Source organism: Musca autumnalis, unplaced genomic scaffold, assembly GCF_047663935.1.
Source record: "Musca autumnalis isolate F117 unplaced genomic scaffold, ASM4766393v1 scaffold_100, whole genome shotgun sequence".
Taxonomy (NCBI): Eukaryota; Metazoa; Arthropoda; class Insecta; order Diptera; family Muscidae; genus Musca; species Musca autumnalis.
The window spans coordinates 1-144,179 of NW_027411646.1; the positions used below are offsets into that span (position 1 = coordinate 1).

General features: G+C 37.4%; 1 protein-coding gene and 1 long non-coding RNA gene across 2 annotated transcripts; both read right to left on the bottom strand.

The window, feature by feature from the left end:
* Positions 1 to 5,329: 5,329 nt before the first annotated feature.
* LOC141391783 (uncharacterized) lies at positions 5,330 to 21,221 on the bottom strand. The gene is made up of 2 exons (XM_073964480.1): positions 20,859 to 21,221; positions 5,330 to 6,789 (listed from the first exon to the last, which is right to left on the bottom strand). Exon 2 carries the CDS (start codon positions 6,787 to 6,789, stop codon positions 6,088 to 6,090), a length of 702 nt encoding a protein of 233 aa, XP_073820581.1. The 5' UTR covers positions 20,859 to 21,221; the 3' UTR covers positions 5,330 to 6,087.
* A 22,851-nt stretch (positions 21,222 to 44,072) lies between these two features.
* Positions 44,073 to 118,469, bottom strand: LOC141391784 (uncharacterized). Its single transcript, XR_012409713.1, has 3 exons — positions 118,384 to 118,469; positions 103,304 to 104,032; positions 44,073 to 44,230 (listed from the first exon to the last, which is right to left on the bottom strand). It is a non-coding gene; the product is annotated as an uncharacterized lncRNA (long non-coding RNA).
* Between the last annotated feature and the right edge of the window lie 25,710 nt (positions 118,470 to 144,179).

The following is a 144,179-nucleotide window of genomic DNA, read 5'->3' on the forward strand; positions in this document are numbered from 1 at the left end:
ATTGGAAGTGAGTTTCACACTCCCTCGCCTAAGAGGTCACTCCGGAGACACCCCAAGGAAGATCGTTGGTGAATTACACAAACAATTTCTATAGCCTTTTTGTGGTTACGTTTTATCGCGTATGCCGACACTTCGGAGTGACTTCCAAGGCGATTGTTTACATTTACTTAATGATTCAACACATTTGAACAAATATAGAACATTTTCTATCTGATGATTATATGAGGCGGTGGTGCAGTGGTAAGCATACACGCTTTGCACTCTGAAGGTCCGGGTTCGCTTCCCAAGTCAGGCAACAAAACATCACATTTTTAAAATGACAAAATAAATGTAGGCGGAAATGGCAAAGAATAATTTCTCTAAAAGAGAAGAAAAATAATAAATATAAAAAAAAATTTAAATAAAAATAAATAGAAAAAATACTTTTTTTAATTTCGAGAACTATCGCGGAAATGATCTTCTAGAAGTGTCGCAGGAGTGACTTCCAAGACGACACGCCGGCGTGGTTCATTTCTTCACAACGGAGGTCACTTCAGGGTGACTTCTGCGACTATCGCCGCGACTGTTTTCATCGCCCTGGGCGACACGCCTAAGTCACTTCCGCGACAGTTTTTGCTTGCAGGGATGTGGATACTATTTCACATGACACCCATGTATACATCAATATTTACATAGATAACCTCTTGTATGAAGATATATACGCTATGAATAGGGGCTCGTTAGATTTGCATGCTTGGCTGTGTGTGTTGTTTTTTTAATGAAAAAATGATCGACCGACCCAATACTCGATTTTTGCTAAATAAGCATCACATGTGGAATAGTTTCCTTTAATGCCAGAATAATTATAAACAAAAACAAGTGAGCAAAGGCTATAGTCGGGACGGGGCCGACTATGTGATAACCTACACCACTACCCCTGTGCACAAGCTTTTTCACTCGTAAACATTTCTTTTAGGGAGATACTAAAGTTTTCACCTATCTGGCTTTTATTCCAAATGACTTAAGGCGAATTGAGTCAAAACAATATTTAATTTTATATTTGACTACTGTCGTCATCTACTTGCTACTGATTGAAAGCTTTGCTGGTCTTCTTGATTAGCATTTTACCTGTCTTTAATATACCAAATAGAAGCAGAGGTATTTGTCCTTAAAGTAAAAACTTCAAAATATTTAAATTGTTATAGCTTAGGGCCTTTTGCAATAACTTTGATATTTTACCATAAATGCCACGTTTTGTATTAATTAAAAGCTCAGATGGCTTAGTTTCATTATCAAGCTTTCTCCTTGGAATAAGTCCAGAAATATCTGACATGGAAATAAAATTCCATAAATTAAAAATTGGGATATTCAGCGTCTTTTTTAACATCAATTGGGAACATATTAAAGCTCAGAATGTCTTCATTGTTGGAACGCATCCAATCAAAGCGGAGATACTCGTCAGTACGAGTCAGCGTTAAGTTCGGCAGGGCCGAACTTGTTATACCCTCCACCACGAGTTGTATTGAAGTAAAATGGAACAATTAGTTCCTTTCGTTTATGAAGAAGACTAAATACCAAATTTCAGCAATTTCAAAATACCGCAATTCGGCAGGTACCGTTCTATGGGGTTTATATCAAAACTTTGATCAATACCGACAAATTTCTGGCGGAAAGTTTTTGGACACAAAAAGTCTAAATACCAAACTTTCAATATTTCTGTAAGATAATGTGGGTAAAACCTTCAAAATGCCGAAAATCTTTAGGGTATATTGGAAGATTAATAATTTTCTTCTGGAATATCACAACCCTCAGAGTTTGAAAATCGGAAGGTACCATTCTATGGAGACTATATCGAAACGTGGACCTACACCCAGCAAAAAAAGTCCTCCCAAAATCATGGGTTTTGTAAGGATTTTTTGGCAGCCGTAACTACTCGCAAACCCCCTTTCTTCCCCATTATTTTTACAAGGGCATGTCGCACTCAGTTATTTTATGACCACTAGAATAACTAGTTATTCTGTGGCCACTAGAAGTTGAAAATTAAGTTGAAAAAATTTACGAAATTCGGGAGGTACCGTTTTATGGGGTTTATATCAAAACATTGATCAATACCGACAAATTTCTGGCGGAAAGTTTTTGGACACAAAAAGTCTAAATACCAAACTTTCGATATTTCTGTAAGATAATGTGGGTAAAACGTTCAAAATGCCGAAAATCTTTGGGGTGTATTTGAAGATTAATTATTCTCTTCTGGAATATCACAACCCTCAGAGTTTGAAAATCGGATGTTACCATTCTATGGAGACTATATCGAAACGTGTACCTATACCCAGCAAAAAATGTCCTCCCAAAATCATGGGTTTTGTAAGGGATTTTTGGCAGCCGTAACTACTCACAAACCCCCTTTCTTCCCCATTATTTTTACAAGGGCATGTCGCACTCAGTTATTTTATGACCACTAGAATAACTAGTTATTCTGTGGCCACTAGAAGTTGAAAATTAAGTTGAAAAAAATTCTATTTTTAGAACAGTTTATGTAGAGATTTTTTTTAATTTCATCACACTTCTTACTTTTATTTTACTTTATTTTGAACTTAAATGTGCAGTGCACATGTGCACCACGAACTGTTATTTTTTAATTAAAAAAACTCGCGTGCCGACAGTAAGCGTTGAACACACAACCCTAGGATTTATAGTCGGACACACACTCACTGTGCCACCGTCCTCATTACTTAGTGAGGAGCAAAGTAAGTAGGTTTGCCTTGTAATTTTTTTAAGAAGTATCCCATTACTTTTCAGATTACTTGTAATGGGAAAAGAAACATGTTTACATTACTTTGTAATGGGTTACGTAATGACTAATGGATCCCAATTTTTGCTGGGATACCAACGAATTTCAATCGGAAAGGTTTTTACCTCCAACGAAGACTAAATACCAAATTTCAGCCATTTTGGTGGCTGATTTTCGGTATTGTGGTCGCAAACCTTTAAAATACCGAAAATCAGGATGTACCGTTCTTTAAGGGCAATAGGAAAGGGTGGACCTATACCTAAAAATTTCAGGTGGAATGTTTTGTACCCCCAACGAAGGCTAAATACCAAATTTCAGCCATTTGGGATGTACCGTTCTATGGGGCAATAGGAAGGCGTGGACTCATACCGACAAATTTACAGGGGAAAGTTGAATATTTTTGTGGTCACAACCTTCAAAATACCGAAAATCGGTAGGTACCCTTCTATGGGTGCTATACTAATTCGTGAATTGGTACCGAAAATTTTCTGGGGGAAAGTTTTATACCCCCAATGAAGACTAAATACCAAATTTTTAGCCATTTCGGAGGAATATTGAGGCCACAACCCGCACAATACCGATAATCGGGAGGTATTGTTCTATGGGGCTATATGAAGGCGTGGACATATACCGAGAACTTTCATATGGAACATTTCTACACTGAATGAATACTATATACCAAATTTTAACAATTTCGGTGGAATATTGATGCCACAAACTTCAAAATACCGAAAATTGGGAGGTACCGTTCTATGGGGGCTATATGAAGGCATGAACCTATACAGACAAATTTCATATAGAATGTTTTATACTCCCAAGGAAAACTAAATATCAAATTTAAGCCATATCGGTGGATTATTGTGGCCACAACCTTCAAAATACCGAAAATCGGGAGGTACCGTTCTATGGCGGCTATATAAAGGCGTTTACCTAAACCGACAAAATTCTGGGGGAAAGTTGTATACCCCCAACGAAGACTTAGTACAAAATTTCAGCCATTTCGGAGGAATATTCAGGCCACAACCTATGGGGGCTATATGAAGACGTGGACCTACATATACCGACAAATTACCTGTTGCAAACGGAATGACAAATTTTATTATACCCTCCATATTATGGTGCGATATGTAGCGTGACTGAAAAATTGTAAATATGGGATGCATTACAGACTTTTGCGATATCACCGTTGTTTGACCACCTACGCCAACCTACTTTGCAACAATGTAAAGAAAATCTTATCTCCTTTCATTGACGAACTTTCATTTTGGAATACGCCTACTAGTAGCGGAGATATTTGCATATAAATAAAACGCTGAATGTTCTCCACATAAAATTTTTGTCCATTCTGACACCTGAATATTGTCTGACCATTACCAAAATCAATAGGCTTCTTTCTCTATGGGACCCCCTTAACCTTCAACATTTTGTGACGATCCAATCAAAATTGCGACCTTAAGTGAGATTTAACAAGTAAAAAAGCGTTAAGTTCGGCCGGGCCGAACTTTTCATACCCTCCACCATAAAATATTCTAAACTAAAATGGAATAATTAGTTTTCATCTCTGTCCCCAACTTTAAGTGGGTACGTTAAAATGTCAGATAATGTACATAAAATGCTTCATTCGGGAGGGCCTTTTTTATGGTGCCTATATCTAACTATGTATGTTGACAATTTTTGGTGGGCGAGAAATTGGGAGGTACCGTTATATAGGGGTTATAATAAAACATGGACCTATGTTGACAGTTTTTGATGGGAGCCTTTAATGTCAAATAACTCCTAATTCGGTTAAAAATTGCAGCTAGAATCCTCAAAATACCGAAAATCGGTACCTAACGTGGGAACTTCAAATGTCATTAACAGCTAGTTCGTAGGTATGGGGGCTATACGAAAATATGAACTTTTTTGTTGCAGAATTTTTGTTGGCTTTTAAAATTCAAATTACACGAAAGTTCGTCCAAAAAATAAAGCTAAGGTATGGAAAATCGGGAGGTTTGTTTTGGGGCTATACCAAAACATGGACCTACGTTCGGTTAAACATTTTAAGTAAAATCCTCAAAGTACCGAAAATCGGGAAGTATCGTTATATTGGGGCTATGTTGAAAATTGTTGATGCAGATGAGTTGTGACCACTACAACCTTCAAATGTAAAATTACAGTTAGTTCGGTTAAAAATTGTAGCTAAAATTGCAAAACTACTGAAAATTGGGAGGTACCGTTATATGGAAGCTATATCCGAACATGGACCTATGTGGACAATTTTTGATGGAGAGGTGTTGTGACCACTAAGAACTTCAAATGTCAAATTACTGCTAGTTCGGTTTAATATTGTAGCTAAAATCATCAAACTACTAAAAATCGGGAGGTACCGTTATATGGGGGTTTTATCAATACATCGACCTTTCTTGACAATTTTTGGTGGAGAGGTGTGGCCACCACTAGGAATTTCAAATGTCAAATGTTAATGTTGTTCTGCCTAAACAACTCACTAAGGGATGGTCACGACGGACGACGATCCCTGACCAACCCAACCTTTACCTGGTTGCTGCCTCTAGGATGGAACCAATTCGAGCCTGCGGCTGCTTGTGACGCACGTCTGTTTCAGGGCACCAACGATTCACACGCCTTTCTTCCCTTGGGGAAAATCTCAATTCTCACACAGCACTAAAAAGTCTTGGGTTTTGTTTGGGTTTTCTATTACAAGAGTTTTATTATGATTTCACTTCTAAAACAATTTAATGACAATTCTGCTTATTACGAGGTTTTAGACCGATTTTTAATAACTTAAAAATTTAATGACAATTCAGACAACTAATTTCGTTTTAGTTAAATTCACAGTTCTATCTTTTTTTTCCTTTCGCACTGTCTCGTGGAGTTTTACTTTTCTAGTTGATAGTCAAAACACAAAAGCGAACGAAAGTTCGAGCATCAAAAAAAGGAAAACAAAAAGAGAACAACAACGTATGATACGGCGAATTCGTTGTTCATAGCTCTCGGGAGAGAGTGACGTTTATGTGAGTGGAACCCATTGATATATTTAGGTGCTGCTAATGCAGCGTTTCCCGCTCACATAAACATACTCCCCCCCATTGGGACTAGGTCCCAATTAAACCAAAAATAATACATTTTACTTCTTAGGGTAGTAATAGTAAATAAAGATAATAAAATAAATAAATTAATTCATGTTTATAATACTTATGTTGCCCCAGAGCCAGCCAGTAGCGAATGTTGACATCCCTGAGACATTGCGAGGAATCGTGTATATCGCCCCAGAGCCAGTCAAGAGCAAGGAATGGCACCATTGAGACGTAGCGAGGAAGTTAGGCTCTTAGAGGGACCGCTCCAAAAAATGCCCATCCAAAGATGGTGTTTTGGGCATAAAGCCGGCCCGACAGGGCAATGGGGAGGCCTAGAAATACGCCTTTCGCGGCATCCGCACCTAAAACCACGTTGACTACTCCAGGGTGTTGGAATTCCGGGTCAGCAACCTCGGCCTTTCGGTAAGTCTGGCGTATCTGCCGGGGATCAATGGGCTCTCTCGGCTCGACTAAACGACGGGTGCTCTTCCGTAGGTACGTAGTATACGTGCGAACCCCGTTGTTGTTGGCCGTCAGCACCGCCTTGTTCAAGGGCTTGAGCTTGGTCTCGTCCTCACCCACGGAGCTACCGAGCATTATGGTGCTGTCTGGATGGCGGGGGTCAAGCAGCACCTTAACTTCCACCCAGGGCTCGAGTACACCAGGGATACGAAGCTTGACCTGGGCTGACATCTTTAGCCAATAGTTGTAGTTGGTGTCGAGGGGGTGCATTAACGTGTGGTGGGGCAAGGTACAGGTACGGCACCCCTTCTTCGCGGGGCAATGAAGTACAACGTGTCCCATTCCCAAACAGTTAACGCAGTAGAGGGACACTCGGACGAAAGTCGACTTCGACTGCGGGGACATCTGTAAGAAAGCCCGGCAGTGCTGCAAGGCATGGCGGGTGTCGCACATGGGGCACTTGTACTGCTCGTTGTAGCTCATCTGGAAAGGAACAAAAATTAGTTAGGGGGTAAGAATTCCATACAAAAAATAGTGGGAAAGACAACGTTTGGCTGGCCTGTGGAGCAAGAAGGTTTAATTTCTGGGAAGAAGGACTAGCTTATGGACCGGTCGAGAGATGACACCATTTTGCGTCCTCAGATCCACCACTCTTACGCGCCCATCGGGCCCTTTATACATTTTGACGACCCGGCCGAGTCGCCATTCGTTCGGAGCCATTGCCTCCTTGTGTAATACCACCATATCGTAGAGTTGCAAGTCCTCCTGGGGTTGCTTCCACTTAGTTCGCTTGTGGAGCTCTCGGAGGTACTCCATCTTCCAGCGCCTGCAGAATTCTTGCGAGGCCAATTTCACACGCCGCCAACGATTCTGCATGGACGTCCTACTTTCGACCTCCTCAGGTTCCGCGGGAGCAAGTAAAGACCCCCCGATGAGAAAGTGCCCAGGAGTAAGTACGTTGAGATCATCGATGTTGTCGGACAAGGGGGTTAGAGGCCTTGAGTTCAGGCACGATTCTATATTAGCCAGAATAGTCGCCAGCTCCTCGAACGTGTGTCTGATCTGGCCGGACATCTTCCTCAAGTGGCTTTTGCAGCTCTTGACGCCGGCCTCCCAAAGCCCTCCCATGTGAGGCGCCGAGGCAGGTATAAAATGCCACTCCAGCTTCTGGAACCCGTAACGAGCCACTGAGTCGTCTTTCAATTCGGAGACAACCTTCCCAAAGTTTGACCGAAGCTCCCGATCAGCGCCCACAAAGTTTTTTCCGTTGTCGGAATAGATGTGGAGGGGGCAGCCACGCCTGGCGACAAATCGAGCCAAAGCGCCCATGAAAGCTGGGGTAGACAGGTCACTTACCGGCTCCAGATGTATGGCTTTCGTGACAAAACAAACGAAAAGACATATATAACCCTTTGAGATACGACAACCCCGCCCGTTAAAGGTTTTTATGTCCACGGGGCCAGCAAAATCGACACCAGAGGTGGAGAAAGGCCTTCCAAACGTAGTCCTCTCCGGAGGAAGCGCAGCCATTAGTTGACCTTGTCGCCTTTTTTGAGCCAAAACGCATCTTGTGCACTTCCGGTATCGCGCCCTCACCAAGTTCCTACCCCTGAGGATCCAACATTCGAGCCGCGTAGTGGCGAGAGTCAACTGGACACCACCATGGTTCGTCTGCCGGTGCACCTGGTCGACGTAGAGGGAAGCGAATCTACTTTGGTAGGCCAAAATGATCGGGTATCTTTCCTGATACGGCAGAGAAAGGGTGGAACTCAAACGTCCGTTAGCCCGAATGAGCAAGTTATCATCGAGGAATGGGTTCAAAGACAGAAGAGGGCTACCCGACTCTAGCTTCCGCCCCTTGAGGAGGCAATCGAATTCCGAGGGAAAGTGAATCCTTTGAGACAGTGACATCAACCGGTGCCGAGTAAATCTGATTTCCTCCGGGGACAATTTTATACTACCGAAAGAGACAGTCTTCTTAGTCTTGGGGTGGCTCCGTCGGAAGAATCGGAAGATATACGGGATGACATTTGTAGCTGTAGAGAGACGGGAAAATCTTTCTAAGACATCTTCTTCCACGGCCGATCGAGCAAGATTGACCTTAACCGGTTTGCACTCAAGGGTGGTTTCCGGTATCAACACACTGGAGGGCCATTTCTGCTTCTCCAGCTTGAGCCAGTCTGGTCCGTGCCACCACAGACTACACTCCTTTACTTCCAAAGGAGTCCGCCCCCGGGTTGCTAGATCCGCCGGGTTATCAAACGTTGGCACATGGCGCCAATTACCTCCAATTTTCTCCTGAATGATTGCTACCCTATTTGAGACAAAGGTCGTCCATGTGTAAGCGGGCTTCTTCAGCCAAGAAAGGACTATTGTTGAGTCCGACCACGCTACCAACGGAGCTTTTGGAAGATTTAACTGTGGCACTACGGAGTCCACCAACTCCGCCAGGAGAAGAGCCCCACATAGCTCCAAACGAGGCAACGATACCTTTTTCAAAGGAGCAACCTTGGATTTTGCTACCAGCAAATTCGAGTAAACTGAATCACCCACCTCTACTCTCAAATACAAAACTGCAGCATATGCCGACTCCGACGAGTCACAAAACCCATGCAGCTCAATCACACAATCTGGTGAGAAATTTACCCATCGGGGAATGCTTATCTTTTCGATCTCCCTGGAGCTGGAGACAAAATTTTTCCAATTCAAAAGAGTAAAAGGCTTTAGGGGATCGTCCCATCCTATATCATCGAGCCAAAGTTGCTGCATTAAAATCTTTGCCTTGACTATAATCGGAGAAAGCCATCCCAAAGGGTCAAAAATCCGGGCAATTATTGATAACACCTGTCTCTTGGTGTACGAACTTTTCTCTTCTAACTTTTCCATCATAAAGAAGAAACTATCTGACACCGCATTCCAACGAATGCCAAGTGTCTTTGCCGAACTTTTGTCCCCAAACTCCAAAAATTCTTCATGCAATAAATGCCCACGAGCAAGTCCTTCTAAAAGTTCTTTCGCATTAGACGTCCACTTTCGCAATTCGAAGCCAGCAGATCCTAAGATTGCCACCAATTCTGCTCTGGCTTTCAACCCCTCAGATACACTATGACTTCCCACCAGGGCATCGTCCACATACATGCTATTCCTCAAAATCTTTGAGCCAATTGGATAGCGATATTCCTCATCATCCGCTAGTTTTAAGAGAGTCCTAAGGGCCAAATAAGGAGCACAGTTAACTCCAAAGGTAACCGTCTTCAATTGGTAATCTGATACTTCATCCTCCGAGCAAGTACGAAACAATATGCGTTGAAACTTAGCATGCTTCGGATTGATCCAAATTTGGCGGTACATTTTAGAAATATCCGCATTGAAGACATATCTGAACATGCGCCAATTCAGAACCAAAGACACAATGTCTTTTTGAAGCGTAGGGCCAACATACAAAGCGTCATTCAAACTTTTCCCGCCTACTGAGGGGCATGAGGCATTAAAAACCACCCGCAACTTCGTGGTGGCACTATCAGGTTTGAAAACCCCGTGATGTGGCAAATAAAAACCATCTTGATAGTTAATGAAACCCTCAATCTTTTCCATGTGCCCCAGGGACAAGTACTCAAGCAACACAGCATCATAATCAGTTTTCCGGTCAGGCTTCCTCAATAACGATGTTTCGTTGCGTAAAAACTGAGTAAGAGCGATAAATCTGCTGGATTTTGACGACAACTCAAAAGTCAAATCAGTTCTAAAGGGTAAGTCTACCATATACCTTCCGTCCGAGCATCTAATTGTCGTAGACTGGAAGATCTCCTCACATCTTCGATCATCCACTGAGACAGTGGGTACCCTACGCACCTCCTCAATTTCCCAAAACTTCGCCAGTTGATCCCTTACAGACACTTTGGTATAGTGGGACACGCTCACTCTATGTTGCTCGGCTGAATTGGTAGCAGGACCCGTCAAAATCCAGCCAAAAACTGTCTCTTGCGCTAACAAAGAGCCTAGAATATTCTTTCTCACCCCATTGAGCAATATTATGGGATAAACGTTGCCCCCGAGCAATATGTCCACAGGACCACTTTGATAAAACTTCGGATCTGCAAAGTCTAGATCCGGAAGCTCTTCAGCACAAATTGTCTGTAAAGGCTGCGTAGGAATATCCCCCGTAATTTCCGGGACCACAAAAGCCTCCAAGTCCATTGAGAAAGAGGTATTTTTGATCGAACCAACTGTTATTGTAGCCACTTTAGAACATTTCGTTAAATGTTCTCCACCCAAACCAGAAATATCCGCCGAGACAGAACTTGTTGGTAACCTTAATTGTTTTTGGACCCTCGAGGCAATGAACGTATCGTCCGAGCAAGGGTCTATCAAGGCACGGACCCTATAAGAAACTCCATCTTTTACAATATTCACCCAAGCGGTGGCAAGCATTGTCCTATTTGTCACCGTAGTATGAAATGCCCGAGCATTAGCAGAAGTCGACGGACCATCCGACGCAACATTTATATTCGTAGATGAGGGTGGATTACACGAGGAAGCATTTTTCGAACCCCTAGAATCATTTTGAGGAACTTTATTTTTATGGAGAAGCACATGATGTTTCAATGAGCATTTAGGACAACCCTGCGACCTACAATCAGTCGCTCTATGACCAAGAGCCAAACAATTTATGCACCGATTCTCTCTTCTAATCACATTGAGCCTGCTCCTAAACTCCATGCTGAGAAACTTCGGACAAGATTTTATCACATGAGCCCCTTTGCACAATTTGCATTTATCTTCATTGACCTTGGTATGATGGACCTTAAACTGCTTTGATTTGTCAAACTGAGTAAACTTGGCGCGAGAGTTTTGATTCGACTGCGCAGTACTGGGTCCAGTAATGTCCGACACACTTTCTAGGGCCTGATATCTTTCCGTTAAAAACTTATTTAAATCATCCCAATGAGGCATTTCAGTCTTGTTACTCAAGGACTGTTCCCAAAGAGACAAAGTTAGTTTCGGCATCTTTGTGGAACATTGGTAAACAAAAACCGGATCCCACGATTTAACGTCTATCTTTAATGACTCTAGGACAGAAATGCAGTTCGTGATATCACGCTGCAACTTTTTGAGACCGCTGGGTGACTCTTGCCCACAATGGGCCAAATTAAACAAAATTCTCAATTGAGAGTTAATCAGAATCCTCTTATTTTCGTATTGGTTTTTCAGGTTGTCCCATGCAACCGGTAAACCTTCTGCCGTTAAGGGAATATGGCGATTTATTTCTCTCGCCTCACCACCTGTTTTCTGAAAAAGGTGGTATAGCTTCTCTACAGGACTGAGCTTCTTATTTGTCATGTAAATAGCCGTGAATAAATCACGAAAGCTAGGCCACGAGACATAATCCCCATAAAACATTTCGGTATCGCAGGGGGGTACCGCGACCGAGGAAGAGGGTTTCTGAATAGAGGACGACGGAACACTCTTAACTTTCTCTTTCCATTCCCCGAGCAAGCTCACAATTTTAATATAGGCCCCATGGGCCACATTCTTTTTCGTTTTCATAACCTCTTTATTTTTCTTACTACACTCTGGATCCGCTAAACATTTCTTGTAGCTCTCTTTCCAGTCCGCCCATGAACTCAGAATCTCTGCCTTTTCAGCCTCAATCGCTGATTCGTTGTATGCGGAAGCATCCGTCCCCTCTACACGCTCCAAGAATGAAACAATTTCATCACATTGGACAAGAAAATCTTCGAAAGTCGACATGTTTTTTAGGGAAATGCTCGAAGCGAAATATATCGACACTTTACGGACCAACCCGCACTCGATTATAAAATCTCAAGACAAAACGTAAATCTTTACGAGCAAGTTCCTCTATGTAAAGGAGACAGACAAAATTTACCACCAAATACTAAGAGGAAGTTATTTATATCAGCACTTAGTGGGAGCTTACGCCCATCCGCAAGAAAAACTTCAAGAGAAAGTTAATGGATTTAAAAATGTAAAGGAGCAAGAGGAAACCCTCACGAGAAAGTTAACAATATACACAATGTAATGAGTAAGAAAAAATTCGCAAAATTCACGAGGAAGCTAATAATCACCAGGCATTTAATGAGTAAGAAAAATCCGCAAAATTCACGAGAAAGCTAATATTCATCAGTCCTTTAATGAGTAAGAAAAATTCGCAAAATTCCTGGAAAAGTTAATAGTCATCAACAATTCTGATATTTGCTGTTTCCACACCACTGTGCACAGCCAAATGCTCCAAATAATTTTACTTTCCCCACGAGAAAGCTTTTAGCCCCTGGGCTCAATCGGTATTTCGTATCCACAATACGCAATCACATCAAAATATTTTAATTTTATTTTCTAGCCCTTTCTGTATTCCGCACCCACTGTACGAAACCGACTATACAGCTATCCACCACCAATTCAAACTTTCAGTCAATATGTGCAAGTACCATAAACCCTCACTTCAAAATTAAAGGGGGTATTGGATTAATTTTAGACCACACAAAGAAGTCTCCACGAGACAATGGTAGACCTCAGCTTCGTCACGAGAAAGATATTAACCAATTTCGATGATAATAAAAGTTCTTCACAAAAGAAAAAGCTCCACACTTCTCCTCGAGAAAGTTGGAACTCAATCGACCACACTTCAGAAATTTATCCTCGAGAAAGTAATCACCCAAACGTTGACAATCAAAACATTGGCCAAGAAAACTCCCCGAGAAAGTTGCACAGCAAGCACCAATAATTTATCATTTGCCAATAAATATTTCCAAAAATAACTTCTCCACGAGAAGGCTGTGTTTTCATTCAATGACTATTATTCAAACGTTTCTCCACGAGAAACTGTTCTCATCCACAAATGGTTTGAGAAATTTTCAAAACAGGTTCTCCTACAAAAAATTGTTGTAAACAAAACAAATATTTGCTAACATATTCTCCATGAGAAAGCGCCCAACAATTTTATCTTATTTTTTAACAAGGTCTCCACGAGAATAACTGTCTTTACATCAACCCACCAGATATCTGTTAAAACAACATTTCCCACGGGAAAGCTGTTGTCCAAACTCCGACACTTCAGGCCTTTGAACAACTCATCAACAAATTCTCAGTTGCCACAATCTACCAATTCCCCAATGTGTTTTATTGTAATCTTCATATCAATGTGCATCACTCAAATCGGCACACTGTGCTAAAACCAAATGTCTAATTTGAAATATCAACAAATCCTCATTAGCTTGCCAATGCACACACAACTGCTTTGAGCAAGTTAACACGTTTACCATAAGAGGCCACACAATCTGTCCTCCAACGCACTGTTCAATTTATGCCCTTTTCAGCAACGAGTAAATTTGTTTGTGTTCATATATGTTGTATTTGATCTGATTGACCGCTCCCATATAAACACAAATTATATTTTGTTCTTTAACAAGTTCTTTATGAGTGCAAATTTCTGTGCCACTGTCGCCAAAAAAACACAAGAAAACTCTCATATCATTAGTATCCAAATATTGTAATCATAACCTGCCCCAAGAGCCAATCGGTTTTGTTTTATTTATTCTTTTTTATTTTCTATCCCAAAACAAATATTTTAAGCAGCGAGCTATATTCCCGTCTATCAACGAGCCAAACGTCTATTTAAAATATTAGGTGCTTTCTTTTCTGTTGTTTTTTTTTTTTTTTTTTTGAATTGGTATTGCCTCAAACATATGATCAATATCTTAAATTTTCTGCATTTGTTTTTGTTTTCTCCTCTCTTATTTATTAATATTAAGCACCACAAATCCAACAACAAAACAAATACCACATTCAGGCATATGACTCAATAAGGGTTGGTATACACCAGAGTTCGAAAATAAACAGTACACTAACATAGTGTACCGCTCCGAGAACAGTATCACTAAAATATTTTTAGCGTTAGTGTTCCGGAACACAAACACTAAAAAATATTTTAGTGATACTGTTCCGGAGCACAACGAAAAACGTAGTGTACCACATTTTGGTACACTAAAAACGTTGGGTACCGCAGTCGGAACACTAAAAATCGTAGTGCTCCGCAGTCGGAGCACTAAAAATCGTAGTGCTCCGCAGTCGGAACACTAAAAATCGTAGTGCTCCGCAGTCGGAACACTAAAAATCGTAGTGTTCCGCAGTCGGAGCACTAAAAAATCGTAGTGTACCACATGTCGGAACACTAAAAAATAACGTAATGATAATGTAACACACACGAGTTTATTATGATTTGGGAGGAAAATTAAATATTTATAATTTTTGAGATAAGTACAAATTAAGACATAAAAACACAGATACACCTGTTATATCCATGTATGTATACATATTAATTAATAACGTTGGGAACTTAAGTAGAAAATATGACAAACTTTAATTCGGTTCCTGTACAATGGCGCACTAAAAATTGTAGTGTTCTGACTGTGGATACATAGAAAATACCACAAAGGAGTTTATTATGATTGGTGAGGAAAATTAAATATTTTATAATTTTTTTTAATAAATACAAATTAAGAAATAAACTATAATAGAACACGTGAAAAACGTCTGATTTGATTTTTGGAGAATGGATTCAATAAAAATCGTAGTGTTCGGCTGCGGAGCACTAAAAATCGTAGTGTTCCGACTGCCAGATCACTAAAAATCGTAGTGTTCCGACTGCCGGATCTCTAAAAATCGAAACAATGGATCAATAAAAATCGTAGTGTTCGACTGCGGAGCACTAAAAATAGTAGTGTTCCGACTGCCGGATCTCTAAAAATAGAAGCAATGGATCAATAAAAATCGTAGTGTTCGGCTGCGGAGCACTAAAAATGTTAGTGTTCCGACTGCCGGATCTCTAAAAATCGAAACAAAGGATCAATAAAAATCGTAGTGTTCGGCTGCGGAGCAATAAAAATCGTAGTGTTCCACGAGCCGCAACACTTAACAAATATCGTAAAGCTAATGAACCACACATATGGTTCTTATGATCTGTGTGGAAATGTTAGATTTTTGATAGGCATTTTACATGTAAATGTGTCCAAAATTTAGTGGCATAATAATGTTCATTTTTGTTTTCATAATAACACTATCTTGTTATGAATACAAAAATGAACATAATTATGTCGGGTTTTTATATAAAACATAGTAAAGTTGCCTGCTACTTTGTGGTACCAATAAAAATATCTAAAATATATAAATATTTCATCTAAAAATTTAAATAAAAATCCTCTGGGGCACATAATATCTTCAAGTTAAATATTTTTGGTTTTGGTTTAGAAAAATTGGAAGTGCGTTTTGATTTTTGGTATATTATACTCATGTTCCTATAATTGTGTCCCAAATGTATAACAGATTTTAATAAATTTTATTTATTTATATTTAATTCAAATTAATAAATACATAAATACATATAAACATTAAAAGTTTAACATAAAAATTATATTATAAATAAACATAATACTACCTCAACAGATAACTTAGTCGTTACTGAACTGGTAATTAAAAATACCGTTAACTTTTACCATTAGTATATGCTCAAGATTTAACGCTGATAATCGATTACGCTGATCGGACAGAATGTATTTCATAACTGAAAACAACCGTTCCACACTTACTTGGGTTGATGGTATTGCCAGTACAATTTTAGCAATACCACTAATATTGTTTTTCTGAGAATCCCAATATTCTATAACATTTCCGTTCAGTGGTAATCTAGACTGTTGCTCGTAAATGGAGAATTCGGGTTCAAGATTTGCGAGATTTGAAGAATGCGGCGTATATGTAGTAGGATCTAAAATCTGCAGATATTCGGAAAAAGATTTCGCTGTACTGGCCCTGCTTGTTGACGGCATATCATTTAGTATTGTGTAGACTGTGTTATCTGCGGGGGATTCTGAAATATAAAATGTGATTACAGTAAAATGTTATTGTTTGGCATTCATTTAGCAAACGTACCTTCTATTGAGTTCATGCGTTTATATAACGACACTATGAACTTTTTCGCTCTTTGCTTCTGTTCACTTGTTATGCAGACTTTAACACGTGGATCCAAAAACACGGCTGCATTGAAGAGCTCGTTATCAAATAGCTTAGCGGTTCGTGTTTTCAAGGACCCTTTTAGTAGAGTTTTCATTTCCGAGTTTGGCAAAGCGTCAATTTGGAATGTTATATCCATTATAATAATACATAACTCGCTATAACACAGTTGTTCAGTTTGCAGCTTCATTGTAGCTGTATAAATAGGTTTAAATATTCCAACAAATTCATTGGCGAAGGACCAGTCATCAGAACAGAGGAATAATTCCATATTATTCGCGCTTAATGTAGTTACAATCTCTCTCATTTCCAATAAGCGTTCAATCATATTGTATGTCGAATTCCATCTTGTTGCACAGTCGATTATAGGTTTTTTGTGAAGTTCATTTTTAAGAATATTTAGAAACTTTTTAGTTCGAAGTTTTTTGACGACGTCTCTTAGGTTTTCTATTTTTTCTTTTATTGCCTGTTGCTTTAACACATCATTGACGCATAGTTGTAGCGTATGGGCACCACAACGAATGTTAATTATTTGGTAAGAAGATGTATTAAAGTCAATGGACTCAATATTATTAATAGCTGCTTGGCAATCCACATCATCATCATCTTCGTCATCCAGAACTTCCTCATTCATCATCAGTTGTAAATCGGAGTTCAAGTTATTAACAGTTTTTATCATGTTTGATCCGTTGTCGGTTGTTATACTCAAAATGTTGCGGGTATCAACTCCATATTCTTTTAGAACTTCCAATATAATCGATTTAAGGTATTCAGCTGTATGCCTGGACTTAAGCTCTTTTACTGCCAACGTTTTAATAACGATTTCCCCATCTTTGATGTATTGTACATTGATACCGAGCACGCTGAAATCCAATCTGGTTGCCACATCAATCTTTAGAGAGAGTAATATCCCCTTCAAATCATCACATATTTCCGTTTTAATATTTTTGGAAAAGGCTATTATTCTTTCCATTATGTTGTGTTCGTTGACGGTTACCCCAAGCAAACTTAGAACTGGTTCCATAAGAATTTTAAAGGCTCTATCTTCTGCCATGTGCAAAGGACGTCCATGTTTGGTGAATAGTTCCACTATTGCCAGTTCGATGTTTTTTGGATTCGCACTTGTACGTAGTAACATTGTTTGGGCACTATTTTGCGTAGTTTTTGCACGCTTTTGTTCGATATAGTTTGCATATAGATCAGGGTGCGATCTTTTTAGATGTCTTTCCAAATTTCCGGTATGTACACTTAAAATTTTATTGCTACAACTTTGAATATTACACACTATTTCGTTTGATTCGTTTGTATTAAACATGTCAAAAAGAATACTGTTTTTTGGCCTTGGCATTTTGGTATTTATTCACTCGATGTTTGATAGGAACTGAAGAAGATCCACGATTCACTGTTAAAAACAAACTGTTTAACAGATACCTAAACGTTTACGGGTTTATCCAAATTCCAATAAGACTACCTGTACTCAGTGTTATATGTACCTGTACGTTGATTGGCAATGCGGAAAATCCGCGTAAAACTGCATTCATTGAGGAATACTTTTTGATGTACAAAAACCAACAAGTACAATTTCCCTAATGGCGGAAAATCCGCGTAGTTAATTGATGAATATTGTTTCTTGTACAAATGGCAACAGGTGCAATTTCCCCAAAATAATAAGTGTGTGGTTATATTTATCCCGAAATCATAAAGTTGACTTTAAATGTACAATCCTACTTGCGGAAAATCAGCACATTCTCATTGAGTGATTTTGTTTGTTGTACAAATATCAACAGGCACAATTTCCCTAAAATAATAAGTGACTTCAAACGTACAAGTCTACTTGGGAAAATCCACATACTTTCTTCAACTGCATTCATTGAGGAATTTTGTTTTTGATACAAAAAGTTACAGGTACAATTTCCGCAAACATTGTGTTGTTATCAATATTTTCTGTTTGCTATTTCTTTTGTTCACATTAAAAAGATTAAGTAATTCATGAAGATCAAGAAGACAATTTTTATACGAATATGTACATCTTTCTTCAGCCATGTAAAACTTTTCTACAAAGTGGTGTCTTAAGACACGCCGTTCGGACTCGGCGATAAACAGTAGGTCCCATATCATTGAGCTAATATGAATCGGGGTGCACTCGTTAATATGAGAGAAGTCTCCCGTATGGGATGTTTGTGGTTTATAAAAATTTGTACCGCATACATCTTGTCATATTTTCTACTAACATTCTCAAACTAATTTTAAGTACATGGATATAACATGCTCATCTTAATTTGTATTTATTAATTTTTACTTGACCCAAAAGCCATCAAATATTTAATTTTCCTCATAAATCATAATAAACAGATGATTACATAAACGTCGAACAGTAGCATTTTTACTGCTCCATTGTCCAAAAACCAGTCAGACGTTTTTCACATTTCCTACTTATTTTTATTTCTTAATTTGTATTTATTAAAAAAAAACATAAAATATTAAATTTTCCTCACGAATCATAAAAAACTCATGTGTGGTACATTACCTTATTGTATTGCACGTGGTACACTACGATTTTTAGTTATCCGGCAGTCGGAACGCTACGATTTTTAGTGATCCGGCAGTAGGAACACTACGATTTTTAGTGATCCTGCAGTAGGAACACTACGATTTTTAGTGCTCCACAACCGAACACTACAATTTTTATTGATCCATTGTTTCGATTTTTAGAGATCCGGCGGTCGGAACACTACAATTTTTAGTGATCCGGCAGTCGGAACCCTACGATTTTTAGTGATCCGGCAGTCGGAACACTACGATTTTTAGTGCTCCATTGTCCAAAATTCAAATCAGATATTTTACACATTTACTTCTAATTTTTATTTATTAATATGTATTTATTTATCCTAAAAACATAAAATATTTAATTTCCCTCATAAATTATAATAAACAGACGATTACCTTAACGTTATTTTTAGCGTTTTGGCTCGTGGTACGCTACGATTTTTAGTGCTCCACAACCGAACACTACAATTTTTATTGATCCATTGTTTCGATTTTTAGGGATCCGGCGGTCGGAACACTACAATTTTTAGTGATCCGACAGTCGGAACACTACGATTTTTAGTGATCCGGCAGTCGGAACACTGCGATTTTTAGTGCTCCATTGTCCAAAAACCAAATCAGATGTTTTTCACATTTTCTTTTAATTTTTATTTATTAAAAATATATATATATATAATATTTAATTTCCTCAGAAATCATAATAAATTAATGTATGGTTCATTACTTTATAGTTTCAAAACGTGGTACAAAACGATTTTAGTGCTCCGGCACAACGATCTTTCTGCTTCATTCCACAAAAACTAAATATTGTTTTTTCATAATTTTGACCATATTTCGCAATGTGTTTAACTAATTTAAACATACATGGATGTAACAGTTTATCTTAAATTTTATTTGATCAAATTTAACCAAATATTTAATTTTCCTAAGAAAACATAATACCTTTATTATTTTTTAGTGTTCCAACACGTGGTGCACTATGATTTTTAGTGATCCGGCAGTCGGAACACTAAAATTTTTAGTCCTCCGCAGTCGGAGCACTACGATTTTTAGTGCTCCGGCAGTCGGAACACTAAAATTTTTAGTGCTCCGCAGTCGGAACACTACGATTTTTAGTGCTCCGCAGTCGGAGCACTACGATTTTTAGTGCTCCGGCATGTGGTACACTACGATTATCGTTGTGTTCCGGTACAGTATCACTAAAATATTTTTTAGTGTTTGTGCTCCGGAGCGGTACACTATCTTAGTGTACCTATCCACCTTGGTACGGTACAGAACGGTACGGTACGATATTATAGTGTTTATTTTCGAACACTGGTATACACACTCCACACACATAAACGAGAGCCAGATCAATCTCTTAGTGCAAGAGTACCCAAACGCAAAAAATGGTTGCTAGCATCGAAAGAGACAACCGGGAGACAGCGCAACTGCAGACCAACTGCATCGAAGCAGCGCGGATGGCGCACAAGCAGCGACCTAACAACCACTTGTGTGTTTGGGTAAGGGGTAGTTTACACTATATGTAAATGTCATATGACATGAAATTTTGCATCGTTATATATTCGCTACTATGTGTAATATTGGAGATTTTCCTTACGCCATTTACTCTGTGCGTCCAAACCAGCAAAAATGTAAAAAAACTACGTCTCCACATTGCCTCCGTGAGTAAATATGGAATGTTTTTATTTCGTGTCATATGACATTGATAGATAGTGTAAACTACCTCTAAATAAGACAATTTGCCAAGTGTAAGGGGAAAGGCAGGCAAACAAAATACATATGTTGGTATGTACTAGACGATAACCCAAAGGGCAAGGCAAGAGCAATGGACAAGAATAATTTTTAACGGTACATAAGAGTCAAAAACCTTGCAAATATTTTGCAAAGAATACGTAACGGCAACTTCCAAAAAATATTTGCGACCGAGGGCCAATACGTTGTCGAGCAAATATAATGATGATGGAATTTCGTGTACTTACTTTGTGCACTACTCCTCTATTTCTCTGGCTGTTACTGTTTTGCCGGTTCAAGAAGGACCAGATGTTGTTCTGCCTAAACAACTCACTAAGGGATGGTCACGACGGACGACGATCCCTGACCAACCCAACCTTTACCTGGTTGCTGCCTCTAGGATGGAACCAATTCGAGCCTGCGGCTGCTTGTGACGCACGTCTGTTTCAGGGCACCAACGATTCACACGCCTTTCTTCCCTTGGGGAAAATCTCAATTCTCACACAGCACTAAAAAGTCTTGGGTTTTGTTTGGGTTTTCTATTACAAGAGTTTTATTATGATTTCACTTCTAAAACAATTTAATGACAATTCTGCTTATTACGAGGTTTTAGACCGATTTTTAATAACTTAAAAATTTAATGACAATTCAGACAACTAATTTCGTTTTAGTTAAATTCACAGTTCTATCTTTTTTTTCCTTTCGCACTGTCTCGTGGAGTTTTACTTTTCTAGTTGATAGTCAAAACACAAAAGCGAACGAAAGTTCGAGCATCAAAAAAAGGAAAACAAAAAGAGAACAACAACGTATGATACGGCGAATTCGTTGTTCATAGCTCTCGGGAGAGAGTGACGTTTATGTGAGTGGAACCCATTGATATATTTAGGTGCTGCTAATGCAGCGTTTCCCGCTCACATAAACAGTTAAAATTACAGATAATTCGGTTAAAACTTGTAGGTAAAATCTCAAAATACCGAAAATCGGGTATAAGTTTTTCCGAATATAAGTTTTTTGGTCACTAAGAACACTAAATATCAAATTATAGCTAATTCGGTCTAGAAATGTGACTTAAAACGTCAAAATACCTGAAATCGGGCGGTAACGTTATATGAGGGCTATTCCAAAACATGGACCTCTGTCCACTAGTTATATAAATTTATTGACATTTAAGCACCCTAAATGTCAATTTATAGCTAAATCGGTCTGAAAATGTAGCTAAACACGTCAAAATGCCGTAAATCGGGGGTACCGTTATATGGGGCTATATCAAAACGTGGACCTATGTCCACAAGTTTTGTTATATAAGTTTATGGACATTTAAGAACCCTAAATGTCATTTTATAGCTAAATCGGTCTGAAAATGTAGCTAAAAACGTCAAAATACCGTAAATCGAGGGGCACCGTTATATGGGCCTATACCAAAACGTGGACCTATGTCCACAAGTTTTGTAATATAAGTTTATGGACATTTAAGAACCCTAAATGTCAAATTATAGCCACATCGGTCTGAAAATGTATCTAAAAACTTCAAAATACCGTAAATCGGGGGGTACCGTTATATGGGGGCTATACCAAAACGCGGACTATTTCCACAACTTTTCTTATATAAGTTTATTGACACTTAAGAATCCTAAATGTCAAATTATAGCTACATCGGTCAGAAAATGTAGCTAAAAACGTCAAAATACCGTAAATCGGGGGTACCGTTATATGGGGGCTATACCAAAACGTGGACCTATGTCCACAAGTTTTCTTATATAAGTTGATCGGCACTTAAGAACCCTAAATGTCAAATTATAGCTAAATCGGTCTGAAAATGTAGCTAAAAACGTCAAAATACCGTTAATTGGGGGTACCGTTATATGGGAGCTATACCAAAACGTGGACCTATTTCCACAACTTTTCTTATATAAGTTTATTGACACTTAAGAATCCTAAATGTTAAATTATAGCTAACTCGGTCTGAAAATGTAGCTAAAAACGTCAAAATACCGTAAATCGGGGATACCGTTATATGGGGGCTATACCAAAACGTGGACCTATGTCCACAATTTTTCTTATATAAGTTGATCGGCACTTAAGAACCCTAAATGTCAAATTATAGCTAAATCGGTTTGAAAATGTTGCTAAAAACGTCAAAATACCGTAAATCGGGGGTACCGTTATATGGGGGCTATACCAAAACGTGGACCTATGTCCACAATTTTTCTTATATAAGTTGATCGGCACTTAAGAACCCTAAATGTCAAATTATAGCTAAATCGGTTTGAAAATGTTGCTAAAAACGTCAAAATACCGTAAATCGGGGGTACCGTTATATGGGGGCTATACCAAAACGTGGACCTATGTCCACAGGTTTTGTTATATAAGTTTATTGACACTGAAGAACCCTAAATGTCAAATTATAGCTAAATCGGTCTGAAAATGTAGCTAAAAACGTCAAAATACCTTAAATCGGGGGTACCGTTATATGGGGGCTATACCAAAACGTGGAACTATGTCCACAACTTTTGTTATATAAGTTTATTGACACTTAAGAACCCTAAATGTCAAATTATAGCTAAATCGGTCTGAAAATGTAGCTAAAAACGTGCCTGGAACTACGTCCACAACTTTTGTTATATAAGTTTATTGACACTTAAGAACCCTAAATGTCAAATTATAGCTACATCGGTCTGAAAATGTAGCTAAAAATTTCAAAATACCGTAAATCGGGGGTACCGTTATATGGGAGCTATACCAAAACGTGGACATATGTCCACAACTTTTGTTATATAAGCTTATTGACACTTAAGAACCCTAAATGTCAAATTATAGCTACATCGGTCTTAAAATGTAGCTAAAAACGTGCGATATAGCCCATAATCGAACTTGACCTGCCTGCAAACAAAAGACGCATCTTCCCAAAATTTCAGCGTCCTATCTCCATTTTTGTGGATGCTAGAGTGATTACCACAGACGGACGGACGGACGGACATGCACAGATCGACTCAGAATTTTACCCTGATCAAGAATATATATACTTTATAGGTTCGCAAATGAGTATTTCAATGCGTTACAAACGGAAAAACAAACTTAATATACCCTCCATACTATGGTGGAGGGTATAAAAAATATATATGGAAAAATTGGATGTAGTACCAACTATTGCGATATCTCCTTTATTTGCCCACCCCAACCAAAGCTGTGATATTCGTCATTATAATTAAAATCGGAACAATGAAAAGTTGGTTTTATTTGTGACCATTGTCATATCTTCATTGTTTGATCACCTACGACAACCTACTTTACATCGCACAGTGGTTCGTAATCTTTTTTTCCTGGTCAAAACTCTGTAACTTCTGAACGGATAGAGATATTTTCAAAAGATAACATTTTCAACTTCCCCACACATTAACCGCCTGCTTATGTATTTCGCACGAAAGGAAAGCAGTCACCCACTTCCGTCTAAAAACTATCGTGCGACTGCTGTTACGTAGCCTATGCACATTTGCACAACTATGTTCCATAAATGAGAGCCAAATGAGAAATAAAAACAAAATCCATATAGATATACATACAAACATTGGAATATGTGTGATTTACAGCGTGTTTTTGTAAAAAGTTTTTGCCCATTCGTTCGTCGATTTCATGAACGAAGACACAATTTGGTTTTCATAGCGGTTGACGTTTGTATTCGTGTGACAAACAAATTAAAGCTTTTTATTTTCGTATTTTTTTGGTTTTCGTAACAAAATCAGACGAACGAATATGTCAAAAATAAACGAATGGAAAAGAGTAATAAATGACACAAAACACACGAAAACTGGAAGGCAATGTAATTTTATTTATTTCCATAGAAGCAGACGCGTATATGTACATCCGTTTCTTTATATTATCACAATTATTTTTGGACAAATTTGTTTACATTTTTTCTTATTTTTTGTTTGTCATCAGTTTATCGGGGTTGCCATCAAGTAACACATTTTACGTGCAGATGCCTATGAAAAATTCACAAAATAAGTATCATGGAAACCCTGAAATATAAAAGCTTTTATGAAATAGACGAAAGCTTTTAGATAAAAACGAATGGTTCGTAAAATTTTAGAAGAACCAAATATTGAACATATACGTTTTAGTACGAACGGTTCGTGTGACAGGCAAGCATTTTTACAAAAACACGCTGTTAATTTGTTTGGGAAAATGAAATGTGTCGGTATTTTGAATTATTTTATGTGATCGATTTCTATAAAATAATGAATAAAACCGCCTTTAAAACGTGCCTATTTTTTATTTTTATTTTGTTTCAAGAATGTGTTGCATACATTTCTTTTAACATTTTTGGTGTTATTCGCGAGTTTACGCTCTACTCGACAGCTACAAAGCAAGTGAGTGATTTCGACATTTTCTTTCTATAAAAGACAGTCCTTTCGAAATACATAAATCCAAATTTACATAGAAAAGTGTACGTTTACGTGTTATTTCGTATGGCTTGTCGGTCGCATAGGTTTTCTTTTCGAAGGTGTTTACATGAACAGAAAATGAATTTTTTCCACTTCGGAAGCGCAAGAAACCTTTCGGTCGGCATACATAAACAGAGGGTAAAAGCCGCTAAATTCGGCCGCTAGTGATTGCAGAAGAATTCAAGGTCAATGTTTAAAATTTGATTTTTTTCATATTTTGCATCAAAATATAAGTGTTTTTGAGTTTTCAAATGTTCTTTCTATTTAAAAAAGTTCAAACCCTAATAAACAAACCATAAAAATACAAAAAATTAAAAAAAAATTCTTGGAAAAATTTTTTTTACAATTTTTTCTCAAAATTTTTTTTACAAACAATTTAATTTTTTCTTCTTTGTTTTTGAACAATGTGTTTGTTATTTTTAAATTGTTGGTTACTGGGCTTTTTGGTCAGTTGTAGTTTTAAATGATAATAAAAAGAATTTTATTTCATTTTTGCTCGACGTTTCGTTGGCTTTTTTCCAACTTTATCAAGAGCGTCTTTTATTTGAAATTTTTTCTTATTTCTTCATCGTTATTTATTCCTTATAGTATTAAAAACTGGACTCCACAACATACACTTAATACAATAATTAATAAATAATTAACACAGAACCGTTCCTACATTATCGCACTCGATAATGTAGGAACGGTTCTGTGATAAAAGTGGCTTAAGTTTAACTGTGATTTTATTTATTTATTTAATTATTGTATTAAGTGTATGTTGTGGAGTCCAGTTTTTAATACTATAAGGAATAAACAACAATTTAAAAATTTAATTTTTTTCCAATATTAAAAAAATACTCCATGAGTTTTCATAAAGCTCTTATAACTTTTATAAAACTTCATATATTAAAAAAATGTACATTTGTGTGAAAAAACTTTAACTTATATTGGAAACTGCATGGAAAAACACACATTTTTACCCATGTAATTTCCATCATTCTGTGAAAACGGAATATTGTTCCAAGCTGTTCCCTAACAGTTCTAGTCCACTAAACTTGGAATTTCACTTAAATTTAGTATCTGATGAAAAATAAAATAGCTCACTTCGTGTAAATGCTACGGTAATTTATTGAAACGACTCTTAAAGGCTGCAATCCTACTTATCTAACGGAAGGTACCGTTATGTGGGAGTATAAGAAGACGTGGACCTATACCGACAAATTTCAGGTGGAAAGTTTTTTTGCCCCTACGAAGATAAAATATCAAATTTCAGCCATTTCGGTGTTATAATGAGGCTAAATCGTTCAAAATACCGAAAATCGGGAGGTACCATTCTATGGGGATTATATGAGAATGTGGACCTATACTGACAAATTTCAGGTGGACAGTTTTATACCCACAGCGGAGACTAAGTACCCAATTTCAGCTATTTTTGATGGGATATGGAGGCCGCAACCTTCAAAATTCCAAAAATTGGAAGGTACGGTTCTACGGGAGCTATATGAAGACGTGGACTTATACCGACAAATGTTGGGTGGAATGTTTTGTACCCCTAACGAAGTCTAAATACCACATTTTAGAAATTTCGGTGGGATATTGATGCTATAAACTTTAAAATACAGAAAATCGGGATGTACCGTTCTATGGAGGCTATATGAAGACGTGGACCTATACTGGCAAATTTAAGGTGGATTGTTATATACACTCAACGAAGAATAAATGCCAAATTGCAGCCAATTCGGTGAGATAATGAGGCTAAAAACTTAAAAATACCGAAAATCGGTGTAAACGTTACGGCAATTTATTGAAACGTTTCTTTAAGAAAGCAATCCCACCTACCCACAGAGGGGAAACGTAGGCCTAAAGTTGCTCAAAACTCAAAATATGAAAATCGTTTTTTATGAAAAAATTTTGATAAACGGCAAACAGACTCTTTTCTACATTTGCTATAACCATCCACGACTTTGTAAGATTAACCAATCCAATGCAGCAGTCGATTGAACTCAGCCATACTGAAAACAAAAAGTAAATTTTCGAAAACTAAGCAATTATGTGAACATTAAAATGACATTATTTTCGCGAAAATTTAAATTTGACAAGATTTATTGTTTTTGTACAGTCTCCGAACAAGATTAGCATTTATAATTTTCAGATTGATTTTACATCTTTGCTCTTTAATAATGGTGATACATATCCTCTTTATGAACATTTTTTATGATAATTTTTAAGATTACTACAATTTCAATAGTGAAAAAGTCTATTTCCCCGTCGTTTCCCGACCATAGTTTCTTCTAATGTTTTATGCGCTTGATTTTCAAATATCAGATTCAATCATAAAAAATTGCGCATATTTGCGCCATTCCGAAAAAATCTAATTTTTCTTATCTAAAATAGGAAATATTTTTTTATGGAATTGCAAGGTTTACTCACACTAAATGTTGTTCCGCCTTATAACCGGGGCTCTTATTTATCTGACTAAAGCAACACCTATCAAATATGTTTGCATTATTCAGAAACATTCGCGGCTTTTCTCATGTGAATTGAGAAAAATTTAATTTAAGTAAGTTTCAAAAAATAAAATTTGGAATGAAATATATGTATATGGGACTATATATACATCTGTACCGATTTGTTTGAAAATTGGCTCAATGTTTTTTTAGGCTAGTTCAGGTTGCATGTGTCAAATTTCAGTGATTTTGGTGAATTTTTATCTCATATCAGATGCGAATATATATGGAAGCTGCATCCAAATCTGGACTGATTTTCATTATTTTCTATAGGATTAATCCTTGTACAGAAGATATGCTTTGTGCAAAATTTTACATCAATCCGACTGTAAATGAGCTTTCTAGGGCTTTTGATCAACTTTTAACACACATTTCCCCTCTGTGCTACCTAACAAAAAACAATGAGCAGAATATCTGTTAAACGTTTCGAGAAATATATATTTCTTTCTCCAGAAATGGGCAAAAATTAAGTTTTTTCCAGAATTAAAAAAATTGTCGTCTTTAGGAGCACGCCACGCCCTCACCTTCCAATATTTTGATCTAATTGTTTACTTTCGTTAGTTTCCATATGCTTATTATCGAATCCCAAATAGAAATTAACAATCGGTGACAACAAAAATGGGGGTTTGGCCAGGAAAATCGATTTCTGAACCACTGTGTGTCGTGGGATTTATTTGGAGCTTATGAAGTACTATGCCTGTAATATATATAAACGTGTTCATTAGTCATTATTACCTCCACCATAAGATGGAGGGAATATCAAATTTGTCATTCCGTATAATGATACCTTCCGATTTTCGGTATTTTGAGTTTTAGCTAGCTGTAATTTAAAATTTGAGGTTTCCAGTGGTTGCAAAAGTTCTCCATTAAAATTGTCAACCATGTTTCTGTATAGCTCCCGGTATTGGTATTTTTTGAGGTTCCTTGCAGTGATGAAACTTTTCCAAAAAAAATGGTCAATATAGCTCCATGTTTTGGTATAGCCCCATTTAAAAGTACCTTCCAATTTGTTTGAGAATTTTACCTACAATTTTTGCCCGAACTGTTTGACAATTGAGATTCCCAGGGGTCGCAAAACTTCTTTGCCTTAAATTGTGGACTGGATTGGAAATTAATTATTTCATATTAGATCTGAATACTTTATGGTGGATTGTATAAAAATGTCGGTCCCCCAGAACTTAACGATTTTTTATTTGTCTTCGTGTTTTTGTTGAGAACTTCAGGGATTTAAGTGCTTTTGTGGTATTCCAAACGTTACGATATCTTAACGAAAGTTGTATGAAGTTGTTGACATAATTTCGGAACGAAATGTCGGAGCTAAAACGGATCGATATCGGCCCGATTTAGGAACGAAATCTGAAGAAAATCCTTGGGAAATTCGCAAGGGAAATCTAATTCCGACATTCGATCTGATATCGGAACGAAATCGGTACAAAATCTGAACTATTTCCCCTCCGAAAAATCGGAACGAAATCTGATCGATTTTGCATCCGAAATTGTTCAGACGTTTCGGACATCCGACATTTGGTTAGCTGGGATGTGACATAGTGGTGGTTGTGTGGGTTCGAATCTTCGGGTTTCCTTTTCCACTTGCAAAAATCATCGGTCATTAAGGTCTACTCCAACGAGAAATTAATTAAAATTAATATCAATAAAAAATAATTTAAAAAAATTAAGTTACAGTGTTTTATTTATAAATGCACTGAAAACTAGAAAATAATTTTTCATAATGGACTCTCTCAAACGCTTGCCGTTTAATATTGTCAACATTTTTAATTTAAATGCAAGCGTTTTATTTGAGAGATTCCATCATGAAAAAATATTTCCTATTTTTCAGTTCATTTATAAATAAAACATTGTAACTTAATATTTTTTTAATTATTTTTTATGTTTAACTTTTTTTGTAATTAAATTTGTTGACAACTGAGAACCTCATAACCAAATTACAGCCAATTTAGGCCGAAAATGTAGATAACAACTTTAAAGTGACTGAAATCGTGTGGTACCGCTATATGGAGGCTATACCAAAACCTCTACATATGTCTAAAATGTTTGGTGGGGAAGTGTCTATATCATTGGGATCCCCAAATGCCAAGTTACAGCCAATTCGGGCTAAGAATGATGATAAATCCTCAAAATACCTAAATTCGGGTGGTACCGTTATATGGGGGCCATAGGAAAAAATGGACTCATATTGTTTTTGGTTGCATATTCATGTATTGTCATGCAAATCTGAAACGTATGCCAAGTTTTATAAACAATAAAACACTGTGAAAATGATTTTCGCTCTAATAGGCAAAATTTTCCAACTTAAATTATAGTTGTAAATTATAATACATTACAATTCCATGCCACTTTTTTCAAGAAACTAGAAATAACTATAGAGACAAAAAAAAAACACACACAAAAAACATTGTTCCACAACATCCTATACGGGACAAGGGAGACTTCTCTCATATCAAATAACTATAGAAAACGAATATTAAAACACAGGATAACATAACATCTGAAAGTACACTTCATTTAATCCAATGAAAAAATACAACAACTATACATCTTTCCAAGGTAGATTATTCACACGAGCGCTACTGTGTAATGTAATCTAATTGCGTTAAATGATGGAGAAAATGTACCATAAAAGAGAACAAATGAAAAACTCTGTAATAAAAAAATGCGGAATAATAATATAAACTATGTAACAATGCACTGGTGTCATTGTAACCAAGCCCTATTATCATTGTTGCACTCTCCATTATCATTACCTTTAACATGCCGTTTCGCCATTCATTGTCAGCTTGTTTTACATTATTATTGTCACCGTGAATGTGAACACTGTAATTACAAGGTCGACTGATGCCCCGTGCAAAATGGGATTCATAACCATATTTGTAAATGAAGCCATTTATTTGTGCAAGAAAAGGAAGAGTAAGGACAGTAAAAAGGACCATGTACTGATAAAAACAAAACATCAGCTTCATTTACGTTAATGCTCCCACTGAAGACAAGGACGAGCATACCAAACGTATATTATACGAGCGCTAAGAAGAAAAATATGACCGTTACCCTGCCCATGACATTAAAATTATTCTAGGCGACTTTTTATGCCAAAACTGCAAAGGAGAATATCTTTGGCCCAACCGTCAGCAAATTCAGTCTCCACAGTGAACCATCTGAATATGGTATAAGGCTGATTGTCTTTGCAGCGGCAAAAAACATGGTAGTTAGCAGTACCAAATTTAAGCATCTCTATATTCAAAAGGGCACCTGGCAGTCTCCAGATCAAAGAACAAGAAATCAAATTGATCACTTTTTGATAGATGGAAGACATTTATCGACCGTGTTGGGTGTACGTTCGCTCCGAAGAGCAAACATAGACTGATACCACCATCTTATTGCAGAAAAGGTATGTTAGAAATAAGGTACGAACAAGACATATTACGGAAGGTGGACATGAGTAAGCTGCAAACACCACATATAACCACTGCATACGAGTATGTGGAATAACTCGGCCAATTGCATAATAAAAAGTAAAAAAGTATCAGTCGGCTTTGCCGACAAAGCTATACCCTCAGCCTATGTGCATTTAAACTTTCGTCTACGGACAGATCGAATGTATTTAGGGACTTTTCACAATTTTGTGGCTATTTTTGGAGATTTGAGCTTGCCAACAAAAATGTGAATTAAGAATAATGTTCAAAAGTGTTGCGGGGGAGGTACTTAAAGGAATGGACCGACTTGGTCCATTATGGAAGTGGATTTTATTTTGGGAGTCATTTCTTCTCGATAGATATCACTCCCACTAGTCATTTCAGTGGGTTATCGTATAACTTTTTGGACAAGTATGCCAGGAAACTAAGTTTGGACAAAATATAACGAAGACGAAATTTTGGACCAAATCGGTTGATCAGTTCGAAAGTTACGTATGGTACCAAAGGAATTTTTTTTTGCACATTTCGGGCGGTTTTCTCAAGAAGTATGGACTTGCCTCTCAAAAAAACGCTTACCTTCATAATTGATGCAAAGAATGCAAGTTGCATCAACAAAAAAAAGTGATTTGAGGGCAGGTCTTCAAGTGCACTTATCCGAAATTTTGTGTGGGAGGTACCCGAAGAAGTGGACAAGTATTGTCCATATTCGAACCTAATCTATATCTGGTAGATATATTAGGATGTGTAAAGTGTGGACCAAATCGGTCAATCTCATCAAGAGTTATCGTGTGCACAATTTTTCCGAACATTTAAACTTTTGTGGGGGAGGTACATGAAAGGAGAGGATCGATATGGCTCAGCTTCGAATTAAGACTAAATTTGGACAAAATATTACGAAGGCCACATTTTGGACCGAATCGGCAGATTCGTTCGAGAGTTATCCTCCGCTCCAACCACTACCCACGGTTCCATAAGGGTTTTTTATCTTTCAGGCAATTTTCTCAGGAAGTGTGGACTTGCCCCTGATGAAACTTGTACTTGTAGCGAACACAACTTGGTACAACAAAAATCAAACCGATTCGAGACCAGGTCCTAAACGGAACATTTTCGCAATTCTGTTTGGGAGGTACACGAAGGAGTGGACCGATTGAGTCCATATTGGAACCTCGTTTAGGTCTGGTAGAAATTTTACGATGGACAAAGTATGGACTAAATCGGTTACTCCCATCAGGAGTTATCGTGCGCACAACTTTTCCGAACTTTTGTGGGGGAGGTACCGGAAGGAGTGGACCGATATAACCCATCTTCGAACTTAAACTAAGTTTAGACAAAATATTACGAAAGCCAAATTTTGGATCGAATCGGTTGATCCGTTCGAGAGATATCGTGCGAGAGTTATGCAGACAGACGGACGGACATGGCTAAATCAACTCCAAATTGTCTGAAACGGAATACTTCCAAACATACTTGGGGTCTATAACCATTATTTCGATGAGGCACATTTTGCCCGTATTAAAGTGTATATACCTCGTTAGCATAAATGCTTAGGTTATAAAAACACTCCTCGTCCCGATAACATATCAGCACAGTGGCAATGCTCACTCCAAGCAAACAGCCGCAAAACCTATACTTGGATACTAGAGACAACAACCAACGAACCCATGTTATGACCAGGAGTGTCGTGCGGCTACCGAAGAATAAAATGCGATCAGTAGCAACGCATATCGCACTAGAGAGGTATCGGGAGAAAATGAGACAGGAGAAATGTCTTTTCCGCAGTGCGTTAAATTCGAGATGTACAGGAGCCAGAATGAAGTCCGAAAATTCGACCAAAGAGTGAAACATCAAAAGAGGGGTATAAGTTTTCTCCCTACTGCTTATAAAATAGTGTCAGGGTGTCAATCCGAATGACTAAAGCCTATGGGTAACGAATTAATTGGACCATACCAATGTGGCCTTATACCGGGAAAATCCACCATTCATCACATATTTACCCTGCAGCAAATCCTGGAGTAGACCCAAGAGATGCACATGGACAGCTAGCATCTTTTTGAGGATCATAAAGCCGCCTTCAACAGACCCCTCTCCCATACGTTCAAAGGTATTTCAAGCCATTTCTGAATTTGGTATCCCCGCAAAGCTCATTCGGCTTTGTAGGATGACTTTAAGGGATACTAGGTCTTCTGTGAAAATAGGAAGGAAAAAATCCCTCCGAACAGTTAAATACCAGAAGAGGTGTTATACACGGAACATGTTTTTCGTGTGGTCTCTTCAAAATTCTGAATTCCCATACGGGGAAAGGGAACTTTCCTCATATCAATTCGTGCACCACGATTCATATTAGCTCAATGCTATGGGACCTATTGTTTTTTGCCGAGACCGAACGGCGTGTCTTAAGACACCACTTGTAGAGAAGTTTTACATGGCTGAAATACTCAGGAAATGTCGCCAACATTACTTAGGGGTATTTTGCCATCGTTGGTTTTATTGACATTGACTGTCCTGGGAATCGCACCCACGACCTTCAGCGTGCAAGGCGGGTGTGCATAACATTGCACCACGGTGGCACTCGTAGGTACGGTTCTATTGGGTCTATATCCATACAAGTTTCATACCATCAACGAAGACTAAACACAAAATTTCAGCCACTTGTTTGGGATAATGAGGCCACCTTCAGTCGGCAGCAACATGAAAACTAGTTCCCCAGTCAGCATTTTTTGAAAATTTTAATCAAATTCGAGTCTTTTTTGATCCGACTGCACGATTAAAAAGCTAGAATATGAGCTCATTTTCTGATCATAAATGACTCCTTTGTCGGTAGGAAAACATAACCTCAGGCGACTCTTCTAAACAAATCACAAATGAGTCTTTTTCGAGTCGTATTTCAATCATTTATTGGTGTTTTGTTGATTAATTTCGGACCCTTTTTCGAGTCTTTTTAGAGTCATGTTTATAATCATTTATGAGTCTTTAGGGAGTCATTTATGAGTCTTTTTGTTAGACGAAATAAATTAAAAAAATTTTATTTTTTATTCTTCTTTGTTTCTTTCCTTTGTTTTATAGTCTTTTCTGCTTTGTTATGTCTTTTAATTATCCTTTATGTTGCTTGGTGGTTAGTATACTGCTTCTTCATTTCACTTGGCAAAACCTGTTGTGTTGTGTTTGTCTGTACCTTTAATATTATACGTTACATTTATATCAAAATTTTGTAGAAAGTGTATATGAGAATTTTATTTTTTTATTTACAACCAAATAAAAATAAAACAAAGCAATCAGTTTTTAATCACCTAACTGTTCAAAATATGATCAGAGTATACATAATTATAATCACTTTTCAAACACCTATATGACCCTTTTTTGATTAAGCATTTTTCAATCTTCCAGATGATCAAAATGTGACAATAAATAACAAAAAATTGTCACATTTTAAACACCTCAATGATTTATTTGTGATTGCTACACATTTGTTGTTGTATTTTAAATTGAACTCTTTTTAATCATTACAGGGAGTCACTTTCGAGTCCCTTTCTGATCACACAAGCGACTTAATCAATTTTTGATCACCAAAAGGACTCTAAAAAGACTCCTCAATGTGATTTTTGAAAAAACAGTCTTCTAAATGCTATCTGGGTCGCTACTACACACACCCACACATACGAATACACAAACGGCTGAATAAGTATATAAATAACAAGTGAGGAAAGGCTATAGTCGGTACGGGGCCGACTATGTGATACCCTACACCACTACCTCTGTGAATAATCTTTTCACTCGAAAACATTTCTTTAATGGAGATACGAAAGTTTTCACCCATCTGGCTTTTATACCTAATGACTTAAGGCGAACTGAACCAAAATAATTAGTATTTAATTTTATGTTTGACTACTGTCGACATCACCAACATCAATAGGCTTCTATCTCAGTGAGAAAATTTCGTGATGATCCGATCAAAATTCCGACCTGTAGTGTGATTGCAGAAAAAGTGGAAAAAAGGGATGCATTAACGACTATTGCGATATCTCTATTATTTGACTACCTACGCCAACCTACTTTGCATAATTTCAAAGATGGGATTTTCTACTTTCTTATTCAGGCTTGGCTTTTAGGAGGTCCCCAACCAAAGGTGTAATATCCGTCATTATTATTAAAATCGCAAAAATGAGAAGTTGGGTTTTATTAGCGACTATTGAGTTATCTTCGTTGTTAGACCACCTACGACAACCTACGTTACATTGTTGTAAAGGTGATATTTTATACTTTCATTGCCAGGTTTTGCTTTTTGTGGACCTCTTATAGACGCTGAGATATTTGCTTTGGAATAAAATGTTGATTTTTACTCCAAATAAAGTTTTTGCTCATTCCGACCCATAAATATTATCCGACCATCATTAAAATCAATAGGCTTCTTCCTCTGTGAGACCCTCATTAACCCTCGAAATTTCGTGACGATCCGATCAAAATTGGGCCCAGTAGCGTGATTTCCAAAAAAATGGAAAAATGGAACGCCGACCCAGTTTGCATCGTTGTAAAGATGGGATCTTTTACTTTCATAGTAAGCATTTGCTTTTGGAAAGTATCCAACCAAAGCTGTGATATTCGTCATTATAACTAAAATCGCAAAAATGAAAATTTGGGTTTAATTTGAGACTATTGTGATATCTTCGTTGTGTGATCACCCACGAGAACCTATTTTACATCGTTAGAAAGGTGATATTTTCTACATTCATTGTCAGGTTTTGCTTTTGGTATACCCCTTATAGAAGCTGAGATATTAGCTTTGGAAAAAAACGTTGTCTTTTTATCCAAATAAGTTTTTTGCCCATTCCGACCCCTAAATATTATTCGACCCTCACCAAAATTAATAGGCTTCTTCCTCTTTGAGATCCCCATTAACTCCCAAAATTTCGTGACGATCCGATCAAAATTGCGGCCTGTAGCGTGATTTCCAAAAAAATGGAAAATTGGGATGAATTACCGACTATTGTGATATCTCCGCTATTTGGTCACCTACGCCGACCTATTTTGCATCGTTGTAAAGGTGGAATCTTCTACTTTCATAGTCAGGCTTTGCTTTTGGAAAGTCCCCAGCCAAAGCTGTGATATTCGTCATTAGAACTAAAATCGCAAACATGAAAATTTGGGGTTTATTTGCGACTATTGTGATATCTTCGTTGTTTGATCACCTACGAGCACCTACTTTACATCATTAGAAAGGTGATATTTTCTATATTCATTGTCAGGTTTTGCTTTTGGTATACCCCTTATAGATGCTGAGATATTCGCTTTGGAAAAAAACGTTGTCTTTTTATCCACATAAGTTTTTTGCCCATTCCGACCCCTAAATATTATCCTACCATCACCAAAATCAATAGGCTTCTTCCCCTCCGGGACCCCCATCAACACCCAAAATTTCGTGACGATCCGATCGAAATTGCGACCTGTAGCGTGATTACAAGGTTTAGACGGACGGACGTACGGACGGACTGACGGACGGACACACATAGCCAGAGCGACTCAGCTCGTCGAGACATTCATTTTGATATATATAAGTATGGGTCTATTATTTCGATGCGTTACAAACTTTTTGGCCAAAACCAAACTTTAAAAACGCCCTTGAACTTGCCGAGAAACATATGGATTTGAGTTAAAACTCAAAAGTGTTGCGGAGAAGGTACCATTTTGGAAGTGGATCTTACTTTTGGGAGTCACTTTTTTCGATTGATATCGCGCCATCAGTCATTTCAGTTGATCATCGTATTATTTAAAACATAATATTACTGTAAACTGCCTAAGGAGTTAAACTATATACACCATATGTTGGTGTGATACCACTGACCGTCGATAGCTCAGGGATGAAAAGAGAAGAAAATAAAAGACAAACACGAGTGTATAAGTTTCAAATATATTTTCGGTTTATTGTTGGTATAGGGTTTCTGCGAACGAGAAACATTACCTTTTGTTTGACTCGACAACGAAATGATTGCAATAGGAGTGTGACTCCTTCGAAAGTGAAATAGCAAGTGAAGTTGCAGGTGGGCAGAATAACGTTCACAAGGCCGTGACATCAACTACGACTGCAGCATTGGAAAGCGCCCCTCTGCATCCGAACTATGCGAATAAGGCTTCCAGGAGAGGTAGTAGAAAAGAGCGAACTCTCTCCTACAATCCGAACTAGGCGAATAAGGCTCCTGGAAGAAGTGCAGAGAAGATATCCCCATAGGGCTCGTAAGAGCGGCCAATTAGCGTGGGTAATTGGAATACTGCAGAAGGGGAAACAAAGTATCGAACGTATACATTGGCGTAACCAATGTATCGAACTTATACATTAGCCGCCCACCTTGACGCGCTATCTGCAAGGCAACAGGGTTAGACTAAATTCGCGAGCAAACTTAAACTAGAGTTAGTAGGTTGTAAGGTGTGATTCGATTTAGAGGTACGTAAATACAGTTTCAATTGAGCATTTGAAATTTTACAAGTGAGTGCGAGTTTTCGATTTACTAAACAACGATTTTGTTAAAATGGTTCGCTTTGATCGACTATGTAATTTGACTACGAGGTATTGGGCCTGTAAGGATATAACCGAATATAGTTTTCTGAGCCACCAGAGAATTTGAAACGATGTGGGGCGACTCAGGCGACAAAATGTTGGAGTAGATATCAGCGCCCAATAACAAATCTATTGGCTTGCCTTCGGATGTATCTGCTAGTTCTAGGTGAGACAAATTAGAACGCAGATTCGGTATGGAAGACAACGACAACAAGTTTTTCGAAATGTTAGGTAAGACTAACACATTAGCATTTAGGATGCTTTCCGAATTTTTAGGTGATGAAAGATTCAACGAACAAATTTCTTTCGATGCACTATTAGTATTTACACCAGGCAGAGTGGTGTGAATTGATCGAGAAGGCAATCCGATTGTTTTTTGTAGTCTCTTTGTGACAAAAGAGACTTTGGACGAGGGATCAATTATTGCTCGAACGGCATAATTTTTGTGATTGTGAACGACGTTTACAATCGCAGTTCCCAAGAGCACATCTCTATTTTGTGTTGTGTGCAGAACTTTGCGATTATCGAAGCTAGGATTCAAACTCTGTTTGGAACTTATGCGAATAGAAGCGGAGTTCGAGTTAATAGACGAACGAGAAAATGTTGGCAAGGAACGTGACGAAGTACTACGATGGAGTAGCGTGTGATGTCTGCCTTTGCATACAGAACAATTTTGTTTGCTATTGCATCTTTTAACTTGGTGTCCATTCGAGAGACAGTTAATACAAAGGGCATGTTTTTTAACAAACGAAAACTTGTTCTCAAATGAAAGTTTTTGAAAGCGAGAACAGTGTCGAAGCAGATGATCTTGATTTGTGCACATCACACAAGAATGATTCAACGAAGATTTCACTTTAGATGAGCTAGTTGTAGAATTTGAACGACTAATTGCTGTTTTTGAGGAGATCGATGAGCGAGATTTTGAAAGACTAATTGACGAATTTGATGAGATGCATGTACTAGTTTTATAATTTGGACGACTAATTGGTGAATATGATTTTGGCGGAGATCGACATTTTTGCGAATATGATGTTTTGGAAGTTTCCATAGCAGTAAAGTTTTCGATGCACAACAAAGTTTGTATTCTATCTGTTAGGAACGAATCTAACTGTTTCCATGTCGAAAGAGACGACTTCTCTTTGACACTTTGTTCCCACAGAGCGATTGTATGTTGAGGAAGACGTTGCAAGCAAAGATGAACAAGAATTGGATCCCAATGATCCGTTACAACGTCGTAAACAGACATAGCGGAAATACAACTATTTATTCCGCGCTGAAGAACTTTTAGGCCAGAGATCGATTCTTTTTCTATTGTTGGAAGGCCGAGAAGAAGATTGAGGTGATTATGTACGAGGATACGTTTATTATCATACACATCCTCCAACGCCTTCCAAGCTAATTCAAAACTACGATGGGTGAGTGGAAATTTCGAAACAATTTCTCGAGCCTCACCGCTGGTTTTTTGAACTAAGTGACATAATTTCTCAATGTCACTCAAGCGAGAATTTTTGATAAAAATTGTACTAAAAAGATCTCGAAAGGTTGGCCATGAAATGAAATCTCCACTAAAGACTTCGATGTCGATAGGAGGCATAACTAAATTGTGAGAAGGTGGATCGACAAGAGAGAAACGACTAATGGAGTGTGGTTGGGTTGAAATCGACGATGCGAGTGATTCGCTTGGATGTAAAGGAGAAGTTTGGCTTTCTTTACAATTATTTGACACAAAGGATTTTGTGTTCAAACAAGTCGATGGGGGAACAGACGTACTCACTGGGAGTTCCTCCGAAGGTGAAAGTGGTTGAGGAACCATTGGTGGACTGTTTTGTGGGGTTGGTCCATTCAAAGATGGAGAGGACTTGGACGATTTTAGCTCGTCTAGCTTCTGGTTTATTGCCGGAAGGCAATGTTGATAAGCCCGAAAGGAGCTGTCGTATTTACCCTCGACGACATTTTTGTCAGAGGGTTGAGGACTCTGGGATGTCGCCAGATGGTCAAGGCACTTCTCGTAAGTGCATTTGAATGTTGTCCATAACTGAGAAAGCTCGGAATCATGTATTTCGAGACTAAATACGGTGTGCTTCTCAGAATTTATACGTTCGAAAAACGAGTCATATTTAACAAGAGCGTCGGCAGCTCGAATGAAACGCACGAGGGGATTTATGGACATGATTTCAACGAATAAGAGAATGGGGACGAAAGAGGGAAACGAATCAGTTCCAAAAAGGTATGTGGGCTCAGAAGTTTAGGACAAGACTAACGAGTCCAAGCGTCGCAAATTTAGAAAAACGATAACTATGGAAATACTTGAAGCGAAATTCAAACTATAGAAAATTCGAATCCTACTAATTGGGGAAAGAAAAAAACCAAAGAAGTACAAACGAGTGTGAATACTCAACCAATGAAAGGGTCGAAAACTATTCTAATTTGCGACAATGAAATATAAAATGCAAAATTCCACCAGTATAGTACGTGAGTTGACAGCAAAGTTGCAGGAAGGATAAGAAATTGAACACAAGTACCGCACTGGGACAATTTGCCGACTAGAGAATATAGAAATTATCAATATTGTTTCTAAAAGAATTGAAGAATAACGACAGATATGTAATTCGAAAGGAGAATTTAGAGCAACAAACAAAAAACAAGAAGAAAATTTCCAAAAAATTTAAATTTTTTTCAAACCTAGCTTGAAGGGTGTAGGGTACAATGAACAAGACGTCAAAAAAGCCAAACAAATTTCAAGAACGAGATTTCTAAACGAAAGCAGCAGGTAAAAATAGAAAAGTGATTAAATTGGTGGATTTTTTAAAGTTATTTGCTTTGACCAAAGATAAAATATACCAGTACCGACTGTAGGGTACACGATTTTTGGATGCAAGATTTTTTTCAAAAACGACTAATTTGTATAAACAATATCGATAAATAATATCGATATTATTTGCAATTCAATTCAACGAAATTTAATATAATTATTTTTATAAACTGCAAATATGTCGAAAGTAGGGTGCCTTAACCGAAGACAAACAACAACAAATGGTATTGTAGCACCACACGAAGTAAAAAGCAAAAAAAATCTAATCGAAAATATTCAACAAAAAATATAAGAAAAAATAAATATTTTGAGACGATATGTCTCACTGTGCGAGTGTCGACTACGAATACCTCACAAAAGGTAGTAAAACACAAGCAGAGAAATTGGTATGCGTGGGCAGCGAAGCTCCCACTCAAGTACCGACGCTACAAACGACCAAACAGTGATCGACAGAATTTTGTTGGTATGTTTACAATGTAATCTAACCGACGCTTTATAATTGTGCGTGGAAAGATGTAAGTTGTTAGTGCAATTAGAATGCAAATTCTCAAATAGGAAGATCAATACTTCCAGGAGAATAAAAACGAATGCGTTTGGTTGGTGAAGAACGATCTATACAACAAATAAACCAAAGGTGCGAGAATGAGTGTTGTTATTGCAAATTTGGAAATGCAAATTTTCAAAGTGTTTTTAGTAAAACGAGGAGAATAACAACACGTCAAATATTTTTTGGTTGGAGAGGATTATAACAACAAAATAAACCAAACGAAAATGTATGTGGGTTGTTATGTCAATTTGCCAATGCAAATTCTCAACTAAAGGGCTTCGTTAGAAAAGACCTTGGGGAATAACCACAACAATAACAACTAATAGAAGAGATCGATAGTGTAAATTGGGTTAGAAACGAGATTTCAAAAATAGCAAAGTACTTGGAATGCGATGTTATTTCTCACTGCTGGCTGGGGATATCAACAAGAAAGCGGGGGTGTCTATGAAGTCTTTGAGTGAGAAATAAAACGAACGAAACGTATAGCGGATAATTGTAGTGAAATTGTTGTAATTATTTCTCTGAAAGGGTTCTGCCTTAGAAAACAGAACCAAACGAGAAAAGTAGAAAACAACAAATTCAAAGGAACAGCACTGCTAGAACTGATCTCTGAAAAGATCAACGACAGATGGAAATTTGTTGTTGTGTTTACTATTAAAGTGTTTTATTTTCGAAAATAGAACCGAAATAATAAAGGGACAACAACAAATTGAAATAAGCAGCACTGTTGGCGAGGATCACTACAATTACTGCTACGACTAAGTGAGTGGACTGTATATGATTTGAAGCAATGGACAATTTTACAAGGCGACCAATGCGCGATGAAGCGAACAATTTTAAACCGAAAAAGTATTTTTCGAGAATTTTCGAATTTTTAAAACCAACAACACTCGCGGGTTTGCTCAATTTTTGCACAGAAACTGATTTACGTACCTGTGTTTTGTTGATGTAATTGATGATAATGAAGGAATGATGTTTCGAAATAATAAGTTATTTCCTTCACAACGATAGCAAGTTGCTCTGATGGCAACAACAAAGAATCCAATGTCCGAGTTTCTTCTCTTCTTGAACAAATGTAATTTGTTTTGCGGGCAACAACAAATGGCTTCGACTGGAACAGATCCGGCTCGATTGGATCAAAATGTTGGCGTGATACCACTGACCGTCGATAGCTCAGGGATGAAAAGAGAAGAAAATAAAAGACAAACACGAGTGTATAAGTTTCAAATATATTTTCGGTTTATTGTTGGTATAGGGTTTCTGCGAACGAGAAACATTACCTTTTGTTTGACTCGACAACGAAATGATTGCAATAGGAGTGTGACTCCTTCGAAAGTGAAATAGCAAGTGAAGTTGCAGGTGGGCAGAATAACGTTCACAAGGCCGTGACATCAACTACGACTGCAGCATTGGAAAGCGCCCCTCTGCATCCGAACTATGCGAATAAGGCTTCCAGGAGAGGTAGTAGAAAAGAGCGAACTCTCTCCTACAATCCGAACTAGGCGAATAAGGCTCCTGGAAGAAGTGCAGAGAAGATATCCCCATAGGGCTCGTAAGAGCGGCCAATTAGCGTGGGTAATTGGAATACTGCAGAAGGGGAAACAAAGTATCGAACGTATACATTGGCGTAACCAATGTATCGAACTTATACAATCAATTTCTCTAGAGATATTACAATGTGCAAGGTATGGAGCAAATTAGATGCTGCCTTCAAGAGTTATCGTGCACCCCATTTTAGCGAAGAGTTTTTAATTTTTGTGGTGGAGGAAGACTGATATGCACCATTTTCGAAGTTAAACTACATATATTTGGACAAAATATGACGAAGGCCAAATTTTGGACCTAATCGGCTGATCCGTTTGAGGGTTATAGTGCGCCCCAACCACTACACATGGTACCGTACGGGGTTTCTTACAGCTTTTGGGCCATTTTCTCAGGAAGTATGGACTTGTCCCTGAAAAAACTTGTACCGTCGTAATGGAGGCAGCGAATACAAGTTGTTACAACAAAAATCAAAGGCATTCGAGAGGAGATCTTAAACGAACTTTTCCGAAATTTTGTGTCGGAGGTACCCGAAGGAATAGACCGAGTCCGTCCATATTGGAACCTTTTCTATATATGTCTGATACAAATTTTACGATGTTCACAGTTTGGACCAAATCGATTTCTTCCTTCGAGAGTTATAGTTCACATCATTTTACAGAAAAATTCTGAACTTGGGGAAGGTCCCTGAAGCAGTGGGCCGATACGGCCCATTTTCGAACTTAAACTAAGTTTGGGCAAAATATTACGATGTGTAAAACTTGATTCGAATCGATTGAGCCGTTTCAGAGTTCTCGTACGCACCAGCCAGTTAGACGGACAGTCGGACATGGCTAAATCCTACTAATTGTCTGAAACTAGTTTCGTCCAAACATACTTTGGGTCTAAAACCATTATTTCGAAGACATATTTTTGGTCGTATCAAAGCGTATATACCTTTTTTGTCTAAAGGCTGAAGGCATAAAAAAACAAGTAAGAAAGTATCAGTCAGCTGTGCTGAAGAAGATAATTATGCCGTATATAAAAGATATTAATTTTTTATCACGAGTTTGCTTCAAATACTTGGAACCTGTAGGTATGGCAATGTGTAACTATACCAAATCATTGACATATACCAACATCTGATGAGGAGAGAACTTGAAATAGTTAAGTATATTAAACTATTTTATTATTATTATCCATTATCTCAGAAAGTATGAACTTATTTCAGAAAAAAAGGTATCGTTGTAATAGGAACCATGAAAAAAGACCCTTCTGCAAAAAAATTCCAAAAGGTTCGAGGCGAGTCCTCAAACTGCAATTTTCCAAATTTTGTGTGGGATGTACCAACGGGACCGATGTAATCCATATTCACACCTGATATATGAATGGATGAATTAATATGATGTAGGCAGATTGGAATAATCAGAAAACGACTTCTTCTTCTTCATGAGATCCCATCAAAAATGCTTGCCGTTTATTGTCATTTAAGTTTGTCACAATTTTGAATTTAAATAAATGCAAGCGTTTTTATTTGAGATATCCCATCATGAAGATGAATATTCTTATTAAAGCTAAGAGGAAAATTATTTTCTAGTTTTTAGTGCATTCAAATAAAACACTGTAACTTATTTTTTTAATAATATAGTAATTTATTGGAATTTTTATTTGCGGAATACTCTTGACCAGTTGTCGGTTCCGTACCGACTATAGTCTTTGCTGACTCGATTTTATTGAAGATTGAAGTTAGTTAGCTAATTAGCAGTCGTTTTGTAAATTTTCAAATATGTTATAAATACAAATCTTACCAAATCAAGTCAGAACCCAAGCATACCTGAAAAATTAAAGAATACAACAATTAAAACTCGAATTACAGTAGATTAAGGTTAGGTGCATTTTTAAACTGATATTCTGTTATAGCCATCATGATTGTAAACCACTTTATTCGTTTGTTGTTTGAATTTTGTACACCACCATATACCTCTCATTTTATTACAAATCAATTAACTCATGACACCAATCTATTTCAACTAAAGAACAGTTAACAATAAATCCAGCAAATTTACAACCAGTAAATAAACATTAAATATGTCATAAAGTGTTAATGACAATTTTATGTACTGGCACACACACTAAATCAAATTATATGTGTGATGTAAATAATATTTAGACGGTTATTTTATAGACATTGGAAAATTTAATGATCTCATAAAGAAGATATTCAATCGTGTGGTACGGAAAACATAGCCACACGAACACAATCATTAAATTTTCACACAACAGTTAGTACCACCAAAAAGGAGAACAATAAGTTAACTTTATTTGGGACGGATAGGTGATTGATGATTGTTTATTTCTATCACTTTATCGTTCAATTGATTGTGCTGGATAAACATACGTACATGTCGAAGATATATTTGAGTGATATAACAAATCCTTTAACAATATATCATATTAGTAATGTCTGTATTATGCTCTGAAGACATTGATATAATTATGTTATAGCGTGTAACACATTTTGGTTGTCTGTATTAATCAAGTATAACAAATGTACTATTTGGAAGTCTTTTTATCCTCTTCTTCTAACAGAATGCAAACGTTAAATAAACACTCGTAGCAAAAATGCCTCTCAGAAAACATAGATGTGTGCTACAGATTGCGTATAATGAAACACGCAGAAGAAATATTGGGTAGCTGAAAATAAAATAAACATTAGAGGAAAATTCAGGATATCTGTTTGGAGAGTCACTATCTGTACATTCCGCTAATAGTGAGAACCTTTGCAAACGCAATCCCACGGCAGTAGGTTCTTTCGTACCGGATTGACCCGAAACCAAAAGTGTTTCGGCCAACGACTGCCAACCCTGAAGTGCCCAAAGCTGTAGCCCGCAACACCATAATTTTACAGGAGAATATAAATCTTATCAGAGCGCGCATTTTGGGTATTATCGATAATGTACACATGGGAGTAAATAATGAAACCAAAACCGCGGAAACGCATAGTTATGGGATGCATCATTAGAACAACATCTGCAAAGTTACCCCATTTTCCGAAATGACATGTATTTTAACTTTGCGCGTCAAGAACGAATTTTAATGTTCATGTAGGTTATGGCTGCGGGTATTTCTGGTGACGATATGCTGCTACAACAACAACCTTTGCAAACGTTTTACGGACCACGACCTGTGAATGTAGCACTTGGAAATTTCGGACAATTTTCTGAGAAGATTCAGTTAACGGACTGGCGGATGTACTTAAGAAGATTATAGCTGCTATTATTGGATTAGTGGGAGCATGAGCTCAAAAAAAAAAACTGATGGTAGAAAATTTAGCTTTTAGCTGAAGACCAGTTTGCCTATTCTGTAACTTTTATCGATTGAAAGTTGGGGGCCAGCCCCCCTATTCTGTAACTTTTTAACAACTTTACTCATTGTTTATTTTACAACAATTTCATTTGTTTGTTTTGTAGTTGTTACAAAAACAAAAGAAATTTTAACAACTTTTCAATCGATAAAAGTTACAGAATAGGCCTACAGGGTACCTATTCTGTAATTTTTTAACAACTTTACTCATTGTTTATTTTACTACAATTTCATTTGTTTTTTTTGTAGTTGTTACAAAAACAAAAGAAATTTTAACAACTTTTCAATCGATAAAAGTTACAGAATAGACCTACAGATGTTTTAACCTCCGACCAACTACAAATACTCAACCAAACTCATGCTTTATTTCTTGGCAGTCATAATACAGTGTGTCACCTTTACGTGTTGTTGTGACGCATTTCCCAATCCATCGTTTTACCGGTATGGCAGTAATGTCGGCCTTGTACTTCCCAAGTACTTATTATAATGCTAAACTGTACCTTTTGCAAACATTCCATAAGCGTATTAGCAGATCATGGTCCTTAAAACATATGCGTGGGTCGTCAACTTTAGAGGAGTTTGTTTTTCTTTTTCTTTGTTTGTTTAAAGCAGATCCCTGGGTGACACCACAGGTCGTTCGGTGTCCACTTGAAATGAAAGAGGTGCTCAGATAAGTCATGGTCTTTGCTATATTAAGGGCCATTGCTTAGTACGAGGGGGGCTAGAAAAGTTTCAGTATGTCGAATGAAAATGAAAACGAAAGAAAAACAACTGAACTCGTGTATGATTAATATTGCCATGAAAACCAAAGTTTAGTTGTTTTTCGTTCGCAATTATTTTCTTTCGACATAGTGAAACAGGCCTTTATTAACTTTTTCATGCTCTCAAACCAATTGTTGAAGCATTTTTTTCACTCCGATTGCGACACCTCCAAAACATGGTTTTTGAACGCTTTAACAGCATCTTCTGGTTACGAAAATCGTTGACCACCCCTTTTTTCTTAGTGTGCGGGAATCAAATGAAGTCTGGGTTATAAGTCAGGGCTGTAAGGCGGATGACCCATCAATTCCACGTTTTGTCCGGTAAAAGAGCACTGGTTTAAATCGATGTTTGGGAGCTTACATTGTCATTGTACACAATGCTTCGTCTTCCCTTGTTCGTTTTCGAATTTCTTAGGTGACTTCATGCAAACAAATTTTAGTGTCCACATGTTCAGTTTAGCCGAAGAAATTGGCGACTATTTGCTTCGAAGTCCATGAACAATTTTTGTGGAATTTGGCTCGCCTTCGAAGTCCTAGACATAGCCACAAGATTTGTCTGTGACGATCTTATAAACGTCGTTTGAAGCACAGGGATCGTATTTGTTCACAATTTTCTTTGCATAAATCGCCCTTTGTGCTGGATCTGACGAGAAAAATCCATTTTTTCGGTGGAAAAAATGTCCAAGGATGCCTCTATCTCACTATATAACACTGCAATCTTGCAGTATCCGTTCACGTTTTATTATCGGTTTTTTCTGGCACAACTGCCTTTTTGAAATTCCCTCACGACCTTCCTTTTATAGCGAGTGTCGGCCACGACTCAATTCATTAAACCAGTTTTTCATAGTGCTATAGGATGGTTCTTTATCGACATACAAAGATTTTATTTGCCGTGATTACCGACGTCAAAAGTTGTGAAAAATGTTCGGACGCAAATATTACATTTTTTTGCAAAGTGATGTTTTCAAGTCACTCTAAACAACATAACAAACACATGGTCCTATGTCAAACTGTCCCGAATACGTTTATGCTAACAAATGACAAACTTTCCAATGGAAATGTCAAATGGCGCCTGGCAACACGCAGTGTTGTATGTACATATATCCACAATTTGTAGAAAGGACTCCAAGAAAAAAGTTATACTTCTTCGAGGTGTTCAATTTGGAACACATCGGTTGGTCCGTTCGAGAGTTAGCGTATACACCAGCCAGCTAGGCAGATGTATAAAATATATAAGATTACATACGTAAATATGTTCCCATAACATCCCCGAAGGGACAATGAGTGCACGACTTGCTACTTCCAAGATAAATCCTGAAAACCTAAAAATGTGAATTTTGACCGCGATTTATTTAAAAATCCCTCCAGCGATTGTTTCTTGTTTTTGGATTTTTCTCATCCATTAACATTGCTGTCTCAGAATCCGCAAAAACTTCCCAGGTGTAAGCACCTTTCATTTAAAATTAGTTAAGGTGCACCCTTCATGACATTGTTTTATAAGGAGACGATACAGTCAGTGCATTGTCCCAATTTGAACTTCTATATCTCAAAAATGGTAAAACCTACGAAAATAACATTAAGGTCAATCTTGTAGAGAATGAGTTGCTATAATCCCATTTCGATAGGGCTTGCGGTATCCGAGCAAAATCGTGAAAACATAATAATGCCCTAAAAATTTGAACTTTGACCGCGATTTATTTGGAAATCCCTCCGGTGATTTATTTCGTTTTTTGATTTTTCTCATCTATGAACATTGAAGTTTTAGAATCCGAAAAAACTTCCCTTTCATTTAAAATTAGTTAAGGCGCACCGTAGTATTGCATTGACAACATCGGTAAAATATTTTACTTCTCCAGAAAATGATCCACTGATGTCATGAGTAGGCACCCTGTTGCAGTTTTCCAGCGGCATTCTGGCAGATTTGAATTTTCTTCCACTGCGTAGCGGTAACAACAAGGTTTCATTGTCTTCACCCCAAGTGCTGCCTGCCTGCAACGTGGGGACTTTGTTCCTCTTGCGCGGACGGATAAAAGATGCTGTCGAACTTTACACCCAATATTTTGGGTGATGATGGTGATACTGGTAAATTCTCAGAATCCTAGCCAATCAGCTTTTCCATGGTTCATAAAAGTACGGCGGTCAGAGGTTATAAAGTCGAGTGGTCTGTTAATGGATTGGAAGATGATTGGAATTTGGTCTCAGCCAAGGCTGCCACAATGGTGTTGTTTGGTAGCAGTGACAATCTCCTCATATCCTTGTAGGAGCGTCTTCGTTCAAAATGTGGATCTATAAATTTGCTCGGCTAGCGCTGTACCCCTCTAGTCATTGCCTGACCTCCCCGTGGTGTCACCTGGGGAACTGCCTTTAACACCCGTTAAAGGTAGTGAGCTAACATGTGCCGCGCGTTCACCCATAAGAACGTTAAAAAATTGGGTTTGGGCGTCGGGTTAGTAACCCTCCCCTAGAAAAAACAGCCTACTATGAAAAACGAAAGAAAAGAAAAACAAACTGCGAATCTGCACCTGGAATGTTCGCACTCTTTATAGAGAAGGTGCAGTCTTCGCATTGGCAGACGTACTTGAAAAGTACAAGACCGTTATTACTGCCATACAGGAATTACGATGGATTGGGAAAGGCGTCACAACAACACCTAAAGGTGACGCACTGTATTATAGCTGCCATGACGTAAAGCATGAGTTTGGTTGTGGATTCGTAGTTAGTCGGAGACTACAACATCTGGTATCCAGCTTCACCCCAGTGAATGAAAGACTTGCTGCAATTCGAATAAAAGCTAAATTCTTCAACATCAGCTTTATTTGCGCTCATACTCCCACTGAAGAAAAGGACGAACAGACCAAAGATATATTTTACGAGCGCTTAGAAGAAACATATGACAGTTGCCCTGCCCATGACATTAAAATCATTATAGGAGATTTTAGTGCCAAAATTGGAAAGGAGAATATCTTTGGCCCAACAGTCGGGAAATTCAGTCTCCACAGTGAAACATCTGACAATGGTATGAGGCTGATAGACTTTGCAGCTGCAAAAAACATGGTAGTTAGCAGTACCAGATTTAATCATCTCGATGTTCATAAGGGCACCTGGCTGTCTCCAGATCAGAAAACAAGAAACCAAATTGATCATGTTGTGATAGATGGAAAACATTCATCGAGCGTGTTGGATGTACGATCGTTCCGAGGCGCAAACATTGATTCGGACCACTACCTTGTTGCAGCAAAGGTACGCACCCGCTTAAACGTAGCAAACAAAGTACGAACAGACACAACACGAAATGTAGACATCGGTAAGCTGCAATCACAACAGATAGCCACAGCATATTCCACTCAACTAGCCCAATTGCCTAATCAAAGCACATCCCGATAACATATCAGCGCAATGGCAAAGCATTGCCCACTCCATGCAAACAGCCGCAAAATCCATACTTGGATACCAGAGACCTCCACCAAGGAATCCACGGTATGATCAGGAGTGTCGTGCTGTCACCGAAGAGAAAAATGCGGCATATAGGGCTACTTTACAATCCGTAGCAACGCGTAGCGCACGAGAGAGATACAGGGAGAAAGAGAGAGAGGAGAAACGTCTTTTCCGCAGGAAAAAGAGAGAGATGGAAAAGCGGGAGTGTGAAAAAATCGAGATGTACAGGAGCCAGAATGAAGTCCGAAAATTCTACCAAAGAGTCAAGCATCAAACTGATGGCTTTGGTACAGGTACATCCTCCTGTAGAGACCAGCAAGGTAATTTGGTAACTGATACAGATAGTGTACTCAGGATATGGAAAGAACATTTTTCAAATCTGTTGGTATCCAATAGCAGCGAAGACGACGAAGATACCACAGTTCCAATCCCAGAAGATGGTATTGAATGTATACCGCCCAGCCAAGATGAGGTAAAGACAGCAATAAATCGGCTGAAGAATAATAAGGCAGCAGGGGCCGATGGCTTACCAGCCGAGCTGTTCAAAACCGGAGGCGACACGCTGATAAGGTGAATTCATAAGCTAGTTATCACCATCTGGCAGGAAGAACGAGTAACCGACGATTGGAACCTGAGTATCCTGTGCCTATAGGGGCATATGTCTACTCCCTATTGCCTACAAGATCGTGTCAGGGATATTGTGCGAACGACTAAAGCCTATGGTCAACGAGATAATTGGACCATACCAATGCGGCTTTAGACCTGGCAAGTCCACCATTGACCAGATATTTACCCTGCGGCAAATCCTGGAGAAGACCCAAGAGATGCAGATCGACACCTACCACCTTTTTGTCGATTATAAAGCAGCCTTCGACAGCCCGCTGCGTTCAAAGGTATTCCAAGCCATGTCAGAATTTGGTATCCCCGCAAAGCTCATCCGGCTTTGTAAAATGACTTTAACTGACACGAGGTCCTCAGTTAAAATAGGAAAGAACCTCTCCGAAGAGTTTGGTACCAAAAGAGGTTTCAGACAAGGAGACAGCCTTTCGTGTGACCTCTTCAACATCCTGCTAGAAAAGGTTATATGAGAGGCAAACGTCAAAAGAAGTGGCACAATCTACACCAATAGTCACATGTTACTTGCTTATGCTGATGATATAGACATCATGGGCCGATCAGTAAAAGAAGTAACTGATACCTTTATGAAGGTCGAAGGAGAATCTGCTAAAGTTGGTCTGGCGGTAAACGGTGAGAACACCAAGTTGATAATGTTGTTGTTGTTGTTGTAACAGTGTTTTTGTTATGTTTATTTGTTCGTTCCTCTGTTCAATCTGGCTCTGGGTCTATCTCCAGTTCAAGAAAAGTGGCTGCTTCGATGGGATGTAGCCATAGATCCACTGGAGTTAGATGGGTAGGTTTGGCGGGGCAGTTAAAAAGGTGTTGTGTGTCGTGCGGGCCCATGCCGCATACTGGGCAGATGTCTTGCACGGTGCGATCGATTTCCGCCCAATAAGAATTTAGGCGACTGCAATATCCCGAGCGTAGTTGGGCCAAAACTACTCTAGTTTGTCGTGGCAGCTGACGCTCCTCAGCTGCGATAGATGGAGGATGTACTCCAAGTACTTTATTCACACTATAATTGCTTAAGGCCTTGGCAACTGCGTCCGTGTGAATGCTATTCAATCCTGCTTGATATGCTTGTTGATCTAGGGGTTCTCTCCTGTATCGTTGGACCTCTCCCTCTAGAGCATGGATATCCTTCCTGATCTCCCTGAATGGGCCGGGCCTACCCACAAGATGGTGATTGGGATGGCTCACACGATAACATCCAAGCAGGTACTGCAACGAAAGCATCTCATTGTGTTGCTTTACAGGAAGAATTTTTGCCTCCTCATGTAGATGGTCCACTGAAGATTTGAGAAGGCACCCTGTCGCTGTTCTCAGGGCTGCATTTTGGCAAGTTTGAATCTTTTTCCAGTTCGAATCACACAATCTCGGGGACCAGACTGGAGCCGCATAGCTTACCACAGACCGACCTATCGCGTTATATGTGGTCAACAAGGTTTCTTTATCTGCACCCCAAGTGCTGCCGGCCAGGGACTTGAGGACCTTGTTCCTACTTTTCAACTTGTCGCAGATAGCTGTGGCGTGTGCGCACGACGTGAATGTAGTGTCGAATGTGACCCCTAAAATTTTAGGGCAGTTTGTGGTCGGAATTCTGCTACCGTCGACCACGACATTCAACTCACGTCCAAACTGCGCTGTCCATGTGGTGAACAGAGTGGCTGTAGATTTTGTGGGGGAAATCTGCATATTCCTCGAATGGAAAAAGGTGGTAAGATCAGTTAAATAGTTGTTCAGTCTCTCACAGATGTCATCAGGATAGGTACCCGACGCCAGGATCGTGCAATCATCCGCATACGTCACGATCTCAATGCCGTCTGGAGAAGGTGGAATACAGGAGAGGTAGAGGTTAAACAGTTCCGGAGATATCACCCCACCTTGGGGAACTCCCTGTTTCACTCTACGGGGTTTGGACTTCTTATTCCTGAATTCCACGTACGACTGGCGTCCACACATATAGTTGACTATCCAACGTTTCAAGCTTGGCCGGAGGGTTGTCTGCTCAATGTCCTCAAACAGCGTGGAGTGCCTGACTGTATCAAAGGCTTTTGATAAGTCAAGAGCCACCATCACTGTTCTATCGCACGGCCGTCTCTGGTTGAGTCCTTTACAGATATATGTGGTAATGGCGTGCAGCGCTGTTGTCGTGCTGTGCTGCTTACGGAATCCATGTTGATGATCGGCAACTTGATAGCTATTTCTGATACTGGGGAGGATCAAGGCCTCAAGTGTCTTTGCTACGGGCGACAAAAGCGAAATCGGTCTGTACGATTCACTTTTGCTGGCATCCTTGCCTGGCTTCCGTAGTGGGACCACCCTGCCCATTTTCCAGACTTCGGGAACAACGAGGGTGGCTAGCGACAAGTTGAAGACTTTGGTGAGATACTCGACTCCCGGCTCATCCAGCTGCTTCAACATTACCATGGAGATTCCATCAGGGCCCAACGCTTTGGATGATTTAGCGTTCCTGATGGCATTGGCAACATCATCCATTGTAAATTGTGGTGGTTCATCCTCGGCAGGAAGAGATCTGATGCGACGTAATACTCTTCTCTTCGCCCTGTCACTCTCGGGATGCTCGACAAACTGTCGACTGAAATTACTTGCGCACCTCTTCGGGTCAGTCAACGTAACGTCGCCAAACGTGACTGAGGTCCTATCTTCCCTTCTTCCAGGGTTCGAGAGTGACTTAACCGTTGCCCACAATTCACCTATACCGGCTCCAATGTTGCAGCTCTTCAGATGATTTAACCATTTGTTCCGCTTATGCTCGCCGACCAGCCTGTTAACTTCCAGTGTCAGCTCCCTGACTCTGGGGTCATTGGGGTTGATACGACGAAGCTCATCACGCTCGTTTGCTAATCCCGTCGCCTCTGCTGGGAAATTTGGTCTTACTTCGGGTATTCGACCAGCAGGGATATGGCGAGCGGCTGCAGCAGTGATGATGTCCCGGAACGTCCTTTCCGCTACCCGAACATCAGAAGGATTGGGCAATTCTCTGAAGCGGTGATTGGTGAACTCTCTGAAACTCGGCCAATCAGCTTTTTTATGATTGACGAACGTGCGGCGTTCAGAGGTGATGAAGTCGGGTGGTCTGCTAATGGAGACAATTATGGGGAGATGGTCTGATCCAAGGGAAATGACGGGTTGCCAGGTAACGTCATTTGTCAGACCAGGTGACACGATGGTTATGTCAGGCGAACTGTGACACTCTCCTCTAATTCTGGTAGGGGCGTCCTCATTGACCGTGCAAAACGTAGAGCTATCAATCTGCTCAGCCAGCGCTGTACCTCTCTGGTCGTTTCCGAGGGCCTAATGCCACATCTCATGATGCGCATTAAAATCCCCCAGGACCAGACGACTATGACCTTGCAAGAGCGGGCTAATGTCAGGCCTATAATCATGGATACTGCTATTTCTCGGCGGGATGTATACATTCAGCAACTCTATCTCGGCAGCTCCACACCTGACTGCTACCCCCATACATTCCATGTATGGGTCATTAGAGACAGGCTCAAGCGAGATAGGTCTGTATTGGACAGACTGGTGCAATAGGAAAGCTAATCCCCCACCTCCACTTCTGGTGCGATCTTTCCTCAGAACATTGTAACCATCGCAATACTCTAAGCTGTGGTTGTTGTTCAGCTTGGTTTCCTGCACCGCCGCGACCTTGATATTCTTCCGACTCATAAAATCTACTATCTCCTCGATCTTACCTCGGAGTCCATTGCAATTCAATTGCAAAAAGGCTGCATTTTCGGGGATTGGGACAACAACGGCTGGTGTTAAAGGCTGCGTGTGTGGTTGTTGTCGAGGGGACTGCGGGGGAGTTTCGTAATCAGACGACGAGGGAGTCTCGTAATCCGACGACGACTCACTGGGAACTGTGTTCACACAGCATGCAGCAACATAGTCCCTGTCGTGGTCCCTCACGTGGACGAGTCCAGAGCAACCCCTTAGATGCACCCACTCCTGACATCTATTGCATCTCACCGAAGGTTGGATGTGGTGAAGATGCGAATGTGACAAACTGAGCACAGATATATTGATCCTGGGTTTTCTTCCGTCCCGGCTCGGACCAATAGAATTCGGAGCAGGCATTCCGGGATATGCTGCTCCCAACACAGAAAAACGAAACAAATACGAACATGTACACACTGAGGTGGCAGCCGCTGGCCGGACCATTGGTTTTGTGTTGTTCCGGGTCAATCCGGTACGAAAGAACCCGCTGCCGTGGGATTGGATTGATAGTGTCGACGCGCAATGCGTCCATTGAGCTCGGACCGACTGTGGAAGTTGGTTCCTATAATATTGAGGTAGTAAAAGACTTCGTCTACCTCGGCACCTCCGTAAACACAACAAACGACATCAGTTGTGAAATAAAAAGAAGAATTGTATTGGCCAACAGATGCTACTTTGGTTTAAGTAAGCAGTTTAAAAACAAAGCCACATCTCGTCAAACAAAAATAACGCTCTACAAAACACTGATACTACCCGTGCTGATGTATGGCTCCGAAGCCTGGGTACTTGCGCAAGCAGACATGGCAGTGCTTGGTGTGTTCGAGAGAAAAATTCTTCGAAAGATCTACGGACCAATCTGCGTTGACGATGAATATCGACGTCGCATGAACCACGAGCTGTATCTGCTATACAACGACATCAATATTGTTAAACGTATCGAGATGCAGCGATTGCGTTGGCTAGGCCATATCATAAGAATGAGCGATGATGAACCCGCTAAAAAGGCGTATAAATACGGACCGCTTGGCGGTGCACGCAGAATTGGCAGGACAAGGAATAGATGGCGCAAACAAGTGGATGATGAGATGAAATGGCGCGGTATTCCAGAGTTCGAAGCAACAAATAGAGAGGAATGGAGATCTCTTCTTAGTTCGGCCAATAGAACAAATGTTCTGTAATGGGCCAGCTAAGTAAGTAATTAAGTCCACCTCCACCGCTTCCTGTACGACCCTTCCTCAAAACGTTGTAACCATCGCAACGTTGCAAGCTACATGCGGAACTTTTTATACCCTCCACCACATTCTGTATTGAAGTAAATAGAAACAATGAGTTTCCTGTCGTTTATGAAGGTACTAAGCACTTCCTTTATTCATTGCAGGAGCAGAATATCTTAACTGATAATACTCCCTTAACAAAGAGCTCATATTGGGCGCCATCGTTGTTCTTTCCCAAACATGGACAAATATTTACAATTTTCCGAATTTAGATTTTGCATCCTCTGGCAACTTCCAATACTAAATTACAGCAATCTAGGTTCGAAAATTAAAAAAGCTCACGAAGTAAATTATGTTGGGCAAAATCGGCTAGACTTAAACCTGGATAGTTTATATGGATATTTAGTTAAAATTCCACTTAACAAAAATGTGACTCAGATCTATACTATCACATTTTTTGCAAGGTATCTTCTTATGGGTACCGTTCTATTGATTCTATATGAGGACGAAGACCTATAACGAGAAATATCAGGTGGAAAATTGTATATGCCCAACGAAGACTAAATATTAAATCTCGGCCATTTTGGTGGGATATTGAGGGCACAACCGTCAAAACCCCAAAATCGGTAGGTACGCTTTTAGGGGGGATATATGAAGACCTGGACACATACTTGAAATTTTCTTCTGGAATATTTCATACCCCCATGGGAGTTTGAGGCCAGAACCTTCAAAATACCGAAAATTGGGATTTACCGTTCTATGGGGGCTATATGTAGACATGGTCCAATACCAACAAATCTCAGGAGGAAAGTTTTGTAACCCCCAACGAAGACTTAATATCAGATTTCAGTCATTTCGTTGGGATATTGCAGCCACAGCCTTCAAAATACTGAACAACGGTACCGTTCTATGTGGGTTAAATGAAGGTGTGGACATATACCGACGAATTCAGGCGAAGACTAAATACCGAATTTCAGGCTTTCGTTGAGATATTTAGGCGACCACCTTCAAAACACTGAAAATCGGAAGTGTCTGCTGTATGGGGGCTATATGAAGACGTGGACCTATACCGACGAATTTCAGGCTAAAAGTTTTATATCCATAACGTAAACTAAATATCAAATTTCAGCCATTTCGGTGAGATATGGAGGCCGCAACCTTCAAAATACTGAACATCGGGAGGTACCGTTCTATGGGGGCTATATTAAGACGTTGATCTATACCAAACAAATTTCAGGTGGAAAGTTTTATACTTTCAAAGAAGACGAAACACTAAATTCCAGCCATTTCAGTGGTATATTAAGGTTAAAACCCTGAAATACCGCAAATCATGAGATAACGTTCTATGGGGGCTATATGACGACGTTGACCAAAGCCGACCAATTTCTGGTGGAAAGTTGTATACCGCCAGCGGAGACTATGTACCAAAGTTTAGTCATTTTAGTAGTATATTGAGTCCACAACCTTCAAAATACCGAATACCGTTATATGGGGGCTATATGAAGTCGTGGACCTATATCAACAAATTTCAAGAGGAAAAGTTTTATACCCACAACGAAGATTCAATACCAAATTTCAGCCATTTCATGGATATATTGAGGTTACAACCTTCCAAATACCGAAATCGGGATGTATTGTTCTATGGAGGCTGTATAAAATGGTAGATCTATATAGCCCACTTTCAATACCAAACATACTAGGAGTAATATAAACTTCTTTTATATCTTAAAACTGCGAGCTGTATACTGATTTTAACAGACGGACGGATGGACCTTCCGATGGACATGGTTACATCGACTTAAAATGTTATGCGGATCAAAAATAAGATACAGCACACTTCGTTTAATAATGTGATGTTTTCTTCCAAGGAGACTTGAACTGAAGACTTTATATGTACAGGGCGCAGTTGCTACACATTAGAAACAAAGTATTTATGTTATATCTACCCATGTTCTGCGACAGATACAACAAATATCTTTTAAATCATTTTAAACCATCGAAACATTTACACACCTTACTACATTTAATACAATTTTCAAGGCAGTTAAAATCTTAATATTTAATCGGCAATTTTCCCTTAATCCTAAATTTCATCTAAAAATAGAAAAATACACAGTTTTTTCGACCATTTATATAAAATCTCATTTATCTCTGACATGTGTCATCATCTCTTTTCTGTCAACATTCTAGTTTGACTTTAGTCTGGGGTTTCTTTTGATTTAACATTTCTTGTCTTTATTTCACCTACAATGGTATTTTCTCTTCGTTATATCCTGACAGAGATAACTATCTTCTGGCCACCTTTTTAACTATCTACCTTGTGTTTCGGTGGTATTTATTTGTGGCACATTTGGTTGAAATTTAGCTCAAGTTGGAGGGTTGAACTGCTGCTGATGTTAGTTGTCACAGTGCCTCATTCATCTTGGTCATTTGCCCAAGATTTAGCTTGTATTTTGTATATGAATGTGGGTGTATGTGTGTGTGGGCCTACACCCACCTGACACAATTTATCTTATCCTTTTGCTTTCTGCGCCTATGAGGTTACCTTTTTGGACGTGTGACACACCAGTCGAGCCGTAAAAGTGTCGCTTGTAAATGCCCATATAAATTTGTTCATAAATATGTTGTAGGTCATAGATTACGTAAATTGTTATGGTGTTGTTCTGCTTTCTTTGAAGTGTGGGGGAGGTGGTCTTGTGGAAAACAAAGCCGTTTTCTTAATTGGTTTGCAGGTGTGCTTGTGTTTGATTTTGAAATGTCTGAATACAGGCAAGAAGTAGAATGAAATTTCTCATAACAATGAATGGCTCGATTTAAGAAAATGGATTGGTTTTTGTTGCTATAATTTGCCGTGGTTATAAAGGTAGGAATGTGCGTTTATTCTAAATATTCATCTTTGTAAAATAAACAAATATAGAAAGGTAACCATAAATTGGTTTAAATTTAACATCCACCACCGTACACAGAAACTCATTTCGTGGGGGAGGGGTCCACTAGACCAAGTATGACTTTTCGGTGGAACAAGTAGGAATGGAGTTAAGTTCGGCCGGGCCGAACATTTTATACCTTCCAGCACGAGTTGTATTAAAGTACAATGGAACAACTAGTTTCCTTTTGATTATTAAAGTACTAAGATTTTCGTCCAAGCTAACTGAAGATTATCGCTTTCTTTTAAACAATGAGACATCGATGTTTTCTACCCATTCAAAATTCGAAGTACAATTGTACAGATATTCCATTTGGACGATGTGCGTACAATTTTCAAAATATGTACGTAAAATCTGGAGGTACCTTCATATTGAGAATATTCCAAAATATCAACAAATATTTATCATTTTCTTCGTGGAGCTTTTCTACCCATTGCGAATCCGAATCAGCAAGTTAAATCCACTACAGTAGACAGATCCTTTAAAAGAGAACTCGCAATACCTTTTCTAAAAGGTGCATCTATACCACCTACATTTATCTGTTGGCATGTTTTATACCTATATCCAATACTAAATACCAAATTTTAGTCATATTGGCAGGATAATGTCGCTAAAACTCAAAATACCGACAATTAATTGCAGGAATGTTATTTATCCCCAACGAAGGCTACATATCGAATTTATCGATCTATGAGCACTACTGCAAAACGTGAATCATATACCTACAATTTTCAGTGTGAACATTTCGATAAGATGATGTGGCTAAAACATTCAAAATTCAGAAAATCGGGAGGTACCATTCTATGGAGTTATATCAAAATGCTACCCTATACTAATAAGTTTCGGGGGGAAGTTTTTCTAGCCCCAAAGAAGACCAAATACCAAATTTTAGAACAGTTCTGTAAGATTATGTGGCTAAAGCCTTAAAACTACCGAAAATCGGGGTGTACCGTTTGTGGGGCTATATTAAAACGCAGACCTATACTGACAAATGTCTGGAGTAAAGTTTTGTAGCCCAAAGAAGACCAAATAGCATATTTTAACAATTTCGGTTAAACAATGTTGCTAAATACGTCAAAAACCGAAAATAGGGAGACGTAGTTCTGTGGGTGCCATATCAAAGCCATGGACTTATACTAACAAATTTCTTGGGGCCTGTAGTCCAGTTGCAAAAGGTGTTTCTTGACTGGAGTTAGTTCATGTGGATTTGATGGGATTAGGGTCCTTTCATAATACTCTACGAAATCTTTCTACGTCTTTTACACCCTCTATGGACTCGCTAAAACAGCTCCAAGATTTGCGTTTAGCCTTCTTTATTTCACTGTTGTGCTTATAGAAAAACACTTCGTAGTTCTCCCAATCTGTGGATAACTTCGTTTTTTTGACTTTTTTTTGGCTTTCAACCTCATTAGCTGTTGGAGGGTAATGTGATACTCCCAGCTTGCAGTTTACTGGTTCGGCGAATTTGTTTCAACGAGTATTCCGTGGATTTCTATGTGGTGGTTGTCGAATGTCGTTAATAGAGAGTATCTTCCGGTGATCAGAAAAGGAGCACTCTTGAGATACTATCCAGTCAATAATGGAGGATTCGTCTTTGTATATATCAATAACCTTGGTTCCCCCCTGGTCTTTATTTTTACCCTCCACCATAATCTAGAGGGTATAATTAAATTTGTCATTCCGTTTGTAACACACTGAAATATTCATCGGATATCCTATAAAGTATATGGGGATTTCTGAGTGAAATCGGACACTTTTTCAAAATGAGGTTTTTGATTTCCTTTATTTTTTGCTATGGAGATGCTGCTCATCAGTAAAACATTTCAGCATATGTTCAGATTTTTTTGACCAACGGCTCCAGAGATATCACTCCTTGAAAAAGTCTAACTATATGCAAAGAAATACTCATAACTTATTTAATATTGGTCCAATTTGAAAAATATTTTGTATAATCTTTTTTGTATTATAAATCAGGGGGAACAGTTCTATGGGCATATATGAAAACGTGGATCTATACCGACAAATTTCAGGTCGAAAGTTTTATACCTTCAAGGAAGACTAAATACCAAATTTCGTTTATTTCGATGGGATGTAAGGCCACAAACCTCGAAATACCGAAAATCAGGAGGTACCGTACTATGGGTGTTATATGAAGAAGTGGACCTGTACCCACAAATGTCAGGTGGAAAGTTTTATACCCCCAACCAAGACTTAATACCAAATTTTAGACATTTCGGTGGGATACTTAGGCCACATGTCCTTGAATGTGGTCTTGCATATGCTCATTTTATGCAAATATGTCAAAATATGCAAGATATGCAAACATTTCTGGGCCTAGTTCGTATAACAATGATGGTATGAATACCTAAAACCGAATGCTTTTATATAACATAAGTATAATAAACTGAACTTACATACTTATATTCACATTTAAGAAATTTTATCTGTACAAAAATGTTACAAAATATCGATGTCAATAGACAACATTATTTTAATTTGTGTTTTTTGTGCAAGGCGAAAATATCAAATATTATGAAGTTACACATGGATCAATTAGCAAGAATAAAATATTAGAATTTTTCAAATGTGTACATTGGAAATTTTTAATGGATGATTTCAATGTCGACAATGTACTTATATGTATATCTGTTAATATGTAAATAAATGTTATTATCGTTTGTAAATTTCAATCGAAATTCCAAAACCACATCTTATTAATTATTGGAAGTGTTTTCAAAGAGCAATCCTGAAGTGGTTTTGCAAGAATCTACTACATTAAGTGAATGCATGCAACATCTTAGTAAAGTAGTTGTTTATGGAACATGATAAAAGTTAATTGAAAAATGTTTTTTTCTTTCTTTTGTTAATAAAGATGTCAACGTGACAACACTTCAGTTTATTCATACAATTTTTATATTAGCTACATTTTTAATTTCCATTTAAAAGCTTATCCTAACGACAATAACAATAAAGAATGCAAGCTACAATACGTACGTGTGAAGGCAATGCCATATGTTAAATTTCTCAAAATTTTCATTTGGTGCAATTAAAATGAAACCGGAAAAACAATATATATATATGTAGTCACTAACCACCTACATGCACACACACACACATGTATGTATATTTGAACATATGCGTGATGTGGTTTTCTGTTTTTATTTAAATAATATCACATGGTTTGCGTGAGCATGTGTTCTGAAGAGAACAAAAAGGAATAATTTTAATCAACTAATTCATACATAATAGAAAAGCTTGCACAGAAGTGTGACGAGTTTAGCCAAACGTTAAAAAGCATATACAGTAGACTCTGGGTAATTGTAATCTTTATGTTAATTTCAACAATCAAATGTAATTTTAAAGACTTTACTAGGGCATATAGAATAATCTTTGAACAACAGTTGGATAGAAAGTTATTCCAACTTTCTTCAAAGCAATGCTATTTTGAGAAAATTTGGTTAAAATATTCTTTATAGAATTGCACTGATTACAAATACATGGGTCCAAAAAAGAAATGTAAGCACTAAGGTTATGACTTTTTTACAACTTCACATCCATGAAATATTCATCGGAGACGCTATAAAGTATATACAGTGTCGGCTAAAACTAAAGCACCCCCTCAGTAAATTTTTTTTAAAAATGGTAATTTTTTAAGAAAACAATGTTGTTATTCAGTTGGTATTTAATGAACAAAAGTTACAATTCAAAAAACATTTAAGGTCGCAAATATAAGCGGACAAAACTAAAGCACCCTCCCAAATTCGAGGTACATCAAAAACTATTGAAATCACTATTTCGTTGCGTATTCTTTACTCTGGATGACACAAACACATCTTTTAGGCATAGAGGCTATTAAATTATTGCAGGCTATATTGATTCACAGGCTATTTTTGCGGCTTCAAATAAAGTTTCTTTGGTTTTCAATTTTTTTCGGTTGATTTTGGAGTTAACGATCTCCCACAAGTCCCAATCGAGAGCTAAGATCAGAGATCATCTAAGTGGCATCTCTTCTTCAGCATAAGGCAACACTACGTCTTTTAATACATTACGATACTTGAAAATATCCATAATTTCATTTATTTTATGAATTGGTCCAATCCCTTGTCCCGAAAAAAATCCTAGACCATTATGTTCCGTCTCCATGTTTTACAGAGCCCTTACAATATTTAAAAAAAATTTACTGAGTGGGTGCTTTAGTTTTGACTGACATTGTATATTCTTGATCAGGGTAAAATTCTAAGTCGACATAACCATATCCGTCTGTCCGTCCGTCCATCTGTTGAAATCAAGATATAGCTCACAATTTTTAAGATAGAGCCTTGGAATTTGGTATGGAAGTTTCTATTACTGCTAGAATGTTTGGTATTGCAAATGGGCTATAGCGGTCCACGTTTTGATATAGCCCCCTTTGAACGGTACCACCCGATTTTCGGTATTTTGAATGTTTCAGTCTCATTATCACACCTAACTGGCTGAAATGTGGTACTAAAATGTGGTGTGAAATTTGTCGGTATAGGTCCACGCTTTCATATAGCCCCCATAGAACTATACAGTACAGTTTCACACCATAATATAGCCCACATAGAAAGGTACCTCCGAATTTTCGGTATTTTGAAGGTTGTGGTCACAATAAGCCATCGAAATGGCTGAAATTTGTATTTAGTATTGGTTGGGGTATTCAACTTTCCCATCTAATTTTGTCGGTATATGTCCACGCCTTCATATAGCCCCCACAAAACGGTACCTGCCGATTTTCGGTATTTTGAAGGTTGTGGTCAAAATAAGCCATCGAAATGGCTGACATTTGGTATTTAGTCTTCTTTTGGGGATGTTCAACTTTCCCCCCATCATTTTTTTGATATAGCCCCCATATTGTCAATTGTCGGTATTTTTTAAGATTGTGGCCACAACAACCCACCGAAATGGCTAACATTTGGTATTTAGTCTATATTGGAGGTAAGAACCTTTCCGACTGAAATTCGTCAGTATAGGTCTACGTTTCGATATAGGCTCAATAGAACGGTACCTCCCGATTTTCGCAATTCTGAAGGTTGTGACGTCAATATCCCACCGAAGTGACTGAAATTATGTTATTTTGTCTTCATGGGGTTATAAAATATTCCAGAAGAGAATAATCTTCCTATATCTCCCGTAGAAGCGTTTTTGGTATTTTGAAATATCTGCAATTGGTATTTAGTCTTCTTTGAGTCTAAAAACTTTACGCCAGAAATTTACCCATAGAACGATACCTCCCGAATTTCCGTATTTTGAAGGTTAGCCTTATTGTTTTACCGAAACTGCTGCAATTTGGTATTTAGTCTTTTTCATAAACGAAAGGAAAGTAATTGTTCCATTTTACTTCAATACGAAGGCTGCACGATAACTACTTGGCATAACAATGAAAACGCAAATATTTACCATCAAAAATAGTTTTATTTTTTTTTTTCTTAAGTAGTTTCCAGCATGATTTATACACTTTTTCATGCGCTCAAGCCAATTGATTACTCTCTTTTCCCACGATTGAGACACCTCCAAAACATGTCTTTTGAATGCATTTACAACATTTTCTGGCTACGAAAATCATTGACCGTGCCTTTTTTCTTGATATGCTGTGAGCAAATAAAGAAATTGGATCCCCAGTCAGGGCTGAGCGGCGCATGACCCACCAATTCCACGTTTTGTCTGGTCAAACAGGCGCAGTTTGAATCGATATGTGAGTGCTCGCATCGTCATGATGCGGAATAATTCGTCTTCTCTTGTTCGTTTTTCGAATTTCTCAGGAGACTTCTGGCACGGTCAGTTTTGCCGAAGAAACAGGCGAACATTTGCTTCAAAGTGCTTCTTACATGAACAACTTTCGTTGGATTTGGCTCGCTTTTGAAGATCTAAGATCTAAACGATTTCTGATTTGGTTCGGGACCTAAGCATAGATCCAAGATTCGTCGTCTGTGACTATCTTATAAACGTCGTTTGAAGCACAACAATCGTTTCTGTTCACCATTTCTTTGCCCCAATCCACAAGAGCCTCTTTTTTAGCGATTGTCTCATTTGGCTGGATCTAACGAGAAAAATCTATTTTTGCGGTCAGGTGTTCCTGCAATATCAAATTTTAGTTGGTGGAAAAAATGTCCAAGGATACCTCTATCTCACGGTATATTTACATCGCGATCCTGCATTATCCGTTTTTTTAATTTTCTTCTAGCGCCACGTCCGATTTTGGGCGACCCTCACGACCTTCGTTTTTTTGGCGAGTGTCGGCCACGATTGAATTCATTAAGCCAGTTTTCATAGTGCTATAAGATGGTCCTTTATCGACATACCAAGATTGAATTTGATCGATGTACTCTTGCCGTGATTATCCACGGCGAAACGTTGTGAAACAGGATTGTACAAAAATTTTCACAAGCAAGTTCTTTTTTTGCAAAGTGATTTTTTCAAGTCACTGTAAACAACACAACACATGGTCGTATGACAAACTGTCCTGAGTACGTTTAGGCTAAAAACTGCCAAAATTGTCAAATGACGCCTGCAAAAACGCGGTTTTTGCCTAGGCCAGATAGTTTTCGTGCAGCCCTCGTACAACTCGTGGTGGAGGGTATAAGAAATTCGGCCCGGCCGAACTTAACGCGGTTCTTACTCGTTTAATACTTAAATAGAATAAACGTTATTTTAGTCAATAATAAGCAAAAGTTCATTCATTCTTACTACAGGAAATCAGTTTTGATAAAAAACGCCAAAAAGTCATAACCCTAACACGCACTCCATTTGTAATACGTTACTGACGAATGTGTTCACTGCATATTGTTCCATGGTGTCACAGTACTGTACCCAACAGCTTAGTACATATGTGTCTACAAATGTAACCATGTGCTTTTGTTTATATGTACACATGTGCACATTTAGTTTTTCGCTTTAATGGAAAGGTAGAGAGCTTCATAGCCAATGAGTGACACTTAAGCGGTGTTTACACTAGCTATCAATGTTATATGAAATGTCAAATTTGCTACCTGTGAATATTGCACACATGGTGTGACCACTATAAACAATTGCATCTATCAAACTGATGTGGCAACTCATATTTAAATTTTTCATTTAGGTGGCGCTCGAATTGATTCGGAATTCTGGTATGTAAACATACATTTATCAGCTGTTTTGTTTGGCAGACGTAAATAAATAATTAAAAAAAAATCATTTTAACAATAAAATGGATAAATATAATGAAATGGTATGTATATTTAGATATTCAATGAAGTAAATAGCATTATGACCCCATAAAGATCTCTGCTTTTTCGATTTATTTTTTGTTTCCTCTTCTTTATTGCAGACATAATTAAAATAATAGTGGACACTCATATTTCTATATCAGCGATTGTTAAAATCATTTTTCTTCAGTCAAACTTAAAATTTGCGCAAATTTGCAAAAACAACTATGTGAACGCACAAATCGAAAGTTGTATGGATGACGCCAATTTTGACAAATATAGAGAATGTCGAATGGATAATAGAAGTGACAGCTCATAGAACATTGATGGTTAGTTTAAACACCCCTTTAGCAAGATAATGGTTTATAATGGCTGGAGCTACCAGATGCATCCAGCGTCTAGCTAGTAGTTTTAGGGTTCATTTTATACCCTGCCCCATGAAATGTTATGAACTAATATGGAAAATTAAGTTTTCTTTCTGTCCAATCCAATATGTTTTTACGGAAAGGAAAATTGACCACGCCCCCTTTTTAAAAACGTTACATCTACAAAACTACTCAACCAATTTTCATGAAATTTTCAGGTAATTTACAAGGTTGTGAAAACAGGCTACACATTTTGTTGAATTTCGAAAGGGGAGGGTCCTATTTTTTTAGAAACGCTATATTTGCCCAAATTACAAATGTATGGGTTTGAGACAATTCTGGTTATTTCCCCGATCTTACTTACATATTTGGTCCCTAAAGACCCTACAACGCCCACTTTTTATACCGTCATACTTTAGGCTAAAGAGGGTATAGACACTTTGATACGACCAAAAATGCGCCTCATCGAAATAATGGTTCAAGACCCCATATATGTTTGGCCGAAATTAGTTTCAGACAAGTAAAAAAGTATCAGTCGGCCTTGCCGACAGAGATATACCCTCAGCCTGTGTAAATTGAAAAATTTTTTTTTCACAAAAAACTTATGTATTTAGGGGGTTTCAAAATTTTGGTCTCGTATGAACCGACAAAAATGTTGATTAGGATTAAAGTTCAAAATTTTTGCGGAAAAGGTATTTAAAGGAATGGACCGACATAGACCATGGGGGTGCCATAGGGGGTTGTTAGACCCTTCGGGCTGTTTTCTCAAGAAGTATGGCATTGCCCCTGAAACAACTTTTACCATCGTAATTGAGGCAGCGAATGTAAGTTGCTTCAACAAAAATCAAAGTTATTCAATAGCAGGTCTTAAAGTGAAGTTATCCAAAATAAAGTTCAAGAATTTTGCTGAAAAGGTATTTAAAGGAATGGACCGACATAGACCATGGGGGTGCCATAGGGGGTTGTTACACCCTTCGGGCTGTTTTCTCAAGAAGTATGGCATTGCCCCTGAAACAACTTTTACCATCGTAATTGAGGCAGCGAATGTAAGTTGCTTCAACAAAAATCAAAGTTATTCAATAGCAGGTCTTAAAGTGAAGTTATCCAAAATTTTGTGTGGGAGGTACGGGATGGAGTGGACAAATATAGTCCATATTCGAACCTGATCTATATCTGGTAGATATTATGAGAATGTGTAAAGTATGGAACAAATCGGTCACTCCCATCTAGAGTTATCGTGCCCACAATTTTTCCGAATATTTTTGAACCTTTGTGGGGTAGGTACCTGAAGGAGTGGACCGATATGGCTTATCAACGAACTTAAACTAAGTTTGGAAACAATATTACGAAGGCCAAATTTTGGCCGCAACCGGCATTTCCGTTCGAGAATTATCTTGCGCTTCCACCCATAAACATGGTGTCATAGGGTTTGTTTTTCAACTTTCAGGCTATTTTTTCAGGAAGTATGGACTTGCCCCTGAGTAAACTTGTACCTTCGAATAGGGGACAGTGAATACAAGATGGTACAACAAAAACCAAGGCGATTCGAGAGCAGGTCCTAAACTGAACTTTTCCGAAATTTTGTGTGGGAGGTACTCGAAGGAGTTTACCGATTGAGTCCATATTGGAACCTCATCTATGTCTGGTAGAAATTTCATAATGTGCAAAGTATGGACCAAATCGGTTACTCCCTTCAAGAGTTATCGTACGCACAAATTTTCCGAACATTTTCGAACTTCTGAGGGGGGGGGGGGGGGGGGGGGAACCGAAAGGAGTGGACCGATATAATCCATCTTTAAACTTGAACTAAGTTTGGACAAAATATTACGATAGCCAAATTTTGGACCGAATCGGCAGATCCGTTCGAGAGTTATCTTGCGCTCCAACCACTACACACGGTGTCATAGGGTTTTTTGTAACTTTCAGGCTATTTTCTCAGGAAGTATGGACTTGCCCCTAATGAAACTTACAACGTCGTATAGAGGACAGCGAATACAACTTGCGTAAACAAAAATCAAAGCGATTCGAGACCAGGACCTAAACTGAACTTTTCCGAAATTTTGTGTGGGAGGTACCGGAAGGAGTGGACCGATTGAGTCCATATTGGAACCTAATCTAAGTTTGGTAGAAATTACACGATGTGCAAAGTATGGACCAAATCGGTTATTCCCTAGTTATCGTGCGCACAAGTTTTGCGACAATTTTCGAACATTTGTGGGGGAGGTACCTGAAGAAGTGGACCTATATGGCCCATCTTCGAACTTAAATCGAATCTGGACAAATTATTTCGATACCCAAAATTTGAACCGAATCGATTGATCCGTTCGAGAGTTATCGTGCGCACCAGCCAGCCAGACCGACAGACAGCCAGACGGACGGACATTGCTAGATCTACTCCAAATTGTCTTACTTTTTACAAACTACTGCATTTCCAGTTTTGAAAAAGGATTTCAAGTCGACTCTATATACTTTGATCTCTGTAAAGCTTTCGATAGAGTTTCACATAAAATTCTATTGGCTAAATTGCATAAAATTGGCATTCATTCCTACTTTCTAAAATGGATTGAATCATACATTTCTAATAGGCTTTGTTTTGTTGTTGTTGACAGTTATAAATCAGATCATTTTGTTGCTACTTCTGGTATTCCACAGGGAAGTATTTTAGGTCCATTGCTTTTTATGTTGTTTATAAATGATATTGACACTTGTTTTCATTTTGGTAAATATCTGCTCTATGCGGATGATATTAAACTATTCTCTAGAATTTCTAGTCTTCATGACTTTGAGTTATTACAAGCTGATATTGATCGACTATTTTCTTGGTGTCAATTAAACAAGCTTAATTTCAATATTTCTAAATGTGTACACCTTCCATTTGGAAGGCGTTTTAAAATGATAAATACTCATTATCATATTGATAATGTTATACTTACAAAAGTGAGTACTAAAGTTGATCTTGGTGTGATATTTGATGAAGAACTTACGTTCAAATATCATATTGATTATATTTTGCCTAGTGAGTACTCGGCGTTAGCCTTTTTGAGACGTAACTGTAAAGAATTTTCCGATCCATATACTCGTAAGATATTGTATACAACTTTCGTTCGATCTAAACTGGATTATGCGTCAGTAGTTTGGAATCCGTATTACGCTGTACATATAAATCGCATTGAAAGACTTCAAAAAAAATTTATCAACTTTGCTTTATATTCATTGGATTTTTCACATCCATTGCCATCATATGAATCTAGGTGTAATCTGATACATCTGGATTTACTTAATGATCGTAGGTCAAAAATGGGTATTATGTTTCTTTATAAATTGATTTGTGGATATATAGATTGTCCGGAATTACTTGGATTGCTTGGTTTCAAAGTGCCATCAAGGTATTTGAGATATGCTGAATTTTTTAATGTAACAACTCATAGAAGCAACTATGCTCAATATGAACCAATTACAAGAATATTAAGTGAATTTAATGTGATAAATATGAGAGTAAACTTGGATTTTACATTTGCTTTTGATAAATTTAAAGAATGTTTAGATTTATATTACTGTAATAATTTCTAGTCTGTAAGGATTGTATTTCCATAGACTGAATAAATAAAATAAAAAAAAAATAAATAAATAAATGAAACGGATATCGTACAAACATACTTGGAATCTAAAACTATTATTACGATAAGGCACATTTTTGGTCGTATCAAAGTGTAAATACCCTCTTTAGCCTAAAGGCTGAGGGTATAATAATTTGTAGTCAATTTTCTCATGTCCGTCCTTCTGTCTGGCTGGCTGTTGAGCACGATAACTCTAGATCGGTTAAACCGATTCGAACCAAATTTTGTACTTCGTAATATTTTGCCCAAACTTAATTTAAGTTCGAAGATGTGCCGTATCGGTTCACTACTTCGGGTACCCCCACAAAATTTAAACTTTTTCTGTAAAATGGTGTTAACGATAACTCTCGAAAGGAGCAATCGGTTTAGTCCAAACTTTGTAGATCGTATTATTCCCTCCAGATATAGATCAGGTTCAAATATGGACTATATCGATTCACGCCTTCGGGTACCTCCCACACAAAATTGGGAAAATGATCCGAGAGGATCAACTAAAATGGTAAATCTGCATTATAATTCTGACAGGGTGTTTCTGATTGGTCCAAACGTTGCACATCGTATTATTTTATCCATTCATGTTTCAGGTTGGAATATGGACTTTATTGGCCACTCCTTCGGGTACCTCCCACACAAAGTTTGTGAAAAGTGCAGTTTAAGGACTCATCTCTGATCTATTTGAATTTTTTTGTTGGGTGTTGTTTTCACGGTCACTATTGCAACAGTACATTTTTTCCGGAGTAAGTCCATACTTCCAGAGATAATGGCCCAAAAGCTCCAAAGAAAAAATCCAAAATTGTAACGACATATCGGTTGTAACGTCGACTTTTTGGCAAATATTTGGATTTTGCTATCGGTTTTAACGACGGCACATACGAAGAAGGAACATTTTGGTCTACTTTTTGTTGTATTTTTCAAGCTCAAGTAAGCGGTCAGGATTATGTACTATGTAGTAAAATAGCCAAAATATGTACAACATGTTCGAAGATTGAGTTGAACAACAGAATTACGACCAACAACCTAAGACTGATTTATAACAAACGAGTTCGACTGAAGACTCTCCATGAAAAGCGCTGTGTAAGAAATTGAAAACACGACACATTGTGTTCTTTGTTATATGATTTTTAGCAAAGTTCTTGGTAATTGTGGCAAATACGCAAGAAGATACTACAAAACTCGAATTTTATGTACCATATGTGTCAGTTGAGAAACTCTTCAAAAATTTATTTAAGCCATTAAAAACTCAGATCTGGATTAGATTTATAACCTATTATTATTGCATTTATTTAAACAAAGCACATCCAGCATTTATTCTAACGGGAGTATATACACTTTCAAAAGGGCAAAGTGTGCCTCATTGCAATAACGGTTTTAGACCCCAAGCATATTTTGATGAAATTCGTTTAGTCTATCCTTCTGTCTGTCCGGCTGGTGCGCACTAAAACTCTCGAACGGATAAACAGATTCGAACTTAGTTTAAGTTCGAAGATAGGGCAATATCGGTCCACTCTCACAAAAGTTCAAAATTTTTCGCAAAAATTATGCGCAAAATAACTCCCAAAGGGATTTACCGATTTGATCCATACTTTGCACATCGTAATATTTCTACAAGACATATATCAAGGTCGAATATGAACAATATCGGTCCAATCTTTTGGGCACCCCCCACACAAAATTTCAAAAAAGTGCAGTTTGGGACATCCTTTTCCTTTACGACGGTACAAGTTTTTTTCAGGGGAAGAAGCTGGAAAAAGCGGCTAATTCGCCATGTGTAGTGGAGGCAGCGCAAGATAACACTCCAACGGATAAACAAATTCGATCCAAAATTGGCAGTCGTAATATTTTGCCCAAAATTAAAGCAAATTCTAAGATCGGCCATATCGGTCCACTCCTTCGGGTACCTCCCGCAACAAAGTTCAAAATTTTTCGCTAAAATGGTGCGCATGATAACTCTTGTAAGAAGTAAACGATTTGATCCATACATCACATCGTAATATTTATACGAGACACAGATCCGGTTAGATTATGGACTATATATGTCAACTTCTTCGGGTACCCCCCAAACAAAATTTCGGAAAAGTGGAGTTTAAGTGGAGGTTGCACTCAAGGTCCCTATTACAATGGAACAAGTTTTTTTGAGTGGCAAGTGCATACTTATTGAGAAAATAACTCGAAATCTGTAAAAAAGCCCCTACGTCCAGCAAGACCCACCTTCGAATTTCAACACCAGCCATGCGCACGACAACTCTCGAATCGAATACTGCGTTTATCCACACTTTGCATATCTTCGAATATTTAATAAAATTCGAAGGTGGTGTTTATAGGTCCACTCCTTCCGGTTCCTCCCGCACAAAAGTTCGAAAATATTCGCTAAATTGGTACGCGCGACATCTCATAAATGGAGCAACCGATTTTGTCCAAACTTTGGATCTCGAAATATTTTGTCCAAATTTAGTTTATGTTCAAAAGTGGGTCCTATCTGTCTACTCCTTTGGGTACCACCTCCACAAATGTTTAATATTTTTGTGTTGTTAAGGGCCAGTTCGAGGATTCATTGGAAATTTTTACCGAAGGTACTACTAGTGTATGATTTCGTGGGCATGTCAATGTTACCTGATATAATGGTCCAAAAAATATATCCCACATAGAACGGTACCTCAGGATTTTCAGTATTTTTAAAGTTTTAGATACATTATCCAATCAAAATTTCTGAATTCTGGTTCCAATATAATTTATTGTGGATAACATACAAAGTTCGGCCCGCTGTTTTTACCTTTTATTCGGTTATTTTAAGTATAGGTAGCATAAAATATGTTGTAACAATTCGAAATTTAAAAATTTACTGAGGTAAGAAATTTATTGTGTTTTGTATGTAATCTGGGTTTCGTCATGTTAACGCTAATTAAAAACGTTACATGTTATGTAAATATAAATTGTTTGGGTGTGTTTCAGTTATGAGGCGTTTCAATGAATTTATGAAATGTGTAAATTATTCTGAACAGTTTGTTAAACAGGCCAACCTCCACAGACCAATGACAGCGTATACTTAATTTGTTATTAATATTACTTATACAATTGTAAACCCACTTTAAAATCTAAAAATAACTAACAACACATTATCTCTCACTCCATAACGGCATGGCTTGCTTTAGCTCTCCAACACACTCAACGAACATGTTTTACGTTTACGTCCTTCACAATACCAGCCGACATGAAAATCTTTGGCATATTCATTCATGGATTTTATCATTCAATTTTATGCAAATGACAAATTATGGCACATTAACAAACTGAAACGTATTTCAATTCGTTTTCCTCTTTTTTACTTTTTGAATAACGTGACAAGTAAAGTGACCCAAATGGAAATCAACTCGAATAGATATGCCCTGGTTTTATTTCGAATCTATTTTTATTCGTTTTGCCCTAGGGTGAAATTATCAATGTGCGTCCTTATCATGACAATTTACATTTCCATTATCATCGTTCTCATCAAACATTCACATCATCATCATTATAATAATAGTCCTTATCATGATGACGATTGGTGACAACAACAAATAGTTGTTGTGGATGAATAAATTCCCTGCTTAATAATTTGTATTTGATTGGGCGTGTGTGTGTGTGGATGCTTGACACTTTATAGTCGGTTTTAAGTGTGTAGGACTATTGAGGATTTCCCATGGTGTATTAAACGAATGTGGCATGTTATGTTAAAGGATTCGATTTATACGATTCTCTTGGCATTGCTGCTATTTGCGAAATATTACTCGGTACCAGAAAAATATTTGTGATAGAGGAGCAATACTAGACACCTAGCACACACAGGCTTCCAAACCAAACTACGAACAACTATTTAAAGACCTTTAAAATTGTTTTAAACAAGAAGCAAATTTGCGTGGGAATTACTTAAAATTTCCCTTGGAGGGAAAACTAAAAATAACCCTTAATTTCCTTTATTGAAATGGTCCAAATTGTTAAGAGGAAAATATTGGCAGTTTACTGGAAATGGCAAGACAAAATTTAAACGAAAGAAAACTACTTAGAAGACTGCCTTAAGGAAAACAAACTGATGAAACTTTCTTCGTCCTGCATTTTTACATTATTTTTTCCTTGATTTTCGTTTCTTTTATTGTTTTATTTGTGCCGGTCGTATATACACTTTCATTTCATTCTTCATCACACTTTGCTTTCATTTTGACCATATTTAATGTTTCCCCAGTGAACCCTTGAGCGTCACAACTTGCCATTTGACTCTCAAAATTAGATAGAGAAACGGAGAGAATGTGTATTTCTTTGCTTGGCAGTATTTGTAGTTTTGAGAAATACATATTTGTGTGGGTTTCTTTATTGTTGCCATGGTGTTGGGTGAGGATTGTGAAAGTGACAATAAGAAATTCAAAGAATGTTTTGTTTTTTTTTTCGCAACTGAAATGCAACAGGGAGGTAAAATGCTTATAAGAAATGCCAAGAATATGTTATACAATGTGCGTGTGTGTGTTTATAAAATCTTAATGAACAAATTCATTAGAAGTTTTGAAGAAAATGTTTCATAATAAAACTTTAAATGTCATATGCCCAGAGGGTTTCTTTGTATTTTGAAGTTTTTTTTTTGCATTGTTGATGAGATTTTAATCGATTATTTCTTTAAATGCCAAATGTGAAGTATTTTTTTTTACAAATTTGGAAATTTGTTAGCTTAAATGTGACAATGCCAATCATATGCATTTAAAACCGGAAATGTCAAAAGAACACATTTCCATACGACATTTGTTTTTTATTCCGGGATAATAATGGTGAAATTAAGATAGGACGCTGCAATTTTGACCAAGTAAGGAGGGCGTTAAATTCGACCGGGCCGAACTTGTTATACCCTACACCACGAGTTCTATTGAAGTAAAATGGGACAATTAGTTTCCTTTCGTTTATGGAGAAGACTAAATACAACATTTCAGCGATTTCGGAAAACAACGTGGCTACCAGGGTTTCGCAGTCGGAGTCTACGCGTTGGAGTCGAGCAATTTAGTTGGAGTCGGAGTCGAAGCCTGAGTCGAAAGAATAACTCGACTCCGACTCCGGACAAATTTTTCTACAATTAGAAATATAACAATACATTCGGGACACCATTTTTTCATGTTGTTTAACATGTTGTACTCCTATGAAGGAGATGGTGTTCGCTATGTGAAATTCTACTGATAGCAGAAGTTTCTGAGTTATGACGTAATTCTTTTTTTATTGACCCCCAATATGCATGAGTAAGTAGCATTATATCTTTGTTTGGCGATATTGATTCATCATTTTTAGATGAAATAAAAAAATTGAGATGAATAAAGGTAAATAAAATGAAGAATCCTATTGTTGATTATGTTAGTTCCTTCCATGTCCTTTTTGTTCATGAACTGAAAAAGAAACACAAAATCAGACTTTCTACACTATACATTTGGTCTGTTCCTTTACTTTTGAAAATGGCAAAACCGGCAAAAATAGTAAAAGTTGTAAACTGCTCCCATATGAATTGTTTGGTGTCTGAAGTAAAGGAACGCTTTTCGAGTAAAAAGTGGTAAAACTTGAAGATTCTTGCACGTAAAGGAACACAGCTATTTTTACAGAAATGTTCCTCTAGTAATTCATCGATCGATTTTATTTTTTAAAACCGTCATTTTTGTAAAGCCAAGAATTGAATCTTTGTCTTTTTTCATATTATTTCATTTTCCACAAAACTTTTTACAGCCTGTTTATGTATTTCGAAAAAAATGTGTGCGCATGAAGTAGACAATATCTTTAGTTTTCGAGTTTTGCTTTGTTTCAAAACAAAAAACTATTTTGAAAAACACATAGTGGTAGTGTTCCTTACTCATTCATTTTCTTATAGAGATACATAAACAGGCCCTTAATATTTTTCAACAAAAATTCAAGTTGACGGGAAACGACCAGAGGGGTATAGCGCTAGCTGAGCAGATTGATAGCTCTACGTTCTGCTCGGTCAATGAGGACGCCCCTACCAGAATTAGAGGAGTGTGTCACAGTTCACCAGACACAACCATCGTGTCACCTGGTCTGACAAATGACGTCACCTGGCAACCCGTCATTTCCCTTAGATAAGACCATCTCCCCATAATTGTCCCCATCAGCATACCACCCGATTTCATCACCTCTGAAAGCCGCACATTCGTCAATCATGGAAAAGCTGATTGGCCGAGTTTCAGAGAGTTGACCAATCACCGCTTCAGAAATTTGCCCAATCCTTCTGATGTTCGGGTTGCGGAAAGGACGTTCCGAGACATCATCAATGCTGCAGCCGCTCGTCATAAACCTGCTGGTCGAATATCCGAGGTAAGACCAAATTTCCCAGCAGAGGCGACGGGATTAGCAAATGAACGTGATGAGCTTCGTCGAACCAACCCCGATGACCCCAAGTCAGGGAGCTGACACTGGAAGTTAACAGGCTGGTCGGCGAACATAAGCGGAACAAGTGGTTAAATCATCTGAAGAGTTGCAACTTTGGAGTCGGTATAAGTTAATTGTGGGCAACGGTTAAGTCAAGGAGGGATGACAGGACCTCAGTCAAATTTCTGGCGGATAGTTCTTAGACTCAAAGAAGACTAAATACAAAATTTCCGATATTTCGGTACGACTAAATAACAAGTTTCAGTAATTTTGGTGGTGACCTATACAGACGAATTTCAGACGGAAATGGGGCTATGTGAAGGCGTGGGCCTGTACAGACAAATTTCTGGGGAAAGTTGTATACCACCAACGAATACTAAATACCAAATTTCAGCCATTTCGGTGGAATACTTAGGCAACAACCTTCAAAACACCGGAAATCGGGAGGTACGGTTCGATGGGGACTATATGAAGACGCGGACCTATACCGACAAAATTCTAGGTGAAAGTTGTATACTCCGAACGAAGACTAGGTACCAAATTTTGGTGTGATAATGGGGCTAAAACCTTCAAAATACCGAAAATCGGGTGGTACCGGCTATATCAAAACGTGGACCGATATAGCCCATTTGCAATACCAAATATCTTAGTAGTAATAGAAACTTATATACCAAATTACAAAGACCTATCTTAAAAATTGCGAGTTGTATCTCGATTTCAACAGACGGACGGACGGACATGGTTATATCGACTTAGAATATTACCCTGATCAAGAATATATATACTTTATAGGGTCTCCGATGAATATTTGTATGTACCGTACAACAACAACAAACAAACAAAAATCAAAGCGATTCGAGAGCAGGTCTTAAAGTGAACTTATCCAAAACTTTCTGGGGGAGGTGCCCGAAGGAGTGGACCGATTGAGTCCATATTGGAACCTCATCTAACTCTGGTAGAAATTTCACCATGTGCAAAGCACGGACCAAATCGCTTATTTCCTTTAAGAGTTATCGTACGCACAGATTGCCCTAACATTTTCGAACTTTTGTGTTGGAGGTATCGGAAGGAGTGGACCGATATAACCCATCTTCGAACTTAAACTAAGTTGGAGAAAATATTACGAAGTGCAAAATTTGGTTCGAGTCGGTTGATCCGTTCAAAATTATCGTGCGCACCATCCAGGCAGACAGACAGGCTGACGGACATGGCCAAATTTTGACCGAATCGGAAGATCCATTCGGGAGTTATCTTGCGCTCCAACCACTACACACGGTGTATTAGAGTTTTTTTGCACCTTTCAGGCTATCTTTCTCAGGAAGTATGATGATACTTGTACCGTTAAATGAGGGGCAGCGAGTACAAGTTGTTACAACAAAAATCAAAGCGATTCGAGAGCAGGTCCTAAACCGAACTTTTCCGAAATTCTGTGCGAGAGGTACCCGAAGGAGTAGACCGATTGAGTCCATATTGGAACCTCATCTAAGTCTAGTAGAAATTTCACGATGCGCAAAGTATGGACTGTTACTCCCTTCAAGAGTTATAGTCCGTACAAATGTTCCGAACAATTTCGAACTTTTGTGGGGGAGGTACCGGAAAGAGTGAACCGATGTAACCCATCTTCGAACTTAACCTAAGTTTGAACAGAATATTACAAAATCCGAAATTTGGACCGAATCGGTTGATCCGTTCGAGAGTTATCGTGCTCTCCAACCAGCCAGACAGACGGACGGACATGGCTAAATCAACTCCAAATAGTCTGAAAGGGATTTCGTCCAAACATAATTGGGGTCTAAACCACATTTTACCTGTATGAAAGTGTATACACCCTCGTTAGCATAAACGCTGAAGGTATAAACAAAACTATTTTTGGTCTTAAGTGTTCGCGTTTTCATTGTTAGGCCATAAAGTTATGGCGCAACCCTCGTAATGTGGCTAAAACATTCACAACTTCCAAAATCGGTATGAAATTTTAGCCAATTCGTTAGGATAATGCAGCTAAAACTTGCCGAAAGAAGAGTAAATGCCACGTTTGTGACATTTCGGAGAGACAGCCAGACGAACGAACAAACGGACGTCGTTGTAGAAAGACAAAAACTTCCTTAGGATTTTCATGGGATGAATGCACAGTGGCCAATTTTAAGGAAAACCTGGCCAAAACCTGACCAATGAATGGACTTAGACCCAACTTTGGGTTCTTATGTTTTTCGGGTCGCTGATTTAATTTTTAATATTTGTTAAACCTCAGACTGTCATTAAAGGGGTCTTTTTGGTCCCTTCTCCTATAAAATGTGATCGTATTAGATCAAAATATTATACAAATTTGTTCGCCATCAAACTCTACTATAGGTCCTTTGAGTTTTGGCAAAATTACAATACAAACCATAATTTTAGAAGAATTATGTCAAAAATAAGAATGTTCATACCAAGAGAATATCGGTATCAAGTTGGCAAAAAAAAAAAAAAGAAAAAAAATGAAACTAAAATAGGGGTGCAAGTTTCTACCGTTTCTACAGTTTTGGAAATATTTGAGTTAAGATTACTGGAATCCTTGCAATTTAGGTATATGGTGTCTTTGGCAAATTTACTGAAAAGAATGCTAGGAATATTTTTCTTAAAAAATTAACCCTCCTGTGTGTCATAAAAGGGGTTGTTTTGGTCCCTTTTTCCACAAATCTTTAAATGTGATCGTATCAGATCAAAATATTCTAGAAATTTGTTCGCCATAAAATTTTACTACAGAAAGTTACCCTATACTGTATTCTGACATTCTGAATCAACGAAAATGTGTATATATCTGCAAGACAAGCTCTCACATAAAAACGAACAGTGGAAATATGTGCAGGATGGAAATTGCTAAAAAAACTCTTCCCTTTTTATGAAATGATAAGGTACACAGCCCAACTCGATCTTACTCACAACTATTTTTATCATTGTTGGCGATTTAGGGCCATACAGCAAATTTCTCATTTTGTTTAATTTGCTAGATGGCTTTATTGACCTGTTTATCGATACAGAGTCGGCGAAAAAGGGAACTGATGAAGTTGTTTGGTGACAACTGAAACTATGGTATTCCCTACCCTTTGCCCTCAACTAATCAATTTCGTATCCACTTTAAAATATTTTGTTGTTATTCAAACAATAGAATTACAACAAAATATGGACTCAAGCTGAAATAAACACAAAGATTTTTATCATTTATTGTGAAAATTGACCTTGAAAAAATCAACAAGTACGGACATCAATAATTAAAAAACGCGGACTTCATTGGCGATACTGAACATTTTAAATTCGTTTCACATACCTTTCATTACAATTACAAAAAATATATACTTAAACCCCTTTGTTTATTTTGGATATTACAATATTTTAATAAACTACTTAAATATTGAGATTTTTTTTCCAAAAAGGGTCGCTTTGACCTGCTTTTATACCCACTTACTGAACAAGAAACCTATATATTTCCTATAAAAATTATTATTTGACACTATTAAGTGTAAATAAGTACAATTGTTTTTAGATTTTTGGCCAGGTTTTTCGGAAATAAAACACTGACAATTCGGTAATGAAATAACAAGCCCATATTAATCTAATAGCATAATCACTGTAAAACTTTTTTAAAAAGAGATTAAACATAGTTTATCCACACAATGTCTGCCATTGTGAAGATTTCTTGTTTATTTTGATTCGTGATTTTCTTATTTAATGATTTTGAAAAGATTTCCTCAGTATCATTTTCGTTTATACTTCCATATAGTTGTATTTGTTTAGTGAATCTCTTTGTATATTTTGTTCTTGTTATATTCTCCTTTTGGGTTGTTTTCTTGATAATTTCTTTCTCATTCTTTGTTTTTGGAGTTTCCTCTTCACAAAATAATGGTTATTGTTATTTTTTATTTGCTTTCGGGTGCCTTGTAATGTTTAGCCAGTAGCGGTATAGGAAGGAAGGAGGTAAGGCATATAAAACGTTTGTTATGGTATCCCTTGAATCCCTTGAACCAAACAGTGAAGGAACCAACCAACCATCCAATCAACCTACCAACCAACCAACCATTCAATGTGACAATGTCAAATTCTTGCCATTGTTATTGCGGGTCGGGTTTCATTTTGTTTTGATACTAAAACTAAATGATCTGTGTATGTGTGAGTGTGAATGTTGTCTTTATTTAACTTTTTGATGTCGTTTGTCGTTTCAATTGTCCTACCAAATCTGATGCCATTTGTATTGCCTGACAAAAGATTTTTATCTTTATTGCAATTGTTTTCCAATTGCTATTTACTTGAAACTGATTTGTGTAATAAATTTTACTTATTTCGGTCGGTTTTAATAAATATAATGGACAACGAGGATGATTCCTGTTTGGTCAAAGGATAAAATTGTCATTTGTATTTGGTCACTATGGTATCTCGGCCAATTTTATAAGATCCAAAATGACATACATTGGTCAGAAGATTTGTTTTTAATATTTGACTTAGAGACTACATTATTGGTTGGGTGACTTATATCCTTTGACAACACAAAATGTTAAATTGCAGCAATCTTGGTTCGAAAATTTGATCAAAAGCCCTCGAAATACATCAAATTAGGAAACACGGGCTAGACTTAATCCTGAGTATATATGAATAGCTTATTTTGAGAATAACTTTCTATCTTCTGGGAACACAAAATGTCAATTAGCAACTAATTCGGTAGAAAAATGTGACTAAAATGGGGGCTACACTTATATGGGGGCTATACCAAAACGTGGACCTATACTTTCTTATTTTTTGCATGTTTTGTACATGTAATAATGTTTTGTTACTTTAGGAAAGATAATTGGAAGTACCATTCAATGGAGGGTGTATAAAACGTATCGCAACGTACGTACCTGTACCGAGAAATGTTTGGAAGAAAGTTGTGTAACTCCAACGAAGACAAAATATCAAATTTCATTCATTTCACTTGAACAATGTGGCTAATAAGTGGGGTGTACCGTTCTTTGGGAGCTATGTTTATGAAGACGTGCGTCTATACTGACAAATTTTAAGTAGAAACTTTAATACCCCAAACGAAGACTAAATATCAAATTTTAGACATTTCGGTGGATATTGGAGCCAAAACCATCAGAATACCCAAAATCGGTAGGTTCCATTCAGATGGGGGCTATAGGAAGATGTGGTCCGACAAATTTCAGGTGAAACGTTTTACACCCCCAATTCAAACTAAATACCAAACTTAAGTCATTTCGGTGGTATATTTGGGCCAAAATCTTCGAAATACCGGAAATCGTGAGGCTCTATGGGGGCTATACGAAGACGTGGTCCTATACTGACAAAAATCTGTTGAAAATCTTTGTACCCCCAACGAAGACTAATGACTAAATTTCTCCTATTTCGGTGGGATAAATAGGCTACGACCATCAAAATACGGAAAATCTGGAGGTACCGTTCTATGGGGGCTATATGAAGGCGATGACCTATACCGACAAATTGCAGGTGGAAATATGTGTACACCCAACGAAGACTAAATATAAATGTTCAGCCATTTCGGTGTGATATTGAGGCCACAACCTTCAAAATACGGAGGCACGTTCAATAAGGGCTATATGACCTATACCGACAAATTTCAGGTGGAAATATGTATACACCCAACGAAGATTAAATAAAATTGTTCAGCCATTTCGCTGTGATATTTAGACGTGCAACTTAACCGCCAAATTCCAGTTGGTGAAGACTAAACACCAAATTTCAGCAATTTTAGTGGGATATGGCCACAACCTTCAAAATTCCGAAAATCAAGAGGTACCGTTCTATGGGGATTATATGAAGACGTGGAGCTATACCGACAAAATTCAGGTGGAAATTTGTATACACGCAACGAAGGGTCTATAGAAGCACTGTTTCTTTCAGAAAGGGTCTATAGAAGCCATATTTCTTTCAGAAGGGGTCTATAAAAGCCATTTGTCTTTCAGAAAGGGTCTAGAGAAGCACCGTTTCTTTCAGAAAGAGTCTATAGAAGCCACCTTTCTTTCAGAAAGGTCCTATAGAAGCAGTCTTTATTTCAAAAAAGACCTATAGAAGAAACTTTTCTCTCCGAGGGGGTCTTTAGAAGCACCTTTTCTTTCAGAAAGTCCTGTAGAAGAAACCTTGCTTTCAGAGAGGGTCTGTAGAAGCAACCTTCCTTTACGAGAGAGTCTTTATAAACACCCTTCCTTTCCGAGAGGGTTTCAGAAACAGCCTTTCTTTTAGAAAGGGTCTATAGACGCAACTTTCCTTTCCGAAAGGGTTTTTAGAGGCACCCTTTCTGTCAGAAAGTGTCTGTAGAAGCACCCTTTCTTTTAAAAAGGGTCTATAGAAGCACCCTTTCTTGTAGAAAGGGTCTAAGAAGAGCCCTTTCCTTCTGAAAGGGTCTAAGAAGAGCCCTTTCCTTCTGAAAGGGTCTCTACAGAAACACCCCTTCTTTTTGAATGGGTCTATAGAAGCACCGTTTCTTTCAGAAAGGGTCTATAGAAGCACCGTTTCTTTCAGAAAGGGTCTATAGAAGCACCGTTTCTTTCAGAAAGGGTCTATAGAAGCACCCTTTCTCTTAGAAAGGGTCTATAGAAGCACCCTTTCTTTTAGAAAGGGTCTATAGAAGCACCCTTTCTTTTAGAAAGGGGCTATAGAAGCACCCTTTCTTTTAGAAAAGGTCTATAGAAGCACTCTTTCTTTTAGAAAGGGTCTATAGAAGCACCCTTTCTTTTAAAAAGGGTCTATAGAAGCACCCTTTCTTTTAGAAAGGGTCTATAGAAGCACCCTTTCTTTTAAAAAGGGTCTATAGAAGCACCCTTTCTTTTAGAAAGGGTCTATAGAAGCACCCTTTCTTTTAGAAATGGTCTATAGAAGCACCCTTTCTTTTAGAAAGGGTCTATAGAAGAAACCTTTCTTTCTGAGGGGGTCTTTAGAAGCACCCTTTCTTTCAGAAAGTCCTATAAAAGAAACCTTGCTTTCAGAGAGGGTCTGTAGAAGCATCTTTCCTTTACGAGAGGGTCTTTATAAACACCCTTCCTTTCCGAGAGGGTTTCAGAAACAGCCTTTCTTTCAGAAACGGTCTATAGACGCATCTTTCCTTTCCGAAAGGGTTTTAAGAAGCACCCTTTCTGTCAGAAAGTGTCTGTAGAAACACCGTTTCTTTCAGAAAGGTCTATAGAATCACCCTTTCTTGTAGAAAGGGTCTAAGAAGAGCCCTTTCCTTCTGAAAGGGTCTCTACAGAAACACCCCTTCTTTTTGAATGGGTTTATAGAAGCTGTTCACGTTCGTGAAACGCCGTTAATTTCGGACGAGCGGCGGCGGGACCGATCTGGTAACCCTGTGTTGAAGGATCTATTTTTATATGGCAACACCCTTTGAAGATGACACTGGTAGCAGTTTTTTGTTGTAATAATTGAAGTTACAAATATAGTTGATTTCGGTCTTTTTAGCGCGAAGACGCTTTTGATTAAAATTATTAAGTAATTGTTGAATTTCGCTGTTCGAGTGCGTAATCGTATTTGGCGCCTTTGCTTCAAAGATTAATTCAAAACATTTGGACACTTTTATAAATAATAATAAATAATTTGAATTTGTTGAAACTTTAATATTTAATAAAAGGAAAGTGTTTTATTATTACACCCGATATTGTTCGGAAATAAAAAAGTGTTTTTTTATTCCTTTTATTTATTTGCTGTTCGCTATTGTGCCTTTTTCCTCTCTCTTCGTTGGCTCCAATTTTGCTCCCCAGCTGCCGCTTTATTTTGTTGGAATTCGTCCAAATAGTTTCGAGAAGAAACATAGTCCTTCGAGCCGGATCCGGAGCAAGAGGAGCAAATTTGCCTTATTTTTGGAAAAAAGGTATTTTTTAATTTATTTTTATATAAATTTTAATAGTTTTATTGAAAATTTATTGAAATTAAAATTTATTAAATTTGCAATAATATTGCATTGTTGGCCGGCCACCTAATACTTCAGATTAGTGGTTGGCAACGCGGTTCAACTGATCGACGTTGTGAGAGAAAAGCACAAACAACTATCACTGTTGTGCTTCTTCTTCCCTATTCTCTCTTCTTGGTTTGTTTTGGTTTTTTCATTCCATCGGGAATATGAGTGCGGTATAAATATTCATAAATGTTTTAAATAATAAATAATATAATTTACTTAGTGACAGTATAGCTATATTTTTTCGCTGTGATTACTATTCAGTGCAAATTAATAAAGTGGATATTCATTTTTTGCAAGGTTTTGTTGTGTCCCTTTCTACTGCGAATATTGTTGTTGTAGTGGACAGACAAGTGTTTTTAAGAACATTTTGTGGAAAAAATCTTTACTGCTTATTGTTTAAATCGACTGTATTGGAAAAAAAATGAATTTTTTACACAAATTAAATTGCTTTGGTGAGAACTTTGGTGAAAACTCATTGCAAAAAAAATATTTGATAATCTTTTAGCTCCACATATGTTGATACATAACAAAAAAGAGACTTGCAATAAAAAGGTGGGTCGTGCAACTCCTTCGAATTTTGTATTTGTGAAACTTTTTTGATAAAAAAAATATTATTTTCTAAAGAAAACATCAGTTGTGTCGCTTGTTCTTATGAAAGTTAATTTTTATGAAAATACATGGACATTTGTTTGGGTTTTTCTTGTTGCTGCCCATAGTTTTGCGTACGACAGGTGTACTATAAGTGGAAAAGAGACTTGTTATAGAGAGGTGACTCATCCTTTGCTTAAGAGTATTTTATATCTGGTTGTTCAAAATTCAAATTTCGGTTGTCTTTGGTTTTTGACTTTTTGGCATTTTTGATATTTTGCGGCAAATAAACTTTATTTTGTTGAAATAGCTGTTTGTATTTCTTTTTGTGGAATTTGGAACTCAAAAAGGGTAATAAAATTGTTTTCGTGCAATATCAAAACTACAGGTGTTTTGAATATTTTTATTTGCAGATATTTTCGCTCATCCTACCTTGACAAGTCAAACAGGAGACTTATAATAAGAAGATTTGTCATATTTCCTCCGCGGATTATAACTTTTAGGAGTGCAAATATTAATTTAAATTGTCATTTTTTATTGCCATTTTTGCGTTCGCGTTTTCTTTTTTGGTTAAAATCGCGTTTTGTTGTTACCAATTGGGTTTTTGCTGTTAACAGATAAACACTTACAACTAACGTTGGTCTCCTTCTTGTTAGTTGCTTGTGTGTTTTGTTCATCTTTTCGTTTTTCTCCTTATTATTATTTTTTGCAAATCATTTTTATTATTTTATTAAATTAAAATATTTTTTAAAAAGTGAGCAAGCAAAATTGAGGAAAACGCAAATTAAAAATAATTCCTAACAGTAATCGCTAGTGTTGTTGGTAAATACTTAACGAATATTTTGGATTGAAAAAAGACGGACGTATATTTGTTTATTTTATGGTCGCAATTTTCAACTCATTGAGGAATAATGTCGCAGTCAAAGATATACTTGAAATTCAAAAAGCTTGCCGCTCTTTTCTTAGATTTTGAAAAGGAGTATTTTGCCATTCCCTCTAGTGAACATACAATATTCACTGTAGAACTTCGACAGGAAGAGTTTAAGGGGCTTTGGCAGAAGGTTAGAGCAGCTTATGAACAGTTTTGTGTTGAGGGTGATGGAAGCAACGAAGAGAAAGAAGCATCATCACTTTTTAAGCAATGTAGAGAAGCTTACATTGCTTGCGCAGCTCAAATGGGTGAGTTGTCTCAGACATTTTCGAACCAATCTGGTCTGACCTCGACAATGCCTAATACTAACCAGGCACCAGGTTCATTTGAAAGCATAATACCAGATCACCGTTTGCGTTTGCCGGCTTGTACTACGGAGATATTTTATGGTGACTATCTCTCTTGGCCGTCCTTTAGGGACATGTTCACCGCGGTGTACATCGACTGTAAGTCTATCACGCCTGTCGAAAAGTTATTCTATTTGCGACAAAGTACGCAGGGTGAAGCCTTAGAAATAGTCAAAAAATCTCCACTGACTAATGAAGGGTTCGAAAATGCTTGGTCAAATCTTAAAGACAGGTATGAGAACAAGAGGATTTTGGTGAATAGCCAGTTGAAGATCTTGTTTAATCTGGTGGCTGTAAGAAGCGAGTCGGCTAGTGAGATTAAACGCCTCCAAAGGGATATTAATAATTGCATTACATCCCTAAAGTTGCACCAGATTGATGTTGATAGTTGGGACCCGATATTTGTGTTTTTGTGTTCCACAAAACTTCCTGTTAACACTTTGTCGTTGTGGGAGCAAACAGTCAGTAATAAGACTGAAGTTTCGAAATGGTCAGATTTGGATAGTTTTTTAACTGCCAGGTTTCAATCGTTGGAAACCGTTTTTGATTTGACAAACACCGCACCCATAGAAATAGCTGATTCTGAAGAAATGCCTTCTCTGAGCAAAAGATTGAAATATTATGGTTCAAAGTTAAACAAAAGGTCTTGTTTTATTTGTTCAGAGGACCACATATTGAAATATTGCCAAACCTTTTTGAAAATGAATCAAAATGAAAAGTTTCGAGCGATTAAAAGGAACAATCTTTGCATAAGGTGTTTTGGTAGTAACCATTTGCTAAAGGAGTGTCGTAGTAGCTCCAGTTGTTCAGTATGCCACGGAAAACATCATACGATGTTGCATAGGGAATCACACCATTCGAATTTGGATTCCAATGCTGAAGTTGATGTTAGACCTAGTACCAGCCAACAGGCGAATGTACAAAATTGTTTTGCTAGTACCCGCAATCAAATTTTATTGGGCACAGCTCTCGTTAACATCGATGTTAATGGAATTTTGTATACAGCTAGGGCATTAATTGACTCAGGCTCCCAGGCCACATTTATTACTGAAAAATTACAGCGTCGTCTCAATTTGCACGTCAAAAAAGTCAATGGTAATGTTTCGGGACTAAATGATGCATCAGTTGCATCATCAATGAGACAATGTAATTTTGTTTTGAAATCTCCCCATAGTGAGGAATTCCATGTTGACGTTTCTGCTTATGTTTTGCCCAGATTAACGGGGAATTTGCCCAGTTATTCAATAGCGTTTCCTGATTCATTTTCGTTGGGAATTGCACCGCTGGCTGATCCCAAATTTGGAAGAAGTAGTCAGGTGGATATTTTGATTGGAGGTGATATTTACCCACAGATTTTGTTGGATGGGGTACAGCGAAGTATCTCGGGGTCTCTGGTGGCCCAGGAAACTATTTTTGGTTGGGTGCTTACAGGACCAATTTTAGAGTCAAATTCTCTGGTCTCTTGTTGCACTTTAGTAGATAGTGAACTTTCTCGAGGTGCAAAATATAGTCCACAAATTAATCGTTGTAAAGAGAAACATGGTTTAGATATTCGGTCAGTTGATAAAATGCCGCATTTAAAGGGAATGGGACCTAGTTCGTCGGTATCCCGATCAATGAAAGGACCTCGTTCGTCCGATTCATATTCTAGGCAAGGACCTCGTTCGTCCGAAGCCGTAGTAAAGAGTGGACCTCGTTCGTCCAAAGTTAAATCGAATAATTTTTCGAAAGTTGTTTCTCAAAATGGACCTAGTTCGTCCAAGGAGAAAACCAAAAGTGGACCTAGTTCGTCCAATGATATTGCCAGAGGCGTATATGAAATGGAACCTACCAGTACAGAAAGAGGACTTCTACAAATGAAGACAAGACGAGTCTTATAATGTCAAATAATGGATCCTGTGTCAAAAGCCAATTGGTTGATAGCAGTCTTAGAAGGTTGCATTGACGTCCAACACGGAATCTTGCTGGTTGCTGAATGTATAAATTGATATTGGTAATCGTGGCGAAGAGCCACATCATTTATTTTAATTTCTTTGTTTTTTTTTTCTTTTTGTTCGAGTCGTTTCAGAATTTGTGATTCCGAAAGACTGAACGGGGGCCGGGATGTTCACGTTCGTGAAACGCCGTTAATTTCGGACGAGCGGCGGCGGGACCGATCTGGTAACCCTGTGTTGAAGGATCTATTTTTATATGGCAACACCCTTTGAAGATGACATTGGTAGCAGTTTTTTGTTGTAATAATTGAAGTTACAAATATAGTTGATTTCGGTCTTTTTAGCGCGAAGACGCTTTTGATTAAAATTATTAAGTAATTGTTGAATTTCGCTGTTCGAGTGCGTAATCGTATTTGGCGCCTTTGCTTCAAAGATTAATTCAAAACATTTGGACACTTTTATAAATAATAATAAATAATTTGAATTTGTTGAAACTTTAATATTTAATAAAAGGAAAGTGTTTTATTATTACACCCGATATTGTTCGGAAATAAAAAAGTGTTTTTTTATTCCTTTTATTTATTTGCTGTTCGCTATTGTGCCTTTTTCCTCTCTCTTCGTTGGCTCCAATTTTGCTCCCCAGCTGCCGCTTTATTTTGTTGGAATTCGTCCAAATAGTTTCGAGAAGAAACAGAAGCACCGTTTCTTTCAGAAAGGGTCTATAGAAGCATCGTTTCTTTCAGAAAGGGTCTATAGAAGCACCCTTTCTCTTAGAAAGGGTCTATAGAATCACACTTTCTTTCTCTCCGAGAGGGTCTTTAGAATCACATTTCTTTCTTTCCAAGAGGGTCTTTAGAATCGCCCTTTCTTTTCGAGATGGTCTTCAGAATAAACATTTCTTTCAGAAACGGTCTATAGAAGTACCCGTTCTTACAGAAAGGGTCTATAGAAGCACCCTTTCTATCAGAAAGGGTCTATAGAAGCATCGTTTCTTTCAGAAAGGGTCTATAGAAGCACCCTTTCTCTTAGAAAGGGTCTATAGAATCACACTTTCTTTCTCTCCGAGAGGGTCTTTAGAATCACATTTCTTTCTTTCCAAGAGGGTCTTTAGAATCACATTTCTTTCTTTCCAAGAGGGTCTTTAGAATCACATTTCTTTCTTTCCAAGAGGGTCTTTAGAATCGCCCTTTCTTTTCGAGATGGTCTTCAGAATAAACATTTCTTTCAGAAACGGTCTATAGAAGAACCCGTTCTTACAGAAAGGGTCTATAGAAGCACCCTTTCTTTTATAAAGGGTCTATAGAAGCACCCTTTCTTTTATAAAGGGTCTATAGAAGCACCCTTTCTTTTATAAAGGGTCTATAGAAGCACCCTTTCTTTTATAAAGGGTCTATAGAAGCACCCTTTCTTTTATAAAGGGTCTATAGAAGCACCCTTTCTTTTATAAAGGGTCTATAGAAGCACCCTTTCTTTTATAAAGGGTCTATAGAAGCACCCTTTCTTTTATAAAGGGTCTATAGAAGCACCCTTTCTTTTATAAAGGGTCTATAGAAGCACCCTTTTTTTTATAAAGGGTCTATAGAAGCACCCTTTCTTTTATAAAGGGTCTACAGAAGCACCCTTTCTTTTATAAAGGGTCTATAGAAGCACCCTTTCTATCAGAAAGGGTCTATAGAAGCACCCTTTCTATCAGAAAGGGTCTGCAGAAGCACCCTTTCTTTCAGAAAGGGTCTATAGAAGCACCCTTTCTTTCAGAAAGGGTCTATAGAAGCAAACTTTCATGCTGAAAGGGTATATCGAAGCACCCTTTCTTTCAGAGAGGGTCTGTAGAAGCACCCTTCCTTTCCGAGAGGGTCTGTAGAAGCACCCTTCCTTTCCGAGAGGGTCTGTAGGAGTACACCTTATTTCCGAAAGGTATTTAGAATCACCCTTTCTTTCCGAGAGGGTTTTTAGAATCACCATTTCTTTTAGAAAGGGTCTATAGTAGCACCGTTTCTTTCAGAAAGGGTCTAAAGAAGCACCGTTTCTTTTAGAAAAGGTCTTTTTCAGAAAGGGTGTATAAAAGCATCTTTCTTTCAGAAAGAGTTAAAAGGATCTATCGCGCTTTTTCGTGGATTCGAGAGTAATTTATACATTGCCCATAATGTACTGAATCCAGTGCCAACGACCATACAGGTGGTCTGGCCACTTTTCCCGCTTATGCACGCATACTGCCCTCTTGAGTTGCTTTGAGCCAAGCAAAATGACAGATTACCAGGACACGCTTTTATCAGACCGGGTGCCTCAATTGTGAAGACAATCTTATTTTATTTCGTTGGAGCGTCTTCGTTCACCGGACAAACAGTACTCCTCTGGATGGAATGTCAGAGCTTATGATGAGAATTGAAGTCCTTTACGGTAATTGCCCTCCAGAAGCGATCTATTGGTTATATATGTATACCATAATATCACTTTTGAAGGCCAATAATGCATTGCTTATCATGGCAAAAGCTCGCACCTCTGTCTCCTTTAAAAAAATTGATCACACCTAGGTAAGCTAGGTTTAAATAATAGGACATGTTCAAAATGTATGGACTTGAAGAGGAAACTTTCCTAAATTTTTTGAACATTCTGCTTCCCAAATGTTATTTGTTCCAGTCGAAAGCCAAACTCATATATTTTGTTCCTAAGGCCGATTTTAGATGATTAAAATCAAAGAGAGAAAATAATTACTTAACACTGCTTATGGGGTGGCAGTAACTAGAGAATTCATCCATTCATTGTCTAACCACTTCCAATAAAATGCTGCACTGGCGAAAAAAGAACAATCAAGCATTTGAGCCTTGCCCAACCGTTGGTGAAATGGAAAAAAGGCATGCAATTAATTCCCGCTGAGATTGTTCCAATTTCATGTGTAATTTGCCTGGCAATTGTAACGGCCCTTCGTTACACCCACTTCGTTGTAGCATAGCTGCTTGTCGATGATTTGTGGTGAATATAGAATGCATTTCACGAATGTTGGTGAAAGCTAAACCATGTTTCATGGTAATACTTGTTTTCCTGTTGCTGCTATTATTATTGTTGTTGCTGCAAATTCCAGCTGCTTAGCTTTGGAGATCTCCATTCCTTGGCTAACACACCAGCAGACAATCCAACGTTAAATGACACAGATGAATATCCGCATGAGGTTGCCGTTTATACGAAAGCATCTTGTCAATTGCATTGCAATGCAGCATAATGTTTGAACATGCTTGCCTGGATGTTTGGGGGCACAAACACAAAATCCTTGCAAAATACGTTCGTTCATTGTCCTTTTATGATTCAGTTAGCCTCGGGCAAGATGATGCTAAAGTTGTCATTTTTCTTCTCATCTGCTTCGCTTAGGTCGGCGCGCGCTCTGAAAAAGTGAAGAAATGTGTGGGACATTGTGTGTGTGCACGCTTCAATTACAATTTCCAGCAACAACAACCACATCACACTATACGCTTTTGAAGGTAATTCCAGTTCAACAAAAGTTCATTAGAATCTCAGCGGTAGTGGGATGATGTTGATGAAAATAATGATGACACCACAGCATTTGTGTGCTAATCAAAGAAAATATGGACGTGTCATTGTGGATTTGTCGTCTTCTTGCAGATTTGAAAGGGTGTCACATATTTCTTTCATGTAAAGTCACTAATGTCAAAAGGGCTTTAGGTGATGGAAAAATGTGTAAGAGATTTTCTAATTAAAATTTTAATTCAAAAGAAAATAGTGACCCACAGTACTACGTGTCATGCTAGACAATGTTGGCTATGAAGATCCGTTCTATAAATCTTGACAAGAGAAGACTTCTCTCATCATGCCTCATTAAAATGGGACTTCCTTTGTGTGTCAGATGTCGCGTATCGCTGGTGTCTCTGAACACTTTTGTATCAACGGAATGGCATTTGCAATATCGTCATGGATCTAAAGGAGAGTATTTTGTGTCCCTGAAATTATCAATATGAAGATAAAGACTTCTGCTCCGGGGTCACGTTAGTGATCCTCAAAAAAAAACATATTTCTGTAGATTGTTGAATCTCGCTTATGATGATGACTTGGTATGTGTCTTCCATCTACCACACCCATGTTGGAAGTGCGAACATCAAGTCCGGCCACTATCTTGTTGCAGAAAAAGTTCACACCTAATTGAAATTAACGACATTGTATGAACTGACACAACTTGTAACGTGACAATTGTTACAAACATACAACAACTTCTACGGTCTTCTCCAACCGTCGGAGTAGCAGTGAATCAGCATGCACTTAACAGCACCCCCATCTACTTCAGTCATGCATTGAAGTCATTCGCTTCCTCTAATCAATGAAGAGTAATTCTCATTCCATTCATACCAGCTGAACCTTTAATATTTCAGTTTTCAGTTGAAGCCAGCTTGCTATTGCTGGGGGCTTTCTATCCACCAAGGTAGGGTCTTGGTAATTTGGAAGGGACTACCCATTGTGGCTGTTCGCCCATAAGAATGTTAAAAACTTTGGTTTGGGAGTCGGGCTAGTAAACCTTCCCTAGAAAAAAGCAGCCTACTATGAAAAAACGAAAGAGAAGAAAATCAAACACCTGTAAAGTTGACGACCCCGCAAATGTTTTAAGGACCATGATCTGCAAATCTGTACATGGAATCTTCGCATTCATTATAGAGAAGGTGAAGTTTACACTTAAGCAGATGTACTTGAAAAGTACAAGGCCGACATTACTGCCATACAGGAAATACGATGATTTGGGAAATGTGTCACAACAACACCTAAAGGTGACTCACTGTATTATAGTTGTCATGACACAAAACATGAGTTTGGTTGCGGATTTGTAGTTGGTCGGAGTTTAAAACATTTGGTCTCCAGCTTCACCCCAATGAATGAAAGTCTTGCTACAATTCGGATAAAAGCAAAATATTTCAACATCAGCTTTATTTGCGCTCATGCTCCCACTAAAGACAAGGACGAACAGACCAAAGATATAATTTACGAGCGCTTAGAAGAAACATATGACCGTTTTTCTGCCCATGACGTTAAAATTATTCTAAGCGATTTTAATGCCAAAATTGGAAATGCGAATATTATTGTCCCAACAGTCGGGAAATTTAGTCTCCACAGTGAAACATTTGACAATGGAATGAAGCTGATAGACTTCACAGCGGCAAAAACATGGTAGTTATCAGTACCAGATTTTAAGCATCTTGATATTCGAAAGGGCGCCTGGCTGTCTCCAGATCAAAGAACACGAAATTTAATTCATCACGTTGTGATACATATGTGGAAGACATTCACCAAGCATGTTGGACGTGCGTTCGTTCCGAGGAGCAAACATAGACTCGGACCACGACCTTGTTCCAGCAAAGATACGTACCTGATTAACATCGAAAGTCCGACATCGGTAAGCTGCAACACAACAAATAGCCACAGCATATTCCACTCACCTGGCTCAATTGCTTAATCAAAGCTTTCCTCGTTCCGATAACATGTCAGCACAATGGAAAAATATTGCCCACTCCATTCAAACAGCCGTAAAATCCATACTTGGATACCAGAGACCTCCACCAAGGAACTCATGGTATCACCAGGAGTGTCGTGCTGCTACCGAAGTGAAAAATGCAGCATATAGGGCTACTCTACCATCAGTAGCAACGTGTAGCGCACGAGAGAGGTATCGGGAGAAGGGAGAGGGAAGAAACGTCTTTTCCGCAGGAAAAAGAGAGAAATGGAAAGGAGGGAGTGTTAAAAAATCGAGATGCACAGGAGCGAGAATGAAGTCCGAAAGATCGCAGAAGATGGTATCGAAGATTGTGTAGGGGATATTGTGCGAATGACTAAAGCCTATGGTCAACGAACTAATCTGGCCATACCAATGCGGCTTTAGACCTAGTGAATCCACCATTGACCAGATATTTACCCTGCGGCAAATCCTGGAGAAGAAGAAAAAAATTGTTCCATTGTAACGAGTCCTTAAGTACACTATGTCTAAATTTTGTGCGGGAAGTATCTAAAAGAGTGGTTCGATGTAGACAATATTCCGACATAATCCGAGTATGTAAGAAATAATACTATGTACAACGTTTGGACCAAATCGGCTTCTCTCTTCGAGGATTATTTTACGTTTAATTGGTGCCGGCAGGTTTTCTCTGGAACTTTTAGAACCCGTCGCAAGAAGAACTTGTTCAAATTTTTTGTGGGAAGTATACCTAATGCAAACCTAATGTATGCCTGGAAGTAAATTTATGACCAATTCGATTACGCCCGTGAGAGTTACAGTGCGCTCCATTTTAACGAAAATTATTGAACTTTTGTGAGGCAGATACCGATGGAGTGGACCGATATAGTCGATCTTCAAACTTAAAATAAGTTTCGACAAAAAAAAATAAATTAACCCCCTGTTTTTGTAACTAATTTTTGTTCGTTCGTCTATATTCGTAATAATTTAGGCATCCATAGCTCAGCCCCCAGATGACATACGGACCTAATTTTTCGTAGACGCGTTCCATATATAGTTAGGAAATCCTTTTTAAAAAATCAGAGCTCTACATTTGCGCTGAGGCGAGTAAATCGATCAACAAAATTTGACAGTTCGTGTGAGAAGAATAAAAACTTTTACAAAAACAGGGATTAAGTTTCGACAAAATTTTAACCAAATCGGTTGATTTGTTCGAGAGTTATCGTGCGCACCAGCCAACCAGATGGGCAGGCAGACGGGACATGGCCACACAACTTCAAATTGTCTGAAACGGATTTCGTCCAAACTTACCGGGAGTCTAAAGTCATTATTTTGATGTTCGTATCAAGGAATGTAATGTATCAATAATGTTCAGGGTGGATAAGAGATTTATTCCAGTGGCAAGAATTTCGAACTGAACACCTAAGTTTCTATACAGATGAACATGCGTAACAAATCAAAACGAAGGTTAAAAAGTGCAACGATCAACGGTCTAACTGGGACTGCCTGGGACAATGACAGAGGGATCCCTACCTCCACCTACCAAGGCTTCCAGTAGATCCGTCCTAAATTATGTTGGTCAAATCTGGGCACGTTTTTCAGTGCGACACAATAGAAAGGGTTGTAAATCATGTCGCGTATACCATCTACATCAGCACAATTCCCAAGTATTTCCCACACAATACTACCAACCGCAAATCCGTATTTGGAATCTGCACACGAGAGTGGTAGAGGAAGAAAACATGAAGGGGAAATGTATTTTCCACAAAAGCTGTGAGAGATGGAAAAGGGAGTGCGATAACATGGAGTTGAACAAAAGTCAGAAAGAAGTTGGGAATAAGTTCAGAGTAAATAATACGAAATAAGTTCGGAAAGCCATCGAACCAATTCCATAAGATGGTCAGCAGGATGTAATGGATTATTAGTCGAGTTTTAAAGCATGTAAGATACCACTAACAAGTGAGAAAAGGCTATAGTCGGTACGGGGCCGACTATGTGATACCCTACACCACTAGCTCTGTGCATAATCTTTTTTCTCGAAAACATTTCTTTTAGGGAGACACGAAAGTTTTCACCTATCTGGCTTTTATACCAAATGACTTAAGGCGAACTGAATCAAAATAATTAATATTTAATTTTATATTTGACTACTATCGACATCACCAACATCAATGTGCTTCTATCTCTATGAGAAAGCTTCGTGATGATCCGATCAAAATTCCGACCTGTAGTGTGATTGCAGAAAAAGTGGAAAAAAGCGATGTATTACCGACTATTGCGATATCTCTATACTTTGACGACCTACGCCAACCTACTTTGAATAATTTTAAAGATGGGATTTTCTACTTTCTTAGTCAGGCTTTGCTTTTAGGTGGTCCCGAACCAAATGTGTGATATTCGTCATTATTATTAAAATCGCAAAATAAAAAATTGGGTTCTATTATTGCGATATCTTCGTTGTTTGACCACCTACGACAACCTACGTTACGTCGATGTAAAGGTGATATTTTCTACCTTCCTTGCCAGTTTTTGTTTTCTATATACCCTTATAGACGCTGAGATATTTGCTTTGGAATAAAATGTTGACTTTTTCTACAAATAAATTTTTTGCTCATTCCGACCCCTAAATATTATCCGACCATCACCAAAATCAATAGACTTCTTTCTCTGTGAGACCCCCAATAAACCTTAAAATTTCGTGACGAACCGATCAGAAATGCGACCTGTAGCGTGATTTCCAAAAAATGGATAAATGGGATGTATTATCGACTATTGCAATATCTCCGTTATTTGGAGACCTACGCCGTTTACGTCATTGTGAAGATGGAATCTTCTACTTTCATAGCCAGGCTTTGCTTTTGGAAAGTCCCCAGCCAAAGCTGTGATATTCGTCATTATAATTAAAATCGCAAAAATGAAAATCTGGGTTTTATTTGCGACTATTGTGATATCTTCGTTGTTTGATCACCTACGAGAACCTACTTTACATCATTAGAAATATGATATTTTCTACTTTCATTGTCAGGTTTTGCTTTTGGTATACCCCATATAGAAGCTGAGATATTCGCTTTGGAAAAAAAGCGTTGACTTTTTACCTACATAAGTTTTTTGCCCATTTCGGCCCCTAAATATTATCCAACCATCACCAAACTCAATAGGCTTCTTCCCCTCCGGGACCCACATCAACACCCAAAATTTCGTGACGATCCGATCAAAATTGCGACCTGTAGCGTGATTACAAGGTTTAGATGGACAGACGGACGGACGGACACACATAGCCAGATCGACTCAGTCCGTCGAGACATTCATTTTGGTATATATATGGATCTACGACCATTATTTCGATGCGTTACAAACTTTTTGGCCAAAACCAACTTATAATACCTCCCCACAGGGACGGGGTTGCCGACCTTGACCAACAATCATGAAATTAAAATATGTCTCTTGGAACAGAGTAAAATGAAGCATATCATAATACGTTCAGTGAAGTCCCCATACAAAAGTTCCGCCTGGTATTTTGAAGTTTTTAACCAAATTCTCCACCAGAATTGAAGCAATAACCAAAAAATATTTCAAATAAATATTACACATGTATGTTTACGTTTTGATTTATCCCAGAATTTTTAACCACAGTAGCTCTTTTTTGGCATTTTCAATTCTATTTGAAAGATTTACAGTATTTATTATTCTTTAAAGTACGAGTACATATCCATATATCACATATTAACTTCAGTCCTATTAAAAAAGTTTTGTGTTACTTTTGCCTTATTAAGTTATCAACTGGACTCATTTTTACCACGAGGACTGCTGCTGATAACAAGATCTATCTAAAAAACTTATTAATGTTATATGTATAGCATTAATTAACTGAAATAAATAACTCCAAAAAAGAATAACTCGAATCCCCGAGTGCAAATTAGACTTGTGCCGAACATTTTCAATCAAAAATTGCCCGCTATTGTAAGAAAATAATATTCTTTTATGTCATAAAAACACGAAAACTTTACTATTTTACCAGAAGTTATAGAGTCCATGCAAGCCAACTAACAAATTCAGAAAATTACATTTATGGTCTGTTCCAGTACTGCAAGAATCTACAAATTTTCAGTAGTAAAAATGTGTAGATTCTTGCAGGTTCTGGAACAGGCCTTTAAAACAGAAAACATTTTTATCAGGAGTCGGGCGATACTATATATACTCCGAATTCTACACGCAGCACTGTTTGAAACTTCGAAACCCACATTCGGGCTCGGCAAAATTTTAGCTAAGTCCTGACAAAATAGGTTAAGTCGGAAAAACTCCCAATCCCAATGGTTGTTCAGCCTTATATCTACCTTAATTATACGATTAGATGTTTATGAACTCGATGACATTTAAAACTTTCCAAGGGCTATGACCAAAGATTATGAACTTCTTTCGGCACCAACTTATGAAAATTCATAAATTTTGTTGTCTCGAAAACAAGTAAAGAAGTATCAGTCGGGTTTGCCGACATAGATATACCCTCAGCCTGTTTGAGTTGAGACTTCTATCTTTAGACAGATCGAATACGGGCTTCATAACCAATATCTCTGTCCTAAAAATTGTGTAGTCAGGAAGTTTCAGAATTTCGTTGTCTTTTTAGGACGTATACACTTTCCGACAAAAATATCGAAACATTTGGGTATAAAACTTCACGATTGTGAGCGTTGCGAATAAATGTTTATGTTGTGGTCATAAATTTGACTTCGATAAGAGCGCAAAAGTTGTGCACTTTTGTGGAGAAGATACCTGCAAGAATGGTCCATTTTGGAAGTGAACGTAATTTTGGAAGTCATTCCTTTTGATAGTTATCGTGTCAATCCGTCACTTTAGTTGGTCATGGTAAGATTTAGAGCTTTTGAACCGTTATGTCAGGAAGCATCGACTTAAAAAATATAATATACCTGTAAACAAGATCGCTAGGAGTACCATTGGCAAAAATGTACAATTGATTCTCGAACAGCCCTTATATTGCACTTACATTGAAATTTTGTGAGGGAAATCCAAAGATGTTGTCTCATATAGACCCTCTTGGTACTTGAGGTGCAATATTGAAATTTTGTATGGGAGGAACCTGAAGGAGTGAACCGATATAATCCATATTCGAACCAAATCTATGTCTCGAAGAAATCGATTTGGACCTTCGACAGTTATTGTGCGCACCATTGTAGTGAAACATTTTGTAGACTTGTGGGAAAAAAGGAGTGGACCGTTATGACTTAAAGTTAGGTTGATCCGTTCGAGAGTTATCAAGCGATCGAGATGAAAGAACTGGGCTAAATCGACACCAAGTTATTTGAAGCGGATTTTGCCTAAATATATGAGAAGTCAAAGGCAATTTTTTCGATGAGGTACATTTTTATCGTTAGCCTAAAGCCCGAAATTACAGCAGATTTTAATACCATTTAACCAATGTTTAAGCAATAATTTTGTTTGCGGTTGTTTTTAGCCACAACTTTGTTAATGATAGGAAAAAATTCAGGTGGGTATGCTACTTATAGCAGATATTAGCACTTTATGACGCACAACAATAAATTTTTCTCCATTAAATAAACAATAAAAAATAAGGCATTAAAACAATTTTCTTATTGGTTTTAGAGATATACTGGAGTTTAGAGATATACCGCAAAACACTTGATATATCGTACATTTTGTCCAGTAAGCATGTCATTTCATGCACTTCCAATCCGCACAACACTAAACTCGTAATTTTTTGAATACAGAATGAGTTGGATGAGACCTTTATATTCATTACAGAATTCATCGACCCTTTATTATTTGATAATGAAATTACATGAGAAAAATAAGTAATTCATATTTCACTGGAAGTTTTCTCAAAAAGAGTATTCAAACAAAAAAAGTTTAAATATTTCTTAGACAACTTGTTCATAAAGTACATTTTTAGTATATGACATTCAGAACAATCTAAGTTTTCATTTGAAAATTCCAAAAATAAAAATTATTTTAGTGAAAAAACGTAATAATTTCTAAAAGAAGCTCAAACAATTTTAATCGATCAAACCATGAACACCTGGACGCAAAATTGGATTTTTTCTAGCTAGATCCAGCAAAATTGGCCAATCGCTCAAAAAAAGCTCTTGTTGATTGGTACAAAGAAATTGTGAATAAAAACAATCGCAGTGCTTCAAACGACATTTATAAGATCGTCACGGACAACGAATATTGAAACTAAGCTTAGGAGCCCGAAACAAAACAGGAATCGACCGTTTGGGACTTCGAAAGCGAGCCAAATCCAACGAAAGTTGTTCGTGGAAGAAAACCTTCAAAGCAAATGGTCGCCAGTTTCTTCGGCAAAACTGGAATTGGAGAGAAAAATACTTCGAAAGATCTGCGGACCAATCTGCGTTGACGGTGAATATCGACGTCGTCGTAGTTCGGCTTATGGAACAAATTTTCTGTAATGAGCCAGCTAAGAAGAAGAAGAAAAGTAGTACCTAAGGAAATAAAAAAGTGCTCACTTCGAGTAAACGCTACTAGAGGAAGAGATTTGAATTGTTTCGCAGACACTTTCGTCGGAGTTGTGTGAGGTTGCCAAGGAAAAACTTCTCATTGAACTTTTTTCTTTGCTTACCTTTATACTTCGAGCTGACGATTGATGTTTGGGTATGAAAAGTTTCTTGTTGAAGAAGTTATTGAAAAATAACTTCGGTGGAGAATATCCACAAACAAGAAACAAGGGAACTGATGAGATCCAGTGGCGTGGATCGAAACTATAGTATTCCCTGCCTTACCCCTTGGCGAACAATGCCAAATCTTTTCCACTAATAAACTAGTTGTTTTAAAATATTAAAACAACAACAATGGGATTAAGCCAGACTATTTTGAAAAAAACAAAATTGCAAACGCTATCCCAATAAAAAAAACGCCACAATGCTTCAAATTGAAGACACTGGCACGACGTGTGTTGTTTTTGCTGTAAAGCAGACCAACCAAATTTTGGTGTGTGCATTCGTTAAAATTCGACGACACATACTAGAGGAAGAGATTTGAATTGTTTCGCAGACACTTTCGTCGGAGTTGTGTGAGGTTGCCAAGGAAAAACTTCTCATTGAACTTTTTTCTTTGCTTACCTTTATACTTCGAGCTGACGATTGATGTTTGGGTATGAAAAGTTTCTTGTTGAAGAAGTTATTGAAAAATAACTTCGGTGGAGAATATCCACAAACAAGAAACAAGGGAACTGATGAGATCCAGTGGCGTGGATCGAAACTATAGTATTCCCTGCCTTACCCCTTGGCGAACAATGCCAAATCTTTTCCACTAATAAACTAGTTGTTTTAAAATATTAAAACAACAACAATGGGATTAAGCCAGACTATTTTGAAAAAAACAGTAATTTATTAAAACGATTTTTAATGCAACGAATAAACAAATAATGAGCACAATAATGCTCAAGTTTCCGTAAAATTTCTATTTCTGTCTCCAGAAATGTGCAAAAATTTGGTGCTTTCCAAAATTGCGTGCTTTCAGGAGCTCGCCACGCCCACACCTTCCAATATTTTGGTCTATTTTTTCTTGGTTTTCTTAGTTCTAGTATGATTACAATCGAATCGCATATAGAAATTAACACTCGGTGACGTCAAAAATTTCGATTTATTACAGCCTGTTCATGTATGTATGTCGCACGCAAATCCATACGAAAGGAAAGCAGTCACTCACTTCCGTCTAAAAAAGCATTCATTTATTTCGCAAACTATCGTGCGACTGCCGTTACGTATCCTATGCGAAATACTACTTATTTGAATGTACATTTGTACAACTATGTTCCACAAATGAGAGCCAAATGAGAAATAAAAACAAAATCCACATATACATTGGAATATGTGTGATTTGTTTGAGAAAATAAAATGTGTCGGTATTTTGAATAATTTTATTTAATTGGTTTCTTTAAAATAATGAATGAAACCGCCTTTAAAACCTGTCTATAATATTTGTAGTTTATTTCAAGAATGTGTTGCATAAATTTGTTTTATTTGCGAGTTTACATTCTATTCTACAGCTACAAAGCAAGTGAGTGATTTTACATGGAAAAGTGTACGTTTACGTGTTATTTCGTATGGCTTGTCGGTAGCATAGATTTTCGTTTCGAAGGTGTTTACATGAGCAGTAAATGATTTTTTCCACTTCGGAAGCGATCCTGCTAATAAATTACCCCCCCGTTTATGTATGTCGACCGAAATGTTTCTTGCACTTCCGAAGTGGAAAAAATAATTTTCTGCTCATGTAAACACCTTCGAAACGAAAATCTATGCTACCGACAAGCCATACGAAATAACACGTAAACGTACACTTTTCCATGTAAATTTGGGTTTATGTATTTTGAAAGGACTGTCTTTTATAGAAAGAGAATGTCAAAATCACTCACTTGCTTTGTAGCTGTCGAGTAGAATGTAAACTCGCGAATAACACCGAAAATCTTAAAACAAATTTATGCAACACATTCTTGAAACAAAATAAAAATTTTATAGACACGTTTTAAAGGCGGTTTCATTCATTATTTTGAAGAAATCAATTAAATAAAATAATTCAAAATACCGACACATTTTATTTTCTCAAACAAAACAAATCACACATATTCCAATTTTTGTAGGTATATGTGGATTTGGTTTTTATTTCTAATTTGGCTCTCATTTATGGAATATAGTTGTACAAATGTACATTCAAATTAGCAGTATTTCGCATAGGTTACGTAATGGCAGTCGCACGATAGTTTTAGTTTTTTGATTTTTGATTGCTTTCCTTTCGTACGGGCCCACCATACCATTGCTATCGATGAGAACGACACACTAGAATGAATTGAAAACGATTCACTCGTCGCTCAGTTTGTGGCAGGAAATCCTTCGATTTCGAATATTATTAATAATATTATTAGCGAATGATTGGCGATAGTTTTTACGATAGTGGCGAAAAACATTTTTGGTGGAGTTTCTTTGATGTTTCTGTTATGTGCCTTTTTCGTCTTTGTTATGTTTGCGATTTGATGTGTAACTGTTGATAACAATTGTTGTCTTGTATTTGGCAACCTACCCAAATGTTGTCTTTATCAACACTTATTGTTTATATTATACTTAGCATTGTATCCAAATGTGGACATATATATTTCAAAAAATGTTTATATAGTGGACCTCATTAAGTGGGGGCTATATAAACACATGTACCGCTGTTGACGATTTTTGGTGGATAACTTTCGTGACCATTGAGTACCTCAAATGTCATATTACCACTTCTTCGTATAAAAATTGTAGCTAATATCCTCAAAATACCGAAAATCGGGAGGTACCGTTAAATATGGGCTATCCCACACAATTAACCTATGTTAACGATATTTGGTGGAGAAGTTTCGTGACCGGTACGAGCCTCAAATGTCAAATTACAGCTAGTTTGGCTAAAAATTGTAGGTAACGTCTTCAGAATACCGAAAGTCGGAAGGTACCCTTATATGGTCACTAGGAACCCTGAATGTCAAATTATAGCTAAATTGTTCTGAAAATGCGACTAAAAACGTCAAAATACCTGATATCGGGCGGTACCGAACTTGACCTGCCTGCAAAGGAAAGACGCATCTTCCCACAATATCGTCCTATCTCCATTTTTGCGGATGCTAGAGTGATTACAACATACGGACGGACGGACATGCATAGATCCACTCAGAAAAGGATATACTTTATAGTGTCGCAACTGATTATATCAATGCGTTACAAACCTAACGTAACAGGGTTATGTCGACTTAGAATTTTACCCTGATCAAGAATATATATATATACTTCATAGGGTCTCCGATGAATATTTCGATGTGTTACAAACGGAATGGCAAATTTATTTATACCCGGTATAAATATGAACAGGGGTTGTTGGTAATGTTGTTTGTCCTCTCAATCCCTATTAAATATTATTCCAATGTTTCTTTTATTTATTACCAATACGTTATTTCAAAGATTTTCTCATTACACCGTTCCTATTAATTTTCTTCACTTAATTGTAAAACTAGTTTTACTGTTTTTTTCTTTCTCTATTAAAAACTAATGAAATTAGGTCAACGATTGCAATAAAACTCACCTGTAACATTAGATCATGGAAGAAATCCGTGCGACACCTTTCCTTGGTGCAATGTTGAAGGTAGAACGATTCACTTTACTACCGGATAGTTGCCTGCTGGCAAACGACAAAGACGACAGCTTACCCGAATCACCACAGGTCAAATTAATAGCTTGAGATTGTGGTATTGTAGTGGTGAAACTGTTGCTCAGTTATTTGCAAATTAAAAGTGAGAATTTACTTGGAAATCAACGCAAAAATAGACAGCGTTTTATTAACTGGGCGAGGTGCTTTGCAGGTGATGATGGCTGATTGCTTTGCTACCGATGTTGAGTAGATTGTGGTTGACCGTTGAATTGCTTTTCTATTCAATTCGATTGCAACAAAATGACATGTAAGGGTGAAACACAGACAGACACGCACAATGGAATTGTCGTTTTGTTGGATTACTCTTGTACTATTCGCAATATATAGAATGGCAAGAACAATAACAATGATGTACTTTTTCCACTAATGAATTGAACACATTTAATTTTCAAGGTTTTAATTGATTGATTGACTTTTTTATTTCTCCATGTATTTTTTATTGATTTTTAATTTATTCAATTTTTTTAAATAATGGCCAACTGGGATTTTTTTTAATTTTTGTTTTAAATGCTGCTTGAAGCAAATTTCACTTTCACAAATTCAACCGCACTAAAAAGGACGAATGAGTTACACGAATTGTTAAGTAAGACGTTTGAAAGGATACTGCAAAAGAGATTTTAGAAAAATTCCATTTTTAAAGATTTTTCTGTTACATCCACGCACACACACTCATTTATATATATGCTACAATTTTATGTGTGGCTGTGTATATTTCTCTTCGCGAAACGAAAACAAAAACACGCGCAAACACACACACAAGCTCACAATACCAGTTCAAATTGTGTGAATCAGAGTTGCCAAATGTCAATTTTTCTAGATTATCAAGAGATAACATCACATAGCGTAGGCCACAATAGTTTCATACAAATTAAGAGAGAATAAATGTTGATTTTTCTCTTCGTTTTGCCAGTTTATTCCAATGCATTCGAGTATTGCAAATCGTATCAAAACGAGATTGAAAGCGAAATTTGTTTGGTAAATGAAGAGAAATGCATTTTTAAAAATCGCCCACATAGAGCTCAGATGTTACAGAACAGCTGATAAAGATGTGGTAATTCAAGAGAAACAAATCTACCGGAAACATCTATACCGAGAATCTCCTCTATAAACTAATAACATTACTTGCACTTCTTATTAGAAGTTTAAGCAAGTAAGTTACTATATTAAGAAAGCTGGGGTTGGCTTACTGCACGCATATGGAGAACACGGATCTCCTGAGTGGTTTCAACATGTTGAATACAGTACTTATCTAAGTCATATTTTAATTAAATTATTGATACTGATATTCCAATGAATTTACATAGTAAAAGAAGTAAGAACGGCTTACAGTTCGGCCGGGCCGAACTTGTTATACCCTCCACCAGGAGTGATATTAAAGTAAAATGGAACAATCAGTTTCCTTTCGTTTATGAAAAAGACTTAATACCAAATTTTAGCAATTTCGGTAAAACAATATCGCTAACCTTCAAAATACGGAAATTCGGGAGGCACCGTTTAATGGGGGCTATATCAAAACGTCGGTCTGTACTGACAAATTTCTGGCGTACAATTTTTGGACTCAAAGAAGACTAAATACCAAATTTGCGATATTTCGATAGGATAATGTGGTTAAAACCTAAAAAATACTGTAAATCAAGAGGTACGCTTCTATGGGGGATATAGGAAGACGTGGACCTATACTGATAATTCTCTTCTGGAATATTTTATAACCCCATGGAAGACTAAATAAAATATATCAGTCATTTTGGTTGGATATTACCGTCACATCCTTCACAATTATGAGAATCGGGAGGTACCGTTCTATGGGGGCTATATCGAAACGTGGACCTATACCGACGAAATTCAGTCGGAAAGGGTAGAGTAAATATAAAATCTCAGCCATTTCTGTTTGTTGTTGTGGCCACAGCCATCAAAAAAATGAAAATCGGAAGGTGCCGTTCTATGGGGGCTATATGAAGGTGTGGACCTATACCGACAAATTTCATATGGAAAGTTTTACAACTCAAATGAGGACTAAATACCAAATTTCAGCAATATCGGAGAAATATTGAGGCCACAACCTTCAAAATACCGGAAATCGGGAGGTACCGTTCTTCGGGGCTATATGAAGGCGTGGACCCATACCAACAAAATTCTGTGGCAATATTTTATATTCCCAACGAAGGCTAAATACCAAATTTCAGCCATTTCGGTGTGATAACGAAGCTAAAACCTTCAAAATACCGAAAATCGGGTGGAACCGTTCTATGGGGGCTGTATTAAGGCGTTGGCCTGTACCAACAAATTTCGGTGGGAAAGTTTTGTTACCCGAACGAAGTCTAAATACCAAATTTCTGCCACTTTGGATGAATATTGAGGTCACAACCTTCAAAATACCGAAAATCGGGAGGTACCGTTCTAAGGGGCTATATGGAGGCGTGAACCTATACCGACAAATTTAGAGGGGAAAGTTGAATGGATTATTGTGGCCAAAACCTTCAAAATACAGAACATCGGGAGGTACCGTTCTATGGGGGCTATATAAAGGCGTGGACCTGTACCGACAAATTTCTGGGGGAAAGTTTCGTACCCCCAACGAAGACTAAATACCAAATTTCAGCTATTTCGGAGTAATATTGAGACCACCACCTTAAAAATACCGAAAATCGGGAGGCACCGTTCTATGGGGGCTATATGAAGGCGTGGACCCATACCAACAAAATTCTGGGGGAAACTTTTATACCACCAACGAACACTTAGTACCAAATTTCAGCCAATTCGGTGTAATAATGAAGCTAAAACCTTCAAAATACCGAAAATCGGGTGGTACCGTTCTATGGGGGCTATATCAAAATGTGGACCGATGTAGCCCATTTGCAATACCAAACATCCTAGGAGTAATAGAAACTTCTATACCAAATTTTAAAGCTATATCTTAAAGATTTCGAGCTGTATCTTGATTTCAACAGACGGACGGACAGACGGACAAATTGAGGCCATTTCGGACATATATGCTTTATAGGGTCTCCGATGAATATTTCGATGTGTTACAAACGAAGTGTCAAATTTAATTATACCCTCCATATTATGGTGGAGCGTATAAAAATAACAAAATTAGTCCCAATTTACATTAGGCGAGTTTACTTGCGGCAATTGTCAGTTTGTGGGTGAGAGAGGGTGTTGAGAGGCAAAGGGTTACCATATACCTCACCTCTCTCTCCATCAAACTGACAATTGCCTCAAGTAAACTCGCCTAATGTAAATTGGGACTAATGAATAATAAGTTTTAGTAAAAGTTGACAAACATGGTGATTACTTTATTTTGATTGCTAACATACAGAAAATTAGCCTAGTTTTAGACATTTGAATTTGACAGGTTATTGTCGGGATCAGCTAATTTACTTACAGAAGCTCACTTTTACTGATGTGACCTCAGCCTGTGACTTCTCAAAAAAGTAAAATCGCTTATAGGCTCCTCGTTTATAAAGACGTATCGGTTATAACGACGAAATTCAAGATTCCCGAATTTCTGTACAATGACCAACACATGTAATGTACCCGAAGGGGTGGACCGGTATAACTTGGACTAAATCGGTTTATCTGTTTGAAAGTTATAGTGCGCACTATTATATCGAAAAATTTTTAACTTTTGTAGGGGATGTACCGGTACCATTTAACAGCCAGCCACACTGACTGCAAATAGACGGACGGATATTACTAGATCGACTTCAAATTGTCTGAAAGGGATTTCGTCCAAACATAAGGCCTCGACATAAGTCATATCTGATAAAGGACTAAGGACCAAGTTCGACCTAATAAAAAGATTTCAGAGTCACATTTGAATTAGGTCGAACTTGGTCTTTAGTCATTTAACAGATATGACTTAAGCAAGAATTCCATGCTTCTTATGTGTCGAGGCTTTTACTCGTTGGTTGAGTGAACAGTTGAGAACAAAAACTTCTCAATTGAACACACTTTAGTTCCACACGTTCGTATATGGAAGTACTATTTAGTACCTTGGGTATACATAAATACGAATTTTCACAACCACCTCCTTATTTGAACGCCAACAGTGACCTTAATATTAAATTCCAGATTTGTTGCCCTATCTGTTCACCAAATGTTCGAAACCATCTGCTTGGCTCAAATCAAGGCAAGAATTCCTGTTCTATCATATAGCTCCATACCGTCACCTATAGTACCAGCAACATTTTCCAAAATCACCTCTTGAACACTACACACCAACATTGCACTTAATAGCACATTTCCGAATTGTAGCTCTGTCGTTTCATCCAAATCCAAATCAGTAGTACGAATTTAGAATACCATTTCCTTATGTCATCTTCTAATATATAAAAGGCAATGTGTGTATGTTAGTATGTTTGTTTGTTTGTATGTTCCGAATAGACTCAAAAACGGCTGAATAGATTTTCTTGAAAATTTCAGATAATGTACTGGGAACACCGGTGGTGAAAATAGGCTATATATTTTTTTGAATGGTCGTCGCGGAAGTGAAATATCGCGGTCATCCCAAATTACTCAAAAATGTATTATTTCAGATAATATACCTAATTTTAGTAAGCGTGACTACAAAACCGCCATAACACTGGCTTCAATATGTGGGATAACGCGGTCAACGCCATATTTTGGAATACAGTAAAATCCCGATAACTTGTCACTATATAGAAATTCCAAAAAATCGATTGGGAAATCTTATGAAATTTTGTATGTTGAGTTTTTAGGTCTGAGAATAGGTCGTAATCTATTTTTTTTATCCCGCTAAGTGTAGTGACCTGTGGTCCTCCCCACAATTTTTTTAAGAAAACCGCGAAATTCAAGATGCATTTTAGTATATTGTTTACAAATTGTTTGCAATGCTATGGTAATTACAGTCTTGACCCTGAATGGTCGTCGCGGAAGTGAAATATCGCGGTCATCCCAAAATTTTCAAAATTTCCTCCACAATGTTTTTAAGGAAATCTGAAATCTTTGATATTTTTGAACGTATTGTTTACAGGTTGTTTTCCCTGAATGATCGCGGTCATCACAAAGTTTTCACAAATGTATTACTTCAATTAATATACATAATTTTAGTAAGCGTGGCACAAAAATGATATAAACACTAGCTTGAACAAGTGGGATAGCGCGGTCGTGAGCTATTTTAATACGGCTAAGTGTAGTGAACGGAGGTTCTCCTTCAAAAAATTATTATTTCAGATAATATACATAATTTTGTAAGTGTGCCTAAAAAACGATATAAACGCTGAACACTAAACAATAAGTGGGATAGCGCGATCAACTCCACATTTTGGAATACAGTAAAATCCCGATAACTTGAGATGTCACAAGATCGAAATTCCAGAAAGATCGATTGGAAATCTGACAATGTTATTGATATACAATACAATATCATCATTGGAATCAGAATACCGCGATCGTGTTCGATTTTTGAAAATGTTATAATTACGGATAAAATCTCAAAATGTGGGAAGTGAAACTTCATGAGCATTGATTTAAATCCTTGGAATAGCTAGATAAAGATAAATTTTTTAAATACAGCAAAATCTCGGTAATAGCGACTACAATTTTTAGAAGTAATTTTTTTATGAATTATATCAATGTTGCCATACATATCCCGAAGGAACATACATTTCGCTGAGGGGTATTTTACTACTATTGCATATAGAGCGCGAAGAAAAAAGGCGTTACGTTCGATCGGGCTGAATGAGGTTAAATCCACCAAAAATAGCGAAAATCAGGCGTCACCGTTCTATGGGAGCTATATCAAAACGAGGACGTATACTGAAAATTCTCTGCAAGACTGTTTATGACCCCCAACAGTGGCTATATCTCTGAACTATTGAAAATCTGGAGGTACTGTTTTATGGGAGCTATATCAAAACGTGAACCTATAACTGTTACATACCGAGCGCAAATAAAAGGCGTGTTTTTCGGTCGATCCGAATATTTATGCTCTCCTCTTTAAAATATATTAAAACCAGATTTCAGCCATATCGGTGTGATAATGATGTTAAATCCTCAAAAATAGCGAAAATCAGCCGGTACCGGTCTATGGGAGCTATATCAAAACGTGGACCTATACTAACAATTCTCTGCAGTAATAATTACGACCCCAACCGAGACCAACAATCCAATATATAGCAATGTTAATTGACGTGCACCGACCATTATATGTGGGTCACAAAGTGCTTTAAACTGTAGATTTATGGTGAAGGGTATAATAAAAGAGATTTTATATCTTAAATTTGGGGGATACCATTACATGGAATTTATGTCAAAACATTGATTTATATTATGAAGTTTCTAGAGGGATGCCTAATTATGGGTGTATCAATACTGTATAGATAACTAAAGTTTACACGGAGAACCCAAACAACGGGCCAGCAACGCGGACCGGGTCAGCTAGTTTTACCTAAATGCGTTTAAAAGTTATGGTATATTACAACAATTCGCGAGTTACAATACCCCATAAATTTTCTACAAAAAGGCCGATATATATTTAGCAATTCCGTTATTTCGTTACTTCGTGGGAAAATTTTGTCGATATTGAACTAAAATGCGTCCTCTAGCGTCATTATAGTTACACTACAAACAATTAAAATTGTGGATCCCGGTATATATTTGGCTAAAACTCTGTTATCTCACCATGTACATCAGTATATTTGGCATCAATGGAAAGGCCAAGAATTTCTCTTCCTAATAAAACAAACGTAGGTGGAACGTGTCTTCCAGGAATAAAGATATATTCATCATATTAAAAAATTACCAATTTTCACCCAAAAATTTTGGTCCATGAAACCCGCTAATTACACTGTGCAACATTTTTAAGGTGATCTTGTGCAAACAATTCGAACTGAGAATTTTTTGAAAGTACAGACCCAAACGACAGGAAACCCTAGTTGGGTTTTGTTGTGTCAGATCCAGCGCTGATTTTATGGCCCCATCTAAACATGGTTAAATATTGAGTTTTTAAAGAAATTCGGGGCTATATCTCTGAAACCAATGCGAATCTTCTTCTGACCTCTGAAGCAAATTTGTAGATAAGGACAAGAATAAAATATTTGGAGAAATAATGAGCTCAAAAAACTACATTTATTGCATCAAATTTCAAAATATATGCAAAAATGCCACAATTTTTACACATTTCGCACCGTATCTCCAAAACCGGTAATTTTTTCTGAATATTTACTTCTGGAAAAATATTCCCTGGAATGTAATACACAACTGTTTAGAACATGCCATTGTTGTAAAATGCCTCTATCCGGTGGTTTTCAGTACATTTTTCAAAGACGATTTAATAAAAATGTCAATAATGTAGTGAAATCCGAAATGCGAGAGTAAACTGTTGGTGTGAACTGTGTTTGAAATACGTGTTGTAAAAGATATGATGCAAAATAACGCTGAAACAACATGAAGTAAGCATTTTAGAGTTTCAGAATATTGTTTGTTTTGTTTATTGTTGAAGTTCAATCTCATTTTCGATTGTTTGAGTGGAGTATTCCCCCATTGGCTCAACTTCAGAATATTCTAAAGAATTGTTGAGAACTTCATTGGGAAGATTTTTGCAAAAGGTTACTTGGTTCAACTCCCAATAGTTTAGCCGATACTGACCAGAATTTCAGCAACTATGTAAAATTTTCTATATTTTATAGATTTTGATGCTCTAGATGGAGTTTTTCTTATGCGGTTTTTTCAAAAGATAAGTTCTACTAGTTTTGGGCTACAATATTGCTAAAGACAGCATGACCAAATTCCTATTCGTTTCTGAGATAAAGGCCTGATAAATGCAAAAAAGTGTAGATTTAGCCGGTTTAGATGAGGCCATAAAATCCGAATTGGATCTGACAGGACAAAACCCTACTAGGGTTTTTGTAGTCTAAATATGTACTTTCAAAAAATGCATACTAGAAGTTGTTTGCATTTTCAGTGATGCATAGTGTTATTATCTGATCATCATGTTAAATTGCAAGCTTCTTCCTTGTCGTAAACCCAAACATTACTTAAAATTTCGCGCCGATCAGACCATCATTGCGATCTTCAGAGCCACTGAAAAATAAGATAAAACATTTATTTTGTTCATTTCATCCCTTACGATCATCATCAACAAATAAAGGGGGCTCTTCTGGTCGGAACCTGACCTCCCCACACAATTTCGCAACGATGGTCAATAATTAAGGCCTAGAGTTTTTATTATAATTTTTAATGGACGGACGGACATAGTACGATCGTTTTATCTTGCCGAGATATGAAAAATGGCAAGGGTGATCTGCGACGATTATTTCGCGATGTTACATGGATATTGCACAAAACAAACTTTAAACCAATTCCACATTGTTGTGTAAAGAATAAATATTTTATTAAAAAAATCAAAAATTTGAAGAGAAAAGTCTTAAGTCCCAACAAAAATTCAAAACTATACGAGAAAAAGGTCGTAAGTCTAAAGATATCTAATTATCTCCCAAACGCGATGGAATTTCATCAAACAAAATACAGGTATTGAAGCAGAAAACATAAACGAAGAATACTAAATTTTTCCTCCTGAAAAATGTCTAAAAATGGACTTAAGACATTTTCGTGCGTAGCAGACGATATTTATAAAAAATTCTCCAATCTTGAAATAGAAAAATACTTTGTTTTAACTGTGGCAAATTTGAGCAAGATTTGACTTCTGAATTTATTAGTACAAAGCTCCTGCTAGCTTCCAAATTGTGTCCCTAACCGAAATTTCAAGATCCTTCTGCCGTTTCGCCTGGGCATTGATTGTCAGTCAGTCACCATTTCTCTGGTATTAATTAATATACGAGTTTGAGGCAGTTATGAATATAGGAGTGATTGAGATGCGAGAATATATTTTATTGATGTTTACAGAATAGCGCCAACATATTGCGATAATAAGTGGTTGCAGTAACAAAGCACAAAAATAGCTATCGTTTGATGTGAAAAAGTCAAAATCGCATTTTTTGTGATACGAGGTTGGAGAAATAAGGTATCGATATGACATGCTTGTTAAGTCGTTTCTGGTAAATAAAAGGGAACCTACAGATCCACATTCACACATTGCCCTTTTTTGTTCAACAGTCGATAAATTTAACTGGAATGCAATGTTGACGGCGAAATAAAAAAATGTTCATATACTTTTTGAATATTTGATTCCTCTACGTCCTCTACGACCACCAACAAAAAATTTTACTAGTGAACTCTCGAAAAGAAAAACGGTTTCGGTTCAAATGTTTCCGTTCGGTTAAAAAACAGAATCATTTGACGAAAACGTACTTTGTAAGGACTGTTCTCGTATCGTTGTGGTAGAGCTCCATATATGTAACTGTACTGCCTGATTTTTGGTATTTTCACGTTTTTAGCTAAATTTTCAGACCGATTAGCTATAATTTGATATATAAGGTTCGACGTGGTCAAAACACTTATACGCAAGAAATTGCGGACATAGGTCCATGTGCTGGAATAGCCCCCATATAACGCAACTCCCGATTGCAGGTATTTTGATATTTTCAGATACATTTTCATACCGAATTATCTATAATGTGTTATTTAGAGTTCTAAGTGGTCCAAAAATGTACCAAACCCAAAATTGTGGACATACATAGGTCCATATTTTGGTATATTCCCTATGACAGTTCCGCCCGATTTCAGGCATTTTGACATTTTTAGCAACGTTTTCAGACCGAATTAGATATAATTTAATATTTAAGGCTCAAAGTGGGCAAAAAAACTTATCTAGAAAAAATTGTGGATATAGGTCCATGTCCGATTTCAGGTATTTGGGTGATATTATATACATTTTTGGTCTAAATTTGTTGTTATTTGGTATTTAGGGCACAGAGTGGCAAATGAATTTCTACACCAAAAATTACGGATATAGATCCATGTAGTGGTATGACCCCATATAGCGGTACCACCAGTTTCATTTTTTTTAAGTTTGTATCTAAATTTGGGCAAAATTGAATGTAATTTAGCATTTATGGTTCCCTGTGTAAAGCTGGTTTCCCTATGCAAGTAATTAGTGGTATTGACTCATATTGTGTAGACAGTAATCTGTGGGACCATACCTGTTGTTGCGATCACGTGTAGGATAATAACCTCAGCATGGGTACCTCCTCCTTCAATGGGCTTGGATAGGATACTGAAGCTAGTCGAGAATCAAACTATATAGTGGGACTATCGTTTTGATAACTATCGAAAAGCTTTAAATAATTAGCGGGAGATAACTCAAATAACATATTTTATTGGCCGACATAACCTTTATTTTAAGACAAAAATCAAAACGATAGTCTGACTATCGATACTTTTTAAAAAACTTATCCATCATAAATTGTGAACATAGGTCAACGTTGTGTTATAGCCCCCAGATATTTTAAAGTGTTTATCTGACCGATTTACGTAAACTTATGTATTTGGGTTTCCCAGTGGCCAAAAAGCTCCTCCGCCTAAACCTGTGGGCTGTGGTACTTTGTACCAGAAAGAAACCTAATTATTCCAAATTAGTTCAGAATATTTCATGGTGGATAGAACGTGTCGCTTCTTATTCTACACCATACTGTGGTAAGGGGTATTATGTCTTTGTGCATTTGTATGTGACATACAAAAAGAAACGAGATGGACCCATAGTTCCTTCAAGGCATATACATAGATTCCGATTCAGCTGAAAACTGAGGAATATAATTTTTTTAGCCAAAGGAAAAAAGATATAGCTCCCATTTATATTTTCGACCGATTTCATGTATTTGCTGCACCACACACGCTATAAATGTTTGATTTCGTTAAAATATGGAATTTTCGACTGATTTCGGTTTAAAAATAATTGTGCCAAATAGCTCTCATATATATTTTCCGCCGATTTCACGTATTTATTGCACCAAACACGCTATATATGTTTGATTTCGATGAAATATGGAATGTGTGACTGATTTCGGTTTAAAAATAAGTGTGCCAAATTATATCGAAATCGGTTCAGATTTGGATATCTATACTTATAAAAGAGTTCAGTAATGGTGACTGACTGACTGACTGACTGATAATCAACGCCCAGGATAACAGCTAAAACTAAAATCTTGAAATTTTGGGTGAGGTTCGCTCTTGGTCCAAAGGGGTCAGATAAGGCTGGGTTTTTGGAAATTCGAACTAGAACGGTACGAAAAGTACTAAAAGGTACTAAATATAGCACAATTTGTATTTGGCGAACAGGTAGAGCTAGAATTCTGAAATTTGGAATGAGAGTCACTGATAGAATGAAGGATAGATGTACCAAACGGTTTTTAGAAACTCGGCCTATAAGTGTACGAAAAGTACTCAAATGTACTAAATTTAGTACCATTTGGTATTATGTGAACGGATAGAGCTGTCCCAAATGGGACAGGGGAAACTTCTCTCATATCAATGAGTACACCCCGATACATATTAGCTCAATGATATGGGACCTAGTGTTTATCGCCGAGTCCGAACGGCGTGTCCTACGATACCACTTGTAGAGAAGGTTTACATGGCTTGGGAATCGAACCCACGACCATTGCACCACGGTGGCAAAGAGTACTAAATGGTACTAAATTTGATACAGTTAGGATTTGGTTGAATAGATAAAGCTGGAAACCAGACATTTGGAATTAGGGTTACTGTTGAAGTGTAGGATTGGATGTGGGGGTGGTTTTGGAAATTCGTACTTATGTGTACGAAAAGTACTAAATGGTACTAAATTTGGTACAGTTGGGATTTGGGTGATTGGATAGAGCTGGAAACCTGAAATTGGGAATTAAGATTACTTTTGGAGTGTAGGATTGAGGCAGTTTTGGAAATTTGTGCTTATTGGTACGAAAAGTACTAAATGGTAATATATTTGGTACATTTTGGATTTGGGTGAACGAGTAGAGCTAGAATCCTAAAATTTGGAATTAAGATTACTGTTGGAGTGTAGGATTGAGGTAGTTTTGTAAATTCGTACCTATGGGTACCGAAAGTAATAAATGTTACTAAATTGGGAACAATTTAGTTATGGGTGATTGGATAGAGCTGGAATCCTGAAATGTGGAATTAAGATTACTGTTGAAGTGTAGGATTGAGAAATGGGGGTGGTTTTGGAAATTCGTACTTATGTGTACGAAAAGTACTAAATGGTACAAAATTTAGTATAGTTGGGATTTGGGTAATTGGATAGAGCTGGAAACCCGAAATTCGGAAATTTTTAAAATTCGTACTTAAGGGTACGAAAGTACTAAATGGTACTAAATTTTGTACAATTTGGATTTGGGAGAACGAATAGAGCTGGAATCCTGAAATTTGTAATTAAAATTTCTTTTGGAGTGTAGGATTGAGGAAAATTTGAAAATTCGTACTTAAGGGTACGAAAGTACTAAATGGTACTAAATTTGGTACATTTTGGATTTGGATGAACGAGTAGAGCTAGAATCCTAAAGTTTGGAATTAAGATTACTGTTGGAGTGTGGGATTGAGGTTGTTTTGGAAATTCGTACTTATGTGTGCGAAAAGTACTAAGTGGTACTAAATTTAGTATAGTTGGGATTTGGGTAATTGGATAGAGCTGGAAACCCGAAATTCGGAATTGATGTTACTGTTAGAGTGTAGGATTGAGGTTATTGTGGTAATTTGTTCTTATGGGTACGGAAAGTAGTAAATGGTACTAAATTCGGTACAATAGATAGATAAATTGTGATAGAGCTAGAATCATGAAATGTGTAATTGAGATTACTGTTGAAATGTAGGATAGAGGAAGTTTTGGAATATCGTACTTATGAGTACGGAAAGTTCTAAATTTGGTACAATTTGGATTTGAGCGAACGGATAGTGCTCGACTTCAGATATTTTGAAGTAAGGTTACTGTTGGACTGTAGGACTGAGGGTTTTTGAAAGTTTTGAAAAATCGTACTTATGGGTACGAAGAGAACTAAATGGTACTAAGTTTAGTACAATTTGGTATTTGACGAAGGGATACAGGTGGAATCCTAAGATTTGGAATTAAGATTACTGTTATTATTTTGTATTAATGTCAGTGTAGGGTTGAGATATGTGGTTGTCGAAATACGTACCATAAATATACGAAAATTAATACGTAGTAAACAATTTGTTGTTGGGTGTAGGGACCGAGCTGGAATGTGCATTTTTTTGGAGTTAGGGTGAGTATTGGTGGGTAACGTTGGTATATGGACGTGTTTTAAGAAATGCGTACCATAAATTTACTAAAAGTACTAAAGCGGTGCAAATGTTGTATCGGGTGTAGGAGCAGAGCTGTATTTCTGAAATTTGTTTTTAGAGTCAGTGTTGTTATGTGGTTTTATGATATGGAGATGGCTTTGAAAATACATAAAGTACTAAATGGTGCAGGAATTTTTGTAATGTTAGGAGGAGATTTCGGAAATTCGTACTTATATATTTATTTATATGTAAAGTACTACAATTGGGTTTGAGAGAACTGATAGAGCCAGAATTGAGAATCACGGTTTTTATCCAGGTGTACGAAAAGTACAAAATTTGGTAAAATTGATATAAGGACTTTTTTGTTTTAAATGCGTACAAATTCTGAAATTTGGTATGAGGGCTGAAATGGTATTGGAAATACCCAGCATAAGGCTACGACTACTAAATGGTACTAAAGTGGGTCTTGGGTTTATTTTTTACATGAATGTTTTACCTTCTGAGGACAGAAAGCTCTTAATTAAAATGTCTCAAAAAATTTGGCTCAGCAGCGAGCCATGTGTAAGCGTGAGATACGGCTGTTTCTTGAAAATCGAACTAATGTGCTACGAACATTACTTTAATACAAATTAATATTGATTAAAATTGGCATTAGTTCAACAAATTTGTTTTTTATATCTATTCCGCATACGAAGTAGCGGGCACTTTGCTAGTAGCTCTCATATATATTTTCACCCGATTTCAAGTACTTGCTCCACCAAACACCCTATATCTGTCTAATTTTGATGAAATTTGGAATGTGTGACGGAATTTAGTCTAGCAATAAGTGTACCATATTATATAGAAATCAGTTCAGATTTATATATGTATATCTCCCATATATATTTTACATATTCACAGTGGTGTAGGGTATCATATAGTCGGCCCCGCCCGACATTAATCCTTTCTGTACTGGTTTTTACTTGTTTATTAACTGCACGTGTTGAGTTGTGCTTAAGTATCGTTCATTTTAGGTAAATTGAAAATGCATGAAAATTCCAAGGAAAATCTATTAACAAAATGGCAACTCTAACTCTTTTATTTTTTTTTTTTGTACATTTTCTCATGAGATGTGAGTTATTTGACACGTTTTATTTATGTTTGTTTACAAAGAGAACAACAACAGCGAAACGTATTCCCAAAATGCTTTCGCTTTCTCTTCTATCCTATATAGCGTGTATAATATTTGCGGCATATTGTTTTTACAAGGAGAAAGTAAGAGAATGCTAGTGAGAGTAACACAATTTATAGAGTAATGCGGGGGAATGTAGAGAAAATAAAAGGAAACGGCCTTTTTCTTTTGGGATGTACACAGTTTATGAAAACTGAAACGTCACACACAACAACTGGAGAATTTTCACTTTTTTGTTGTTAAATTTATTGTATAGTATTTTGTTGTTGTTTGTTTTTTATATGAAAAAATGTATGAATACTTAAGAAGCAACAAAAAAAACTTGGATAATGTACACAATTTAAAAGAAAAGAATTTTATAGTTTTTAAATGTTTATAATAATGCGAGGCAAATTTGTTGCTTAGTTGAAATTTTCCGTGGTTGTAATTTGTTTCATTGGTTAAAATGTAATTTGACTTTATTCGAAGGCATGTTTTTTCAGAACTTTTTAATGTAAATTTTCCACTTCTTATCATTTAAGGCTTTAATGAACTTCTATGGCCTTTTCGTTGGTCACTACTCCCTTTAACCTTGTTCTTTTAAAAAAAGAAAAATATTTATTCACATTTTTTCTTGTTTAACAACCGTTTATTATTAACAGCTCACAACGAACGCACGACCGCACGCACACACGCAACTATCCATCCGTTACGTTCTAAAGCTCCGACTTGAATGAAAATTGAGCGAACGACCATAGCTGTCAATGTATGGTGGTTCCGTATTAAAAAAAAATCATACAATCAACGAGACAACAAGAGCAATGACAAAACACAACAACAACAGCCATGGGAAGTACAAGTACAACAACTACACTTCACACAACTGCCTGATTTTTCCTTATCCCAAATGTTCTCCTCCACATGCTCATCGTAACTACAAATCTCTCACGTCCGCTTGTTTTGTTTGTTGTAGCGGAAAAATGAAATCAGTCACGAATCAGGGTGGGGATGCAAGAAAGCAACAGCCAACAAGGAAGCATCGACTTTTCCATCAACATTCTCCAGTGTGGTGGCGGCGTATACGTTATGTGAGCTCCTCATAAGCTTTACATGCTGTATACCACTGAGGGTTTTACTTTTGTTGTTGTAGTTCTTGGCATTTCACATGAGATTTCCTTGTTGGTTTTCTTGTGCACCCTTCACAGTGATATAAAGGGTATTGTGATTTTATTGTTTCGTTTGTAACAAATTGAAATAAGACCGAGTGAAGGCAACATGCAGTGAGAGAGCAATACTAGCGGATTTTGAAGAATTTCTGCGATATTTAAAAGTCGATTTTTAACTGATTTATCAAAATCGACAAATTGAAAACCTTCGGCTACTTTTCTTACGGGTAGAATATCCGCAGTAATCGTTTGACTTATATACATTTATATTCGCAACAAGTAAAAAAGTATCAGCCAGCTATGCTGACGGAGATATACCCTCAGCATGTGTGAATTGAAACTTTTATCTATTGACAATATCGAATACCGGCTACGCAAACGAAATCATTTTCCTCAGCTAATATGTATTAGGGGGTTTTCATATTTTGTGGCTTTTCTAGTCGGAGGCTGAACCGAAAAAATAACTAGACTCCGACTCCGGGCAAATTTTTTTTTACATTATAGAAATATAACATTAAATTCGGGACACCAAATATTTTTTCAAAAATCATTCTTTATTTAAAAAAAAAAAGCTATAAGAAAATACACAAGCAAACGGTATATTATACTAAGTTAGAGGAATATTTACAGCATATGTACTATCCTTTGAAGTCTAGTCTTTTCATCTCTATTTTGATCACAATATGCGAGTCGAGAATATATTTGGTCCAATTGATCCCTTAATTTTTTGAAACCAGAAGAAAAGATCTATTACAATCGCATTATAATTGGAAATTTAATGTCTTCTTAATTTTGACACTTAAATTTAAATTTTTTAAAAGTAGAGTTAATCAATGTTATGAATTTTTTACAACCTCATATCCTTATATGATATTGTGATGAATTTTTACAAAAGATTATATAAAATCTTAGTTATAAAAAAATTAATAAGGACATCAAAATCTAATAATTAATCGATTGATTTTGTTATACAAATTTTGTTTGTCCGTTTTATACATGACCAAAAACTTCAGCTTTTTAAGCCAACAATTGAATTTTTGCCTTTTTCTGACCACCATCTTCGTAAAATCTAGGATTTTGGGTAGGGAAATCCCGCACCGCGAATTCCCGGGAATTATCGGTTTTATGGTTACGGGATTTTCCCGGGAAATAGGATCGGGAAATATCTTTTTACATTTATCGCAACTAATATTGAATGAATGACTAAACTATGCCCGTCACTTTTATATCATAGAATCAGGATTCGATTAGATTTTACAGAATCAATAAATTACAAACGGTTTGGAAATAACTTTAATCTACAAAATTGTTTTCCGGGAAAAAGATATAAGAGCCGCACCAAAAACATGGACTATAACGACGGATTTTTATTCTGTTCCATTTAAGTGCGAAAGAATATTTTCTATTTTAAATACCTTCCATTTTTATACCTTCAGTCATTGGGCTAAGGAGGGTCCTTCTGGCTGGCTGGTGCGCACGATAACTCTCGCACAAAGGCACCGATCAGGTCAAAAATTTGGCATTCGAGATTTTTTTCAAACTTAGTTTAAGTTCGAATATGGACCATATCCGTGGTCCACTACTTCCGGTACCTTCCCCTACAAAAGTTCAACAATTATCACTAAAATGGTGCGTTTCGTACCCAACTCTCGAAGGGAGTAACCGAATCGGTCATAATTTGCATATGGTAATATTAGTTTAAGGCGCAGAACAGGTTCCATACCAAATTCGGCAAAGGTGAAGTTTAGAAGCTCCTCTCGGATCGATTTGAAATTTTTTATCGCAGTTTGTCTTTACGGTCCCCTTTATGACGGTACAAATTTTGTAGGGGGGGGGGAAAGTCTGCACTTCATGAGATAATGTCTGAAAAGCTCCAAGAAACCTTGAAGGCAACACCTAAAATGGAAAATTTGAAAGATAACTCCCGCAGGAAGTTTCTAATTGGTCCAAATTTTGCACATTGAATTTTTTCATCTAGTCATGTATCACGTTGGAATATAGACTATATCGGCCCAGCCCTTCGGGTACCAACACAAATTTGTGGAAAAGTGCAGTTTATCAGCTCATCTCAAAACGTTTTGAATTTCTTTCCAAAAAGTTCTACTTGAAGGTCGAGTTACGACGGCGCAACTTTTTTTGGGAAGGCAAGTCCACTCTTTCTGAGGTAAAGGACCAAAATCTCAGAAAAAGCCTGTCGGTACCAACTACATAGGGTAGGTAGTACGTAACATAACCGTCGAAGGGAGAAATATCCCACACTCTCTCTTTTAAATGTTTGGCAACATGTTTTGTGTGCGACCCTAGTTAAAACGGTACAAATTTTTCGGGGCAAATCCATACTTCCTAAGAAATTAGCTCAAAAACTCAAAAAGGCCCTAGAAAAGTCAGATGTATTGTTGCGTTGATACAATCTCTTATTTTTAAATTTCCCAGGAAATCCCGGATTCCCGGGAATGGTGATTTTATGATTCCCGTTTCCCGGGAATGATAAAAACCGGGGAAATCCAAAACCCTAGTAAAATATAATATAAAAACATAAGACTGGGCAATACCGGTTCGTGGAGGATAGGCCTAAGCCTAGATATACATGTATGGATAGTTTTTTGTGAGTAAGTTTTCTATTATATGGGAACGCAAAATTCAAGATAGCAACCAATTCGATAGACACTTGTGACTTAAAATTTCAAGAAAAACAAAAATGGGGGCTACAAATATATATATTGGGGCTATACCGAAACGTGGACCTATACTGTCTGATTTTTTGCAATGTTCTATAATAATTTCAACAACACGAAAATAGGGGGTACCGTACTACGAAGGCTTCTAGCGAGAAATTTCTGGAGGAAAGTTTTGTAACTACAACGAAGACTACGAGGGCGGTTCGGAAACTTCTTAGCCTATCAATGAAAGAGAATAGTTAGTTTTTCAAAAATATTTTTATTTTTCAATATAATCTTCTGAAAGTTCAATACACTTAGTCCAACGCTTTTCTAGCAATTCTATCCCTTGATTAAAATAGTTTTTCTCAAGGTCTTCAAAATAGTGGTTTACAACTGTAATTGCATCTTCATTTGAGGTAAAACGCTTGCCAGCAAGGAATTCTTTTAGATTTGGGAACAAGTAAAAGTCACTGGGAGCTAAATCAGGAGAATAGGGTGGGTGGTCAAGCAACTCGTACTTTAATTCGTTGATTTTAGCCATTGTTAAAACACTCTTGTGCGCTGGTGCGTTGTCTTGATGAAAAATTATTTTTTGTGTTGTAAGCCAGGACGTTTTTCTCGAATTTGTACATTTAATTGATGCAAAAGGTTGCAATAGTACTCTGAATTTATTGTTTTACCCTTTTGCAGATAGCCAATCAATAAAATACCTTTGAAGTCCCAAAAACCGTTGCCATAACCTTACCAGCCGATTGAATTCTTTTTGCCTTCTTTGGGGCACTTCCTCCAGCTTCAGTCCATTGTTTGGATTGTTCTTTTGTCTCTGGGTATAGTGGTGGATCCATGTCTCATCAACAGTTATGAAATGACGCTTAAAATCCATTTTATATCGCTTAAAACGATCGAAACAAGCTTGAGAAATGTTCATTCTTATGCGTTTTTGATCGACTGTTAACAAATGCGGCACCCATCTTGCAGAAAGCTTTTTCATCTGTAGTTCTTCATGCAAAATTAAATGGACTCGATCATTTGAGATGCCCATGATATTAGCAATTTCACGCACTTTTATTCGTCGATCATTTAATACCATATCATGCACTTTGGCTACAATTTCTGTTGTTGTTGCTGTTTTTGGACGTCCACTACATGGTTCATCTTCAATGCTTGTAGGACCACGTTTAAATTCAGCAACCCAATTTTTTACTGTTGCACTTTTACTGTTTACACTTTCACCTAATACATTTACCATATCATTATGAATTTCTTGTCCCGATAAACCTTTTTTATGTTAATATTTAATGACAGCACGCATTTCTAATTTTTCCATTGTAAAAAATTGCGGATGAGTATTTTTTGAACACCTGTTTCTATATGAAGGAGTTGCCAGATCGAAACAAAATTTAACATGTGTTCATAACAGAGATGGAAGTTTCCAAAACACTTAACTTTTTTCTGTTTATACCGCGCTTTTTGTGCTAGGCTAAGAAGTTTCCGAACTCTCGTAAATACCAAATTGCAGTCATTTCGATTGAACAATGTTTTTATACCTTCAAAATACCGAAAATCGTGGAGCAATACCGACAAATTTTAGGTGGAAAGTTGTACAATCCCAAACGAAGACTAAATACCAAATTTCAGGGTTTCATAGACGGCCATTTGCCGCAAAACTTCTTAATATTTTTCAACAAAAAATTAAGAAAGCAGATTAAGTTATGCTCATTCTAATGAAGAAAACATCTGTCACAAAAGTTTTCTTGGACAAAAATCATGAAAATGGGTGAAATCATATTTTGTATAGCCCCTTCATTTTCACATATTTTAAAAGATTAAAAATTTTTTCACGGGGAAGAGTTCCTTCCAGAATATACTCGTGCAAAAAACCGGCAAAACCGGCAAAACCGACAAATCCTTTATATCTTGTATTCTGTTGCAGTTTCTATACCCTCAGCATTTATGCTAACTAGGGTATATACTCGTACACTTTCATACGGGCAAAATGTGCCTCATCGAAATAATGTATTAGACCCCAAGTATGTTTGGACGAAATGTGTTCCAGACAATTTGGAGTCGATTGAGCAATGTCCGTCCGTCTGTCTGTCTGGCTGGAGCGCACGATAACTCTCGAACAGATCAACTGATTCGATCCAAAATTTGGCTTTCGTAATATTTTGTCCAAACTTAGTTAAAGTTCGAAGATGGGTTATATCGGTCCACTCCTTCCGGTACCTCCCCCACAAAAGTTCGAAAATGTTCGGAAAATTTGTGCGCACCATAACTCTTGAAGGGAGTAACCGATGTGGTCCACACTTTGCAAATCGTGAAATGTCCACCAGACTTAGACGAGGTTCCACTATGGACTCAATCGGTCCACTCCTTCGGGTACTTCCCACACAGAATTTGGAATAAGTTCAGTTTAGGACCTGCTCTCGAATCGCTTTGATTTTTGTTTTAGCAACTTGTATTTACTGCCCCACATACGACGGTATAAGGGGCAAGTCCACACTTCCTGAGAAAATAGCCTGAAAGATGGAAAAAACCCCTATGACACCGTGTGAGGTGGTTGGAGCGCAAGACAACTCTCGAACGGATCTGCCGATTCGGTCCAGAATTTGGCCTTACTTGTTTAAAGTAAGATTCAGACGAAACAATATAGGTATTAATTTTACTTCATATTTATGTTCCGTAGTTGTCGTGTCGGAGTCGTGAAAAAAAATTGGTATGGAGTCGGAGTCGACCCAAAAATACCTCGACTCCGAAACCCTGGTTGAAACAACAATATATATTTTCAGATTTTTAAAATAAACTAGTTTATTCTTAGATTAGATTGCTCCTACAATATCTCTTCTCTGCGTGTAGTCTATGTATATTTGAAATTTATCTAAGATTTGCAGAAATATTACGATGTGCAAAGTATAGACTAACTTTGTTACAGCCCTCGAGAGTTATCGTGCGCATTATTTTAGCGAAAAGTTTTGCACTTTTATGGGAGAGCTACCTAAAGGAGTGGGTCGATATGGCTCATCTTCGAACTTCAATTTTGGACCCGCTTCTGGAAGGTCAGTTCATTGGTTTTGGGGGACTTTAACGCTCTTCATCAGTTGCAGCATTTAGTCCTAGGAAATGACAGACGGGTTTAGTGCTGACTGAGCAGATTGATAACTCTACGTTTTGCACGGTCACGCACCAATATTATCACAGAGTGTCACAGTTGTTTCTCTAGAGTTAGACCATATACCCATAATTGTCTTCATCTGCAGACGGCCCAATTTAATCACCTCTGAACTGCGCACTTTCATCAATCACGGAGAACTAATTGGCCTATTTTCACACAGTTCACAAATCACCTCTTCAGAGATCTGCCCAATGTCATCAGGAACACAAAGTCAACCAAAACGTTGTATCCTGTTGGAATCTCCATAGTAATACGGACAAGTAAAAAGCCGTTAAGTTCGGCCGAGCCGAACTTTTTATACATCTCCAGGATGGCGTTATACATATCTCCGGAACTATGTAACCTCTAACTCTCCTGTATTTCAACCCCTTCAGGCGGCATTGAGATTGTATGTGGATGATTTTTCCACGCGATATACATGCAAATATCGACCACTAAATCTACGGCCACTCTGTTTACAAAATGGACTACATAGGTGAGCACTGAGTCGATGGTATCAGAATTCTGACCACTTACTAACTACCCTATGATTGAATGATCAATTTCTGCAGCATGTTCACGTCGCACCATACAAAAGTGGACAAAGATAGAAGGCGTTGACCTAGGTTGATGATTTTTTGCACAAGTACTTATGAGGCACAGGAATGAAAAATGTCAACTTTGGTTCTGATTTGGATATAGCCCCCATATATATATTTTCCCGATTTTGCTACAACTCGTTCAATTTTGATGGAATAGCCTTCAAATTTAATGTGTTATTTTCTTAGGCCCCTAAATAGCTACACCGATTTTCACAATTATCGGTTCAGATTTGGATATAGCCCCCATATATATCTTTCTCCGATTGTGGTATAATTCGGTCAGTTTTAATCGAATAGCCTTCAAATTTAACATGGGATGTTTGCTCAGGCCCCTGTTCCGTTTTACCGATTTTGATTTGATTTTGCAAAAATCGGTACAGATTCGGATAAAGCCTCAAAAGTATAAGAAAATATCACATATTAAATTTAAAGGCTATTCGATTAAAATTTACCGAGTTATAGCAAAATCGGGGAAAGATATATATGGGAGCTATATCCACATCTGAATCAATTTTTGTAAAAAATCTGTGTAGTTACTCAGGGCCCTAAGAAAAAAAAAAAACACATACTAAATTTGAAGGCTATTCGATCAAAATTGAACGAGTTGTAGAAAAATCGGAAAAAATATACATATATGGGGGCTATATAAAATCTGAACCGATATATCTCAGAAGGTTTCAGGGATGGGCAGAATTTTTTTACACATTTCGCTTCGGAAGAGATGTCCAATTAACGGAAATCAAGAGCCAAGGTTGCAATAGGTGGCAATCAAAACATATACTCTACGAAATATTAAGAATTTATATTTTTATCAAATTTAAATTTTTAATTCTTGTTAACGGTACTTTGCCCATGTCCAGTTGATGTCAACTTTTTGTACTAAAATTTTATATTTATAGCCCACCCATCAAATCCCCATCCAAAACTTTTAATATTATCAACAAAATTTTCAGAAATAATTATTTTAGTGGTCGTATAATTTGCATACGATTATCGCTTTAGATTACCTGGGAAATAATGTTGATATTTAAAGAGCATAACTTCGTTTGGATGCACATATCGCCAAATTCTTTCAGATTTGTCGTATGTAAGATTTTTGTCCCTGCGGCAACACTGTGCGTCGTCCGCGCATGTCACAGCTATCTGCTACAAGCTGAGATGTAGCAAAAAGGGCTTCATGTCCGTAGCCGGCAGCACTTATGGATCAGATAAATAATGCTGGTTGACCTCATATAACTCGATACGTCGATCTATTGTTGGCTATACGCCGCAAGAGTGTGCTCCGCGAATATAAGTTCTATGCGATTGAAAAATATTCAGAATTGCAACAGGGTGCCTCCTCATATCTTCAGGGGACCATCTACATGAGGAGAAAACGATTCTTCCAATACAGCAACACAATGGTATGCTTTCGTTGCATTACTTTCTCGGGTGTTACCATGAGAGTCATGCTAATCACCATATCTAAGGAGTTTCAGCTCGGGAAACCAGAATAATTTTGGTTCAACTACGCCCAGGATGATGGTGCAGCATCCTGGACGTAGTTGAGCCTAATCGTAATATGCCAAGGATTGATGACCCCGTGCAAAACATCTGCCCAGTATGCGGCTTACGCCGGAACGACACACTGCATCTTTTCCACTGCCCTGCCAAACCTGCTCAACTAACTGCAGTAGCTATGTGGTTACAACCCAGATTAAGCAGCGAAAACAAAATTACAAAGATACAACAACAACAAAATATCCAATAGGCATACACACTTAATATGAATATTTTTTAAAAAAAAAAATAACAACACACAAGTTGAAAATAATCCTTAATATAGGGTATCGCATTGTCGACATACCGACCGACGACTATAGCCTTGCCTTTCTCTGTTGTACTGTTGTTATTCCTTTCAATTGTTCCACAAACTACCTTCACCTAATAAAGCTAGTGTACTCTTTTGCAAATATACAGAAGATGCATTCTTTCAAGATAATTGCTAGCTGTTGGTCCAAACTAAGAGCAGCCATACGATATGGAAGAGAGACAGAAAAAGAGAGTTGTGAAAAACAGCTGGGAGAGAAGGCAACATGTGTACATCGTAATTGTTCTATATTTATTTTTGTTTATATTCCAGCCAATTTGTTTTGTTGATAGTAAAGCTGAAAGTTAAGCTTTTTATCAGTTAGTGGTATGAAAAGCTTTCGTATAATTTTTTTGTTTATAAGTGAAAAGTAAACAGCTGATTGCATTAACTTTAAAATGCTTTTGTTCGGCATTCCCTTAGCTAGAGCTTTTTTATTCATATGGTGAGGATGAGCTTTATAACAGTTTATACGAAAAGTATACGCCCCGTGGTTGGTATTAGTTAAAGTTGAAAAATTTATATGGGATAATATGAAAAAGGTAAGAAGAACCCACAGCTTATCTCCGAGTCCGAACGGCGGTGTAGAGAAGTTTTACATGGCTGAAATACTCAAAAAAAGAAACCTTACTGAAAGATATTTTGCCAACGTTGAAAATTTGATTTTGCCTGGCTGGGGATTCATTTTGCAAAAAGGTGGCAAAGCTGGAATGTACGTATAACAAGTGAGCAAAGGCTATAGTCGGGACGGGCCCGACCATGTGATACCCTACACCACTACCCATGTGTATAAGCTTTTCACTGGTAAAAATTTTATTTAGTGAATATAATCCGACTAACACCAAACACAATATGCCTCTTTCTCTCTGGGACCCCCATAAGCAACCAAAATTTCGTGACCATCCGATCAAAACTTCGACCTGTAGCGTGATTGCAAAAAAATGGAAGAATTGGATGCATTACCGACTATTGTGGTATCTCCTTTGTTTGACCACCACAGGTAATATTTTCTTCTTCCATTGACAGGCTTTGCCGTTGAAGTACCCCTACTAGAAATCGATATATTCACAAAGAATAAAATTTTGAATTTATCGCCACATGAGATTTTCCCCATTCCGACCCCTAAATATTATCCGACTATCACCAAAATCAATAGGCTTCTTCCCCTGTGGGGCCCCACCAACCCCTAAAATTTCCTGACTATCCGCTGAAATTTCAAACCTGTAGCGTGGTTACAAAAAATGGAAAAATTGGGTATATTACTGGCTTTTGCGATATCTCGGTTGTTTGCCAACTTACGCCAACATACTTTGCATCAATATAAAGGAGATCATTTCTTCTTCCATTGGCGGGCCTTCCTTCTGGAATACTCCTAATAGAAGCGGAGATATTCGCATAAGAAAAAACGTTGACTTTTCTCCACATAAGCTTTTTGCCTATTCCGACCCCTGAATATTATCCGACCACCACCAAACCTAAAAAACTTCTTCCTTTGTGGGACACGCATCAACTCCCAAAAAATTCGTGACGATCTGATCAAAATAGCGACCTGTGCCGTGATTGCAAAAAAAATTGAAAAATGGGATGCATTGCCAACTACTGCGATATCTATGTTGTTTGACCACCTACGACAGCCTACTTTACATCGTTGTAAAGGTGATATTTTCTACTTTCTTTGTCAGGTTTTGCTTTTGATATACCTCTTAAAAAAGCAGAGCTATTGGATTTGAAATAAAACGTTGACCTTTTCTCCAAATAAGTTGTTGCCCATTCCGACCCCTGAATAATATCCGACCACCATCAAAATCAATAGGCTTCTTCCTCTGTGGGACACCCATTAACTCCCAACGTTTCGTGACGATCCGATCAAAATTGCGACCTGTAACGCGATTTCGAAAAAAATTGAAAAATGGGATGTATTACTGACTATTGCTATATGTCCGTTATTTGGCCACCTACGCATCATTGTAAAGGTGGGATATTCTACTTTCATAGCCAAGCTTTTACTTTGGAAGCTCCTCAACCAAAGCTGTGATATTCGTCATTATTATTAAAATCGCAAAAATGAAAAGTTGGGTTGTATTAGCGACTATTGCGATATCTTCGTTGTTTGACACCCTACGACAACCTACTATACATCGTTGTAAAGGTGATTTCTTCTGCGTTCATTTTGATATACCCCTTACAGGTGCGGTGATATTAGCTTTGAAATAAAACGTTGTATTTTTTTCCCAAATAAGTTTTTTGCCCATTCCGACCCCTAAATATTATCCGACCATCACCAAAATCAATTGGCTTCTTTCCCTCCGGGACCCCCATCAACATCCAAAACTTCGTGACGATCCGATCAAAATTGCGACCTGTAGCGTGATTACAAGGTTTAGATGGACAGACGGACGGACGAACGGATGGACACACATAGCCAGATCGATTCAGCTCGTCGAGACATTCATTTTGGTATATATAAGTATGGGTCTACGACCATTATTTCGATGCGTTACAAACTTTTTGGCCAAAAACAACTTATAATACCCTCCCCACATAGTGGTGTAGGGTATAATTAGGTTTAAATCAAAACTCCAAATATAATGATCGGGATAATTGTTTGGGTGTTATAGCCAAAATAAGCACGGATTTGGATAACAAAAAATAAATTTTTATTTGAAAAAACAGTTTCCACGATAACTCTTCAACGGATCAACCGATTTGGACAAAATTTGGTTCTACTAATATGTTGTTCAAAATTTAATCAAGTTCGAAGATGGGCCAAATAGGTTCACTTTTTTGTGTAACTTCCCCACAAAAATGTTCGGTAAAATGGTGTACACGATCACTCTCGAAAAGAGAATCTGATTTGGTTCAAACTTTACACATCGTAATATTACTTCCAACAACATACAACGTTTCAAAAATTGTTTACACATGTGCGGTTTAGGGACTCTTGTCGGATCGGCATGAAATGTTTTGCATCAGGTTGTGTTGCGACCTTTTCTACAACGGTACAATTTTGTCGTTGAAAAGTCCATCCCTCCTGAGATAAAGACCCAACAACAGAAAATAATCCAGCCGGCACCAATACAATAATTGCAGCTTTAGCGTGAATGCTAAAGCAAATAATCGCGGATTCTTGACATATTTGTTTCCTATAAAACTTCTTAACTTGTTTTCTATGAGAAATCATTCTTGTTTTCACATAGAAGACAAATTTAACTCTTATAATTGTGTTTCTCACATGTCCTATCGACTAATTTCCCATATGATAATTGATGGGATTTAACTTTTGTCTTCTATCCGTAATCCGTATTATTTCAACACCACCCAATGATATTATATTAACCACAAAAATACATTTTCATAATATGGACTAAGATAATTCCAATGATGGCATTTAATAGAAGTAGGTCAACAACGTGGACCGAAAAAATGTAAAACTGTGCTTAAAACCTACTTCGGCAATGCTTATGGGAACATATATACATATGTATGTATGTGGCCATGTCAATTAAGGTTTTTAACGCTAGTCTAGCAGCAGCCGCAGGTTGAAATGAACAATTCTGCGGTTGGTTTATGTAAAAATGTGATGATAACAGTTTTCATGTGTCTGGGAGCAGGTGCTTTGTGACGCAAATACAATAGGTCTAACACAACTTGTGGGTATGTGTGTTTTGTTACGGCTCTTGTGTGCAAATCGTTGACGGGGGTCATATGAAACTAAGTAAAATACACATGCACATATATTACAATAATTTAATAATTCTGCATTAAAAAATTAATTAGAATTTTGGCATACTTATATGATGTCTATGATCCTATAGGCTCATATTATATTCGTAATTGCGATATTGGCCAGGAGTTAACTTACACAGTCTTGACGAGCCAAACGTTATATGGGCGAATCTTTCAAAATACTTTTAATATATAGAGTTGTAAGAGGGCTATAAAAATTGTTTGGTTAGTTCTAGGAATGTGACTGCTTCTATGGGTGTTAACCACAAATCTACTGTAGTAACTTAAGTAGAGTTGACAGGCCAGCTGAAGTATGTCGTGCGGGCATGAGCCGCAAATTAAGCAGCTGCACCATACCGAACCTAGTTGAACCAAAACTACCCTGTGTTATCGTGTCATGTTCATCCCTTGCTGCGACTGTTGGGGATATACTCCAAGGACCGCAGTTACACGACAGTTTTTACATCATCTTCGTAAATTCTGTCCAATCTGCTTGATCTAGTGTAACGAGGATTAAATACTAATTTAAAATCTACTTGTTTGAATGCGATAAGAATGGATTTAATGGGTGTGCATTTGTATTAATCGTTGGCGTGAAGATTTTGCAGACTCGCTGGGGTTTGGCAGCTGAGGAGCTCGTGTTGAATTTACGGCTTCTATTTCGAGGAAAAAGGCGTTGTCTGTGTTCGGGATGGAATGATCAGAAACACGTTGTATTCGGTGTTCGGCTGTAGATGAGCGGGACGACGATGAATTCGGTGTTCGGCTGTAGATGAGCGGGACGACGGTGAATTCGGTGTTCGGCTGTAGATGATCGGGAAGACGATGTATTCGGTGTTCGACTGCAGATGATCGGGAAGACGATGTATTCGGTGTTTCGCTGTAGATGATCGGGGACACGATGTATTCGGTGTTCGGCTGTAGATGATCGGGAAGACGTAATATTCTGTGTTCGGCTGTAGATGATCGGGAAGACGTAATATTCTGTGTTCTGCTGTAGATAATCGAGAACACGATGTAATCAGTGTTCGGCTGCAGATGATCGGGAAGACGTTATATTCCGTGTTCGGCTGTAGATTATCGGGAAGACGATGTATTCGGTGTAAACCCGAAGGTCCAGTGCCGAGTGGTACAACTGACCCGAAGACCCTGTAGAACTGTAAACCCGAAGGTACAGTGCCGAGTAGCTCTCAAAAAGTATTTCCAACTCTGTAACACCAAGGTTTACGTTGGCGGATTTAGAACAGCCTTTAGTTGTAACCCGTGTAGCTAAACAGCTTGCCATCAGCATTCAACTCTAAAATATTTGAGTGACTCGAGGTATAAAGTTTATGAGAATTACTTGTTGTGGGCAATAACAATGCATGTTGTGACGTTGCACTGAAATGCAATTTTCCCATGCCTTGTTATGTCACTGCGGGTAGGTAGCAATGATTTATGATTTTGTACGTGCTCATATTGTTACGTTACACTAGGCATTCTCTATTGTTTCGTTGGGCCTCTCCCTCTCTAGATCGTGAAAATCCTTCCTGTAACGAAAATTGTCGGAAGTTAGCAACCAAAAGAGTAGTGTGGTGTGCTTGACAGTTTCAAAGGCTTTTAATGAGTCGAGGGCTTGTTGTGGTTGAACCCTTGGCTAATATGTGTGGAGATGGCGTGCAGCTCTGTCGTAGTGCTGTACTGCTTACGGAACCCAACTGAATAGCTTTTTCTGAAGCTTGGGAAGAGTAAAGCCTCAAGAGTCTTTACTACTTGCTGGCATCCTTGCTTGACTTCAGTGGAGGGACCGCCCTGGCCATTTTTCAGACTTCGAACACGATGAGACTGGCAAGCGACAGGTTGAGAACTTTGACAAGATAGTCAACTCCCGGCTCATTAAGCTGTTTCAGCATTACCATGGAGATTCCATCAGGGCTCAATACGTTGGATGATTTATCGTACCTGCTGGAAGAAATCTATGCGGCGTAGTACTCTTTTAGAGAAGACTCTTTGCTGTTTCACACCAGGGGTGCTCGACAAACTGTCGATTAAAATAACTTGTGCACCTCATAGAATCAATCAGCGTAATGTCGCAAATCGTGACTAAAGTCCTATCTTCTTTCATCTCAGGGTTCGAGAGGCACTTAACCGCTGACCACCATTCATTTATTGCGGCTGCAATGTTGCAACTCTTCAGATGTCTTAGCCGCTTGTTTCGCTTATGCTCACCGACCAACCTTTTAACTTCTAGTGACAGTTCCCAGACTCTGGGGTCACACGATGGTTATATCTGGCGAATTGTGGCACTCTCTGCTACTTTTTGTAAAGGCGTTTTCATCGACCGTGCAAAACGTAGAGCCAGCACTATACTCCTCTGGTCATTGCCTAGGACGAAATACCACAACTCATGGTGAGCATGAAAGTCCCCTAAGGCCAGTCGGTTATGGCCTTCCAAAAGCTGGCTAAAGTTGGGTCTATAGCACAGAGTACTGATATTTATCGGCGGCATGTACAACTAACTTTCAATTAAAAGTGTTTACTTGTGAGATGTTTTTGTGAATTCTGAAAGTGCAATGTTCAGATGAGTAAAAAAAAAAACAAATAAAAAAACGTCGGAGGAAATTTTAAATAAATCGAAGTAAAATGTCACATTTTTAGGGTTTTTAAATTTTCATAATTTTGCTTGAAAACGGCAAGTTCTTTCGAAATGGGACTACATAAAATATTATAGCTGTGGAAATTCTCTGCAAGATTGACTTTTATAATATAATCCCAGTTTACACCATTTTTTGAGATATATGTAGAAGTTAAAATGGGAACATGGCACAGATTCCATCGCCTGCTTATAAAACAATGCCATTACTGGTATTTTCTGGAAGCAGGCAATCAAGTCAGTGCAATATCCCAATTTGAACTTCTATATCTGAAAAATAGTAAAACCTAGGCAAAAATCCTAAAGATCAATCTTTAGAGAATTTTCACAGCTATGCAATTTCTTAAGTCCCATTTCGAAATCACTTACATTTTTCAAGCAATACACCAATAGCCACGTGTTACTTGCTTATGCTGATGATTAGACATCATTGGACGATCAGTAAAAGAGGTAATTGATACCTTTATGAAGATCGAAGGCGAGTCTGCTAAAATGGGTCTGGCGGTAAACGGCGAGAAGACCAAGTTGATCGTGTCGACGCGCAATGGGTCCACAGAGCTGTTGAGGTTGGTTTCTATAATGTTGAGGTAGTAAAAGACTTCGTCTACCTTGGCACCGACGTAAACACACCAAACAACATCAGTTGTGATGTAAAAAGAAGAATTTTAATGACCAGCAGATGCTACGTTGGCTTAAGTAAGCAGTTTAAAAGCATATCCACATCTCGTCAAATAACGGTGACGCTTTACAAAACATAGATACTACCCGTGCTGATGTATGGCTCCGAAGCCCAGGTACTTGTGCAAGTCGACGACGCAGCGCTTTGTGTGTTTGAGAAAAAAATTCTTCGAAAGATCTACGGACCAAAGTGCATTGACGGTGTATATCGACGCCGTATGAACCACGAGCTTAATCGGCTATACAACGGCATCTGTATAGATAAACAGATTGAGGCGTATTAATACGGGCCACATGGCCGTGCACGCAAAACTGGCATTCCAAGGCTTCGATGGAGAAAACAAGTGGTAGACAAGATGAAAAGGCGCTGTTTTCCAAAAAGCGAAGTAACAAACAGGAAGAAATGGAGATTTTTCTTTGTTCGGCTTATGGAACAATTGTTCTATAACACTGTCCGACAGCCAAGATTATACATGAACCGAACTATATACGTTTTAAACTATAGGCAAAAGGGAGTAAAATGGCACTTAAGACTTTTCGTTGTCTCATCCTGTTGACCTTTTAAAGGATATTAAAATTTTAAAGGACAACAATTTTCAATTTTATATACTGATGCTGGTGTCATATTAAAGAGGAAAATATTGGGTTTATATAATAATTTTTTATTTATTGTATTCAAGGATTACAAGGACATCAAATATGTCCTTGAAAAATTAGATTATAAAAAATACTTTGAAAACATCCTGCAAATTTTTTCAATAAATATATGTTAAAACCTTTATTTATTGCAACACTTCACGAAGTTTCAGTATTCTAGCTTGGTTAGTCAATTCGCTAGTGGGAAAAGAAAACAATATTACAGTAACGCACATAAAGAAGCTGGAATAAACTGACATTTTCTTTTAGTTTTGTCATATATATGTGCCACCACAACATTACACTGTGCAACATATTCAGGGTAATTTTGTGCAAACAACTTCAAGTGTGGATTTTTTGAAAGTACAGACCTAATCGACAAAAACCGTATTTTGGTTTTGTGTCGTTAGATCGGGTATAGATTTTATGGCCTCATCTAAACAGGGCTAAATATTGACTTTTTAGAGCAAATTGAGGCAATATCTCTGAAACCAATTCGAATTTTGTTTAAACATCTGAAGCATACTTGTACATAAGAGCGTGAAGAAAATATATGGAGCAAAATTCACCTCGAAAAACTGAATTTGATGCCCCAAAATGGATAATATATCGAAAAATTCCTTTATTTCGCATATATCGCACCATATCTCCAAAACTGTTACATTTTTCGCTAACTTTTCTTTGAGAGAAATATCCGCTGGAATGTAGTTCGGAACTCTTCAGAACATTCCATTCTTGTAAAATGCCTCTAACACGCTATTTCTAGCACATTTTTCAAAGGAAATTTGATAAATATATTGAAATCTAAAATATGAAAATAAACAGCCTGTGTGAATATTGCTTGAAATATGTCTTGTAGAAGGTATGATATGAAATGATATGATATGAACGTGAAATAAGTATTTTAGAGTTTCAGAACGTTCTGAAGAATTGCTGAGCACATTGTTTAGACAATTTTTGCGAAGGGTTACTTTGTTCAACTTACAATAGTGTAGCTGCTACTGACCATAATACCAGAAATTATGTAAACTTCGATATATATTATCGATTTTGATGCGCTAGATGCAGTTTTTCTGGTTCTTCCGTTTGACACGTAAGTTCTCCTACTGTCGGGCTATAATGTAGCTGAAGACCGCGAAGTAAAACTCTTTTAAGTTCCGGAGATAAAGCCCCGATAAGAGGAAAAAAGTGGCGTTTTAGCCAGGTTTAGATGAGGCTATAAAATCCAAACTCGATCTAACAACACGAAACCCAATTAGAGTTTTTGTAGCCTCAGTATGTACTTTCAGAAAATGCCCATCAGAAGTTGTTTGCGTTTTCAGTGTTGCACAGAGTTATTTAAAAAAATATAATGATACAAATTTGAGCCCTATCAACGTTTCACCAAACGACTTCCGGAGCAAGAAGATTTAGCATTTCTACTCTGTAAAGGTAAAAAGATCAACCAACAAAATAATTGTTTTTCATATGTATGTAGAGATAAGCAATTTTAAGCGTCACATTTTTTGAAACTATAAATCGTATTTTATATTGAACCCAATTAAAGCATAGTACGTTCCCGAAATAGTATGTCATTATTGTTATAGAAGTAAAATATTGTTACAGAAAAAAATTAAATTACCTTTGCTGTAAAACTGTAAAGCCTACTGTACTGCGTTCCACTAAATGATCCAGATGAACATCAAGATGATGTAGTATATCAAGCCCATGATGAAAATTTATCAATATTTCAGCCACCAGAAACTCGATTTGGAAGTGAAAATTTTCATTCATTCGCAGAGTGATTTTGACGATCTAGTACCTGATTTAGGGATACCAAAAGGAAAATCAAAACTTTTAGCGTCGCGTTTGCAAGAATGGAAACTAGTTTCATCAGAGTTTCGCGTTACATCTTCACGGAAACTTTCCAAGGTGCGTCCTTTCGACCAATGCTTTAAGACGACGAGGAAACTGGTATAACATACGCAACTGACATAGAAAAATTTGTTGAAGTCATAGGGCACTCATATGATCCTAAAGAATGGCGCTTTTTAATTGATGATTCAGTAAAAGGCCTTAAAGGCGTTCTACTTCATAATGGCAATGCTTTTCCATCTGTTCCAATTGCTTATGGAACCGATATAAAAGAGAATTATATCAATATGAAGAAAATGTTCATGTTAATTAATTAAGATATTCATCAATGTGTAATTTGTTGCGACCTTAAGATAGTAGCCATTCCCATGGGCCTAAAGCAAGGCTTCGCTAAACACCAATGTTTTCTATGCCTTTGGGAAGGTCGACGAATGCTATTGCACTATACAGATTACCAATGGGAACAACGCCAATGTCATATGATTGGCACTGGTAGTGTGGAACATATACCATTAGTTCTATCGTCTAAAATAATTCTTCCTCCACTTCATATTAAACTGGGTTTAATATGGCATTGTGTGAGGGTACGTGGTTCTGAAGGTGTAGCTTTAGCGCATAATAAGACCGTGCTTCCAAAACTTAGTCATACCTAAATTGAAGCAGGTTTGTATTGTATTGCATTCTTCATATTGAGAGGTTTAAAAACTTTTTATTACTTTTTTTCAAACATGGAGTAGTTTGGATGTCATGATAAAAATTTTTTGGGCAAACAAAAATCCCAAAACTACAAAAATATTTTCAAAAACCTTTTCGAATGTTTTGGAAAAATGGGTGTAAACATGTCGCTAAAATTATATGTTTTGGATAAACATCTGGACTTCTTTCCTGAAAGTTTAGGAGATTTTAGTGATGAACATGGAGAACGATTTCATAAGGATCTCGCCGCGATATAGAAAACCGGGTTCGTTATTATTATTTTTTTCATATGTTCCATTTATGGGCTTTTTGAAAAAAATATTTCTCTAATATAGAAAAAATGCTTTGTTTTCTTTGAAGAATTTCAGGCAAATATTTATTTAAAAAAATAACCCGCAAAGCTAGAACACTGAAACTTTGGAAAGTATTGCAGTACATAAAGGTTTTTAAAGTAAATTTTTTTGAGAAAAATTGCAGGATTTTTAAATGAGTTTTTAGTATTAAATTTTTCAAGGACATATTTGATGTCGTTGTTATCCTTAAATACAATAAATGAAAATTATTATATAAAGCCAATATTCTCCTCTTTAATATGACACCAACACCAACATCGTGCGATGAGTACAAGTATATAATTTTTTTTTTTTTTTTTTTTTTTTTTTTTAAGAACTGAAATTTGAATATCCTTTAAAAAGTTCACATGATGGGAAAACAAAAAGTCTTAAGTGCCAGTTTACTCCATTTTGCATGTAGTTTCAGACGACATTTTGTCAACATTGTCGGACGGTGTGGTGGGCCAGCTAAGTATTTGAACCCATTAAAGGAAGTCGCGGAAAATCCGATCTTTTCGTTATCCAATAGAGATGATCTTTTCCGATCTTTTCGTTATCCAAGAGAGATGAATTTTGTGTTTAGATTTATACACATTTTTTTAAATACTCTCGAAATCACGACCAAGGTTGTTAAATTTCCCGTCGTAATGTTGTCTCACATTTCCTCTATATCAGACAAGTACAACTTCTAAACAATTTGTGCTTTACGAATGAACCAAAACTTTTGTGTGAAAATTGGTAAAATTTCTATACCACCATAATATGGAGGGTATAATTAAATTTGTCATTCCATTTGTAACAAATCGAAATATTCAACGGAGACCCTATAAACTATATATATTCATAAATCGGATATAAAACTGAGAAATACAAATATAATACAAAAAACAGCACTTGCCGAACACTGTAAGCAGAATAACCATTTACCAAATATCGACGAAGTGAAAATATTACAAACTGAAAACAATTACAACAAAAGACTCACACTGGAGATGCTACACATAAATAGCTTACCAACAACAAAAAGGATAAACAGCAAAACAGATACTGACAACACAGCTTATTGTTACAGAGAACTTACGCAGAGAAGAGATCGTGCAATTAGTAAATAATATTCAGTGCAATAAGAACTCTTGACGACGGTAGACATGCTACACTAGTTTCTAAGTTTTTTAGTATTAATATTATTTACACGTAAGCGATCTTATTTTTCTGTGATTATACATTTTTATTTATTTATACCTTTTTTATTTATACACTTTTATTAGTTTGTAACAAATGCTGTGATATAGATATTAAGTCGTGCTTTATTATTATTTTTGTTTTGTAGATAAAATAAACTCCCTGAAGATGGAATTCAAGGAATTCCGAAATATTGGAAATAAATAAAGAAATATAAACATCAACAACAGACCTCAAGCTCGAATAATCTTTCATTTATTTAAAAATAAAAAGGTCGATGAAAAACAATAAAAACACTTATTCTTGATCAGGGTAAAATTCTAAGTCGAAATAACAAAGTCCGTCTGTCCGTCCCTCTGTTGAAATCAAGATAAAGCTAGCAATTTTTAAGATAGAACTATGAATTTGGAATAAAAGTTTCTATTACTCCTAGGATGTTTGGTATTGCAAATGGGCTATATTGGTCCACGGTTTGTTTTAGCCCTCATAGAACGGTATCACCCGATTTTCGGTATTTTGAAGGTTTTAACCTCATTATCACACCGAAATGTCTGAAACTTGGTTCTTAGTCTTCATTGGAGGTATTTAACTTTCCCCCAGAAATTTGTCGTGTAGGTCCACGCCTTCATATAGCCCCCATAGAACGCTACCTCCCGATTTTCGGTATATTGAAGGTTGTGATCACAATAATTCACCGAAATGGCTGAAATTTGGTATTTAGTCTTCATTTGGCGTATAAAACTTTCCGTATGAAATTCGTCGGTATAGGTCTACGGCTTCATATATCCCCCATAGAACGGTACCTCGCGATTTTCGGTATTTTGGAGGTTGTGACCACAATAATTCACCGAAATGGCTGAAATTTGGTATTTAGTCTTCATTTGGGTTACAAAACTCTCCGTATGAAATTCGACGGTATAGGTCCACGACTACATATAGTTCTCATGGAACGGTACATATAGTCCATATAGAACGGTACCTCCCGATTTTCGGTATTTTGAAGGTTGTGGCTTCAATATTCCCTCGAAATGGCTGAAATTTAGTATTTGGTTTTCGTTAGGCGAATAAAATTCCTCCAGAAATTTGTCGCTAAAGGCCCACACATCCATATAGCCCCCATTTAACGGTTCCTCCCGATTTTCGGTATTTTGAAGGTTGTGGCCACAATAACCCACCGAAATTGCTGAAATTTGGCATTTAGTCTTCGTTGGGGTGTTCAACTTTTCCCCCTAAATTTTCAGTATTTTGAAGGTTGTGGCATCAATATTCCACCGAAATGACTGATATTTGGTATTTGGTCTTCGTTGGTAGTATAAAACTTTCCCCCAAGAAATTTGTCGGTATAGGCCCAAGCCTTCATATATCTCCCTTAGAACGGCACCTTCCGATTTTCGGTATTTTGAAGGTGATGTTCACAACCAAAGAACGGTACCTCCCGAGTCTCGTAATTCTGAAGTCTCCCACCGAAAGACTGAAATTTGTTATATAATCTTCCATGGGGTTATAACATATTCCAGAAGAGAATTATTAGTATATGTCCACCTCTTCCTATATCCCCCATAGAAGCGTACCTCTTGATTTTCAGTATTTTAAAGGTTTTATCCACATTATCTTACCGAAATATCGGAAATGTGGTATTTAGTCTTCTTCGAGTCTAACAACTTTCCGTTAGAAATGTGTAGGTATAGATCGATGTTTTTATACCCTCCACCATAGGATGGGGGTATATTAAGTTTGTAACTACGTTTGTAACTACTCGAAATAATCATTGTAGACCCCACAAAGTATATATATTCTTGATCAGCGTGCAATTCTACATCGATATAGCCATGTCCGTCCGTCTGTCCGTCTGTGGAAATCACTCTAGCGTCCGAACGGATTGACGTAGGTGGATGAAATTTTGGGAAAATATATTATTTGTACGTAGGACTTTTGGTATTGAAAGCGGGCTATGTAGGTCCACGCTTTCTTATAGCCCCCATACAAAATGACGCGTGACGCGTCGTCGTTTTAAGGAATTTTTAAGATATTTGTCCCATTTTACCACCGAATTGGTTGTAATTTGGTATTTTGTGTCTCCAGAGGCCAAAAAACATGCCTACCGAAGTTGGTTTATATAGGTCCACGTTTTGGTATAGCCCCCATATAAAGTACGCGTCATTTTAATATATTTTGAATGTATTAGTCCCATTTGACAACAGAATCGGTTGCAACTTTGTATTTTGTGTTTCCAGAGGCTAAGAAACATTTCTACCATAGGACGATATCTCCCGATTTTCGGTATTTTGACGGTTTTGGCCTCATTATCACACCAAGATGGCTGAAATTTGGTATTTAGTCTTCGTTGGGGGTATAAAACGTCCCCCCCCCAGAAATTTCTAGGTATAGGTCCGCGCCATCATATAGCCCCCATAGAACGGTAACTTCCGATTTTCGGTATTTTGAAGGTTGTGGCCACATTAATCCATCGAAATGGCTGAAATTTGTGGTGGAGGGTATAAAAAGTTCGGCTCGACCGAACTTTACGCTTTTCCCACTTGTTATATAGCTCCCATAGAACGGTACCTCCCTAATTTTGGTATTTAGAAGGTTAGCCCCATTTTTTTGCGAACTTGCTGAAATTTGGTATTTAGTCTTCTTCATAAACGAAAGTAAACTAAATATTCCATTTTACTTCAATGCAACTCGGGGTGGAGGGTATAAGGGCCTGGGTACATAAGATGCCTCGCCTGCTTGCCTTGCTTTCCTGCTGCATTTCTGACAGATCAAAAATAAAAGAATAAAGAAGGCCGCGCCAATTTCGAACTATGTTGCGCTTTACTTCTTGCTTGCCTTGCTTTCCTGCTGCATTTCTGACAGAAGCAAGCAAGGCAAGCAGTCGATGCGACTTATGTACCCAGGCCTTAACAACTTCGGCCGGGCCGAACTTAACGCCGTTCTTACTTGTTAGTATTATGAATATATCAGTATCACGGTGCGCCTTAACTAATTCTAAATGGAAAGTGCTTACACCTAGGAAGTTTTTGAAGATTCTGAAACTACAATGATTATAGATGAGAAATATCAAGAAACAAAAAAATCGCCGGAGGGATTTTCAAATAAATCGCGATTTAAGCTCACATTTTTAGGGGTTCTTTAGGTTTCCTATGTAAATGGGTCTAAAGAAAATGTTGTAGCAGTGAAAATTCTCCACAAGATTGAACTTTATGATATTTTCGTAGGTGTTACCGTTTTTGAGATATAGAAGTTCAAATTGAGAAAATGCACTGACTGTATCGTCAGGGATATGTACATGGGTCACAACCTAGCTCATCGGTGGATTGTATCATCTTTGTAGGTCGTGTAATAGCAACCACATGATAGGGACTTTAAGCAAATTATCAAATTTGCAAATCATAGATTTTCTCCAAAAATCGGGATTTAATGCCTTTTTTGATCATCTAGCCTGGTGTTACCAATTTTTCCCATGTCTTGTCTAGTGTTTCTTTTTAGGCATTTTAGTACCTTTTTTTGTTTAACTTATTTGTCAGATAACATCTCCCTCTTCTTCTAACGCATTTGATAGCTGACTTGTTACAAGTACTGAATACTAGTATCACGGATTTCCATTTGCGTTGCCAAACCTTCTCCTATTTCCAAATGAGTTCGTGTAAAATGTGTTTAGACTTTTCTTTTAGTAATATTTTTACCACAATTTCGTTTGCGGCAATGCATTTTGGCACATCACTCCTCCATCAATATTTTCCTCGCCGTTAGCTGTCATCAGGTATTTTCTTTGCCAAAAAAGAACATGATTTGTCTCACAACACTTTCTCGCTGCTATTTATTCTCCAAGGTGTTTAACTGAAAAGCATTTTCGTGCATTACTGCTACGGGTGATGTGGCTGATGTTGGTGCTTTCATTATCTTCGCTTTTGACTTTATTTTAAAATGTTGGCTCTTTTGGCCACAAAAGCAGTCATCTAATTGCTTTCTCATTTCCGCTTCATTACCGGCCCAAAAACTGTCTACAATTTACCGTTTTTTATCGAGTGCAGTTCACTGCAAATGCTTGCCACATTTTAGTGTAATAGCTGTAGCTTTTATCAAAGCAAATGCCCCTCTTTATGACTGCTGTGGTTTTTGGTTAAAACAAATTGCAACAAAAATTTTGTGCCTTTGCCAGCAAAATTTTGCTGATGGGATAGAAGATTCGTTATCAGAGCGAAACAAAAGGAAAAATGAAAACTCATCAAAACAATTCCTATTTCATGTGTTGCGCTTTCACTTTTTTGTGATATTAAGGAATTGACCTGAAGGAACTCAGAAAGGAATTTCCCAGATTTTTATTTCCTTAATTGAAAAAAGTATATATTTTTTTCGCCTTTGCATGTTACGGCACCATTAAAATCAGCGACAAATTTGTATTTAATTTGTGTCTTGTATTCAATTGTGCCTCTATTACAAATATGAGGTATCCGTTAACAAACCTGTTTGCTTGCCAAGAATTTAAATTAGTAATTGATTTTACTGTGTTCACAAAAAATGGCATGTGGGAATTGCTTTTAATTTGGATATTTTATTATACCCTACACCATACATTGGGGGTATATTAAGTGTGTCATTCCGTTTGTAACTCATCGAAATAATCATTTTGAACCCCACAAACTACATATATTTTCTTGATCAGCGTGCAATTCTTCATCGATATAGCCATATCCGTCCGTCTGTGAAAAACTCTCTAGCGTCCGAACGGATTGGAGTAGGTGGATACAATTTTGAATAAATCTATTGGAGGTACGCATAACTTTTGGTATGAAGAATGGCCTATATAGATCCACGTTTTGGTATAGCCTCCATACAAAGCGACGCGTGACGCTTGGTCGTTTTAAGGAATTTTGAAGATATTTATCCCATTTGGCCACCGAATTTGTTGTAATTTCGAATTTTGAGTTTTAAGAGGCTAATAAACATTTCTACCAAACATTGTTTAAAGAGATCCACGTATACCATAGCCTCCAAAGAATCCATATAAAGTACGCGTCACTTTAAAGTATGTTGATGGTATTAGTTCCATTTGACAACCGAATTGGTTGTAATTTGTTATTTTGTGTTTCCAGAGGCTAAAAAACATTTCTACCAAAAATTGTTTATATATGTCCACGTTTTGATATAGCCACCATAGATGGGTACCTCCCGATTTAAAAAATACTGAAATTTGGTATTTATTTTTTCTTATGGGCAACAAATCGTTCCTCCCGTAACTTGTCAGTATAGGTCCATGTTTTGCCATAGTCCC

What these genes read in the sequence shown, in the direction of transcription:
- LOC141391783 (XM_073964480.1), bottom strand. Translation starts at nt 6,789, where the DNA reads ATGAGCTACAACGAGCAGTACAAGTGCCCCATGTGCGACACCCGCCAT.